Source organism: Trachypithecus francoisi, unplaced genomic scaffold (genome assembly GCF_009764315.1).
Source record: "Trachypithecus francoisi isolate TF-2019V2 unplaced genomic scaffold, Tfra_2.0 Lachesis_group16, whole genome shotgun sequence".
Taxonomy (NCBI): Eukaryota; Metazoa; Chordata; class Mammalia; order Primates; family Cercopithecidae; genus Trachypithecus; species Trachypithecus francoisi.
This window is the reverse complement of record NW_022681461.1, coordinates 25,971,336-26,115,514: the sequence shown is the minus strand read 5'-3', so window position 1 is coordinate 26,115,514 and position 144,179 is coordinate 25,971,336. Positions and strand designations below refer to the sequence as shown.

The window sequence follows — 144,179 nt, the reverse complement described above, 5'->3', positions numbered from 1 at the left end:
TTAAGCAGAGTCTAGTTTGGGGTAGAAATCTGGAGACATATTTGTTATTAAATTTACCCCTTCATCCTCACTGCTCTGATCAAGATTTTGTTCATTCTCAGCTGAAGATGCAGAACTGTTCCTGACTTCTCTACAAGCCTATGCTCCAGGAGGGAACTCAGAACTCTAGCTTTCTCCAAGTGTATCTTATCTACTATTTCAGCCCCAGTGAGATGATAACAGGCTTCCCAGGGTTGTCTGTTCAGATTCTCCACAGTTGTTCACAGACCCAGAGGGAAAAGTCTCTGCAGAAATATTATGATTGGCATGACAAACAAGAACAGCCCCTATCAAAGCTGTAACTTCTACTGTAATTCATAGAGAACAAAAAAATTCCAGTAAACAGGCTGAGAACTTGACACATATTACCTCCCTTGATATTCACAGCAACCTTTGAAGTAAGCACAGTTGTTACTCCATCATAAAGATGAAGTGTGTGGTATCTCTATACACACATGATAAGACACATATCCAGATGCAGACCCTTACAAGATACCTCGGGTTTTTCCTCATGCCCATCTAGTAAGTCCATCACTATGTGGCCCTTCCTGCATCTCCATCTTCAACCCTTGGCACCATCTGTCTCCATCCAAATTCAATCCAAATTCCCTACAGTTTTTCCAAAGCTACAGAGTTCTTAGAGCTTTGCATTTGCTATTCCCCTGCCCTATGTGCTTGGCTCCCTTTCTCAGAGTATCACCCTGACCCCAACCAACCCTTTATCTGCAAGCAAATTCCTCTTTGCTAAAGAAGTCAGCTTACATTTTGCCATCTGTGGAGCTTCCCCGAGTAAACTAAATATTCCTTGTACTTTAACGTAATGGAAAAAGTTGCTTACTTATCTAATTTCTCTACTAGAAAAACGTTCTAAAGCTGAGACTTACTGGTATTAGTCTCTCTGCACCTGGCACAGTGGTTGGTACATGGCAGATGTTTGATGTATATTCATAAGTGAAAAAATGACTGAGTGAATGAGCTGTGAGGGCTCTCTCTGAAAGAACCAGAGACAACTTCGATTCTTAGCAGCATTAAATAAATAAATAAAAGCCAACAGACATGAGTCCCTTTTTTTTTCAGAGAAGATTTCTGTCACAAATTCATTTACCAAGTCAATCTGTAGCAAATAAAGAGCCCCTGGCTTTTGTTCTGCAGCTGAGCCTGCAGCGCTACTTTGCCTGTGGATCCGGACAGCTAAAATTGAAGAAAGAGCAAGGGTGTCAGGCCATTCATACATGCCCAGGATCTGCTATTAGTTGCTGCTGAGAGATAAGGTTTAATTTTGTTATTAGAGTGGAAATACTTCAGGCTCCAGAATGATACAGCAGCCATTCGGGTGACAAAGAGAGAAAACTCATCTTGTATCCGAAAAATGTGTGGTAAAAGTATATATGAGTTTTCTCATTAAAAACACACACAGGGACTGTTTGGCTTGGTTGGGCTTCCTTATCATTTCCTCTTGCTAAAGGCAGATCAATGCTCCTGGGGAAAGAATGGAAGGCCCAGTGCAAAAGTCACTGGGCCCACAATTACTAACGTTGCTACTTATGCGGTGTTTTCTTTCCAGCAAACTCCAGATGCTGCTAAGGAGAATGTCCCATCATTACATCTATTGACCGGAGCAGTGCTCTTTGCTGCCCAATAACATGACATTCTCTGGAAGCTCATTCTTCTGAGCTTCCTGGGTTATTGTGGGCTTCTTCATCAAGGAACAGAGTCGAGGCTCTATAGCCCAAGTAGAACTTGCAGCTACAAATGCATATATTCAGGGTTACTGTGAGATCTTCGGAGAAGTTTTCCTCTCTCTCACAGAAGGTGGCTTTCTACTTTATATATTGGATGTTTCCAATCTAATCAAACAGAAATATATGTAAAGTATTTTTCTTCTTCATGCCCCCAAATTTTAAACACATTTTAATATAAGAGGATCAGAGATTTGGATGGGGGCCCTAAACTTTCTCTGCTCCTTGCAGGGAGAACTCCACTTAACTCACCCTGGAAGCAAACTGCCTGCCCTGTTCTCAGAAATACCTCAAGGAGACATGGGACCGCTGCGCATCCTGCTATCTCTTAGCACAGTTTGCTTCCTTGTGGCTCAACTACCATTGTCTTCATTTCCCCTGCTTCTCAAGTAGAAGCTTAGCTTTTCCATTACTTTCATTTCCTCTGCCGCCCAAGTAAGAGCTCAGTTTTTTTCCATTGTCTCCAGAGTCTATAGACTTTCAGGCTGTACATATGTTGCTGTTTTGTGTCTCTATATCTTTGCACATACAATTCCATCTGCCTGGAAATCTCCTTACCCTTTCTCACAGTAAGAAATTCTGTTTATTCTCCAACACTCAGCTCCTTGGCAAATAGCCTTCTCATCTCCATATTCTGCTGTTCTTTAATCTAAGATTTTAATTACTAGCCCCTGAGTACTAGCAACAGCTTTTCTGAAACTGCGTTGTTGAAACTGTGGTCTTTGGACCAGCAGCAGCAGGAGATTAAAAATGAGAACTCATAGGCCACACTCTGAATTATTATATCCTAAAGTGGAGTCTGGGAATGTGGGTTTTAACAGGCTTACCAATCTTTGAGAAGCCCTACTATGCAATAATTTAATCTCAGATAACCTTTGGTATTGGTGGATTTAACACTCTTAACAGATGAGAAGGATCATGATAAGTAGTTATGATTTTACTGAACAAAACTGGAACAGAATTCTGAGACAGTCATTAGTGAAAAAGAATTTATGTAACAGCCCAGACTCTACATCTCACTGAGATTATTGCTCCTCATTTTTGATTACAGACATATTTTGGAAGAAAATTATTTGGCAAACTTGAAAAGCCACAGATATCTCCCTTGAGAATGTCAAGGGTCAATGCTTTTGCCTTGTGCACATTATTTCGGAATCATTCCTTTGCATGTCTGTCTCATAAGAGCCATAAAGACTAGGCCCATCTCTCTTTCATCTTGGAATCCCAGGACCGAGCACAGGCCCTGACATACAGTGATAATTTAGTATGTTAACATGAAAAAAAATTCAGGAATCAATGTCCACAACAGAACATTTCTTTCTGAAAACTCACTGCCTATTTTAGGCAATACAGCCATCAGACTTAGTTTTGGTTTAGTTGCTGCAAATAGTTTTGGCATCTGCTAATGTTTCTCAAAGTGTGTTCTCTGGACCAAACGACCATCAGCATCATCCTGGGTATATATCCTGTGCAGATTCATCGACCTACCCTATAATATTGAATCTGAATCTCCAGTTTTGGGTATACAGAAATCTCAGTGATTTTTATGTAAACAGTGTTAAAGAACCACTGGATTATATGATTATTCCAATTCGAGGCACTCTAAAATTGGTCACTAACCAAAAAAATAAGAAAAAATGTCCCTAACTAGATGGCTTACCATCTAAATTCAGTAAGGGGGTATCCCATGGAGAAATTTCATTATGCAAAGATTCCAGACAATCCCATGAGTTGCACTGCATGTTTAGATTGAGATCCATATCTTTGTGAATAGCTGCTTTGGGAAGTGGGAAAAGAGTTTAAGAAGTTTATTTTGCTAAGCTACTCCTTACATAAGAAGCCTGTGAAATATCCTCCCAGGAATTCAAATCAAGGGAAGGAAAGCAAGTGGAGGAAGTAGAGGAGTTGTTTCTGGGTTTTGTTGTTGCTTTTACAGGATAAAGAACTAAACAGAGAGCCATATATTCTTCCCAAGACCACTTCTCTCAAAAGAGCCTGATGCAAATGCCCAGTAGACACCAATTTACCACTGTGTGCCTTCAAGGGGTTGAAAATGAGGTATCTGTTTCATGAGAGTTCTTTAACTGAAGATGCCTTATCCTGTTCCACAATTGAAGATAATATCTACAATAGAAATACCCTAGGAAGAAAAAAAAAATAGTTTATTTTCAAAATATAATATGGGGAGTTGGTGGTGGAGATGCGCAATTTTTAATCTTAAATAACCTCATGAGAAAGCAACCAGAATCAAACCAAATAACCACAGACAATAGTATCTATAACCTAGTTAGGTAATAAGTTGTCCTCATGAACCCAAGTAGACATGGGTGGGAACAAATCATCAATCCCCAGGTAGTGTCAACATGTATACAGGGGGAAGCCATGGGAAGCAAGGGGACATTTAATGGATGCTGAAAAAAGATAACTCCAAAAAATATTGGCTGGAAAGCATAGTCAGCCAATTTGAAGATGGCGGCTGAATTGGAAGGGCTTTTTGCCGATGAGACCAATAGGATGGCAGTGAGATTTTAAGAGGCTGATTTAATGTGGGATTTATGAACTGTGGAAACATATTTGCCCTCGTACACTTCCAGGAAAAAGCGCCATGCCAGAAACAACTTCTGGGAATAGAACCCAAATTGACCAACAGGGGAGAAAACGAGAGAGAGCGAGAGAGGAGAGAGAGAAGGTTCAGATAAAGTTGAGATGAGTAATAAAACCAAAGATCTCCAAAAGTATGAGGCCATGTTTTTGAACAAAAGCTATTAATCATCAAAAAGACAGAATTCGACAGCAATGAAGCTACAAATGCTATCCTGACTCAATCCTTCCTCCTGAAAGTTGAGGAAAACTGATTTCATATAAAAACAAGCAGCAGAAAAAGATTATGGTTGAATCTTGGACAACGATTTTACAAGTAAATAGAAAATGAGTCACAGGAAAACATCCCTGCAGATAATGAAAGCACTCTAATGCCCACAAAACAGATGAAAACTATAACCTAATTTTTAATGAACTCATTAAAATTGTAAAATGATAAACCTATATGAAAGAACAACACAAATTAAATTTTTTTAACGAGGTGTTAGAACTCAGAAACGAGGTGTTAGAACTAAGGACAAAATGAAGCCTGTCGCAGTGGCTTATGCCTGTAATCCCAGCCCTTTGGGTGGCCAAGGCGGGAGGATCACTTGAAGTCAGGAGTTTGAGACCAACCTGGCCAACATGGCGAAACCGCGTCGTCACTGAAAATACAAAAATTATCTGGGCATGGTGGCGCATGCCTGTAGTCCCAGCTACTGGGGAAGCTGAGGCAGGAGAATCGCTTGAACCTGGGAGGCAGAGGCTGCACTGAGCCGAAATTGCACCACTGTACTCCAGATTCAAGGATGGAGAACTGAGCATTTTAGGAGAAAGGAAAACGATACGCAACTTAGCAAGCTGGATTTGTCTCGGGCTTTTTACCAGACCAAATTTTGCTCAGAGAAGTAGCATGTATGTTACTTGGCACGACATGACCAGGCCATTATGGGTATCAACCATCACGCCATGCTAAAAGCGATAATGCAATGGGCTTTCCAATTCTGGACTAAGGCAGATGCCATTTTTACCTCTCGACATAAAGTAATATAGAGCATGGGTATGACCTCAACTAGGAACACTATAGAATCCTCCAGGCAAAATGATGGCATTCGAAGAAACATAAACGTACACAATTTTCCCTTTGTTAGAGTGGGGTCAGAGTCTACGTTTTGTTTTTCATTCATCTCAATAGATATTACATAGCTATGGTTGGAATCATATAGTATATAGCCTTTTCAGATTGCCTTTCACTTAGTAATAGGCATTTTGGATTCCTCCATGTCTTTTTTTTTTTTCTTTCTTTCTTTTTTTTTTTTTTTGAGATGGAGTCTTGCTGTTGCCCAGGCTGGAGTGCAGTGGTGCGATCTCAGCTCACTCACTGCAAGCTCTGCTTCCCGGGTTCACACCATTCTCCTGCCTCAGCCTCCCGAATAGCTGGGACTACAGGTGACTGTCACCACGCCCAGCTAATTTTTTTGTATTTTTAGTAGAGACGAGGTTTCACTGTGTTAGCCAGGATGGTGTCGATCTCCTGAACTCGTGATCCACCCGCCTCAGCCTCCCAAAGTGCCAGGATTACAGGCGTGAGCCACTCCATGTCTTTTAATGGCTGAATTTCTTTTTATACATGTAAACTGTGGGTGTGGGGAGGGTAAAAGCACATAGCACGTCAAGAGTTGAGAATCCAGTGTTGTTTTCCTTCTACAATAAAGCCCCAGGCTCACACACCTTAGATTACGATACCCCACTGGTAAACCTGGAAAGTGTTTGTATGCTAATTATCCTAAACCTGTTTGCTACAATGTGTAGTCTGTGTCAGGCATTGTACAACAGCCTAAGGATGAAATATGGGAGTCCTAAGCCCAGAGTTCACAGACTGGTCAGAAAGACTACACATAAATGCATGAATTGCAATAGAGAATAGTAGGGGCTTTAGGGGAGGGATAACAAAGGGCTTCAGGATCACACAGGATAGGACTGAGCCTTGGTCTAGTCTGTCTGGTTTCTATGTCGACTGTGTGCTCACTGCTGACTATTAAACTGAAGGACTAATAGGATAAATAAGCTACTTTCCAAAACTGGTCAAATGAAAAAACACTGGGCTCTAGGTAAGGTCGGAGTGCCCTCTACTGAAACAGGAAGATGGAATTAGAAGACAAACTAGTCTGAGTAGAAAAACATTAATATATTCTTTCTATCCTTTCATTTTTAGAAATGAATAAAGATCTACCTCTCATAACAACAAACATCTTAAGTCTAGCAGACTGTGTTTATTGGGATGGAAAACAATAGGAGGGCAGGAGAATAGCAAGCAGATGTGAGTTTAAGATAATTAGCATATAAACACTTTCCAGGTTGATTTGGGGGCTATCAAAATCAAAGGTGTGTTAGCCTGGGACCTTATTGTAGAAGGAACTGGAGCCTCAACTCCTGACGAGCAATCATGTGCTTTCACTCTCCCTATTCCCACATGTTGTGTAAATAAAAAGAAATTCAGCCCTAAAAAGACATGGAGGAAACCTAAATGCATATCTAAGTGAAAAAATCCAGTCTGAAAAGACTACATACTGTTTAATTCCAACTATATAATGCTCGGGAAAAGTCAAAACTATGGAGATAGTAAAAAGACTGATAGTTGCTAGGAGTTAGAGGGGCTGGAAGCACGACTAGGCAGAGCACAGAGGATTTTCAGGGCAGTGAATCTACTCTGTATGGTACTATGATGGTGAATACACGTCATTACACAATTGTCCAAACCCATGGAATGTACAACATCAAGAGTGAACCCTAATGCAGACTATGGACTTTGGGTGATGATATGTCAAAGGACTGAATTTCATTCTTTGTTAAAGAAATTCGGGCTAATTCCATCATCAGGGCAAATCTCAGAAGGTAAAAGAAGATCATAAAAAGGCAATATGTAAATTGAACGTTGTTATGAGAGGTAGGTCTGTAAGCACATGGCCCATCAGCGGGGCAGGGCACTCCCAGGCTGGTGGGGGTGGGCCCTTACGCAAGCCACTTCTCTCTTTGGTGTTTTACTTCAGTCTGAATGTGAGTTTGAGTTCTACAGTTTACGTTCTATGTTAAAAATAAGTTAGTTATAATTACAATCATTGCGACTTTTGAGCAAATGCTGAAATTGCCACTAAATCAATCAGAATTTAACCAGTTTCTGGAAAATGTAACGATAGGTAGGTTCGTCGATTGTAACAAATGCGCCACTCTGGTGCAGAATGTTGATAGTAGGGGAGGCTGTGCATGTGTGAAGGTGAAATTTCTGCTCGATTTTATTGTGAACATAAAGCAGCTCTGAAAAAAATAAGATCTTTTAAAAATTTTTTGAAGAAATTCAGGCTAATTCCATCATAAGGGCAAGTTTCAGAAGGCAAAAGAAGATCCTAGAAAGGTAATTTGTCTTGCCATCTAAAAGGACTGTAGATAAGAAGAGAGAATGTGTGAAGGACAGATGACATGGTAGTATGAGGCTCAAAGAAAGCCGCCTTATTTAATTCCTCTTGCTCAACCTCCCTATCAAACAGCAAGCTACAGAGACAGTATCATTACATATGCCAGAAATTGGCTAAATTCTGATTGATTTAGTGGAAATTTCAGCATTCACTCAAAAGTAGCAATGATTGTAATCATAACTAACTTATTTTTAACATAGATCTTAAACTGTAGAATTCAAATTGACATTCAGATGGAAGTATGACACCAAAGAGAGAAGTGACTTGCCTAAGAGTTCACCTCCAACAGCCTGGGAGTGCCCACAGCACTGACTGGCAATGTGCACACTGACTGGCGATGTGCTTACAGACGCAATGTTCATTTACGCTATGCAACAGAAAAGACAGAGGCTTCTAAAACTGGAGGTTCTGCCATAAGTGACTCTTGAGCAAATGAGATACTTTATAGCAGCAATTGGGGCTGCTTTTGTTTTTCAAACAAGGACATGTGCTAAATGTCGATAACTGTGCTTTAGTCTGGATTATTTGGTCTGAAGTCCTGTTTCCACCTTGAATTAGCTTCCAAAAATGGAATCCCAGATTTTGAAAGTGTTGTTGATGAATCTTCAGAACTATCCCAAGAGGAGCACTGTAGTCATTTACTTAAATGGCATTTAGAGTAATTAACAGTTTTAGAATTTTTCCTAGCCTCTTTAATTATCCAGTGAGGCCTAAATGTTTCATTGCTCTGGCATGATTAATGTGCTAGTACAGATGAAAAGGTAAGGGGCGGTCTCTGTAGAACAGGTGCTGAATGCCTTACTTGCAATAAACATCCCAGGCACCATGAGTTTGGACATCTGGTAGAGATTTTGTAGTGATATAACATCTGGAATTTAATTTTCTATATGTAGTAGAAAGAAACTCCTTCTATTTAAAAAAAAAAAAAAAAAAAAAAAACCCTTAACTTTATTCAAAGCAATTTGCAGTCTTATAATCCATTCATACCCCCATCCAGCTCTTTAGAAAAAAAATCTCCACAATGCCTATTGTGAAAATCCTTGGAATTTCTTGGCTTTGCAAAATGATAACAATGCATTTTAAGCAAGGTTATTCCAGTTCCTGCTTCCCTGTTTCCATCCATTAATGAGCTCTGGCTTTATAATTAAAGTGACCTAGTGTGACATTTCAGCTTAATTACTCAATGTTGTCATCTATTTCAGGGCCTGTGAATTCAATAGTATGTATGGAGGCCCAGTAAGAAGTGAGGGAGAGCAAGCAGAGAGTTCATTTGCATTTATTGAGTTCATTCGTGTTTATGTGCACAGTGTTCTTTTCCTGTGGAAATGGGCTTTTGTGACTGCTCTTTTCATAGTTCAGTAGATTGCTTGCTCCACTGCAAATGGCTGCTATCAATAAACACCCTTACTTTTCATCTGTGAGACCCAATCATTTCCTGGAGATAAAGATGGCTTAGATTAATGTAAAATACATTCCAAGACATTTCTTGGATGGAGTCAGGATATTTAAAGAAAACCTAACAGGCAGACCTTAGATAAGATGGCTCTTTTTCGCTCTCTTTTTTTTTTTTTTTTTGCCATCCTCAAACGTGGGGCCAACTGACCTTTGGAAAGCAAGAAGGGGCTATGAAATGATATCAACCCCTTCTTCAGTCTCAGGGTGGCAGAGCTCCCTCTCTAAGAAAGCAGGTTGCCCATCAGATGAAAGGCTGGAAGTTCACGTTCAGACCCTGGGTGTGCTTTTCACAGTCCTTTCTAAACTTGACCTATGGGCAGTTTCGTGTGTGATATCAAGCTGATAAGCACTTCTTGGAATGATTTCCTCCTCCATTGAACCAGATCCTGAAAGGAAACGTTGATTCTGGCTCTTCCCTAAATTACTCATCCTCAGCATTTCCTACCATCGCTAACATTAAACACAAATTGTCCTCAAATAACTATCACTGTTACAAACATCTCATGTTCCTTTCTTTCAGCGATTTCTCCTTATAACAAATTCTGCTTTTGGATCCAATATATCAAATTCAGCCTGCTAAAGCACTTACTATTTTTCTAATAATTGAAACATGAATTTATTGCCTGTGAAAAACATGTTCAGCCCAGAAAAATACAACCTCAGAGTCGGGATCTTTTGAAATGTAAACATTACATATGGGAAACATACAATATAGGAACAGTTTAAGTGGGTTTCTCTAAGTCATTACCAGATGATCTTCCAGTAGGCTTTAGCCTCAAGACAAAATGAAACCTGAAGTTGCCTGAGTAGATTTGTGGTGATCAGCCTTAAATATATTAGACTGGGAACATATGTTTTTAAGCAAAGGAATCCTGACACAACAAAACCTTTTGACATGACAGAGGAAAGAAATTGATCTGAGTAGCTGTCTGTAATATGCCATTAGCTGTGATCAGTCTCTCATCTAGCCTGATCTCTGGTGTCCCTGTTTGTATTGGAGCCATTTCCTGCCTGATAGTATGTTCCTGTTTGACACACCATGCCTGGGAAAAGGCAGTATCATTTACCCTCACCCAGGCAGGCACAAGCTGTAAGACGTCATCAGAACCCTCTGTTTCCGTTACTGGGTGTTGGTCATTCTGCAGGGTTTGCATCTTTCTCTATTTACTTCCTGCCCAGTTAAGGGAAATCAAAAGAAGTGTCCAAAGATTTGGTTTCAAGATGAATTGACAAAGCTCAAAAAAAAGAAGACAAGGAGGAGGCGAAAACATAGTTCAAGGTCCAAGATTTGTAATCAGAATTCTGAAGCCTATAGAATTTATCTGTTCCTTGCTACTCAAAGTATGCTCCATGGACCAGCAGCACAGGAATCAGATGGAAGCTTGTTATAAATACAAAACCCCAGATTCCACCCAAGACCTACTGCATCAAAATCTGCATTTTAACAAGATACTCAATTAATGTGTATGTGCCCTGAAATTTGAGATATACTGATCCAAGTCAAGCCTTTTATATACAGATAAGGAAACTGAGTCCCAAGTGAAAGGCTTATGCCAAACCACAAAGTGATTCATCACAGAGGAGCTGGGACTAGAACTTTGATATGAATACTCTGGCCAGTCTTCTTTCTCTGTATTTGAATGGAAGACATACAGCTCATGCCCTGGGGACAAAATTTCTTCAAATTTGTCATCCTCTTCAACTCACAGATAGCACCTCTTCAACTCACAGATTTCTCATTCATCAGAGCTTCTTCACTTCTCTCCTCATCCATATTAAATTCCATTACAATTCTCATCCTGCAAATTCCTGAGCTCCCCTTGAACCCTTTTCTCGCTGTTTCACACACTCTGAGCAAAGCACCTACCATGAGTGAGCTCAACCAACCACTTTCTCCATACCTGCACCCAAACAGCTGAGCAAGGCTGGAGAAATATCATTGAACCATATAGATTGCTGTCACTTTATATTTACAATCAGCAATCTCAGCTAAGCCCTCAACAGTGTCCACTAATCTTACTATATGTCTACAGTAGTATAGTACATTTTCTACCCTTTCATACTTTTTGCAATTTTGCCATTTCCTCAAAATTCCCACTACCTTCTCTCTCTCTCTCTCTCTCTCTCTCTCTCTCCCTCCCTCCTCCCTCCCTCCCTCTTTCTCTCTCTCTCACAAAATCTCGTGTTATTACCAAGGCTGGAGTGCAGTGATGCTATCATGGCTTACTGCAGCCTTGACCTCTCAGGCTCACGTGATCCTCCCATCTTAGCCTCCTGATTAGCTGAGACTACAAGCACACACCATCACTCCTGGCTAATTTGTTGGGTTTTTTTTTAATTTTTTTTAGAGACAGGGCCCCTCTATGTTGCCTGGGCTGGTCTCAAACTCATGAGCTCAAGTGATCCTCTCACCTTGGCCTACCTAAGTGCTGGGTTTACAGGCTTGAGCCACCACACCCAGCCCACCACCCATTCGCAAGTAATGATTTGTCTGCAACTTCACTAAGATAATGTAAGTAATTAGCTATTAAACCTTTCAACTTTCTACTGCTGGTTCTAAATCTACATACCCGTCTGCACCTGCCCACACCCATATTCTCCTTTCCCCTCCTCTCCCACCTCCTAACACACTAGTTTGCAACGGGCCCTGCGAAACCACCCACTCTCCCCTTCTCAGGAAGGATTATTGCACTATAGATCATTTTTCTTTTCTGAATATACCATATGTACACATCCTTGCTTCTGAATCAATCTCATCAGCATTCAATTATATCCCAGTACCTCCCTTCTTCAACAAGAAGCAAGGAGGCAAAGCTTTGGAGAGAATTTGAGTTCTCTCGATTCTCTTCCTCACAGTAGCTTCTGGAAGGAGTGTATTCTCTACACAAATACTGTTTACTTTTCATCTTTCATTCACTATTTCTTTACTTTGTTGATTTTATAAAAGTGGCACATGCTCCTTTTTAAAAAATTTAAGCGGCCGGGCGCGGTGGCTCAAGCCTGTAATCCCAGCACTTTGGGAGGCCGAGACGGGCGGATCACGAGGTCAGGAGATCGAGACCATCCTGGCTAACATAGTGAAACCCCGTCTCTACTAAAAAAATACCAAAAAAAAAAACTAGCCGGGCGAGGTGGCGGGCACCTGTAGTCCCAGCTACTTGGGAGGCTGAGGCAGGAGAATGGCGTAAACCCGGGAGACGGAGTTTGCAGTGAGCTGAGATCCGGCCACCGCACTCCAGCCTGGGCGACAGAGCGAGACTCCGTCTCAAAAAAAAAAAAAAAAAAAAATTTAAGCAATAAGATATTTTTTAATTATGAAAAACAGTCCCAGAACTCCCACAACCCAGAGATAATCATCCCTTGTCTCTTTATAATCTTTTATATTAATATATATCAACAGGAAGGGGGATAGGTAGAGTAAAAAATATAAAATGAGATACATTCTATATGCTGTGTTTTAAAATGTAAGATTTCATTGTATTTTTTCAAATGTATTTTTCCCCAAACCTTATTTATTTTTTATTGTACTTGAATCTAACAGAACAAGTTTAGAAAGCAAAATTAAAAGACATTCCTGACCAAGTGCAGTGGCTTATTCCCGTAATCCTAGCGTTTTGGGAGGGCTGAGGCAAGCAGATGGCTTGAGCACAGGAGTTTGAGACCAGCCTGGGCAACATGTTGAAACCCTGTCTCCACACACACACACACACACACACACACACACACACACTACAAAAATTAGCTGGGTGTGGTGGTGCACACCTATTGTCCCAGCTACTCAGGAGGCTGAGGTGGGAGGATCACTTGAGCCCAGGAGGTTGAGGCTACAATAAGCCGAGATCACACCACTGCACTCCATCCTGGGTGAAAGAGTGAGACCTTGTCACCAAAAAAATTAAATTAAAAAAAAGAATAACTCCTTTGAACAATAAGAAAATTAGTCTTTTAACCTATCAGAAACTCAAAAGAATGCAACCATTTGTCTCTCACCCGCCTGTGACCTGGAAGCCCCCAGGATGTCTGGGCAGGGGTTGGGCGGGGGAAGGCTTGTTTTGAGTTATCTCCACCCCTCTGAATGGAGCTAATGTACTTCTTACATATATTGATTGATATCACATGTCTCCCTAAAACATATGGAATCAAGCTGTGCCCCGACCATCTTGGGCACACGTTGTCAGGACTTCCTGAGGCTGTGTCATGGGCACGTCCTCAACCTTGGCAAAATAAACTTTCTGAATTAGCTGGGAAAAAAAGGAAAATTAATCTTTTATAATTGCCTTCACATTATTAGTTTTATAACTTATCTTGTTATTTTAACTGTGTCAAAGTTTTTAATATAATCTGTTCTGTAATTATCATCCTTCGAGTATTGTGTTCTAGTTCTCTATTTAAATATATCTAATCCTCAACACTGATTATTTTTACTATAGATTTTCCATTTCTGAGTATATTCAACGAATATATTAGAAGCATCTAAACACTGGAGATGAGAGTAGAAAAATAGGTAAGAGCTTTGTTTTTATGGAACATATTCTAGAACAGGAGAGACAAAACAGAAATAAACAAGACAAACCAAAAACCAGTATAACTTTCAGATTGTGTGTGGTAAGTACTGTGTACTATATATAAGAACATATACTGAATAAGTAAGGAAAAAGCTATTCTCATCAAGAAAGGCTTCCCTTTGGATGTGGCATGTGAGCTGAGTCCTGAATGATTCAAAAGAGCCAATCAAAGAAAGGGATGGGGGAGCAGGAAGAGGAGGGACATTTTACATAGAAGGAACAGGAAATGCTTACGGCTACATAGAAGAAACAGAAATAAGCTTGGCGTATTTGAGTAACAGAAAGTAGGCCCCTGTGGCTAGAGCTTAGTGGGAGAGCAGGAGAGGGGAACATGCAGTTGGAGAGGTACACAGGAGTCGGTTCACAAAGGGGTTTTACGCCAAGACATGAAGTTGCAACTTTATTCAAAATGCAATGCAAAGCCTTCAGTAGGCATAAGCAAGAGAGGGAGAGAGGGATAGAAAGTGATTTATGTTTTCAGATGACCAGTTTGACTCCTGTGTAGAGAATAAATTGAAAGAGGAGGTGAAGTGAAAAGGTAGACTCAGGAAGTTCAGTTAGGAGATTATTGTAGTAATCCAGGCAAGAGATGATGGTGGCTTGGACTAGAGAGATACCAGCAAGGATACAGAAGAGTAGCAAATTTGTGATATACATCATAAATAGAGGGGATGGGACTTGCTAGTAGGCTGGAGGTGGAGAAAAAATAGAACCAAAGACAAATCCTAGTGGTTGGTTGGTTGGTTTTGTTTTACTGAGCAACTGGGCTAAAATTGATGCCATTTCAGAGAGAAAGAAGGATGGAGAAAATATAGGTTGGACTGAGAACAGATGTCCAGGAATTTCACATTTGAGATATCTACTGAAAAATCCTTCAGACAGAGGTATCTACGTCTAGTCTAGAGTTGAATGGAGAGGAAAATTTAGGAGTGCTCAACATGTGGATACAATGAACACCGTTGGAAGGATTGAAATCACCTAGGGTGGGTAAATGGTCCACAATCCTCACTTTACAACAAAATTATCTGAAATCCCTAAGAAACACTTGTGGCTGGGCACAGTGGCTCAGGCCTATAATCCCAACACTTTGGGAGCCTAAGATGAGAGGATTGCATGAAGCCAGGCATTTGAGACCAGCCTGGGCAACCTAGTGAGAACCTCGTCTCTACTAAAAATAAAAATAAAAATAAATTTGTGCCAAGTTTCTAACCCCAAAATAAATCAGCATATGTGAGAATGGGGTCAGCATCGGTGTAGATAAAGAAATGGGCCAAGGTCTAAGCCTTTGGGTACACTAACATTTAGGAGAATCCAGTAAAGGAGATTAGGGAGTCACCAGGGAGAAGGGAGGAAAACTAGGAAAGTGTGTTGTCCTAGAGACCAAGAAAAGAAAGTGTTTCATGAAGGATGGAGAGGCTGTTCTGCTGAGACACTGGAAAAGATGAGGACCAGGTAATAGCAATGTGGAGGGGAAAGTTGAGCAAGTTGCCACCTGCTTTTGTTTTATCAGCCATGTAAAGGGAAACCATCAGCTGAGAAAGTGTAGGAAAAGAATGACACTAAACGTTGGAGGAGAGAGAGGAAATTGTGTAAATGTGATTTTGAAGAGTAAGAGAGTAAACAGAACATTCAAGGAAAGCCAGGAAGTGTCAAGTGCTGATCTGAAAATGAGAATAGTCAGTTTACTTGTGTTAGCAATTCCAGCTCCATTCAGGTGCTCAAGGTGGGCAAGTAGGTGGCTTCATAAGGGTAGGGTTTTTGTTTTGGCTTTAGTTTTTTTTTTGTTAGCTTGTTTGTTTTGCCAAGTAAATACTATGAAGGAAGACAGGGAGGCAAGATAGTTAACTTAAACTCCTAAGTTCCCTGGGCTTAATTACAGTGACAGAACATAGCGTCAACACCTTCAACATGGGAAATCTCATGCTCTAAACCAAGCAGGGGGGGAATTTGCAAAAAAACCAAAAACGAAATAAAAAGCATTATTCAGATTTTCAAAGGAATGTGCTTTTAAGTAAATAAGCTGGATAAAGAGACTAGAAAGCTTGATAATGAAATGCTGAATAATGAAAAGTGATGGGGTTAGTAGATGGGGATCCCAATGAAATAGAATTGGTAGGGGGCTGGGCACAGTGGCTCATGCCTGTAATCCCAACACTTTGGGAGGCCCAGGTGGAAGGACTGCTTCACCCTGGTAGTTTGAGACCAGCCTGGACAACATAGTGAGACCCTATCTCTAAGAAAAATTAGTCACGCATGCTAATGCACACCTGTAGCCCCAGCTATTTGTAGACTAAGGCAGGAGGATCATTTGTGCCCAGGAGTTCATTGTTGCAGTGAGCTATGATCATATGACTGCACTCCAGCCTGGGCAACACAGTAAGATCCTAGCTCTGAAAAAAAGAAAAAAAAAAAAAGAATTGGTAGGCTGTAGACCTAAGAGTGAGCCAGAGGATCAGTAGTGGTGAGACCTTTCTTTTTTTTTTTTTTTTTTTTTTCTGAGGTGGAGTCTCGCTCTGCCACCCAGGCTGGAGTACAGTGGCTGGATCTCAGCTCACGGCAAGCTCCGCCTCCCGGGTTTACGCCATTCTCCTGCCTCAGCCTCCCGAGTAGCTGGGACTACAGGCACCTACCACCTTGCCCGGCTAGTTTTTTGTATTTTTTTTTTAGTAGAGACGGGGTTTCACCGTGTTAGCCAGGATGGTCTCGATCTCCTGACCTCGTGATCCGCCCGTCTCGGCCTCCCAAAGTGCTGGGATTACAGGCTTGAGCCACCGCGCCCAGCCTTGGTGAGACCTTTCTAACTGTGTTCGACTCTTCCCTTTGTCTGCTTCACTCACTGTGATATTGTATTTCCTCTATGTAAATCACTTGATTTTCAGCTGTGTGTACTGTGCTATCTGGTGTTTCTAATTTATGTATGTTTTATAATATTGTTTTGTTTAAGTTATTCCCTTGACTCTGAAATCTGTCTCATTTTGTTCTGCTTTTTGTGTTTTGTGTTTTTGAGGTTTTCCTGCCATCATGTCCTTAAATTCTTATTTTATAAATTCCTGGTTTTAACAAGGAATCCTACTTATAATTCTTTTATGGCCCAAAGGACCCATGGAAATGTGGACTATTCAACTGTGTTTTGCCCACTACATTCCTTCTTCCCTCCTTAGTCCCTTCCTCTTTTCCCTCCCTTACTTCCTTCTTTTCTTTCTCTTCTCTCTTTCCTCCCTTTCATTCCTTTGTCTGTCTTCTGTCCTTTCTTCCTTCTCTTCTTCCTTCCTTCTTTCCTTCCTTCCTTCTTTCCTTTTTCCCTTCCTCTTTCCCCTCACTTTCCTCCATGCTGTCTTCTCCCTTCTAGCCTTCCTTCCTTTTCTTTTCTCCCTCTTCCCTCCTCTTTCCTTTCCTCCTTCCCTCTTTCCTTTTTTTCCTTCCTTCTTTCCTTTTTTCCTTTCCCCCTCCTTCCTTCATTTTTTTCCTTCCTTTTTTCTTTTCTTTCTCTTTTTCTTTCTTTTTCCTTCCTTCCTGCTTCTTTCCTTCCTTATTCTCAATTTATCTGGCACCATGGCTTGGTATTTTTGTTGTTGTTCTTTTCACACAAGTTTAAGGCTGATAGCTCTAACCAGAACTTCTCTTTAGTAGACTGCAAGTCAGGCCTCATCTGCACCCTTTGCAGTTCATTTAAGACTGTGTTGTTTTCTCCCCTGGGCAGCAGGTGAAGGAGTGAATGTTATCTCAGACCCGTCTTCCTGTGGCCTGTGGTACAAGGGAACAGGAGAACCTTCTGCTGGGGCTCTGAGCAGCCTCAATCCACAATGTGAAGACATGAGCTCTTCTATTTCTTCAGAGTTTTTGTTTGCTTGTTTGTTTGTTTGTGTTTTTGAGACAGTCTCGCTCGGTCACCCAGGCTGTAGTGCAGCGGCACAATCTCGGCTCACTGCAACCTCCACCTCCTGGGTTCAAGTGATTCTTGTGCCTCAACCTACTGAGTAGCTGAGATTACAGGCACGCACCACCACACCTGGCCAATTTTTGTATTTTTAGCACAGACAGGTTTTCGCCATGTTGGCCAGGCTGGTCTCGAACTGCCCTCAAGTGATCCTCCCACCTCGACCTCCCAAAGGTCTGGGATTACAGGCCTGAGCCATCACACCCAGCCAATTTCTTCAGAGATTCTCTTAATACCCTGTATGACAGCATATCACCTGGCTATTGGCCAGTCCCCCAAAACCTTTCCCATGGGACAGGCGTTCTCAGAGCCTTCATGTTACTGTCCAATTTATTGGAAAGACTTTCTTTTCTCTACTGAGACCCTGTGATGATACTTAAGGGTTTCTCTTAACTTTCCCTAGGCTTCCTACTCAGCCCCTCAGTCTCCATCTCCACGAACTTGGGAATTTTGACAAGAATGTTCAGGACTCTGTGGACTTCCCATCTTTCCCGTGCTGCCTCTGGAAGGTGGGTGTGGGTTAGAAGCCATGCTAAGCCCAGCCATGGTAGAGTCTTCTGATTCTTTCTTTAGCTACCAGGTTTCCATAGTTAGCGAAACTGGAACCTTCCCCTCATTTGATTGCAGCTGGTGAGCTTACTGTTGGTTTTGATTATATTTGTTGTTGAGAGACAGATTTTTGTGATCCTCTTTCCCACGACTAACTGGGAAGCACCAAAAATGAATTCTCTCCCTCTGCCTTCTTGTAGAGAGAAACAGATCTTAAATATGTAAATAAACAAGAAAGTTTCAAAGCATTGCAACAGAAATAAAACACAAGAAAAGCAACATTTCTTTAGGTTTGTCTTACTAGCTTTACCTTCATTACTCCCTGGAACTATCATTTACAGGAATCTAGCCCTACAAAAGAACACATGACAAGTTGTTGCTTTAGTTGGATGCTGTGAAGCTCTAAATAAAACTGCTCGTAAGTGGATTGTGATGTCATATTTAATAAAAACTTTATGTTACGGGATAGCCATAGAAACAATGACAGGTTAGACACACTAATCTGTCTCGAGGTGGCGGGCAGGGGTCGGGGGGATGGGAGTCCTGATTTCTAGCATTTACAAATTTCTGTAGTATAAATACTTATACCATGCTGATTTCAAGCTACTAGCGATTTAATAAGTAGCTTGAAAACTCCTAAATATTTACTGGTGGGCTCTTGTAAGTCAATACAAGACAGCAAAAGCCAAGCCCTTCAGCCTGTGCCCCACTGGGGCTGCTACTCTGGGGCCCAAGCTCCAGTTCTCATTTTCAGAGTGGCCGTGAACAAGTTATATAACTGTTCTTAGTCTCCATATTTTCATTTTTATAAAAGGATCAGTAATATGATAGAAATGTATGATGGTTACATCCCATAATGTTTAGTTCATAAAATCTTCCTAATTCATCAAGCACGTACATGATAGAGTGGGAGAGGTCTATCATAAGCCAAGCTGTGAACTTGAGATTCTGAGGAGCCTCAGAATAAATGAAGACAGGTTCCTACGCTCGCTCCCTATATAATTCGTTTGAAAAATTGCATCCCCTCTCTTTCCCTCCCTCTTTCTCACACACATACATGTCCAGCTGAAGCCACCTGAATGTCCGATGTTGAAAGCTCAGTCTCCCACTGTTGTCCTGACTTCCTTAGGGAGTTCTGATGAGTCATTCTGGCTCCAAGCCCCGCCACTTCCTCCTCCTGCAAAGGAAGCTCATTTTCAGCACTCACACCCACAAACCACACAGGAAAGCGAGAAGTGGGATTAAGTGAGAATGTTGAGCTCCTTCCATCGCCTCTGGTCCACTATTGTACACGATCTTGCCAACTGTGCCTTGACTGTAACTGTGGCTCGTCTGAGAACTGGAGTGGCCCCTGGAGCACACATCCCTGCCTGTGCATTGCCTGGAAAGTCGAGCTCTATAGCCCAAGGAAAAACCTCCTGATTGGAAGGCAGAAAGCACTGGGTTTTGATCCAGCTGAACTGAATACAAAGACTTTAGTTTCCTCATCAGCAACCTGGGCATAAATAGTTACGCGTGCTTCATAGTGTTATGTAAAGATTAGTTGAGTTAAAGCATGCAAAATGCTCAGGATAATGCCTGGTACATAGAATATTCTCATATATGTTAGCTAAAATAATAATAATAACTTTTTTTGAGACAGGGTCCAGCTGTGTCGCTCAGGCTGGAATACAGTGGCATTATCAGGGCTCTCTGCAGCCTTGACTTCCCAGGCTCAAGCAATCCACACACTTCAGCCTCCCAAATAGCTGGGACCACAGGCGTGCACCACCACACTGGCTTTTTTTTTTTTTTTTTTTTCTGGTAGAGATGGAGAGCTCCTTATGTTACCCAGGCTGGTCTTGAACTTCTGGACTCAGTGATCCTCCCACCTCAGCCTCCCAAAGTGCTGGGAGTGCAGGCGTGAGCCACAGCTTCTGGCCAATAATTACTTTTATCATTAAGTAGATCTGCCTAAGGATATCTTTCCAGTCTTTGAGAAGCTTCACCTATGACTATTTTAAAACATGTATCCTTTAATAAATTTCAAACTCACTATTCAGGATTTGTTTCACTGAGTTGCTATTTTTTAATTTATCCAAAAGTTCTTTCATAATGTTTTATGCCATTTTGCCTAGTAGGAATTTTTCTGTATGATTTTGCTCTAGATGTCAGTCTGAACTGTTTTAAAAACCTCATATAAGATTTGCTTGTTCTCCAGACATTGTATGATTTTGCTCTAGATGTCAGTCTGGACTGTTTTAAAAACCTCATACAAGATTTGCTTGTTCTCCAGACATTCCTTTATCATTTGATTGAGAAATATTTTTATCTTTTTTCTATTATTTCCCTTTTTCTTGATTTTTACAATGCAGATGGAAAAGGAATCAGGGTTGGGCTGATGGCCATGGGTGCTTAGGGAAGCCTGGATTAATTTATTCATTCCACACACCTTTGTTGAGTACATTTCTTGTGCCTTTGGGTCAGGCACTACCCTAGGAGATAAGCCCACAGAGAACAAAAACACAGTCCCTAGCTTCAAGGACTCCAGAGACTAAGTAGAAACTACAGACAGGTCAACTGGTGATAAATGTATGGTGTATTAAGTGCTAGATACAAGAATTCATACACCACTATGGGAACCTGTGGGTCAGAGGGAGCTAAACTGGGAAAGGAGGAGACAGGGAAGATTTTTTTTTTTTTTTTTTTTTTTTTTTTTGAGACGGAGTCTCGCTCTGTCGCCCAGGCTGGAGTGCAGTGGCCGGATCTCAGCTCACTGCAAGCTCCGCCTCCCGGGTTTACGCCATTCTCTCGCCTCAGCCTCCCGAGTAGCTGGGACTACAGGCGCCCGCCATCTCGCCCGGCTAATTTTTTGTATTTTTTTTTTTTTTAGTAGAGACGGGGTTTCACCGTGTTAGCCAGGATGGTCTCGATCTCCTGACCTCGTGATCCGCCCGTCTCGGCCTCCCAAAGTGCTGGGATTACAGGCTTGAGCCACCGCGCCCGGCCAGGGAAGATTTTTTGATGTTTGCAAGTGACTTTCAAGTAAAGAAAGTGGACAAAAAAAGTCCCAGGCAGAAGGAACAATAAACACATAAGCACAAAAACATGAGGGAGCCTGGTCTACGAGCAGCCACATGTAGTTGTATTTGTTGGAAATTAGGGAGAAGGTAGGGAAGTTCCAGCAGTGAAGCCTTACAAGCCAGGTCCACCTGTTTTTAGAACATCCTAATATCAATAAGGAGTGATCAAAAGATTTTAATCAGGGGACTAAAGAGACCAGACTTGTGCTTTGAGAGGTCACTGAAGGAGCGATATGGAAAGACTTAAAGTGGGGCAAGCCTGAAGATGGAAAGAACAGTCAGGAGGTAAACAAAATAGGCAGAGAATGAGGAGGTTTGAACTAAGGAGAAAGCAGTGGGAATGTAGAGAAGCAGAGGACTATGAGAGGGATATGAAGCAGAAAACTCAATAGCTCTTGGTGATCAAATAGACATGGTAAATAAGGGAAAAAGAACGGTCAAGGATGACTCTTAAATTCTTGGCTTAGGTATCTAAAGACTATGGTGTCATCCACTGACAGGAAGCACAAGAGGAAGAATAGATTTAAGGAGTTAAATAATTATCCGTTTTAGATATCTTAGGTTGATTTGCCTGTGATACTTCCAGACCAGGCCAGGTGTGGTGGCTCACGCCTGTAATCCCAGCACTTTGGGAGGCCAAGGCAGGAGGATTGCTTGAGCACAGCAGTTTTGAGACCAGCCTGGGAAACACAGCAAAACCTCATCTTCACAAAAAGTATGAAAATTAGCCAGGCATGGTGACGTGCACCTTCAGTCCCAGCTACTGGGTAGGCTAAGACTGGAGGATCATCTGATCCCAGGAAGGTCAAGGCTATAGTGAGCCAAGATTGCACCATTGCACTCCAACCTGGGTAACAGAGTGAGACCCTGTCTCAAAAAATAAAAATAAAAGTAAATGTCCAGGCCAGACGAAAGTGTTTCCGAGTGGTGCAATGTATCTAGTTTGGAGTTTGACAGACAGATCTTAGCAGAATACAGGTGGTAGTCAAGGTCACAGACATATGTAGAGAGTCAGCGGAATGAGAAGAGAATAAAGAGTCAAGGAGGAAAGACTGATGCTATGGTTTCTATGTTCGTGTCCCTCCAAAATTTACATGTTGGAACTTAAACCACCAGGTGAAGGTATTAAGAGGTGAGGCCACCTGGAGGTGATTAAGCCATCAGGGCTTTGCCCTCATGAATGGGATGAGTGTCTCTGTAAAAGGGCTTGAGGGAGTGAGTTCACCTCTTCTGCCCTTCTGCTTCCTCCACCATGTGAGGATACAGTGTTCATCTCTTTGGCCATGTGAAGGCACAGCAAGAGGCACCATCTTGGAAGCAGAGAGCAAGCGCTCACCAGACACGGACTCTGCTGACACCTTGATTTTGGACTTTCTAGCCTCCAAAACTGTTGTCTGTAAAGTATCCAATACAAGGTAAATTCTGTTATAACAGCAAACAAACTAAGACAACTAGTAACCATAAATAGCAAAAAAGAAGAGAAATAAAAAGGAAAAGTCAAAGAGATAGAAAGGAAATAAGAAGATTGGGAAACCGTATTAATACTTAAGATTTATGGCCAGGTATGGTGGCTCACACCTGCAATCCCAGCACTTTGGGAGGCCAAAGTGGGAGGATCACTTGAGCCCAGGAATTCAAGACCAGCCTGGGCAATGCAGCAAAAACCCTGTCTCTATAAAAAAACAAAATGAAACAAAAACTACAAAAATTTTCTGGGTGTGGTGGCAGGCACCTGTGGTCCCAGCTACACAGGAGGCTAATGCAGGAGTTTTGAGCCCAGGAGGTTGAGGCTACAGTGAGCCATGATTGTGCCACTGCACTCCAGCCTAGGTGACAGAGTGAGACCTCATCTAAAAAAAAAAAAAAAGAAAAGAAAAGATTTAAGGCTCAGTTCAGGTACCAACTTTTCCAGAAAAGCAATTACCAGTCTCCTCCTGACACCAAAGCCCCATCCTATAAAACCCTCAAGGGTATGGTCCAACTTTTACACATCTACACATCTCTAGCACCTAGAATGGTTTTCTGACACATGGTATCTATTTCGTTCCTCATTATGTTTTTTTAAAAAAAAAAAATGGAAAACAAGGGAAGAAGGCACTCAAATGAGAGGAAATGATCAGCTCTGCGAAATACTTCCAAGAAGCCAAGTCAAAACATTGTACTTCTAAACAAGACAGTCAATTTGCAAGGTTCTTGGCAAGAGAACTTAGTAAACTAAAAGAGGCAGAAACCAAATAACCCTGGGAGTGAATTGAGACAGTGGGGAAAGAAAAAGTAGATTTCTCTCCTGAGAACTCTGTCAGTGAAGAGTTACATCACCTCATGTAATAGCTGGTAAGGAAAGGATTTTCACCATAGTGCCTCTTGAAATACTATGCTGCTTTTGAGGCAATTCCTTCTGCTTTATTACAATGACTTTTTCACCTAAAACAGAGGAGACAAGTCCTCTATAAGAAGTGATATTTTGGTATTCTGGTTCCAGGCAAAGTCACACTTCCCAATTTACTTGACACAATAGTTTCTCAGCAGAGAGTATCATGCAAAACAAATTTGAATTGCACTCGTGTTTGTATAAACCCAAATAATCTGTTTTGAATATGCGAAAAAGAGGCTAGGGAGATGGTATCTTCTAGGATTCTTCAGTCTTTTTTCACACGTCACAACTCCATTTCTAAGCACTCTCTTGTCCGGACTTTTATTTTGGGCTGCGGGTGTGTTTCTATGCTATAAGATTACTTTAACTGCACTTTGAGTGAAGATACCTCAAGTCCCCAAAAAGTTGAAAAATTGTTGAAGAAGATGATGCAAAGAGAAATAATTAGCTTAAGAAATTTTCATTGTATCACATTTAATGCACAAATTATTGACTTTCTTTTTTTTGTTGTTGTTGTTGTTGTTGTTGTTGTTGTTGAGACGGAGTCTCGCTCTGTCGCCCGGGCTGGAGTGCAGTGGCCGGATCTCAGCTCACTGCAAGCTCCGCCTCCCGGGTTCACGCCATTCTCTCGCCTCAGCCTCCCGAGTAGCTGGGACTACAGGCGCCCGCCATCTCGCCTGGCTAATTTTTTTGTATTTTTTTTAGTAGAGACGGGGTTTCACCGTGTTAGCCAGGATGGTCTCGATCTCCTGACCTCGTGATCCGCCCGTCTCGGCCTCCCAAAGTGCTGGGATTACAGGCTTGAGCCACCGCGCCCGGCCAATTATTGACTTTCAAAATGTTATCCATTACTTGTAAAAACTTGTTTTTATCATTTGATATATATTTACTAGCTATGAAAATGATTTGGGTATCATGGATTCTGATGAAATTCATCAAAATTTTTCCATTAAAATTAATGAAAATATTTTCTTTATGTAATGGCTTTTCATTGAGCAACAGACTTTTCAGAAATGAATTTAAACTGTTAAAGGAGGGATAGGTGTTGTGAAAACGGGAGGTTGATAGTCATGGAGATTGTTTTAAAGATGGAAGATAGTTTAGTACCATTGTATATCAAAGCGAAACAAAAACACGTTAAGAGAGAATGAAGATACAGAAGTCAGAAGGCATCACTGATAAAGTGATTTCTTGAGAAAGTAAAAAGGAAAGACGATCCAGAACACAGGTGCCTTGAACTAATGTGGAATGAAGGTAACTGTTCTCATAGAAACTCAGAGGAATGGAGGAAATGAAGGTTTCAGATTCAGATCAGTGGGTCAGGAAGAGGAAGGTTGGTGCCCAAATTTACATGCTAACTTGGCTGGGCTGTGGTGCCTAGCTATTTGGCAAACAATAGTCTAGATATTGCCATGAAGGTATTTTTTAGATGTGCTATGCATTTAAATTAGTAGACTTTTCTATATATGGGTGGGTCTCATCTAATCAGTTGAAGGCCTTAAAAGAAAAGATGGAGCTCTCTGGAAGAGGAAGGGATTCTGCCTCCAGATGGCCTTCGGGCTCAAGACTGCAACATCACCTCCTAACCAGAATTTCCAGACTCCCAACCTGCCCTGCACATTTTCTACTTGCCAGCCTCATAATGGTGTGAGTCAATTTTTGAAAATAAATTAATCTCTAGATAGGTAGAGAGATAGACATAAACATCATATAATATACGTAGGGCTAGGCATGGTGGCTCACGCCTGTAATCCCAACACTTTGGGAGGCTGAGGTGGGAGGATCACTTGAGCCTAGGGTTTGAAACCATCCCGAGCAACATAGTGAGACCTCATCTCTACAAAAAGTAGAAACTTAGCTGGGTATGGTGGCACACACCTATAGTCCTATTTAGAGGCTGAAGTGAGAAGATGGCTTGAGTCCAGGAGGTCAAGGCTGCAATGAAACCATGATCATGCCAGTGCACCCAGCCTAAGCAACAGAGCAAGACCCTGTCTCAAATATAAACACACACACACACACACACACACACACACGTTGTATATACACATATTTATTGGTTTTGTTTTTCTGGAGAAGAAGGGGAAAAGAAGTTCAGGGAAGTTCAGGGAGAAATGCTTTCTGACCACTATTCCCTGGATGAAATCCTGGATGGCATCGTCCACTGAGAGCTGATGGTGCTGCCGAGGGAGCATTAGGAAACTGGCAAACGTTTGCATAGTTATTGTGGACAAGCAGGAGGTTGCTAACTCAAAATGTGCAGAACCATTGTTAGAGCAATGTAGAGATACTGACGGCTCAGTACTGGAACAGCAGAAGACCACCTCTATGAGGCCCTTGTTCCTGGAGTTATGTGTGGTTGCATAGATTCTGTATGAATATACAAGACTTGATTTTTGGTGGAGCATAGGGAAGGATCTGCTGTGTAGAACTGTTAATAAGAGGCCGGGCGCGGTGGCTCAAGCCTGTAATCCCAGCACTTTGGGAGGCCGAGACGGGCGGATCACGAGGTCAGGAGATCGAGACCATCCTGGCTAGCATGGTGAAACCCCGTCTCTACTAAAAATACAAAAAACTAGCCGGGCGAGGTGGCGGGCGCCTGTAGTCCCAGCTACTCGGGAGGCTGAGGCAGGAGAATGGCGTGAACCCGGGAGGCGGAGCTTGCAGTGAGCCGAGATTGCGCCACTGCACTCCAGTCTGGGCGACAGAGCGAGACTCCGCCTCAAAAAAAAAAAAAAAAAAAAAAAAGAACTGTTAATAAGAATATATATATAAGAGAAAATAATATATTTTTTCACAAATGTATTTATTCATTTTCTATAATACAAATAAGAATGCATGTAATGGTTTATCCTTTCAAAATCCAGATATCCAAGTACCCATCTCCATATTCAACAGGTGATATTTTTGCCATATTCTCATCAGATCATTTGTTTTCAGAAGTAGACATAGCAAATATCATTGAAGCCTCAATATTGCTCCGTCTCTCCTCAGAAGTCACTAGCATCCATGTTTTCATAATTTATCGCCCAGGTATTTTATACATAAGCAATATTTATATTTATTTGACATTGCCATTTCCAATAAAAGAATAGAGAATTGTTTTTGAATGATTTTATTGTTTAAATAAATGTCATCTTACTGTACAACAATTTGCTTTTCTCTCTACTTTTTGTTTTTAAGTTTTATCATGTTAATACATGTAACTGGAAAATGAGATTTTTTATTATCATTTTTAAGAATAGAGTAATTTATTTTACTTGAAAAATCTTTTTACAGCGAGTTTCTTCTTAAATTTTCATCTTAAATTACACCTTTCTAATTTAAATGAACAGCTTTTATATACTGATTGTATTAATTGAAATAAGAACAAAATGACCAACAAAGTTTATTTTTTTAACTAAAATACACACACACACACACACACACACACACACACACACAATTATCTATTACAAATATTTTAACAAATGTAGTTTCCTAAAGCAAACATACATTGTCTCAAGTTTACAAGTCAACATTCTTGTAATCTCTACTAAACAAACTCTTACACATGACAGGAAAGGTCTTTGCCCTTTCAAGTAAATAGTCTTAGATAAGAGATCATTTCATGATAACTAAAGACAAAAGAGGCATAGATAAATTTTATAATCATGGCAACTGGAATGTAAATATTCTCTAACCTCCTGCATTATCTTTTTCATCTACACAAAGAATAAGGGCTAACCCAGTGTTTGGGATTCTCAAAAACACTATGCTAATAACCTCGTTGGAGTTTTTTGTTAGTATCAGTGAACCCTATGGCTTAGAGTTTCAACTATAATTTTAACTGAAGCTGATTCTAAGTATTTGAGGTAAATAATGTTCTATGATATAGAACATTAAAGAAGCTATAGGCAGAATCTGTAGCCATATAGCCACCAATTCATGTTAATTCTTCACAGTATTCCATTAAATAAAGATCCTACATCCTAATCTACTCTCTGGCAATAAGATTAGTTTATTTCTAGTTTTTAATTATCACAAGGAGACTCCCAAGAACATTTATTTAAGCACATGCCTCTGAACTCACATGCAAGAGTCTCTCTGTGTTCCACATTAAGTGGAACTGCTGGATCACCAGGGTAAAGAGAATGCGCATCTTTGATATGATACACAGATCATATCTTTACTAGAAATTGTGAAAATCGTTTTTGAAGAAGTTGCACCAGCATAGCCTCTCACCGCTCCTGTGTGAGACTTCTGTCTCGTTTTTCCACATGCCACCTCATACTGGGAATTATGGGACTTTTAAGTTTCCACCAATCTGCTGGGTAGAAATCCATGCCTTTAATCTGTATTTCCCTGGTTACTGGTGAGGCTATGATTTGCTTTTGGATTTTGGATATGCTTTGTTGCCATGTTGGTTTCCTCTTCTGTGAATTGTTTGATCACATCCTTTGCAAATTTTCTCAAGGTCTTGTCTTTTCTTAAAAGGTTTGTGGGAATTCTTGATATATTCTGCATACAATTTTTTTTTCAGTTTTATGTGTTGCAAAAATCACCTCCCAGTGTGTAGATTTAGTGCTACCATTTTAATTTGCACTTACCATTCTTCTTCTCCTCCTCCTCCTCCTCACTTTTATGTTTGCTCCATTCTTGCCTTCTGTTGTACTTATAACATTTATAAATATATACATATGTGAAAGGAAAATAAATCTTAGGATAAGCCAAAGGGAAAAGTCAAGCTGGGAACTGCTTAGGGCAAACCTTCCTCCCATTCTACTCCTAAAAAAGACAGCTACTAAAATTTAAAAAGTCACATAACCTCCTTCACAATTTGTCTACAAGGAAATTCCTTACACACAGAGGTCAAACAGAACTCAAAGTCATCCCTCTGCTCACTGAGATAAATATACATATCTGATTGCTTCCTTTGGAAAGGCTAATCAGAAACTCAAAAGAATGCAACCACTTGTCACTTATTATTTACCTATGACCTGGAAGCCCCCTCCCCACTTGGAGTTGTCCCACCTTTCTGGACCAAAACAATATATATCTTTACACATATTGATTGATGTCTCAAGTCTCCCTGAAAATGTATAAAACCAAGCTGTGCCCCGACCACCTTGGGCACATGTCATCAGGATGTCCTGAGGTTGTCACAGATGCATGTCCTTAACCTTGGCAAAATAAACTTTCTAAATTTATTGAGACCTGTCTCAGATATTTGAAGTTCACACATATATAGTCCATTTTTTTTCCTTTGGGGCTTTAAAGCTATACATAGTTTATATTCTTGTAATTGTCACTCAATTTTTTTTTCACCTACATGCTTAGTTTTTCCAGTAAAGTCTGGAGGAGTGGTTCTCAAAGCATAGACCCCAGAGCAGCAGCCTTAGCATCACCTGGGAATTGTTAGAAATGCAGATTCTCAGGTCCCACCCCAGACCCAATGAATCAGAAACTCTATGGGTGGGCACACAACCTGTGTGTTTCAAGTGATTGTGACGCATGCCAAAGTTGGAGAAACACTGGTCTAGAATTACTTAAATATTTCTATCTACCTTTTCCTACCCAATCTCATAAGAACCCCCATCCGTACTCCACCTTCTTCCTCGGTATTCTTGCCTGGAATTTTGATGTCTGTGCTGTGTGTGTGGGGGGGTGTGTGGAAATAGCGTCAATGGTTAATTAAATAAAACAGCATTTCAAGATCAGTTTCTGTTGGGATTTTTGTTTTGTTTTGTTTTATCACAATCCTTGGATCTCTGTTAATGGTTCTTTCATTAAGGATCCTAAGTTGTTCAATTTTGCTAATGCATTTTTGAAAGTCTTTATATGGTCTTTATTTTTGAATCCTGGTTCATTCAGGTTTAGAATTCAAAGTTTGCAGTTATTATCTATCAGCACCTTAAAAATAGTATTCTGTTGTGATGCGGTATCTGTTGCAGATGAGAAGTCTGTTGTTCATCTAATCAGATCTGTTAGCAAGAATTCTGTCTTTCTCTCTTATGTTTTTTTTGTTCTTTTGTTTTGTTTTGTTTCAGACAGTCTCACTCTGTCGCCCAGGCTGGAGTACAGTGGTGCAATCTAGGCTCACTGCAACCTCTGCCTCCCGAGTTCAAGCAATTCTGGTGCCTCAGCCTCCCAAGTAGGTATGATATGTTTTGGCTATGTGTCCCCAACCAAATCTCACCTTGAATTGTAATAATCCCCATGTGTCAAGGGCAGGGCCAGGTGGAGATAATTGACTCATGAGGGCAGTTTCCCCTGTACCGTTCTCATGGTAGTGAATAAGTCTCATGAGATCTGATGGTTTTATAAATGGGAGCTCCCCTGCACCCGCTCTCTTGCCTGCTGCCATGTTAGACGTGACTTTGCTCCTCCTTTGCCTTCCACCACGATTGTGAGGCCTTTCCAGGCATGGGAAACTGTAAGTCCATCAAATCTTTTTTTCTTTATAAATTACCCAGTCTCAGGTATTTCTTTATTTGCGGTGTGAGAACAGAATAATGCAAGCTGTGATTACAGGCATGCACCACCACACCCAGCTAATTTTTGTATTTTTAGTAGAGACAAAGGTTTTGCCATGTTGGCCAGGCTGGTATCGAACTCCTGGCCTCAAGTGATCCAGCTGCTTCAGCCTCCCAAAGTGCTGGGATTACAGGTGTGAGCCAATGCGCCCAACCTTCTCCTGTGATTTTTAAAACTTTTGTCCTTACTCTTGTTCTGCAATATTACCATCTTGTGTCTACATGTGCATTTATTTCTGTTTATCCTTTTCATTATTCTTTGTGTATTTTTAATTATAAGGATTTGTGAATTTCTTTAATTGTGAAAAGTCTTCAGTTGCTCTTTCTTTGAATATTGTTTCTCCTTATCCTTTTTTCCCTTTATGAATGTATGTATGTATATATGTATATTTATAGAGATGAGGGTCTCACTATGTTGCCCAGACTGGTCCTGAACTGAAGCTCAAGTGATCCTCCTGACTCAGTCTCCCACAGTGTTGGGATTATAGGCATAAGCCACAGTGTCTGGCCTGAATTTCTAATACAATTGTTCAGAGCCCTTTTTTCTTCAGCTATGTCAGCCTAGAGTTGATCCAATCTATTGTGTTTTGTTTTTCACCTTCCAGATTTTTTTTTTTTTTTTTTTTTTTTTTTGAGACGCAGTCTGGCTCTGTCTCCCAGGCTGGAGTACAGTGGCCAGATCTCAGCTCACTGCAAGCTCCGCCTCCCAGGTTTACACCGTTCTCCTGCCTCAGCCTCGGGAGTAGCTGGGACTACAGGCGCCTGCCACCTCACCCGGCTAGTTTTTTTTTTTTTTTTGTATTTTTAGTAGAGACGGGGGTTTCACCGTGTTAACCAGGATGGTCTCGAACTCCTGACCTTGTGATCCGCCCGTCTCGGCCTCCCAAAGTGCTGGGATTACAGGCTTGTGCCACCGCGCCCGGCCTCCAGATTTTTTTACGTACATGATATACAGGCAGTTCTATTTTATATGTTACTGTTCTTATGTCCTTTCTGCCTATTTTTGTTTGGTTAATTCTTTTCCTTTTATTTTTTTCCAGTAGAGATGGAGCTGTCACTCAAATGCCCAAGCTAGTCTTGAACTCCTGGGCTCAAGCAACCTTCCATCCTCTCTGCCTCCCAAAATACTGGGATCACAGGAGTGAGCGACTACACCTAGTCCTTTTCCTTTTATTTACCACTCTGATGATCCTAAACTCGTGTGTTTAAAGCCTCTTTTAAATCTTATTCTATTCTTTTATTATTTTCTTTTTATGTATTTATTTATTTATTTTTTGAGATGGAGTCTCACTCTGTTGCCCAGGCTGGAGTGCAGTGGTGCAATCTTGGCTCACTGCAACCTCCGCTTCCTGGGTTCAAGCAATTCTCCTGCCTCAGCCTCCAGAGTAGCTGGGATTACAGGCACCCGCCAGCACACCTGGCTAATTTTTATGTTTTTTTATTCGAGATGGGCTTCACAATGTTGGCCAGGCTGGTCCCGAACTCCTGGCCACAAGTGATCCATCCACCTCAGCCTCCCAAAGTGTTGGGATTACAGGCATGAGCCACCGCACCCAGCCTTATTCTGTTATTTTAATTATACATAAACTGAATTTCTCACAAATGTTGGCTGTCTCTCTTAGACTAGACTTCTTCACATGTTTTAGACTGTGTACTTCAGCTCATCTTAGGTGACATTTTTTTCTCTTTCATCCTTTCCAGCCAGTCTCCAGGTTTGGGGTTGTTTCTACCTGGCCTTTCAGAGCCCTCAACTTGTACTTCTAGTGGTGGCTCACAACTACCTCTCTCCCCCATACACTGTGTGGTATGGTAGGTATTGATGATCTGCGAATGTGTGGGGCTTGCTTAAGATTTTGGTTGTGTGTTTCTTTCCTGGGCACAAAACTTCACAGAAGTGATAGCCCTAGGGAGCTTTCCAGACTCGTTTTTAACCAGGGGAGCTTCATTCAATCCCCTAGTTTCGAGAAACTCCTGCTCCCTTTCAGACATAAAGCCCAGCAAGTCCCAGAACCAACCCCCAATGGGTTTGTTGTGTTTCTGATACGTGGAAATTTTATTACTGATATATCGAATACTTTTATTTTCTACTTTTATACTGCTATATGGAGCAAATATGGCATTTCGAAGAATAAATTTATAACGCTACTGAACTGTATGAGTCAGTTCTTGCTCTACTATAAATAAATACCTGAGACTGGGTAATTTATAAAGACAAGAGGTGTAATTGGCTCACGGTTCCACAGGCTGTACAGAAAGCACAGTGGCATCTGTTCAACTTCTTGGGAGGCCTCAGGAAACTTACAATCATAGCAGAAGGTAAAAGGAGAACATCACTTCACATGGCTAGAAAAGAAGCAAGAGAGAGAAGGGGCACCCGCCACACACTTGAAAACAACCATATCTCGTGAGGACTGACTATGGGATGACAGCACCAAGGGAGATGGTGTAAAACCGTGAGAAACCAGCCCCGTGATCCAATCACTTCCCAGCAGGCCCCACCTCTGACACAGGGGATTACATTTCCACATGAGATTTGAACAGGGACACAGATCCAAACCATATCATTGACACACAGATTCTGACAAGAAATTTGCTTTGTTATGTTTTTAGGGCCCCGGAAGGTAAACAGAATGATGCAGACTTCCCGTTTCTGGTCTGACATGTAAGAATCTTGGAAGTCATCACTCTGTCCTAACAACAAGTAAAAAGCTGAACAAAATGAAAATCAATAACTTTTCTTAGATCTGTCAAGAGAAGTGAGGTCAGATCAAACTGCTGCTCTCAAAGCTGGAGAGACAGACAGCTGGTTACAGAGAATAATAACTTACCAGAGCAGAACTCCATAAGCAGAAACCTCCATAGGAAAGGTTAGGAAAAGCTAAGCTGTAACGGAACAGTTGCTGAAGCCTTGGTGTGGACAGGTTTTAGCAAACTATCACAAGAACAGAAAACCAAACACCGCATGTTCTCACTCATAGGTGGGAACTGAACAATGAGATCACCTGGACTCGGGAAGGGGAACATCACACACCGGGGCCTATTATGGGGAGGGGGAGGGGGGAGGGATTGCATTGGGAGTTATACCTGATGTCAATGACGAGTTGATGGGTGCTGACGAGTTGATGGGTGCAGCACACCAACATGGCACAAGTATACATATGTAACAAACCTGCACGTTATGCACATGTACCCTAGAACTTAAAGTATAAAAAAAAAAAAAAAAAAAAAACTCCAGAGGCGCCATTCATAGGGGCAACTTCATGCTTTTGTGAGTTCTCCACGATCTCTACCAGATTTTCACAATGAAGGCTGGAGAGAAATCCACTGAAACTTCCTACAGGGGGAGGGGAAAGGGAGCCATTTTAAAATATGCCAGAGCATTCTGTGCGTCTTAAGGAGGTCCGCTCTCAAGAGTATCTATTTTACCATTGGCTAACGTAATGGGTTATTTCAGAGCCTAACCAACCCGGAATAAGGGAAAACCCCAGCTCCAGCACCCTCTAGCCATCCTATCCCACCTAAGGGGATGGAGAGCACTCAAAAGCACTTAAGAGGTTCACAGCCCAGCCCAGGGGCACAGACTTCTTACACCACATTGCTAAAGGTCTATTTGCTGGAATTACTTTCACCCAGTATGTCATGTCTAGCTTTTAAGAAAAGATTATAAGGCATACTAAAAGGCAAGAGACACAATTTGAAGACACTGAGCAAACCTCAGAACCAGACTCAGATACGGCAGAGATGTTGGAATTACTAGATGGAGGTTTTTTGGTTTTTTTTCCCCTGACAAGATCTCATTCTGTCTCCCAGGCTGGAGTGCAGTGGCACAATCACAGCTCACTGCAGCCTCAATTTCCTGGCTTCAAGCAATCCTCCCACCTGAGTTTCCCAAGTAGCTGGCGCTACAAGTGTATGCCACATGGCAAGCTAATTTTTTAATTTTTTGTACAGACAGGATCTCACTATGTTGTCCAGACCGGTCTTGAACTCCAGGCCTCAAGCAATCTTCTTGCCTCAGCCTCCCAGAATGCTAGGATTACAGGCATGAGCCACTGTGCCAAGCCCAGATCATGATCTGAAACAACTATGACTATGTTAAGGACTTTAATTTAAAAAGCAGAAAACATGCAAAGACATATGGGTAAAATAAGCAGAAAGATGGTTACTCTAAGAATCAAAAAGAAATGCTAGAGATCAAGAGTACTGTAACAGAAATGAAGAACGTCTTTGATGGTCTCAAGAGTAGACTAGACATGGCTAAGGACAGAATCTCTGAGCTTGAGAATACGATAGTAGAAACTTCCAAATCTGAAAAGGAAAGAAAGAAAACACTGAAAAAACAGGACAGAATATCCAAGAACTATGGAACAACTACAAAAGGTATAATATATGCATAATAGGAATACCAGAAGCAGAATGATGTATAATAATCATGTTCACATATATAATCAATTTAATGTTATCTTCTAAGTTCTCCTGGAAGTTAAGACAATTCCCTCACTGTAATTCTATGTGAAATTTCTTCATAACTAGGTTATAAGCTTCACCAGAAAAGCAACTTTGAAGTCCCACTTCATATGCAGCAATGTATAGACCATGTGGACTCACATTTTAAAGTACTTTCAGTAAGGTCTAAACAAGTGGTTGCAAACTCTCAGCACACATGCCATGGTTGATCTATGTAATTGTTTGCTGTATTCTATCCCACCATTCTATGACAGTGCCTCATGATCCTTCTCAACACAACACACTAGGTAGTGTAGTCATTTCCAATTTTCTGGAGTCAGCCCACAAAATACATTCTGTTTACCAATATTTCCTATGTGGCAACTTCCTTCTACAAAACATTAATTTGTGAAAAACAAAAAAGGATTAATAGGGTCACATGAATTTGGAAACACTGAATCAAAATTACACACATTCTTCCTCTAACTTTGAGACTTCATAATATACATGATATGTCTATTTTCTAAACTTTCTAAACCAGGAAGGGGCAGCCTGTAAAACAAGCGTGCCCTGGAGCATACTTTGACAAATATTATTACAGAATATTCATGGAGACATTGTTTACGGTAAAGTAGAGGAGTTTGGGAAAGATGCCAAATGTTTTTAGGTCAGTGCTATAGTACAGGGGTTTGCAGATTTTCTCCACCAAGGCCAGATGCTAAATATTTTGGACTTTCCAATCCATAAATTCTCTTTCACAGCTACTTATCTCTGCTGTTACAGCACAAAAGCCATAGTCAATCCTGGGTGTGGCTGTATTCCAATAAAATTTTGTTTACAAAAAGAGGAATGTGGGTTGTAGTTTGCCAACCCCTGCTACAAAGAATAATAATGATGCTTTGTCATAAAACATTTGTATTCAACAAATACTGAGTAGCTACTGTGTGTTTTTTGGTTCCGTAAATATTGTTGGGTGCGTGAATACATTAGTCACCTCTTATTCGTGGGTTATATATCCCAAGGCCCCCAGTGGATGCCTGAAACCACAGAGAGGACTGAACCCTCTATATGCTGTTTTTTCCATCTAATAACCAAGATGGCGATTGTGACTAGCAGGCGGGTAGCATAGTAGGTAGTGTATATAGCGTGAATACATTGCACAAAAGGGTAAGTCCCATCCCAGAAGGACAGCATGACATTTCTTCACACTACTCACAATGGCATGCAATTTAAAACTTATAAATTTTTTACTTCCGGAATTTTCCATTTAATATTGTCAGACCAAGGGTGACCATTGGTAACCAAAACCACAGAAAACAAAACAACAGATAGACAGGGGTTACTGTAGATGAAATCAGTGTGTGGGGGAGAGACCAAGGTGTTTAAGGCACAGACACTGTTCAAAGTCCTAAACCTTTACAGTTGACATATACTTACAGTTTTTTTGCTTGGCTTTTTGTAAAATTATTATTTTTGCATCACCATTCCACAGAGGAGGGAACTGAGACTCAGACTTCCTTTGGTGGCCATGCCAGAGGTGGCATCAAGGAATACAGGATGTATACACAGACCACCAGTATAGCTTTTCTAAGTCACTGATGCTTTGTGTGTCAGCTTGACATTGCCGCAACCTATGGTGTGAGTCCTACAAATATTAAAACCACAATAAAAACATCACAAACAAACAACTAATTTGCTTTAGATAATCCAACCCTGCAGTGTTTATGTGTTCCAGGATGGGATCCATTCTTGAGCTGTTCAAAGAAATCGATTACATCTTTTTCCCCACATCTAGTTTTCTAGTCCTCTGCTGAACTTAAAACCTGGCCAGTAGCAAGGAAAGATAAAGGCACCCTTTGTTTTTTTCAATGTTTTGTTTTGAAATCCTCATGGAAAAGCTTTATTTAGATCTGGCTAGCCTTTATCCTGCAAAACTTTCCAAACAAAGGCTTCGTGGCTTGGAGTTTTTCCAGGTCCTGTTGATTCCTGTAAATCAAGTTAACCCAAGGCAAGTTTGGGCTTTGTTCAAATCCCTACCACCCTCCACTTCCATGCCTGTTTCCCATGCCAGCTGTTTAGACTACAGCATTCTGATATCCGCAACCCACAGTTAGGTTAGGCTATGTTCTTGTGCAGCAAAAGAGAATCCCAAGATGACAAGTATTTAGCATCTGACAACTATAGAATCAGGGAAAGGGAAGCAATTTATAATGAAAAGGAGATGGGTGCCCCCATGTTTACTTTCTCAAGCTCTGTTGCACCATCCTTTCTAATTGTAACCTTTTGGAATAGGTACTAGAAATTAGCCTATTTCTAACAAAAGAAGCCATTGAAGCCCCCCTTACCCACCCCCCTGCAACCCTATAGCACAATATACTAAGTTGCTGATGTGAAACAATTATCATTGTGGCCAGACACAGGGCTCCAATTCAAAAAAGGGCTGTGTCCCTTGAAATTCCTTAGGCTTGGCTGCCCTGCTGGCCACAGAACCAGCCACCGGAATGTTTAATAGACCAAATGCTCTCTGTCTAAACCATTTGTTTCTCTTCCTAGAATTCCTATGGAAATTTTCTTATGAAATAGATCTGAGAGTCAGTATGTACAAAAGCTTCCTTTTGAACAACTGTCTTCCACTCCCCTATGCCCAGCCAGATTGGATGAAAGCAAAAAATGTTCTCAGATTGCACAAGCAAAATTGGGCCTCATAAAGGCTTATAAGAGTTAAAAAAAAAAAAAAAAAGTGGGAGCCATTCTTCAATTGGTTCAAATGTCTGATCCAAATGAAAGCAAATTCCTAGGATTCCCCTTCAGCTGGCATCATTCAGTATAGCCAGTTCTCAAAGTATTGCTACAACATCCGCCAACAGGGATTGTCACCACTCATAAACATCTGTGGATTTAACTCACCCCAGAGCTCTGAAGAGTGGGAAATCCAGGCATTTGTTATTTCTGCAGAACAAACTAACTTTGACCCAACAAGGGACAAAAACAAGGCAAAGCAAAATTAAATGACAAGAGCTAGGTGTGACTGATGGAAGGCAGAATATAGAGATGGGGAGAGGATTTGTTCTTGGGAATGTGTAATATCCAGTAAAGAACACCTGACTGGCTTTAACAGCCATGTCTACTAAGCACAATTTTCTACTTACTAAAAACTCTAGTTTGGGGGCTTATCCTGTGTTTGTTTTCTCCCGCCACATCAAAGAATAACACACTCGACCATGGCTTGTCACATGTGACTTGCATTAACTAGTCGTTCAATCTGTAAACATGACACTCTAGAACTAGATGTTTTCTGAGATCCTCTGGCACTACAATTCTAGGAATGATTTTTATCTTTAGAGTTTCAGAAAATGGTATGGCATCTTTTCCCTTCCCTAGGATTAAGAAAAATAATTGATAGATATTAAAGCAGACCCAGTTTTACCTACGAAGGAAAAATACCTACCATTGTCTGATGGAGATACATACACCAGTTTGAGTTATTGGGGGCAAAATCCACAAGACTTCATTTTTCCCCTCGCCACAGCACTGGCTTCTTGGGCATTTCACACCTCCTTCAGTGGATAACAAAGCCTATGAGCAAAGTTAAGACTCAAACCAGTTTTCACACAGTATCTGTTAGGAATGCTAAAAATAAGCTAGGTAGCAAAGAGTAGTCATAATTAAGGTTGAAGTTTAACTGTAAATTTCAATTACCACATTTCTGTAAAATTTAATTTTTATATTTCAGCAATACTAAGACACATTTTTTTTCACATTTAACGTCTCTGAAATTGGAATGCAGTGTTACGTTCCAGGGAGTTGCATTTTACAATTCCTGTCATCGAGGCACCGTCATGATGTAGTTGCCATGGCTGAGGTATGTACAGCATTGGTCACACCTGTTCATACGAATGTCGTCATCTCTATTGAATGATGTACAACCTGGTTGCTATGGTTTGAATGTCCCCTCCAAAACTCATGTTGAAACTTAATGTGGCTTATTGAGAGGTGGGGCCTTTAAGAGGTGATTGGACCATGAGCATGTTAGCACACTCAGTCCCCTCACCAAGTGATGCCCTGCATGACCACATGACTCTTCGGAGTCCTCACCAGCAAGAAGGCCCTCACCAGATACAGCCCCTCAATCTTGGCCTTCCCAGCCTCCATAACCATAAGAAATAAATTCCTTTTCTTTATAAACTACTCAGTTTCAGATATTCTGTTATAAGCAACAGAAAATGGACTAATATATCAGTACTACAGCATTGAATTTAACTATGATCTGACATTTAGATAAAAGATTTCAAGAATGTGGAAAGACACAGAAAACAGAGCAGAGGGGTATAAATTTGACATAAGAGAAATAAACAGTCTATTGTGTATGTACAAAGACATAAAAATTGAGCAGAAAATATTCATTGTAGGAGAAGAAGAATGACTATGCTTCCATATTTTCTTATAAAGGAATAACAAGTGCTTTACAGGAGCTAAAAAAGAAGATGTTCACAAGAAGATGATGTCATAGTTTGTTACTGAGGTGTGTGCAAAATGATTGCTTATCACAAGGCAAGGAAGGCAACTGGGGGCAGGACAAATTGCCAAACCCCCTGGAAGAGCTGAGAGACATTTCAAAGCAGTAAGAGGTTGCTGTGATCAATTCATATAAAGTTGTTTTTTTTCTTCTCTTAGTAATGTGTAAAATAATGGTGAGACTTGCAACTGATGGAATCTTAGGGTTAATGGGCTGTATCTTCAGCATCACAACTAACTGAATATGAAGCAGACCTTCATAAGAGATTGAAGTAATATGTGGTGTTGTACTCATGACTCATATATGGAAACTCATCCTCCTTGTGACCTCCAGCCCCTCAACCCCTCAGAGTCAGCAAGACCACTGACTGCTCTTCCTGGCCAACTTCACATCCATGGCCACTCAGCCCAGGCCCTCTAATTAGTCTTTTCACCATGTTCTTACCAATACCTTAAAGACCAGTTTTTTTCACCATGATTTTCTATTTGGTTAATAGCTTCTGCATGTACCTCATTACCCAATTTCAACAAGTAAAACCTTCTGGTTCATAGTAGATGCTCAATAAATGCCTGTTTCTTTTATCATATGCCTCCTCCCCAGCTCACAATTCCCCTCTTCTGGGCCTAACCCACACTCCGTGATTTCACAGAGCTCATGTAACCAGCTTTGTCCAACACCCATTACATTCACACTCAGGGTTCCCTGTTTTCAAAAAACTTTGCTTCTCCCTTGACTTTCTCTCTAGCAACTTGGTAGCAACTAGAAAAGATAATTTTTAGTTTGCTTTTTGCCACTTTATTCAAATGCCTTTTCTGTAAATAAATCTCGGGAAAAAATATACATAATGGAATTCTACCTCTTTTTGGTTTTAATTTTTTTTTTTTTTTTTTTTTTGAGATGGAGTCTCGCTCTGTTGCCCAGGCTGGAATACAATGGCAGGATCTTGGCTCACTGCAAGCTCTGCCTCCCGGGTTTACGCCATTCTCCTGCCTCAGCCTCCCCGAGTAGCTGGGACTACAGGCACCCGCCACCTCGTCTGGCTAGTTTTTTTGTATTTTTTAGTAGAGACGGGGTTTCACCGTGTTAGCCAGGATGGTCTTGATCTCCTGACCTCGTGATCTGCCTGCCTCGGCCTCCCAAAGTGCTGGGATTACAGGCACGAGCCACCGCGCCCAGCTGGTTTTAATTCTTGAATGTCTCAGCAACACTTGATACAATTTAAAACTTCCTCCTACCTGAAATTTTCTCCTTTCTGACTTCTGAAATGCCATTTTTGTCTTGGTTTTCTTCCAAAGTTTATGAAAACTTCTTTGGTTACCCTTTCTGAAATATTTGCCTCTATTCAGTCCTCAAAAGTAAAGTGCTCCATTGCAAAGACATTTCCATATTATCTCATTCCAAATCCATATTTCCAATTCCAGCCTGAGCTCCAAACAGCATTTCAAACCATCTCCTGGAAATCTTCATCTAGGTGACTTACAAAGATCTCTGTCAACTACATCCCAAACTAAAATAAACTCTATATTCTTACTGTTCTTATACACAAATACTCAGTTAAGAACACAATTATCTTCACACACCAAGTGTGAAACCTCAGCATCATCTTACACTCTGTCTTCTTCAACTCCAACAGTAAGTAAGACCACCCAGGCTTGTTAAGTCAAATTCTGTAAGATCTATTGAATCAAGTCCTTTTTATTTTTATTCATATATACAAATGTTTAATGAACAGCTTCTCTTGGAGATGGCTCTGTAAAGTGCCAGTGACAACTCTCTCCTCCTTCTAAGTTTGATACTCAGAGATAGATCCATTCTGCAGATAGAAATTAGAGTATGTGCAACCCAAATGAGGCTCCCTACCAGCATACACACAAATACACATGTGCACATGCACATGGGCGCACACACACACACACACACACACAGACAAAAGCCCAAATTTGTAATCCATCTAAAAGGAGAGTCTTTACAGGCATATTTGCTTTGCAGCAAATATGTCCAGTCAACTACACGGGGAATTGTGTGCTGTCTTGCAACCCTTGAGCCTGGAGAGTTCCTAGAAAACAGGCTTGGGATCATCAATCAGGTATGCTTACATAATCTGCCATCAGGCTTGCTGACTTCATGGAGGAGATCAGTAGAAGAACATATCCACCCTATAGGCTAGCCTAAAACACAGCCCAGAAGAATAGTAGCTGCTATGAGCGAATTCCACAAATCAGATAAATAATTCTTATTTTGTGAAAAAGGCGGAGTACAAAATGAAGAGAGAGATGTAATTGGAAACGTTACTGTAATGCTATCTCACCTTATAAGTGGAGTGAAAGTCCTATATTCATTTTCTGAGGCTGCTATAAAAAATTACAACTATGCCAGGGCCGGTCGCTCACATTTGTAATCTCAGTACTTTGAGAGGCCAAGGTAAGAGGATCCCTTGAGCACAGGAGTTTAAGATCAGCCTGGGCAACATAGGGAGGCTCCAACTCTAAAAACAAAAGAAACCTACCGACTTGGTGGCTTGGTGACTTAAACAATAGAAATTTATTCTCTCACATTCTTTGGGGCCAGAAGTTTAAATCAAGATGTTGAGGGGGTTGGTTTCTTCTGGAGGCTCTAAGGGAGAATCCATTTCTTACCCCTCTCCTTGTTTCTGATGGCTGCTGGCAATTGTTGGTGCCCTTTGGCTTACAGTTGTGTAACTCTATTCTCTGACTCTATCTTAACACGTCCCTGGCCCCTGTGTCTCCCTGTGTGCTCTATGTCAAATCTCCTTCTCCTTTCTGTTAGAAGGACACCAGCCATTGGATTTAGGGTCTATCCTAAGTGTAGCATACTATCATTTCACAATATTTAAATAATTATATCTACAAAGACCTTATTTCCAAATAAAATCACATTTATAGGTACCAGAAGTTAAAACTTGGACATATCTTTATCTTTTGGGGGACACTAAACAATCCACTACAAGTCCTTATGAAAGCGTGAGCACAAGGATTCTCCCTCTAACTCTCTTGTATTCCAGGCACTGTAGCAGGCACCAGAAACACAGAAGTGAATACAATCAATGCAGTCTGTGTCTTCATACTCACTGTCCATTCTTCACTTTTCCTACTAACAATGCCTGACCAAATAAAATGGTCTCCTAATTTTTCTTCTGGTCTCCAGTCTAATTAGTGACAGATTTTCAAACATGCACATTAGTCAGGACAGGCAAGGTTATGCTGCAACAACAAATAACCACTGTATTTCAGTGATTTTTTTTTGTTTTTTGAGACAGGATCTTGTTCTGTCACCCAGGCTGGAGTGCAGTGGCACGATCATAGCTCACTGTAACCTCAAACTCCTGGGCTCAAGCAATCCTCCCACCTCAGCCTGCCACACTTGGCTCATTTTTAAAAATTTTGATAGAGACATTTGTTGCCCATGCTGGTCTCAAACTCCGGGGTTCAAGCAATCCTCTTGCCTTGGCCTCCCAAAGTGCTGGGATTGTAAGCATGAGTCACCACACCCAATATTCTCAGTGTCATATAACAAAAAAGGCTTGTGTCTTCTTATTCATGTTCCTGAAAGAATAGCTGAGAGTCTTCTCTATGTTTTTCTCATTCAAGGACCCAGTCTCATGCTCCCATAAAAGCTAAGGCAGAAAAAGGAAAAATGACAAATTGAACAGTGTCTCTTAAAGTTTCTACCCAGACCTGGCACATGTCACTTGCACTCATTTCTCATTAGCATTGGTCCAAGTCATGTGACCGTGACTCAGCTCAAAGGTATACAGAGAAGTATGTAATCCTAATATAGGCTTAGAAGTGTGAGGAACTAGCAATATTCAGTGAATAGCTCTAGTAACTACCACAATCATCCTAATGTTTCAATCTGTAATACATGTGCCTCACTTGCAGATTAAAGTTTACACTCCTCAGCATGGCATTCCAAGGTTTATGCAAAGATCCCGATCTCTGTTTTCTGCTTCATTTCTGCCACTAATGCTCCAGCATTTTGACTACTCAAATTCCCTGCCATGATGTGCCCTCTCTAGCCTCCGGGTGTTTGTTCACACTGTTCCCTCCACCAGGAACAACCTTTGTCCTTACTCATTTTCCAAGTTTCTTCTTAAAGGTCATTTCTTCAATGAAGCCTTTTCCTTAGGTAGAATTAATCCCTCCATCTGTTATATTTCATTTTTACATAACTCATTCCTTCACTAATTTATTTCCTCAAGAAGTAAACCACGTGCCAGGCACTGTGCTACAATGAAGAAAAGGGCATAGCTGTAGTCCTCCAAAGTTTATTACCTAGTAGGGGAGAAAAAAAATGTAATAGGCAATTAAAATACAGAATTTCACATGCCACTTAAGGAGAAGGATGAGGTGCAATGGGAGCCATTAGCCAAGAAAAGGCTTGGGGAGGAGAAAGATCCAGGTGGAGAAGAGCTTGTATAAAGGCCCATAAAGAAGAGAACTCATGATGAGTTTGAAGAACTGAAAATATGTGCGTAAATACATGTTTAAATACTTTAAAGCATGACACACGCTGTAAAGTGAATTGAAGATGGCACCATATCTTGAACTGGAGAACAAGACAGTCTCACTACTTTCACAATTCATCAGAGTAATTGGTTCCTTAGTTTGGCCTCTTTGATCTATCAGTTTCTGAGATCCCAGAGGAATATTTCTGTTTGGTGGGGTTTGTTTTGTTTTGTTTTTTTGAGACATAATCTTGCTCTGTCATCCAGGCTAGAGTACAGTGATGTATGATCACAGCTCACTGTAGGCTCGACCTCCCAGGCTCAAATGATCCTCCCACCTACCTCAGCCTTCTGAGCAGCTGAGACTACAGGCACATGCCAACGCCCAGCTCATTTTTTGTGTTTTTTTGTAAAGAAGGAGTTTTGCCATGTTGTCCAGGCTGGTCTTGAACTCCTGGGCTCAAGCGATCCTGCTGCCTTGGCTTCTCAAAGTGCTGAAATTACAGGTGTGAGCAACAGCACCCGGCCTTCCTCTTCATTTTGTAATGCTACCACCTATTATTATGCAATGTCTTTTTTCTTCATACTTTTTTTTGCTGAATATTCTATTCATATTCTACTAATATTAGTATTATTAATTTTGTTATATCAACTTTTAAAAAATTAATATACCATTTTTTTCTTTTCATTTTTAATCATTCCATACCATTTTAAGGTATGTTTATAAACAACACTTAATTACATTTTACTTTTTAGTCCAAACAGAGATTGTTGAATTCAATATTAGAAAAGTGAACTTAAACTGTATCTATTTTGTATAATTATTAATATATTTACACCAGGCCAGGTGCAGTGGTTAATTCCTGTAATACCAGAACTTTGGGAGACCAAGATGGGTAGATCACATGAGACCACGCCGGCCGACATGCCAAAACCCCATCCCTACTAAAAATACAAAAATTAGCTTGGTGTGGTGGTGAGTGTCTGTAATCCCAGCTACTTGGGAGGCTGAGGCTGGAAAATCACTTGAATCTGGAAGGGAAATATTGCAATGAGCTTAGATTGAGCCACTGCACTCCAGCCTGGGTGACAGAGCCAGACTCTGTCTCAAAAAACATGTGTGTGTGTGTGTGTGGACACTGATTTTTACCACCTTTACATTTTACTTTTTGCCATTCTTATTTTTTTCTTTTTACTGTTTTATTAAACAGAGCAATTTTATAGACTTCTTTCTTTTCACTTTCCAGTGTCGAAGTTACACTTTTTGTGTTTATTTCAGCATACGTTCTTACATTTATAATATGCTGACAAAGTGAAAGGTAATCAGTATTTCTTTTCTCTACAGAAAAAGACAAGGACCTTAGCAAACAGTAACTTCCTCCAAACTTCCTCTGCCTCAAGGTTTCCAAGTTACTGTGGACTATTTTATTCCTAGCTTCTTTTGAAACTCAAAACACAAAAACAACAGTTCTTGTTATTTTATGGAAAACACTTTTTGAAATTGTGTTCGACATTTTATTGCTTCCTTTGTTCATCATTGCTTCTTGTACTTTATCACTGCACCCTGCAATCATTTATCTTCTCACTGAACCCCAGGGCTTTAGCCCCAGTCAAATAGATACTTCAACCCCAGGGCTGGTTAAAGAACCACCCTCAGATATGGATATCCGGGGTTCCTAAGTTGCAACCCAGCACTTCAGAGCGTCCCTCTGGCCCTTCATCTACAGTGCCTATCCCCAAGAGCCAAGGAATCCAGGAGCCCAAGAGGACACCCCACCAGAGCAGGTACCTCTGGTCCTCCTCTGAACCATGTTTCAAAGATACAGGACCCAGGAATATCCTCTGAATGGCAAATGTTAAGGGCAGGCTTTCAGTGTAGCTTTCTGGTTCACACAAACCTTTATATCCTGCTGATTGATTCTAGTTTCTTCTACATTTCCAACAAGTGCAAATTTTGCTTTTATTTTGAGCCAGATCTGTGTGAGTTAACATAGAATCTAATAATTCTATATGTCTCAAGAGGAAGGGTTGTTAGAAGGAGGGGAAAGTAGATTTTATATGTGCAAAATCCACTGCCTTAATCTTAATTTTACATATAACTAAATGTATGATTTAAGTGAAATAAAATTAATTGAATTACATTGGTTATGTTTACAATTAAATTGATTGAATTTAAATTATTAAATTATGCATTAAGTAAATCCTCTAACTGTGGCCCAAATCATACTGTGGACCACATAACTCCATGATCTGGGGCAAATCACTTTATTTTTCTGAGCTCCAATTTCTCCTTTTAAGAAAGACATTGATGTGGATTGTACATAATGACTTCCTTCCAAACAATACAGCATGGAAGAGAGAGAGGGCAGAAAAGCAACTCTGCAGCTAAGAAACTGTGGCAAATCCTACCTGTACCAGGTGATCAAGGTTAACATTGAAAGGGATAAATCATGATAATAATATGTGCAGTTGATATAATGTGATAGGAATAGTACTTCATAGTCTTCCTCAATGAAACTCAGTCTAAAAATGAGAAAAATATCAGACAGCCTCTAATGAGGAACATTCTACAAAATAGCTGATCAGTACTCTTCAAAACTGTCAAGGTCATCAAAAAAAGGCAAAGTCTGAGAAATGGCTACAATGTAGAGGAGCCTAAGAAGACATGACCAATAAATTCAATGTAATATCCTTCATGGGACCCAAGAACAGATAAAGAACATTTGTTAAAAACAGAAACTCTGAATAAAGTATAAACTTTAATTACTATATCAGCATTAGTTAATTAAGTGTAACAAATGTGCTATACTAATGTAAGATGTTAGGCTGTGCATGGTGGCTCACGCCTGTAATCCCAGCACTTTGGGAGACCGAGGCGGGTGGATCACAAGGTCAGGAGATCGAGACCATCCTAGCCAAGATGGTAAAACGCCGTCTCTACTAAAAATACAAAAAAAAATTAGCCGGGCATGGTGGCAGACGCCTGTAGTCCCAGCTTCTCGGGAGGCTGAGGCAGGAGAATAGTGTGAACCCGGGAGGCGGAGCTTGCAGTGAGCCGAGATGGCGCCACTGCACTCCAGTCTGGGCGTCAGAGCGAGACTCCGTCTCAAAAGAAAAAAAAAAAATTAGCCAGGCGTGGTGGTGGGCACCTGTAATCCCAGCTACTCAGGAGGCTGAGGCAGGAGAATTGCTCAAATCTGGGAGGCGGAGGTTGCAATGAGCAGCACACCACTGCACTCCAGCCTGGATGACAGAGCAAGACTCTGCCTAAAACAAAAAAACTAATGTAAGATGTTAATAGGAGAAACTAGGTGTAGGTTATATGGAAACTCCCTGTACTATCTTTATAATTTTTCTATTAATCTAAAGCTATCCTAAAATTAAAAGTCCATTTTTAAAACATTTAAAGGGGGAGATTAGATACTTTCTAGGAGAGATTTTAGCCCCAGCATTCTGAGATCTAAATGTAAAATAATGAATCTTCAAGTTTAGCAAGGAAAGAAAGAAAATCTCTTCTTAGAGGTAGGAAATTGGATCATGCAACCTCAAAAATAAGTGTATGTCTATAAATATCATATTACCATTTCATATGAATTCATTTGTAACTTGCCTATCCAGCAATGTGTTTTCTGAATGTATCCATACTGATACAGAGAGAGAATTCATTCATAGTTAACTGAAGTAGAGTAGTTCAATGTATTCTGTAACGTGTTTATGCAGTCTCACATGATGAACATTAATGTTCTTTCCATTTTTTCACCAGTATAAACACAGCAATGAATTTGTCTGAACATGTTTGCTTGTACACATGAGCAAGAATTTCACAAGTGTATATATACAATTAGGGTAGCAAATATACAAAGCGTTTAGATACTGCCAATTTGACCTCCAAAGGATTTGTACCAACTTACTTTCTAACCAACAATGTATTCCACAGTTTCATTTTCTCTACATATTCACTAACCCTTTGAGGGGTATTTCATTTTAATTTCAGTTTCCCTGAATACTAACAGAGTTGACATTCAGAGTTCTATGAGTTGGATATGATTAACATTTGCTCTTTTTTTTCCTTGTTTGCTTTTATTTTCCCCAGTGATTTATAGAATATATATATATTCTTGATAGTAATCCTTTACTGATTATACTTGTTACAAATATCTTGTTCGTTCAAGTTTTTGGTGAATCTCCTGACTTTGCTTATGGTATCTTTTGTCATACAAAAATTCCATTGCACTATGGTATGAAAGTTTGTGTTTCCCTAAAATTCCTATGTTGAAATCTAGTCACTAATGCGATGGTGTTAGGAGCTGGGGCCTTTGGAAGGTAAGGACAAAGCAAGAAGGCTCCATCTATGAATCAGGAAATTAGTCCCGCCAGACACCAAATCTGCCAGCACCTTCATCTCAGACTTCCCAGTCTCCACAACTGTGAGAAATAAATTTCTGTTGCTTGTTAGTTACCTAGTGTACAGTAATTTTTATAGCAGCCTGAATGTACTACAACAAAATTGGTACCAAGAAGTGGGGTGTTATAACAAATACCTAAAAATGTTGAAGTAGCTCTTGGACCTGGCTAATAGATAGAGGCTGGAAGTGAGATCCATGCTAGAAAAAGCCTACATTGGCATGAATGAGCATAAAGGGTAATTCTGATGAGGGCCCAGAAGAAAAGAGCTGTAGAGAAAGGCTGAATCTTCTTAGAGAATACGTACATGATTATGAACAGAATGGTAAAGGCTATTCTGATAAGGTCTCAGATGGAGATGATGAATATGCTATTGGAAACTGGAGGAAAGGTGATCCTTGTCATAAAGTGGCAAATAACTTGTCTGAATTGTGTTATTGGCCTGCTGTTTTTGTGGAAGGTAAAACTTATGAGTAATGAAATGGCATATTTGGCTGGATAAACTTCTAAACAAAGTGTTGAAGGTCTGGCTTAGATTCTCTTGAATGCTTATAGTAAAACATGAGAAAGGAGAAATGAATCAAAGATGGATTTTTCATCAATAAGGAAGCAGAACTTAAAGATTTGGAAAATTCTCAGTTTGTGTGTACTGTAAAAAGTGAGAAATATGTTGGGAGCTAACACCAAGGGTGTGGCCAAATGACCCTTTGATAAGGAAATTAGTATGGATTGGCCAGGTGTTACTCATCAAGACAATAGAAGAATGACCCTGAAGGCATTTCAGATTGGGGCTGCCCCTCACAGCCCCAAGTGTAAGGACCTGGGGGAGAGAACAATTTCAAAGCAGGGGTCATTGGCACCCCTGGGACCTTGGCACCCTCTGCCCAGCACTGCCTCAAGGTTCTGCTTCCTGCACTCTGTCACTATGCTCCTCCACTGACCCAGGTGTGGCTCTCATGGACCTGATTCAATATGCACTATATGCAGCAGAGCTATAAGGGTCTGGCTCTTGCTACCTAAATTTCAAAGGATGGCCTGGAGAGCCTGGAGCCCATGTAGAAAGCAGCCATGAGGTGGGGCCACTGCAAGGGGCCCACACTAGGGCAATTCCCAGTGGAGCCATGGGGAGTATGGCCACAATGAGACCAACAGTTAGAGCCACTGGCACGTGATTACATCTGGGGAGAGCTGCAGGTTCAAGACCCAGGCAAGAAGCCACCATGGAGATGGGGCCTGCTCAAAGCCCCATTAAGAGAACTGCCATGGGGATGGGGCTCCTCAAAGACATGAGGGCAAGGCCCTGCCCCAGTGGGTTCAGAAAGGGGAACTTCAACCCCCCTTAGACTGGTAGGAAGAACCTAGAGACAAAGAAGATTATTTTTAAGCTTTAAGGTTTTGAATTGCTCAGGACCCATTACCCTCTTCTGCCCTTAAATAAGCAACCTAACTAGTGGAATGAGTCACAGAACCTGGAAATAGACGTGTGACAAAGATGGCATTAAAAATGGAATGGAAATGTCTATCCTGTTCCTGTCCCACCATTGTGTTTGGAAGTACATAACATGTTTGATTTCACAGGTTCACAGCTGGAGATAATTTGCCCCACGATGAGTCATACCTTCAATCTCACCTATATCTGATTTGAATTTTATTTAGATGAGACTTTGGACTTAAAAGTTGATGCTGGACTCAGTTAAAACTTTTGGGGCTATTGGGATGAATATACTTTTCGTGTGAGATGGAGTTTATTTTGTTTCATGGTGTGAGGTAGGGATCTAATCACATCTTTTTCATATGAAAAATCAATTTTTCTCATATTATTTATTGAATAATTTATCCTTTACATGCTGATTTGTAATGCCATCTTTGTCACACATCTGTTCCCAGGTTCTGTGACTCATTCCACTAGTTAGGTTGAAGGGCAGATTTCTAGGTTTCAATACAAGATTCAAATGCAATCTATGTAGAATGGAGTCCATGAACCTACAATTTCCATAGTTCTGATGGATACAGCCCATAAACTTCACTTTAAGAAACATAGTCCTTGGCTTTGGTAAACAAAAGAGAATGCCAGAGTCCAGGGAAGATGATATTCTTTAATCAGGGTAGCCTCCCCTTTATAACCCATTCTTTTTCCAAGTAGTACCTGAAACCTTAACATCCACTATTCAACAGCCCATTTCAATGCAACTTGACTCATAGAAGTCTGACCACAGAGAGAAGCTAAGCCCTCATTCCCTCTAAACTCAGAAACTCATACTAAGCAGGTGGGTATATCTAAGTAGCTAACTTCCCCATGGTAATTAACAGATTTAACTTTTCCCTTGAAGCAGGAGTCTACCTACCACACACACCAGTGTAACACTATTTTTGTAGCCCTCAACAAGATAATTACATTAATACAACAAATAAACTCTCAGACATGAGAGCAACACACACACACACACACACACACACACACATACACACAAAGTAACAACGAGGGCAGAATTTGTTTAGAAAAATATTCTCTCACTAACCACACTCAGAAATTCAATGATTAGATAGAGTCCACTGGCTCTGACCTGCTAGTGGAAGAGCAGAGATAGTAGGAAAAGTGAAAGAAAACCAAGGTAGAGTCACTGTTCTTCCTCCTCATTCTTTACTTCCAATGTTACCATTCTTTAAGTCTATAATTGGCTACCTTTATGCTTCATATTAGTTACTTGTCTTCTGTAAACAGGTAAAATGAAGTTAGGACCAAATAAAAAGAGCCTCTTGTGTTAGGTAGCAACAATAAAAATAATAAATTTTTAATTTAGAAGCTGACTCTCCAAAATATCCAACACTTATACTTGATATCTACTTTAAATTATTTTAGATAATATTACAGTAAAAAATTATAACTGAAATCAACAAATTGACTCATTTCAAGGAATCTGAAACAAGAGCCAGAAAATTTAGATTATGAATACAATAAAATCACACCTTCCCCTCACAAACATAATTTTGTGTTTATAACTGACCCTCTTCCTGGGGTCAGTTCCTGGATAAAACTGCACAGGAAGCCCCTAATCCTCATGATTCCTAATCTTGTTTATGTATCATCTATCCACTTGCATCTTTCCTTAACTTTTCTGGCATATGTTTTCAATATAGAGCTGCAACAAAGGAAAGCCATAATTAACAAATCTCTTCCTTTTAGCTATTAAAATAGGTGACTTACAGAAATGCAAGACATTACAAAAAGAAAAAATTTTGCAGTGCTCACAGAGCACAGCTTCCAGGAAGATGTTGGGATAAATATGCTTTCTTGTGGCCAAGACCCTGGGCCTGGAATCTGAGTAGATTATATGTTTCAGAGCCAGGTACTGTTTCTCATCTAGTATCTGTGTTCTGAGAACATTGCTTAAGCTGGAGGAAAATCACAGTATAATCCATGACTTTCCGGAAGGTAATCAGAAGGGATTCTACTCAAGTACCAATACTCATATCCTGTAGATGTACTGACTTCACTACCCAGTGACTAGTTCTCCAGGGTGTGAATTTTCCAGATCTATGATTTCCTCTACACACAGATGAAATTAGTCTCATATGGAGGTCAATATGCTGCTGGAGGGCAAAAGTCCTCCAAAAGCCAACAAATCAGATATGTCAAAAAAAATTCCAGGTACACACTACTTTTATAACTATAAGGTGCTGTGGGCAGATATTTAAAATCACATTGCCTCCCAAGAGAGAATTTGTTTTAGACATAGGGACTGACCTGATTTTTAATTACTTTAGCAAGGGTTGAGGATCCTGAGGGTTAGAAGAAAACATGTGAGCAGCAGTGGAGCAAGAGTTATGAAACAGTTCTGGAAATATGGTCTTCCAGCATAACAAGGGCCCCAGGAGTGGAGCTTGGGCAGTTGGGAGGAGACAGAGGTGTGACTAAGCAGAAACGGGGCACAGAAAAACAGGAAGGTTTGTTGTCAAAGGCACTCATTTTCCAAGTCCTTGAACTCAGCTTAGCTAGCTATATGAACCTTAGCTCTAAACCATTTCACTACACGTTAGCATTTTTTCCTACTTGATAGGAAGGAAAAGTGAAATTGTGTGTGGTCAAAAAAATGAGAGAGAGTGGGCCGGGTGCGGTGGCTCACGCCTGTAATCTCAAAGTGCTCACGCCAGCATTTTGAGAGGCCAAGGTGGGCAGATTGCCTGAGGTCAGGAGTTTGAGACCAGCCTGGCCAACATGGTGAAACCCCATCTCTAGTAAGAATACAAAAATTAGCTGGGTGTGGTGGCACATACCTGTGATCCCAGCTACTCAGGAGGCTAAGGCAGGAGAATTACTTGAGCCTGAGAGACGGAGGTTGCAGTGAGCAGAGATCGTGCCACTGCACTCCAGCCTAGCCAACAGAGCGAGACTCTGTCTCAAAAAAACAAAAAACCTGAGAGATAGTTAGAAATGAGATGTTTCTGGTCCCTGTTAGTTTATGGTACAGAGGGGTTAAAACAGACAAATTATTAACTGAACGAAAGCTTCTTCTCACAAGAATGAAGAGCTGAAAACTATACATACTAGCAGCAGAAAAGGGTGAAGCTACATGTTTTCCAGGTTTGTTTGTTTGTTTTCCACATTTCATAACTCCGGTCTGTACACAGCTGATGTGTTGAGTTATGGTGCTAGGGAAACTAAGGGCATGAATGCAAATCTCATGATGTTCAAACCAAGTCACTAAATGGGTATTGCCTGGCCTGAGGTCCCATTTTCTAGATATAAGTTAGCAGTACCAGAGTGTGTTGAAACTAGGGCAGGGTTTTGCATTGGGTATTCTCAGTGGTTCCCCAAACTGGCATTATCTTAGAAGTCTGTTTTTAAAAAATCCAGATTCCCTAATCCTTAACCCTCAAAAAAAAAAAAAAAGAAAACAACAACAAAGCTACTAAATTAGAATTCACAGAGGTCTGGAAATCTAATTTTTTAGAAAAAAACCATCAGGTGTTTCTGATGGCCAGTCATGTTCAAGAGCCACAGCTGTTCTCATTTAATCTCCCCTGTAATTTCACAAAAGTTATGAATGGTTCCACTTTATAGATGAGAAACCTGAGGCTCAGGAGGAAGCTGCTCCCAGGACCACCACTAAGTAGAGAGCCTTAGCAGAATCAAACCTAGATTGGTCACGAAAACATCCATACCTACAGCAAATAACTGTATCAGACACTTTACCCTGACTCCACTCCACTTCCTCTCACTAAGAACTATTTTCCTTAAAAAACAACTGACTGCATGCACTCTTGAAGGAGGCAACAAGTTTGGTCATCTTTCTCTCCCATCAGAACTCTCTCGTCCTCCTACCCATAGTGGGAGCTGAAGATGTTTCTTGCCTCCTAAGACTTGCAAATCTTGCATTCTCCCACATCAGAAACCTACCTGACCCAGGCCCTCCTCCGTCAGGAACTGGATGTTGACAATCAATATGGGCTGATGGGAGAAGGTGAACCTCCCACACCCACCCTCTTCTCTGGCAAGGGTCAATCTCATTATCCACGAACGATACTTAGCCACTTCCTGCAGCCCTCCATGAAGTTCGTGCATGAAAAGGTTTTTGCTTACAAAGCAAACTGCCTGTATGAAATGACTCATTCTACCTCACAAAAAATACATCTGAAATTACCAATCAGAGCTTCAATAAATGTAAAATTAGTAAATAGGGTGAATACAGTTTCATCAAAAAGCAAAGAAACCTATGTTTTTGTTAGTCTCTGCAGCCTAATTGTGGCCAAATGTATACTTTCCTTTAAAGTCCTTAAAAATAATAAAACGAACTTGTAGAAAATAAAGAATGGCTGGGATTTCAGAGTAGGAATAACTGTAGCCAAAGGAATCATTGTAGTGGTATTTCGGGCATCATGGTGGGAGGACTTAATTGTGGGCTCCAAACCCTTGTCTCACTAACAGCCACATACTTTGCCCAATATCAAATCGGCCCTAGTCAGAAAAAGTTCTAGGGAAAACCGTGTAGATAAAATCATTAAGGTTTAAAAACAAAATTCAGTTTTGTTCAGATGTGTTCTCTGTTGAAGGGAAAGAGGGAAAGGAAGAACAGGCTCACTACATGCTATGAGATGGTCAAACTTTAGTGTTCACAAGAAACATCTGGAGAGCTTGTTATAACATAATATTCCCAGCTTCACAACTCCTGGAAATGCCACTTCTCCTGTCTGAGCTGGGGCTTGGGATCCTGCATTTTCATCAAGCACCTCAGGCGATTCTGATGCAGGTTTTTTCCTTAAGTTGCTATTTTAAAATTTTTGACAATGTGGGAAGTTTCCAAGAACAGGACAATGAACACCCACTACACTGAGATCAAGGTCTAGTAAATTTTTTCAGTAAAGTAAATATCTTTGGACTGACAGTCTCTGTAGCAACTACTCATTTCTACCCCTGCAGCAGGAAGTGCCTACAGTTACTAAGTATACGCAAATGAGCTTGGCTACGTTCCAATAAGATTTGATTTATGGGCACTGAAATTTAAATGTCATAGAATTTTCACCTCATAAAATACTACTCTTCTTTCTCTTTCTTTTGTTATATTTAAAAACATAAAAACTATTCCTAGCTCAGAATTGTAGGCAGAGGTTTGCCAACTAAGCCAGCTTTCCTATGGATGAACTTTAAATTTACCATTTTTCATATTTAGACTAATTATTTTGTCCCTCTTAGGAAAATTACAAAAACACATCTATAAAGATGTTTTCTGGTCCACCCTTTGCTGTATTTTCAGATATAACATGTTCACAGCTTGCTATGGCTGATAATTTTGGATGTCCTGTGGGACACAGTTCCTCATTTAGAAATCACAGTGCAGTCAGTCATTCTCTAAATTTACCACATAAAAATGAAAAGTGTGCGTGCCCTTATCCACAACACCAGGGCCTACTGAAGCATCCTTTTATTAGCTTTTTTCTCAAACCGAAGATAAATAAGGGAAAAACAAAAAAAAACCTTTTCTCTTCCAAATGACTCAAATGGTCTAGAAGGCGTGAACAGCATTTTGCCATTTGTGAGCAAGGAACCAGGAATGGAGTTCCTTTATTTTTTTCCCTCCCTGACCTTTTGTTGAAAATTAGCTTAAATAGTATCTGCTCACATTTCCAGCTGACTGGGTTATAACCAAGTAAGACTAACAGTAATGATACAAATCTGCTGCCCTATTAAAGGTCTTGCCCTCCAGGGGAATTTCTCAGGTTATTACACATTGTTTAATAAGTATCCGAAAACCAAACAAGAATTCCAGAAGTAAGCTCCAACTCTGCATGAAGTAATTAACAAACATTGTCATCATGGAATCTATGTATTGTGCTTACCTACTAGGAACAACAGAAAAAAACCACTCGACCTAACTAAAATAATTCCTTCTTACTGAAATGCCTCTCAACCACACACATCCAAACATGACCTCATCTCTTAAGGAACGAAAACCGACCGTAGTTATCTAAAGCACTCAAGCCTCGATCCATCACTTCATTACCCTCCCCGCCTCAAGACAAAGTAACCCGTTTAATGGCATGAGGATGTGTTGTATCTTGATGAAGTTAGAAAGCAGAGGAGTCATAAATCCTCTCTTCCATCCCCGAGTCTAAACATCAGCTTAGAGGCTGCTTTGGAGTCATAGTCCATGAGATGGTGTGTCTGCCTTTTATCTTCTTGCCAGCACTCTCTTCCAGCCTCTGAATATATGGCATGCTGACTCAGGTGGAGAGGCAGGAATCACAGCAAAGACTTAAACCCCAGTCTGTGGATACATGAGAGCCCTCTGTATTTCTCATCAGCTGGCTGATTTGTGGACGACCACATTTTTGGAGCTCAACCAACAGCCTCACCTGATGGAAAATGCTTACGAACTTATAAATCACCTTTGAATATATTTTCTTGGTAGAAATAGAACAGACTGCTAGCTCCCAATTGCCTGAAATGTATATATCAGTGTATAGAACCAGTTTAATGATTTGAGAGGACTGAGGACTAAAAACTGTATTAAAAGTTTCTATTACAAAGAGACAATAGAGAAATGCTTTATTTAGGGCTGGGAGTTTTGTAAGTAATATAGGAAACCCAAATAAAAATAATAGATAAATGCAATTTTGTTTTAGTCACAAAAAAATTACAGATTGGAGTTAAACAGTGGGCCTATTATATTAGTACGGTGGTTCCGAAACCTAGCTGCATATTAGAATCATCCAGGGAGCTTTAAAAAAAAATTCCAATGCCCAGGCTGCACCCAACACCAATTAAATCTGAATCTGGGGGGAAGGGAGTGAAGTCCAGGCCTCTATATATTTTTTAAAGCTCCTCAGATAATTCCAGTCCACAGCCAAGGTTGAGAACCTCTGCATTGGAGAATATAGTCCCTGCCCTTCTGAGCTTACTTTTACAATATTTACTTGGTGAATTCTGTCCACCAACTGTCTTCCTCACTTCTGTCAGTAACTTCTTTAGAGCTGGAATCTGGAATTTTAAGTTTATAGATAGAGATATAAATTCACATACAGGCCAGGTGCGGTGGCTCACGCCTGGAATCCCAGCACTCTGGGAGGCCAAAGCAGGGGTATCACTTGAGGTCAGGAGTTCAAGACCAGCCTGGCCAACACAGTGAAATGCCACTTCTACTAAAAATACAAAAATTAGCAATGCATGGTGGTGGGTGCCTGTGATCCCAGCTACTTGGGAGGCTGAGGCAGGAGAATCGCTTGAACCTGGGAGGTGGAGGTTGCAGTGAGCTGAGATTGCATCACCACACTCCAGCCTAGGTGACAGAGCGAGACTCCATCTCAAAAATAAATAAATAAATAAATAAATAAATTCACATACACACATATATAAAATACATGCGCACATATTTTTATTTAACTTAGTCCCTGATTATTAATATATAAAACAGAAAAACTAAGTGCCTTGGTAATTTACATATCTTCTCCAAATCTTTAAAGAACCAAACTCTAAAAACCACACAAAAAGATATTTAAGTCATAAAACACACACATACACATACACTCAAACTTTAATGACCTTCAGGAACCATGATCCAATAATATATTTAATAGGTAAGATCTCATTCATCAATATACAAAAAAAAAAAAAAAAAAAACCCAGAAAACAAAAAACTAACTTTGATTAAGACATGTGCCCTCAGTAAGGGCACTTACAGTTAGAAAGGTTTATCGGTAGCACTTTGAGGTAGCATATTTTGTAAAGTCACAGGGCTGCTCTGTAGTTTCTCCTGGATACAAAGGTAGAGGCCATTAGCCTTTGCCCCTGGAAGAGGAAAGTGAAATTATCTGTATTCACTGCCAGTGTCAGCCTGAACATACTTTATACCACCCACCCTTGGCCATCCCTCCTCTACACTTTATGCATGGGGGTTTAGAACAACATAAAGGCATGTTGCTGCTTCTCTCCTCTTGGTATGGCGGCATCCCAGGCTGTGGAGCCAGTTGCCTCTTGCCACATGTGATTCACCAGCAGGAGACACATGCACCCCGTGGAAAGGGAAGCTGGGCATCACGGCATGCTTTTTAATTGGCTTTAACATTTCCTTAAGGAAGAGTGACTCATTCCTGTAAGGCTTTAAAGAGGTTCATTTCTGAGTATTCTCTCCATGATTCTGACCCTAGAAAGCGCTCCTTTCTTTCCTCCCTGGGTGTAATCTTTTTGGGGTATCATTAAGCTTTCTGGGATTTTCCTGGCAGGAGGGTGAACAGAAAAGCTTTAAAAATCCACACAAAACAACAACAAAAAACCCAAGTGCAAGAGCAATACCAAGAACAGACTTCCTTTGTGCAAGTTAAAATGATACAAGTTTACGGTTCAGGAAAACAACTGACTTCTTAAAACAAAACAAATGAAAAAAAGGAAATATTCAGTTCAGCTCTGTATTTTAAATACAAATATACAGTCAAAACAGACTAAGGATTAAAGCTGCAAAAATGGTCCCGACAGCCTCAGACTTTTGCTGCAGGAAAATTTTTTGCCCCATGGTCACAGATTAAAGGGGTATCTAGTCCCCAAGAGCCCTTTGTCCCAATATACTTCCTGTTTGAAAGTTGAACCCTTAAAAGGAATTGATATATAAGTGAATAAAAATAGCACATGTCCAGGCAAAAAAGGGCATGAGCTGGGCCTGAGTTGCCACTTAAAACTGTCATTCAATATCATAGAAAATCCTCAAAGGCTGCCCAGAAACAGGGCCCCAGGCACTGCTGAACATGCCAGCTACCAAGTCAACTGCCACCCGACACAACTGAGCGTTAGACTTCAAGTATCCAAGGTGCTACAATAGCTGGATCTCTAAAGACCTCAGGCTGACTCAGAAGCCCCCACTCCACCCCACCCCATTATACAAAAAGTAAAAACATTGCTCACGGTCATTACAAAATACTGGGGTGGAAAGTGAGGAATAAGAGATCTGCTCTCTGAATACACCAGCCTTACCAATACAAATAACGTCTTTAACATTTTGTACAACTAGAAGGTGCATGAAGCTGGTATCCAAGCAACGATTTCAAACGCTTTCTTTTCTCCCCGTTCTGTATCAAACTGGAAAATGGTTCCGTTGGGTTAACAGTGTCATTTTAGAATGCCATAAATTAAATAAGTTAGTTCACATTTTTCCCCCAGCACTTAAGTTACAGTTAGTCTCTAATGTGCTTTTGAAGCTTGCTTTAGCAGTTCCAGGTCTCTTCTGCGGACAGTGGTGGCTCTGGGACAACCATATTCGTCCAGCTGCAAAGGTATGAATTGTTCAAGCACCCCAAGGCCCTGTCCAGCAGGACTGGTAAACAGCTTAGTCCATGATGGTTTAAAGTTTCCACTGAATCCCAAAAATATGGTACTCCCTGAAAAAAAACAAAAAAAGAAACAAAAAAATTCAATTTTTATAGCTACATTCCAGCAAGAGAATACAGGAGGTGACTCGGAGGTGAGCAAAACAAAGGCAGCTATTAAAAAACTCTACACTTCCTTACATCAGCAAATGAACTCTCACCACCCACCTCTTGCCCCAGATAACAGACCACATCCCAACACACTTCCTGTCACACTGTGCCCTTGTTTAGAAATCATCTTAATGACACCCACTCCAGCAAACAAGCTCATGAAAATGGTCTGGTAGCTGAATTGCACCATAAAATTGCCTATGTTGCTGGCCCTGTAAGAACTTCATGGAATAATACAAATACAAACCTTTGTCATAAAGATGAGCTGGTTTGGCTAATCCCAGAGGTACTAGTAAGTGTGAAATGTTCAACGGCTTTATTTCTCCTCTTGTGCTCAACAGAACAATTGACCTGTATGTAAAATTTAGAAAGTCAGAGAAAATGTCAATCCTTCAGCATGAGAATCTTTGAGTATCTTTCTGAACTGAATGCTGACTAGAAAGATTAGATAAAAGCAGAACTCCAAAAAGAAAAAAGCCTAGACGCGTTTCCATCCGATTCCCCCTTCCACCCCACCACCATGGGCTTCGCGTGTTGCTCTTACAAGGGGTAACACACAGAGAAACCAATCATTTATGTAAGTTCACCTAGTGCAGGGCTTCCCAACCCCTGGGCCATGGACGGGTCCCAGGAGATTAGGAACCAAGTTGCACAGCAGGAGGTGAGTGGGTGAAGCAAGGCTTCATCTGTATTTACAGCCACTCCCCAACACTTGCATTACAGCCTGAGCTCCGCCTCCTGTCAGGTCAGCTGTGGCATTCAACTCTTATGGGAGCGAAGCCGTATTGGGACCTGAACATGTGAGGGATCTAGGTTGTATGTTCCTGAGAATCCAATACCTGATGATCTGTCACTGATCATCACCCCCAGATAGGACCATCTAGTTGTAGGGAAACAAGCTCAGGGCTCCCACTGACTTTACGTTATGGTGAGTTGCATCATGATTTCATTATACATTACAATGTAATAATAATAGAAATAAAGTGCACAGTAAATGTAATGTGCTTCAATCATCCTGGAACCATCCCCCTCCACCTCTGGTCCATGGAAGAATTATCTTCCACAAAACCGGTACCTGATGCCAAAAAGGGTGGGGACTGCTGACCTAGTGGATGGTTTGGGGTGCAGTTCTTTTAGGAAATAGTCTATTGTTGTTGTTGTTTACGATTTGTACAAATTTGTGGGGCACAAGTGCAATTTCATTACATACATAGGACTGCATAGTGGTGAAGTCGGGGCACTTAGGGTATCCATCACCCAAATAATGTATACTGTGCCCATTCAGTGATTTCTCATCATCCACCCCTCACCCTTCCTTCTCCATTGTCTATCAGGGAATAAGTCTACTGTAACATGGGAGAATGGTTTTGTTTTGTTTCAAATACTCTATTTATTTAAGTTCTATTATCTATTTATTAAATAAATGGATAAACACAATTCTAAAAATAAATGAACAACTAACTGTGTTTTCCATGGTCTGAATGGCCATTTTTGTCCTACAGTAAACCAACACACATACTCAGACCTATCTGTGGATTCTCTGTTCTTCTCCTCTGACCTTGCTCTTCTCAGCCAAAACTATGCTGGCCTATGGCTTCATGGTCTATTTTAATATTTGATAAACTAGCCCCTTGTATTACTGTAATTTGTTTATATTTTACTACTTTCTCATTTATTCTTCCAGATGAACTACAGTATCAACTGTCAAGTACAGTAGAAAAGTACCTTTTGGGACACTAATGAAAATGTGTCAAATTTATATTTTAACTAAGTAAATGTAATGCACTTGAATCATCCTGAAACCATCCCCCTCCACCGGTCCATGGAAAAATTATCTTCCATGAAACTGGTCCATGAAACTAATATTTATTGATTTTTCCATTCAGAAACAGAGAGAGTCTCTCCTTTTATTCAACTTCTGTTGCATATCCTTTAGCAATATATTTAATAATGTATTTATTTTCTGTGTGTGTGTGTGCACATGTGTGTGTGTATTCAAACTCACTGTTTCAAAAACTTTAATCAGAAATGTTCTTGGCCAGCCAGGTGCAGTGGTTCATGCCTTTAATTTCAGCATTTTGGGAGGCTGAGATGAGAGAATCACTTGAGCCCAGGAATTCAAGACCAGTTAGGGAAACACAGCAAAACTCCATCTCCACAAAAAATAAGAAAAATAATAAAATAAAATAACAGACAGGCTGGTGGTGTGCACTTGTGGTCTCAGCTACTTGGAAGGCTGAAGTAGGAGGGTCACTTGAGCCTGAGAGGTCAAGACTGCATTGAGCTGTGGTCACATCACTGCACTCCAGCCTGAGCAACGGTGTTTTGTTTTTTTAGAGATAGGGTCCTTGCTCTGTCATCCCGGCTGGAATGCAATGATGCAATTATAGCTTACCGCAGCCTCAAACTCTTGGGCTCAAGGGATCTTCCTGTCCTAGCCTCCTCAGTAGCTGAGACTACAGGTATGTGCCCACATACTCAGATACTTATTGAATTTTTTGTAGAGACAGGGTCTCATTACATTGCCCAAGCTAGTCTTGAATTTCTGGCCTCAAGCAATTGTCCTGCCACAGCCTCCCAAAGTGCTGGGATTACAGGCAGGAGCCACTGTGCCTGACTTCTTGGTCAGTATTACTGAAAAAAAAATTTTCAAGAACAAATCAGTGTTTAGGGGGCTCTGAGTAGCTCTTATTAATTAAAAGGTAACATTAGATTGATTTATTTTCAGAGTCATCAAGGATGCCTACAGGAAGTTGAAATTTGCATAGTATATCTTAATGTGGGTCTTAATAGTTCTTAAGATTAAGTGCCTTAAGTTTCATGCTGGTATGGGTTCTTTATTGTAGTCTGTCTGTCTTCTTTCTTTCTTTTTTTGAGGCAGAGTCTTGCTCTGTTGCCCAGGCTGGAGTACAGCGGTACGATCTCGGCTCACTGCAAATTCTGGCCCCTGGGTTCAAGCAATTCTCCTGCCTCAGCTTCCCGAGGAGCTGGGATTACAGGTGCCCACCACCACCCTGCCCAGCTAGTTTTTGTATTTTTTGTAGAGATGAGGTTTCACCATGTTGGCCAGGCTGGTCTTCAACTCCTGATCTCAGGTGATCCTCCTGCCTCAGACTCCCAAAGTGCTGGGATTACAGGTGTGAGCCACCACACCCAGCCTACTGTAGTCTTTCTAAAGCAGCGGTGACACAATCTAGAATTAGTGCAGCAGTCTAAGTACAGCCACCCTGCAGACCTGACCTTCTTCAATAGGTCAGAATTACCCATAAGATCATTTACAGGTCACCCTGCAACCCTATACACATAGACACGTGCTCACTCTCCCTAGAAGTCACTGCCAGTGGCTCCATACTTTCTAAACACTTTGTTAAAATACAACATACACATTGAATTTTTGCAAACGAAACCTATCTGTATAACCAGAGGGCGGATCAAGAAACAGCATTACCGGTATCTTAAAAGCCTTTCTGTTAATGAGTTGGTTTTACTTCTTAAATCTATGGGGTACCTTGCAGGACTACCATGTTGTCCTAAATATTTGTGGTGAGATTTATGTCCCGGATTGTTTTAGGGGAAGTGAGTGTATGTGTTTTCAACATTAGGAAAAATCTTTAAATCCTGCAAGAAAATTGAGGCTGTACAAGTGTCTTAAGCCAGAAGACAGAACTACATATATACATTTAATGCTACATCCAAATAATCCAGTGACTTCATAGGATTTATTGGCATCCAGTTCTATAAAGCATAAGCTATCGGAAAATGATTCTAAAGCTAGATAGGCCTTTAATTTCGGGAAAGCTTAGGTTCCTTCCTTAATGGTTCCACTAAATAAAAGCCTGTGTATAAATCCACATCTGTGGCAAAGGCAGAAATCACCCTGAGTTCATGTCGTTGCCTCCAGGCAGGGTCTAACCAACCCAGAGAAAGAAAGCTTTCTCTCCTGTGCAGCTTTCTTCAGAGACAGCAAAGAAAACCAATCAGACTAGTGCTCTACAAGAGCGACTGCATGCTCAACCATTTCAAAAATCAATTTACTCTTTTCCAGCCATGTCCAAGTGACCCAGGTGATGACTTCCTGTATCACAGTCATAATGCAATGCTGTCCAAGACCATCAGTGGGACAGAGGGCTGCAAAGGTAAACTGACTGGAAAATCACTTCAAAATAGTAAAAAGCCTTCCGAGGGAGTTGCGGACAAAGTATATCAACTTAATACTAATAAGTACAACGCTCTGATATTTGTTTTATGAGACTCAAAAAATAAATAAAATTAAAAGTGGGATAGTCATGTTCCAAATAACGAGCTTTTTTTCCTCCGAAGAGCCTTCCCACCATTTGCAAAATGTTGCAACGCCCAAGTTCTGCCACAGGCAAGCAACGGCTCGTCAATGATAAGCAGCTTAGACGACATGGGCGTCAATCTGAGGTAGGAGAGGAATGAATACCTTGCACAGTGCCGTGAATGTCCACAGAGTAAAAAATCAGAGTTGACCAGGCATTATCGGTTGTGGAGCATTCCACATCTTCAAGGTGGCTTTTCCCTGTTACAGCACAAGCTGGACCTACCTTGGAGGGATGCCTGTTTTTAAATACTCTTCCATGCGACTGATATCAGCAAGAGGAAAAACCTTTTTTTCCGTCAACCGGAATGGAACGCTGCATGGATCCACAACAAGGAGGAGGACGCCTGCACTTCGGAAGGTAAAGTCAGTGCCATTGACCTGAGAATGCAAAAACATCTTCTGCTGTCATCATCATTTCAAGAACATCTGCAGGATGACTCATTTTTCCGGCCCTTTCCCTCTGTCTTCTAAACCCATGATTCAAAGTATATTTCCAAGATTCAAATTGTGTGCTTCACTTGCTTTTTTTCTTCATCATCTGAAATTGCGCCTCTGTTCCTAGACACTGCCTGTAGATTCTGTCTTGACTAATGTTTGCCGACTGGAGAAGCTGCTTTGAGCAAGGCATGGTGGCCCCCACGCAGCTAAGCTGGGTGACTTCACTCTGAAGTGCTCAAGGCATTCCTTCTTACACACACTCTCTCACTGAGGTAGAAGCTTTACAAGTCAATGATGGGGGCTGCCTCTGTACTTCAGCTCAGATGGCTTATTGTCATATTGGTTCAGAAAAAAATACACACACACATATATAAATATGTATCATGCCTTGACCCCCAGGAATTCCACGTTAGTTTATATTTGTAGTTTGCTACAAATACAGCTCTCCTCTGAGATCAAAATGACAAAGCGATAATTTTACTGGAATTTAAGCTACAAAGTACTACTACATTTATTTCACAATTATTGTGAGCTAAATTTTCAAAGTCATCCTCTTTAAATCAATGGTGTGTGACCTTTTCAAGAAAAAGGAACCCCAGACATTTCCAAATATCATTAATTTCTCAGTCAAAAATGAAGGAGCAAAACAAAACAACTAAGTACTAATTAAACTCATAGGCACTGTTTCTAAGGTGTAAAATTATAAACTATTCTAAAGGCTAACAAATGAGAAGTGTTCTCACCATACCTATCCATGATTGGGGAAATTATAATATTTGAATTTTACTTCTAATCACTTTTGATCTCACTGGTATTCAAAATGGCATTTTAAGGCCAGGTGTGGTGGCTCATGTCTATAATCCAGCACTTTGGGAGGCTGATGTGGGCGGACCGCCTGAGGTCAGGAGTTGAAGAACATCCTGACCAACAAGGCGAAACCCCATCTCTACTAAGAGATACACTGCGCATGGTGGTCCATGCCTGTGATCCCAGCTACTTGGGAGGCTGAGGCAGGAGAATCGCTTGAACCCAGAGGGTGGAGGATGCAGTGAGCAGAGATGGTGCCACTGCATTCCAGCCTGGGTGACAGAGTGAGACTCTGTCTCAGAAAAAAAAAAAAAAAAAAAAAAAAAGTCCTTTAGCTAATTTTAAATTGGACCAATCCAGTAAAAATAGTTCTGAAAGCATTTGAAGTAAATTTTACATATGGAAAGACATGATTTCCTTATTTTTTAAATCTCAATACTTAAAATTGAGGTACATTTGAGAAAAAAAATACGTAACAGTCCTCAACATATCCAGACTGTCCCCATGAAAAGTATCCCTAAAACCTGTTGCTTAAAAAAACCACAAACTTTCCATGAAAACTAAAGCAAAGCAAGGTACCATGGCCCATGCCTGTGATATTAACTACTTGGGAGGCTGAGGTAGGAGGGTCACCTTAGTCTAGGAGTTCAAGGTCAACCTGGGCAATGTAGCAAGACCCTGTCTTAAAAAAAAAAAAAAAAAACCAACTGGGTGTGGTAGCTCATGTCTGTAATTCCAACACTCCGGGAGGCCGAGGACGGTGGATCACCTGAGGTCAGGAGTTCAAGACCAGCCTGGCCAACATGGTGAAACCCCATCTCTACTAAAAATAAAAAAATTACCTGGGTGTGGTGGCTGGTGCCTGTACTCCCAGCTACTTGGGAGGCTGAGGCTGGAGAATCTCTTGAACCCGGAGGCAGAGGTTGCAGTGAGCCAAGTGCCACTGCACTTCAGCTTAGATGACAGAGCAAGACTCTGTCTATTAAAAAAAAAAACCCTAAAGCAATCCCAGATCTTAAGGAACAGTTTTCAGATAATGAATGTAAAAAGTATTGTTGATAAATATGACTTTTCTAGACTCCCAGGCACCCAGTGTGTAACAACAGAGTCAAATAATGTTTTCAGACTCTAGGACATAGCCTGCCTGCAATTTTTTTTTTTTTTTTTTTTTTTTGGCAAAACGCTCTCCCCATCTCTCTCTTTCTCTCTCTCTCTCTGTTACCTAGTAAACTACTAGAACAGTGAGATTCAGCACCCACCTGCTTCCCTTATGCAATTCCCAGTAGATACCATGCTAACAGGCTGGGATCAGGTTCCTCATGCAGCTGACTGCATTTAGATGCTGAGCTAGCAAATTTCATGCCAATAAAATTACATCATGAGTGTATTACAAAATGCAGGACTGCTAAAGGAGGGGAACAGGCATAAACACAGACTTGAAGAATCTTTAACCTGGTGTGGTGGCTCACACCTGTAATCCCAGCACTTTGGAAGGCCAAGGCCAGAAGATCACTTGAGCCCAGGAGTTCAAGACTAGCCTGAGCAACATAGTGGGACTCCGTCACTATAAAAAATATTTTAAAAATTAACCAAGTGCTGTAGCATGTTCCTTTAGTCCCTGCTACGTGGGAGGATCAATTTAGCCCGGGAGGTGGAGGTTGCAGTGAGCCGAGATTGCTCCACTGCACTCTGGCCTGGGTGACACAGGGAGAACCTGTCTCAAAAACAAGCAAAACAACAACAACAGCAACAATAAAAATTAAAAAAAAAAATCATTGAGCTACATTTACATAGGGACAGTCTTAATTCAGAGTTGTGAAGTAGAACTGAAGTTTTGGAGCTGGATGGCAGTGGTGGTTGTATAACTATATGAATGGACTTCATACCACTGAACTGACCACTTGAGAATGGTTAAGATAGTAAAGTTTATGTGTACTTTACCATAATACAAAAAATTAAGAAAAAAAGTAAAATTTAATTTTCTCCACATATATATGGATTTGTGATTATGCTGCCCACCACTAAAAAAACCAAGCCCCTAAAGAGACCGCATGAGATGGCACAGGCCTTGGCTGAGTATTAGTTGAAAGGCTGGATACCTGTCACCCAAAGAGTTCTTTGTATGGTGGCACCTAGGTCAACCTGATTTTGGAGAGGCCACATGCTGAGACCTGATTCTCAGTGGCTAACCTTGCTCTATGCACAAATGCTAGTGTTGGCACCGAAACTCATGTCTAAACTTCCATCAAGTCACTTAGAAAAGACAACTAACACTTTGCATCTTCATTTTCCTCAACTGAAACAATAGAGAAAAGGCAACCTTAAAATAAAAGGCTGAAGAGATGTTAAAACTTTCATTTCCCATCTCTTAAACAACTTTGAAGCTTATTTTAAGTTTCAAAGAATAAGGTTAATGAGTAAACACAATCTACTCAGGAAAAAACATCTCTTAAATTTATTTAAAAACCCAAATGTTTAGGAGGTATTTTTACCTCTATTGTATTGCTTGCTATCAATAATAGAGAATGTGATTACAAACCAGTGATTATAGCCAGAAGTAATTCCTGTCACCAAGACAGAAGATAAAAGCAAGAAGCTGTGACGGTGTACACATCTGCTTTGGTCTGAATGTCTGTGTCCTGCCAAATATTTCTATGTTGAAATCCTAATCTCCAAGGTAACAGTATTAGCAGGTAGAATCTTTGGGAAGTGATCAGGACATGACAGTGTAACCCCCATGAATGGGATCAGTGCTGTTATAAAAGAAGCCTAAGAGTGACCCCGGACCCTTCTACCCTGTGAGGACGCAGTGAGAAGGCACCATCTATGAATCAGGCCACCAGACACTCAATTTGCTGGTGCCTTGCTCTTGGACTTTCCAGCCTCCAGAACTGCGAGAAATAAATTTCTGTTGTTTATAAGTTACCTAGTTTATGGCATTTTGTTATACCACCTCGAACAGACTAAGACAACACCAGATGGTACTTACAGAAATAACAGACGGGTCTCCACGCTGGGTTTCTGCTTTATCAGGTGACTGGAATTGCACAGGGAGGTAACTTTTATGAGGATCACTAGTAAACACCACCTAGACAGAGAAGATGTTCCATATTTATGGCAACTCTTACCTTCCTCCAAAAGGTTCCCTCAATATGAACTTAATTATAATTAAAGCCAGTGGTTGTATTTCTTATTCTGAACTTTTTGTACATATTTCATGACCTAGAATTCCATCTTGATATTCTTAACACAGTAAGTATATATTTGTTCTTCATTTTCTGGAGCAACACCAGTTTCAAATAAATATTACTCTTGTTCAGTTCCATAAGTGATTAAATAAATGTGCTTTATATTTAAATCTTTGTAAACATTCTATGGAAAACAGCACTTCAAATGTAATTCCCAGCATTAAATATCAGGAGATAGAATTTAAGTTTTTACACTACCAGTCGCCTGAGTCACTACTCAGCTGACAATTTAGGAGCTGCAGTGAGCTAGTGTCACTGCTAACACGAGACTGTCTAAGGAAAAACAGGCACAAATTTTTTTTTAAGTTTTTTTCAGACCATGGTCCCTCAGTCACTCTAGGACTGAGGAAAGTGTAGATAACAAGGACTACCCTGTTAAGAAACATTTACTAACTTTGTACATGCGCAGGTCTCAACTCCTCTTTGTGATCTGCAAAGCATTCCATAAACAGAGCCGGGCCTTACAGATAGGCCCCTATTTCTCTCTGTTCCGTTACACTCAGGCAGGGCCTCGCTTTCCCACAAGCACTCCACCCTCTTTCTCGCCACTCTGCCTTTGCCCTTCCCTTTTCCCTGTACTCCTCCAAATTATTCCCAGTCTCCAAAGCCTATCTCCTCCCTAAAGGCTCTCTTCTCATTCAGAAACACTTAACTCTCACACAGTTTAACACTTAGAGGTACACTGTCCATATAAACCAATGTTAACAACTTCCCTGCAAGAATAAACAATCAGCCGGGCACGGCAGTTCATGCCTGTAATCCCAGTGCTTTGTGGGGCTGAGGTGGGCGGATCACCTGAGGTCAGGAGTTCAAGACCAGCCCTGGTCAACATGGCAAACTCCTGTCTCTATTAAAAATACAAAAATCAGCCAGGCAGGTGGCACACATCTGTAGTCCCAGCTACTTGGAAAGCTGAGGCAGGAGAATCGCTTGAGCCTGGGAGATGAAGGTTGCAGCGAGCTGAGCTAGTACTGCTGCACACTAGCCTGGGTGACAGAGTGCGACTCCATCTCAAAAAAACAAAAAACAAAAAATAAACAGTCAAAATGATCTCAAGTAGCATTCGGAAGCTGGATAGTTCTTTGAAGTCTCCAAGTTTGGGGTCAAAAACTCTTGTGAATTTTCCTATTTACTCCTAATATACATGTGTTTGGTTTTGACAGTCAGAACAAAACTTAGGCCAGGCGTGGTGGTTCACACCTGTAATCCGAACAATTTGGGAGGCCAAAGTGGGAGGATCGCTTGAGCCCAGGACTTCGAGACCAGCCTAGGCAACATAGTGAGACCCCGCCTCTATATTTAAAAAAAAAAAAAAAATTACCCACAAATTTTCAAGTAGAAGTGATATTCCCAGATACTTCAACTACTTTGCAACTGCGCAAAGTCAATAATCAAAACATTTTTAAAAAATGAATTCTGATCAATGCTTCATGCACAAAAGATAAAGAATGCTAAGTATTAGTGCATGGAATCATTTAACAACATAGGCCTAGAATATTTCCAATGATAATTAAATTATTTTTATAAGTTATAATGTTTATTATAAATTATACAAAGTCTCTTCAATATTGAGGATTCTTAACAAATCCAGCTTGAGAATTAGGCTAGAAAATATACTTCCCCACAAACATTATCTCAAAATGTCACTTTAACATTTTATTATTAAATTGGCCTGGCAAGGAATCATATAACTTTCATATACAGGGTTGTTTTTGTTGGTGTTGTTTTGTCTGGTTGGTTTATTTTTGGTTTTACTTGTATGAAAAAATAGAGGTGGCTCAGAAATATGAGAGACTAAGATTGTGATAGTAAAGTTGCCATTGGGAAAAAAAAAATGGCCAGGTACGGTGGCTCACACCTGTAATCCCAGCACTTTGGTAAGCTGAGGCAGACAGATCACTTGAGGTCAGGAGTTCGAGACCAGCCTGGGTGAAATGGCAAAACCTCGTCTCTAGTGAAAATACAAAAATATAGCCAGATGTGGTCGCATGCACCTGTAGTCCCAGCTACTCAGGAGGCTGAGGAAGGAGAATCCTTCCAACCCGGGAGGCAAAGTTGCAATGAGTTGAGATCGCACCACTGCACTCCAGCCCGGGCAACTGAGAGAGACTCCATCTCAACAACAACAATAAAAAGCAAAACAAACAAACAAACTTATACATCCTAGTGGGAAGCATAAATCCACCTCTTTTTTCCTGCTCTTACTGCCACTAATGGATATAAATAATGAAAAAAGAAAAGAGAAATATGGAACTTATTAGCGGAAGTGATTTTGTTTTCTTAAATCACTTAGGATAGTAATAAATGAAAAGAAAGATTTAGTTTTCTCCATACTAAGAGGCAGTATGCATATTTGTGGTAATTATTGCTTTTTAAAAAAAATTCTCGGTGGAACTCAAATGTGAACATGTATCAGAATCAGCTGCAGGGCTGGTTAAAACAGAGTGCCGGGCCCCAGTCCCCCAGTTGCTGATTCAGTAGGATGAGGGTTAGGCCCAAGAATTCCCATTTTCCACAAATTCCCAGGGGATCCTGATGCTGCTGGTCTGGGGGCCACACTTTGAGAACAATTTCCCTTGGCCCATATTTGTTTGTGTGAAATATAAATCGGGGCAGCTCCATCCTTTGTTTTTTCACTTGGAACTGATCTGGTTTCCTTTGGAATCCTTTCTGTATGCCCAATTTTAGTTCGTATTTTGGGTTCACTTTCTTTTTTTTTTTTTTGAGGCGGAGTCTCGCTCTGTCGCCCGGGCTGGAGTGCAGTGGCCAGATCTCAGTTCACTGCAAGCTCTGCTTCCCGGGTTTACGCCATTCTCCTGCCTCAGCCTCCCGAGTAGCTGGGACTACAGGCGCCCGCCACCTCGCCCGGCTAGTTATTGTATTTTTAGTAGAGACGGGGTTTCACCGTGTTAGCCAGGATGGTCTCGATCTCCTGACCTCGTGATCCGCCTGTCTCGGCCTCCCAAAGTGCTGGGATTACAGGCTTGAGCCACCGCGCCCGGCCCAGTAGGCGGTCATCTAATCAAGAACGTTAGAAGAAGCATTTTCATTTCTAACCAAAGTCAGTCTGTACTTTTTTTTTTTTAATAAAAATGACAGAGTGATGTGATAGTCTATACTTTAATTACAGATAGATATAATAGCATATGCTTCAAAAATATGAGTGGATTTCCACCTTATAAAAAGGAAATAATTTTCATATTAGGTGTATTTTTGAAAAGAAATTTCACACTGTGCCAACAAAACAAAGTATCTTTTTTATATCACTGGCATGTAAATCCAACAGTAATACTGCAACAGAATCAAACATCTGAGAAAGAAAAAAAAATTAGGACCAACATAGTAACCTCTAATTTAAAACTGTGGAAAATCTGTAGTTGTTCAGGATAAACTGATGTATCACAGGGGAACGTATCTCTGTTATAAATTTGAACTAGTTTGCTTCTTATGCGCTTCACATTTTAGCATGGGCCAAAATTCAGGTGATACCATGCAGTGTCCATAAATGGGCAACATAGATGTTTCAAAGAAAAGTGCTCCTATTGCAAAGAAACCCTCTGACTTTCTCTCCCTGGCCACAGACCACTTTTCATCCTTGTTTACCTGCCGAGTGCCACAGCCTTGACAAAGTCCAGTGAGCATGGCCGGCATCCGCTTGACCACTGATGGCTTTCTGTAGTACTGTGGGTACGCTTTGGCCATGCAGTTACTGATGTCCTTTGAGTCTGTGGCTGCCTGGATCTTGACTCTTTCACATCCCTGAGATGAACAGTAACTGTGGCCATGCCTGTGGCTTTTGGCTTTGAGATACAAAAACAGTAACCTGCACGAAACAGAAACCAATCCATGTAGTTAGACTTACTCTCAAAAACTTACAAAATTCCTCAAATCAGTTCATGGCCAAAAGGGATATTCCTCCACTATCGTAACTTTTCCTTAAAACATCAATTACAAAATTAATAAAGTTATTTATGTTTTCTTTCTATCCTTCAAGGGTCCTAAGTCAAATGCAATAACACTTTAGGAAATATTTTCATACCCTGCTTCCATTGTTCTGGAACATATCAAAGCTGATTTCTGGTTTGAATTAGTTCAATAGGTAATTTGGGGGGATGAAATTTGGTTTGGCTCAAAAATTCCTTGGAACACTTTATACATAATGTGTTGAGTTTAGGATTTGGTAAATTAGTGTGGCTCATTCTTTTGGTTGTTCTGGTTCATAAATCATTTTGGTTAAGGCACAAAACTGAAATAATAAAAACAGGAACTGTGACTTGTTTGGCTAAGGCCAAGATAAAGTCTCAAATCAATTCCTGTGATATTTACGAAGAGCAGATGGACCTGGGTTCCTTCAGTCTATATTAGGGCCCAAATCAGGGAAAATGAACAGTCCATCCCACCCATTCTGAATTATCTTCCCACTGCCAAGATGAATGAAAAAGTCTAAGTTCCAGGTGAGAGTTCAATATCTGTCAGCAAACCCAGTCCTTCCAAACCAAAGGAAGTCAAGATTCTAAAAACACATGATCAAGTGTGATCGATTACTAAAGAATTCACATTTTAATATGAGGTCAATAAACAGTACAAAGTTGAGATTATGAGATATAAATCAGCCCAAATGGCACATCAAGTATCTCTAGGACTGAGAGCATGAAAAAAAAAAAAAAAAAAAGGGCAAAACCCTTACTTTTGCACCAACCTAATAAAAAGAATTAGGACCTCAGGATTCTTGAAATACCCAGATCAGAAAGTATTTCCCATCTTTTTACACTTTTAATCATTAACTTGTCACCAGACTATCCTTACAAATGTGGATTTTTTTTTTATTCTTGTGGAAAATCAAGTGGGAATCTGGAAGTTCTATCATCTACAGAATGAAAATCCAGGTAGTTGTTTAAGTCTAATCATAACTCGAAAATCAATGCTGGGTGTGGTGGCAGCAGCTACTTGGGAGGCTGAGGTGGGAGGATCACTTGAGCCCAGGAGATCAAGGCTATAATGTGCCACAACTGTGCCTATGAACTGCACTCCAGCCTGGGCAACCACCCCGTCTCTTAAAAAAAAAAAAAAAGAAAAAGACAAAAAATTAAAAATTGGAGACAATTATAATAATAAAACTTTTAAGCTGGTAACACTGGCTGGTGGGGGACTGGGAGGGCAAATGAGTTGCATCTTACTTAAAGGCTAACCAGGCACTGAACAACTGAGCCCCAACTTCATTCCCCAAGTCAATCTTGTCACCCTTCTCCCCACTCTGAAATTCTTGCCTTTCCCCAAACATGCAATGCCATGTTCTGCCATGCCCCCATGCATTTGTGCACACTGTCTCTTCAGTGTAAGACATCTCACCTATTTCTTTTTCCATCTCCTCCTAAGTGTTTCTCAAGAATCAGCTCCAGAGTCACCCTCTCAGGATGTCACTGGTTGTTCTAGGCTGAACTTGAGGCAGCCCAAAAGGCACATTGAATATAGGACCAAGAGCATTCAACCTTTCCTTCTCTAATGTCTTGCTTTACATGCCCACATTCCTCAATGGACTGAGTTTGCAGAAGAAATGTGTCTTCTCTCCATTGGTATCTTTATAGTCCATAGACAATGGCATATGGGAGGAATGTCTGCATGAGGGAAGAGGCTGAAGGTACATGCTACCTGCTGGAAGAGTACAGGAGATGGAGCCTACCATAGCCCACAGGCTGAGAGACTGTAAGTGGGTAAAAGCAGTCAAAACCAACAGGACCCCAGGAGAACAGGATTGGAATTAAAAAGTGGAAAGATGCAGCCTAGAGAAAGTTGAAAGCAAATATTCCATAGTTATACAGTGATTTTCAAAAACTCAAGGTCAACTTGAAAGATAGCCTTAAGTCAGGAAGAGAAAAATGAGCTTTCACTGAAATATGAACTATATCACATGTAAATAATCATATGAAGAACTATTATGGGAAAAAATTATTGTAATTTCCAACTGGGCCTACTGGTTCTTCATTGACAAGGCATAATTTCTCTCTCTAAATTGCCTTAATACGTACACAGCAAACATCTTCACTCGATCCCTACTGCCAACTATAATTACGAGTCATTCTAGTTCCCCTCTAAACCTCTAATAGAGATGTGCAGAGAATTACCCACATCAGCTGCTTTACTCAACAGCCGCGATGCTGAAGAACTAGCAATTTCACCATTAAAGAAAAATAGGAATAATTCTCATTCCCTGGCTTCACTGAATTACCCCGTGCTGGAGTCAAAATAGAATTTCCTCTCAGATTGCTTTCTTTGCAGTTCTTCCAGTGAATGCACAGGCTCATATTCTTCGATTTTGGATAATGAGCCATTCTGCCGCTGCAAATAGCCAAAGGTAACTTGAAAACTTGTATTTGACGGATAGCAAAGGCCAACTCGAATCCAGTCATTCCTTTAAAGGAGAAATATAAAAAAATTAGTTTACACTTGCGCCATTATCTGTTAAGTAATATAGCATACGCAAATAATTGCCCTTCATGCCCCACTTCTTCCACTTCCTGCCCATGGTTTTCTCCTCCTTACATTTCTTCGGTATGCTGGGCCACTGGCAGTGGAAGTTCTGAACCATGGCATAGTAACAAATCACCCACCTTCGTCTGTTGCTCAAATTTCTCATATCAATAGATATACAGCAAAAATACGAGCCTTTAAATTTTTTTTTTTGATTTTGTTTTTTGTTGTTGTTGTTGTTCTCTTTGAGATGGAGTCTCGCTCTTTTGCTTGGGCTGGAGTACAGTGGCGCGATTTCAGCTCACTGCAACCTCTACTTCCCAGGTTTAAGCAATTCTCCTGCCTCAGCCTCTCGAGTAGCTGGGATTACAGGGGCCCACCACCATGCATGACTAATTTTTGTACTTTTAGTAGAGACGGGGATTCACCATGCTGGTCAGGCTGGTCTCGAACTCCTGACCTCAAGTGATCCGCCACCTCAGCCTCCCAAGTGCTAGGATTATGGGCATGAGCCACCACGCCCAGCCCTAAAAATTCTTAGTTTTAACAGGATTTCAAAGAACATTTTAAAAAGTTGGATAAAATATACTTAGACACTCTTAAAATTTAAGAAAATTAAGTGAGATGGTTGGGTATAGGTGTACAAGATGGAAACACTAATATATGGAGAGTGGAACTGTACACTGGCAAAAGCATTCTAAAGAATTTTTTTTGTTTATAAATATAATTTTACCTTTTATAAATGTATTCAGATGAGTTCCTAGTGGGAAAATTGCTGGATATAAAGGTATATGCCTTTTTAAAGCTTTTGATGCATATCACTAAATTGCCATAGGATTTTCTTAGTGTCCTTAAATATAAAATTAATCCTTTTTAAAAATCATTAAAAGCATTTCCACTTTTTATCATTTTCTTTTTGACCTTTTTATTATAGTAAATATACACACCATAAAATTTACCATTTTAATAATTTTTAGCCATATGGTTCAGTGACAATAAGTACATTCTCAATGTTGTTCAACCATCATCACTATTTCCTGAACTTTTTTGTCATTCTAAAAAATGTTTAAACAATATGTAACAAGGCCTTAAAATCCTTCACATAGCCAGGTGGAGTGGTTCATGCCTATAATCCTAGACTTTGGGAGGCTGAGGTAGGTAGATTACTTGAGTGCATGAGTTTGAGACCAGACTGGGCAACATGGCAAAACGCCATCTGTACAAAAAGTACAAAAATTAGCTGGGTGTGGTGGCATACACCTGTAATCCTAGCTACCTGGGAGGCTTAGGTAGGAGAAGTAATTTAACCCAAGAGGCAGAGGCTGCAGTAAGCCAAGATTGCACCACCGCATTCTAGCTTGGGCAATGGAGCAAGATGTTGTCTCAAGAAAAAAAAAAAAATTATTCACCTAGGTTTTTAAGTGAAAAAAATAATCCCACTAAAGAATAATTAGAAAATGCAGACAAAAAATATAAAAGCAGAAATGCTCTATGAATTATTGTCTATAGCAGCAAAATGCGGGGGTAGGGGGAGTAGGGGGTGGGCAGGAGAAATGACCTAAATGTTCATGGGATAAGTTAAAAAAATTATGGCACATTCATAGGCACAAAGCAACTTGAAGTTAGAAAGAGGGGAATATACTATATATGTTTATAATATACTATATATGTGTACTATATATGTTTATATATGTTTACCTCACTTTGGTTAGGAGGACTATAGGTTATTTTCATTTTCTTTATGTTTTTCTATATTTTCCTTATTTTGTTTAATGAATAAGTACTGCTTTCATAACTTCTAGAAGTGTTATTTTTCAGAAATGGCATTATGACAAAATCTATGACTTCCCTATAATTATCTCAAATTGAGGGGAAAAAAATTGTCCATCTCTTCCTTTTGCCTCTGACCATCATGTAATTTTTATAAAGTTTCAGCTAATTAAACAAGTATGACTGAATTTCATGCCCATGTGGATTTTTGAAACTTTCAGGCTCAACTTTTTTTTTTTTTTTTTACTTTAAAATGTTTTTACTTGCTCAGTATTTGATGGAAAGGTATGTACAGTACTTTACAGAATACTGCATATCATTTTATCGTCATGTCTCACCTCCAATTCATAATTCTGCCCAATATAACTTATAGAGTACTGATCACCCTTTGACATTTCTCCATCCTCTCTGACAACTGTTTGCTTCTTTCACTGACTCCTCTGCAACTCACTGATGGTATCAGATTGGGCTTTCAGAAATCTCACTCTGGCCACAATATGGACTAAGGATTGGAGGTGGGGAGACTGAAGTGGGGACTGCTCCATGGAGCCAGGCAAGAGATGATGGCTTGACTTAGCCACAAACACTGTGGGTAGAAAGAAGTGGACAGATTTAGATAACTTTAGGAGCTGGAACCAACAGGATGCCATTACTGATAAGATGGAGTGATGAGGGAAAAAGAAGAGGCAGGAATGAGTACTGGCCTTTGGGCTTGGTTGACTGTGTGGGTGGGGCACAAAGGGCTGCAGCAAGGATTACAGGAAAACAGTAATAGTAATGGTAATGGTTCAGCTCAGAGCACATGCCAGAACCCTAACAATCTCAGAACAAGGGCATCTGCCACAATGTTCACCATCCTTGGAGGTGACTTGCTTAAAGCTGAATTCCTATATGCTCTAGTCCTACTCCGTTCATTTCAACTGGATGTTTTAAGAGTGTTCTGACAAGTCAGGGCTTGATGACAACTCAGGTGAACAAGCCATTTCAATTTTTCAGGTACATATCTCAGTAGTTTCATGGAGTCGCATGGGTTAATATCCACATGTATCTAGATTGATAAGATACATGTGGTTTACCCCTCTCTTTCTAAATAGTCCCATCCCACATTCCTAGTTTCACCTTCTGTCACTTCCTCTGATACACCCTATGTCCCCATCACACTGAATCCATCATTTCCCCCCAGGAGAACTGGCCCTTTCCCAACACTGTGCTTTATTAACAGAACAAGATGCATTGCTTCATCAGAATCATTCCTCACCTCAGCCTGGCTCAACTCCTTTAGGCAGAATTATTTAATAGTTGCTCTATCACTTGTCCACTAAAAATTAGCTTTGGTTTTTGAGTTTTTTCTACCTGTCTACTGTGAACTCCTAGAAGGCAAGTACTTCTCTCATTCATCTTTATGTCAACTCACACACAATAAACACTTGAATAAATCAATTATAAAAATAGCACCTTGGATTGCATGTGATATTAGAACAGACAAATGAGAAATCAAGAAGGGATAAAATAGTGCCTTCAGGCAGGGCTAGCAAATACCTGGCCTTCATGTCCCAACTCTTTCACTTCTTGCCCCTACAGGCATTACTAACCCGTCCCACCACTTTCTTCTGACAAGTCTAAACTCAGCCTCAAAAATCTTTTAATTTTTCAGGTAAGCAAATGTTCCGCTGGAACTGCATAGAAAACTACTTCCCATCCCAGCTACAGGGAATTAAAGCATTTAGCAGACTATATTAAAACCTATTGTTGAATGGCTTAATGTGCATAATAACTTGATCACAGAGGAAAAAAAATGCTTTTGAAATGACAGGATTCAATTTGTATAATCTCTTAATTCCCTAAACACAAAATATACAGCCTCCTCACAAAAGAAGCAAAGTACATAAAATTGGCTTTCTTTGTTTGCTGCAAAGGAGATGTAAGTTATTCTTTTTCTCCACTAAATTACTACTTGCTCAACTATTTGAAATAACAGTAACAGAAACATACTTGTTGAAGTTGACGAGGTATAGAAACGTAGTCCGTGGTGCTGGCCCATTCCAGTGGATGGTATATCCCTTCTCCAGCATGACCACAGGCTGGTACTGTGGAAAGGCAGCCTTCTGATTAATACCTCGGAGCACCATAGGGTGGGACGGATACTCATCTCGTGTAATGGTCATAGAAAGATTCTGAGTGCTCCATGTCTGTACATAGACCTTGAAAAAATAATCAAGGGAAGAAAATGAAAATTTAAATAGCTAAACAGACATTTTCAGCACAAAGTCAAGTGTCTCGACTTTGAAAAGGGAGATTCTGTGATCTGTGCCAGACTAAGTGAGCAGCGGCCAACTACATCCTAAGCCACTTATAGTGCAGCCGACTTAAACCAGAAATGGTAAAAACAGACCATGTGCTCTGCTAGCCAAGATCTTCATCATCGCTTCCACCACTACAGGCCAGCTTATTCATCAGAATATAAAACTTCTGTGGCTTATACAGCTTGTCAAAGAAATCTCTCAGTCTAAAGAACACACATACAAAAAAAATTAGTAAACTAATGTGAAAACTGATATCCTCTACTCAAATCTAAGAGACTTTCCTCTAAACCAAGAGATGAAACATTTATATATCTTAGAGTTTTGGCTTTCAATTTTCCATGACCTACGTCAGCCCACAAAGTCATTTTTCACCCATTCCAAAAAAAAGAAGTTATAAAGTACTGTACAACAACTGAAAAAACAAATTAAACTGAGACACATTTGAAAGTCCTGAACGTATTCCAGTGGCATTAGAGCTACTTGCCATGCCAAAAAAAGGCATCCCCAAATGTATCCTACAAAGGAAAATCCTTAGAACAAATCTCCTAAAACAAATCAGTATCTGTAACCAAATTCTCCAGAATATTAAAGCAGCTGCAGACTATTGACATTTAATCTACCATACTGCTGTATTTTTCCCTGTTATTTCTATAATCTTATTGATATTGACTCCTCAATTTTATGTCCTTTTTAACTACCTCAATTATTTAATACTCTTCTGACACCACTTAAAGATTTAAAATAGACAGGAAACATTTTTAAGACTATTGATTGTCTTCATTTAAGTATATATTTGGTATATAATATATATTAATTTAAACATATATTTATGTTTAACATATATTTAATTATATATATTTATGTATATGTATATTTATATGTACATTTGTGTGTGTGTGTGTGTGTGTGTGTGTGTGTGTGTATGAGGCTATACATACACTGCATATCTGCCTCCTGCCTTAGTAACCTTAACTCTCCCTATATCACCATCTTTCTCCCTGAGCACATTTATCCCTCAGGTCATCAAAAAGCACATATTCGGCCAGCTGCAGTGGCTCACGCTATAATCCCAGCACTTTGGGAGACTGAGGCAGGCGGATCACTGGCGGTCAGGAGTTTGATACCAGCCTGACCAATATGGTAAAACCCCATCTCTACTAAATATACAAAAATTAGCCAAGCATGGTGGCATACACCCATAATAATCCCAGCTACTTGGGAGGCTGAGGCAGAAGAATTGCTTGAACCTGGGAGCTGGAGATTGCAGTGAGCCAAGATAGTGCTATTGCACTCCAGCCTGAGCGACAAAAGCAAAACTCCGTCTCAAAAAAAAAAAAAAGTACATATCCACTAAAAAATATTTACAAATAGTTAAATAATGATCATTCTATCTCGAGATCCAATTGCTCCCATTTTTGGCATACTACATCATTTCTAAGTAACAACAAATGGCAGCAGATTTGGGCTTCTGGCCCAAATTTCAAATTCACAGGAGTAAATTTCTGGTCTATGGTCCTACCATTCCCAGTGCCCCCTGAGAAGTATTAGATGACTTCTTTCTTTCTTCATCTATAAATAAAAACAGAATTACTACTCTGATTTGTAATATAGATCAGGTTAATATTCTCAAATACATTAGATATTCAAAGGACTGAATGCTTTACTGAGTAAATGTTGAATAAATGAAAAATATGTCACATTGATAGTCACAATGGTAATTTATAAAAGAGCTACCATAACCACATATTTTATAGAAACATTTATGATCACTTAAAAAATATAACGTTTTCATTAGTGCGTACCTGCCACTTTAAGACAGACAGACAGACGTATGCACACATGCACACATGCATGAAAACGCATGGCTGGCAAGAACTTTAGCCAAAACTGTAGCTTCAAAAAGACTAAAAGCTTTTTATTATCTATTATTATTATTATTATTATTATCATTGAGACAGAGTTTCCCTCTTGTCGCCCAGGCTGGAGTGCAATGGTGCGATCTCAGCTCACTGCAACCTCCGCCCCCAGGTTCAAGCGATTCTCCTGCCTTAGCCCCTAAAGTAGCTGGGATTACAGGTGCCCACCACCACACCTGGCTAATTTTTTCTATTTAGTAGAGATGGAGTTTCACCATGTTGGCCAGGCTGGGCTTGAACTCCAGACCTCAGGTGATCCACTCGCCTCAACCTCCCAAAGTGCTGGGATTACAGTCTATTATTTAATCCTGGCTGGGTGCAGTGGCTCATGCCTGTAATCCCAGCACTTTGGGAGGCCGAGGCGGGTGGATCACAAGGTCAGGAGATCAAGACCATCCTGGCTAACACGGTGAAACCTGTCTATATTAAAAATACAAAAAAATGAGCTGGGTACGGTGATGGGTGCCTGTAGTCCCAGCTGCTTGGGAGGCTGAGGCAGGAGAATGGTGTGAACCCGGGAGGTGGTGCTAGAAGTGAGCTGAGATCGCACCACTGCCCTCCAGCCTGGGTGACAGAGCAAGACTCTGTCTCAAAAAAAAAAAAAAAAAAATCCCTAATTGTCTGCATGGGGCAGAGCGCGAGGGGAAGATCTTCTCTTTTCAAAATCCTGGGCAACTGGTACCTCCATTCTGCAATCTCTTCCACCCACCAAAATTTGACTATTAAAATCACCTTTGCAACTTACTGCTCTTCTCCTTAAATAATACTAAGAGCAGAAAAGCACTGAACTATGTGCCAGGCCTTATGCTAAATGCTTTACATATACGCATATACTCTATCTTCACAACAGCCTCCTATGAGAGTAATTACGATTATCCCCATTGTGCACCGACATAGAGTAGTTAATCAACTTGCCTAATGCATACTTTAGAAAATAACAAAGCCAGAATTCAAACCCAGGCAGTCTAGCTCTAGAGTCTGTGCTCTTCACCATATATACATTAGTTCATCCTCTTATACTAGGCATCAAGTTAATACACATTAATGCTTAATGTCTTCAAAGAGGTGTTTCTCAATGTATATCATCTCCCTATTTTCACAGACATTATATCATAATATAATTAGGAAATTTTCCTTGGATTCCTTTCTTATCCACTCACTCCTAATCTCCAGCTCTGTCCCCGGGAATATCTCACTTTTCATGTGACCTACTGATATTTTGCTCAAAAGTCAGAGTCTTTAAGTAGAGATTAATGACCCCGAAAGCAACAGATAAAAATACCTCTCAGAGGGCATAGCTGTAGTGTGGCAGGAAAACCTAAGAGTCAAGAAACATGGGTTCTCGCCCCAACTATGTTCCAACCACTTTAACCCAGGGTAAATCAGCTGTTCTCTCTGGGATTCACTTTTTCACCTCTTAAACAGATCTGGAGTTGGGGAGTTTTAAGAAAAATTCCAGGAGTCCATGACTCCTAATGAATCAAAAGAAAGAAAAGAAACGACAGGACAGGACAGGAAGATAGATCACACTTTGGAAAATGTCAATCACACTGAAAAGCTGAAGAGTATTTCTCACAGAAGCAGTGCTGGCAGGAGCTGGTAGGAACTTGGGCATTATACGTTTGCTAAGCCTACCTGTGCATAGGTCCCGCTGCAGATCACTGCATTCCACTTAGTAACATTTACACAGCTTGGATGGCGGATCAGGTAGTTGTCCATTCTTCCCACATAAGCATCCTTGTATCCTGTCACAGAGCCATCAATGTCGTGGAATATGGAGTTCTTATCACCATCCAGCTCACAGTCTTCAAACCAGGGACCAGGCTTTCCAAAAAAGACATTCAGAGAGACCTGACCACAGTGAAAAAGAAAGACATCACAAAGTGAGGGTTCCTGCCATCTCAGCATCCCCTGCCGTGACCCGACTGCAGATCCATTGTGATTGCTTTAAGGTTAGAGCAGTTCTGAGTTATAGTTCATAGTTCAGCTATGGCACTCAAGTCAACCTGAGTTTTCTACTCAATTAATGACATATTGGGGTTGGGGGGAATGTCCCAAAACCTTATGGTATTTAATGGGCAAATGTTAAATGTCATCTTTATTTATGTAATGGGCAAATGTTAAACGTCATCTTTATTTGTATTCTTCTTTTCCCCACTTAAAACCTATTACCTGTTCCCCAGACAAAACTCAAGGGAGACTATGTAGTCACATACATTTGTTAAAAATTATAAACCGTACATGTAAGATCTGTGCATTCCCCTATATGTAAATTATACTTCAATGAAATAAAAATCTATGACAGGTTATCTTCAGAGCTAGTTAATCATTTTATCTCCAAATGCTTTAGTTACTTGTTCATATGACTCCCCCTCCACCAAAAAAATAAACAGATAAGTACAGGTCAAAACAGAAACACAGTTTAAGTGTTGGCTTAGTATGGCTGAGTTACTGAAAAACTCACTTGAATCTGCTAAAAAGCCCATACTACTATCTTACTCCTCAACACAGACCAAACTCAGCTCAATAATTTTCACATCCAGTGGAGTTTACTTAAAGCCTTTATCAAACACATAATGCACAGCTGCAAAATGGGCTGCAGGTGACATGTTTTACAGCCTTTAGCTGCTTCTTATTAACAGTAAATTATATAATACTAACGCTATTCAAGTCACGCAGATACATCTCTTAAATGCTTTTATGCACTTTTTGCCCTGGGGTGTTTTTAAATCAACAGAACATCTAAATGATAAGCAACTCAGTGGAAAACTGTGACATCTAGACAAGTAGCTGCACGTTCTTGGTTTCACACTTTTTCTCTTTTCCTACGTGGTTAAATCTGATAAAAGTTTACAGCATATTTTCCACCCTTCTAAGTAAAGCAAATTTTGCAAACTGCTCCCTTTATAAGCTTCAGAGCACCCCCACCATAGAAAACTCCAGACTGGATGAACTGCTGGACTTAAACACTACGGATTGTCTTATGCTGTTATAACTTTAGGACAACAAATACAGTGTCTAACAAACCGCTTTTCAATATGCCTATGCCAGTGATCGCGATACATGGAGAACTACAGGGAGGTCCACGTGGGCAGTAAGGAAACAGCAAGTCTCCATACTGGACAGGTGATCCAAGACTCATCCTGCTGATTTATGTGGATGCCATCTACCAGCCTAGTCCTACCCCTCCCCTGGAGTCACATGGCCTAAGAAAGAACCAGCCAACAAGCTGACACTCCAATTTGTACCTGTGCCTCTGATCCACGCCCAAGCTGTTGTAGAAAACCAGATATAGACTTTGATAAACCTATCAAGCTCTATTTTAAATTAGGCAACTATAAAGTTTGTGGGTAGATGTGAATGAGAGAATGATGATTTATTTTCCAGGTGTGGCTGCCTGCGGGAGCAGGGAGCTAAATGTCCTGAGACTTCTCTTTCTTGTGCCACTGCCATCATGGAACTGGCAAGATGATGAAAGCCTGGGGGCATGTAATCAGATCGTCCTGTGTGTTACAGGTACAGGTGATACTGGTGAAATTGGTAAGAAAACGATTCCTGTGGGCTACTGTACTGTAAATGGTAATTTTTACAGTCTATCTGCAATCTTCATAAAAACCTTCCAACAGTTTATATCAGAAGTAACCCAATTTCAGCCAGGTGCAGTGGCTCACACCTATATTCCCAGCACTTTGGGAGGCCAAGTTGAGAGGATCATTTGAGGCCAGGAGTTAAAGACCAGCCCAGGTTAATGATAATGAGGCCCTTTCTCTATTATTAAAAAAAAAAAAAATTTTAAGTAGCCAGATGTGGTGGCATATGCTTGTAGACCCAGTTACTTAGGGAGCTGAGGTGGGGGATGGCCTGAGCCCAGGTGGTTAAGGCTGCAGTGAGCCATGATTGTGCCACCATTCACATCACTGCACGGCAGCCTGGGTGACAGGGTGAGACCCTGCCTCAAAGGAAAAAAACAGAAAAGAAAAAAGAAATAACCTAATTTATATCACACTGTCACAGTATTCTGCTTTATTCCCAACCTCTTATCCTCTAGTTCCCCAGAAGAATAGCCCTCAGACAAGCAAAACAGCCGGAAGTACCCAAATCTCTTAGTGGAAATGGACTACCCAACCAGCATATTTCACTGAATTTTCCAAACTTGTATATCCTCTTGTTCCTATGAAACTCTACAATTTCTGTATCATCACTTGAAGTCATTTTCCCTATCAAGGTATGACTTGAATGTCAAACATACCCCAAGTCACACAGGACTTCTGTTCTCACCTTGAACTCAACGGGAGAGTGTGCATGCAATTAGGAGCTGCCTGTGTGTGTGTTTTTCCTCCCACTTATACAGACTCGGTGCAAATCCTTTGCATTTTTGTCTTTGGGAATGTGCTATCCCTCCTTTTCTCACCATAGTCACTACGTAGGAACTACAGAACATACTTACATGTGGACCAAACTTCACAAGGGAGATATTATTCCTGGGGGTTATCTGCCAGGAATTCTTCATGAGGAAGCCAATTGCACTGCTGTACCTATCTGGAGTTGGCACATATTTTTTGAAAGTGCTCCTGGTGAGGTGAATGGGCCCATCATAAATCTGAAAGCCTCTAATTGGGAATGTCCTGTGGAAATACAAGATTTTGTTTAATGCACATGGGCTGTCCCCTTAGCAGCACTTCATTAACTTGTTTTATGAATACAGCTAAACATCCTGTATGCACTATGCAAAGTTCTAGGATACAATGGGAACCAAAACAAGATCCCTGATCAAATGAAACATACGCTGTAGTGGGAAAGACAAACAGAAAAACAAAGGATCACTGCAGAAAATAAGTGCTATAGAGACCATAAGACACGACATTATGATGGATTGGGTGGGGAGAAAGACGCTATTTTAGACAGAATGGAGGCCTCTCTGAAGAGGTGACTTTGTTTTCCTAGAATCAACTCAGTTAAGATCTTTTATTTGGAACCTCAGGTACTTTGGTCTTTGTTTCCAAATCTCTAGCCATGAGAACAAAAGACAAGCCTTTGCTTAGGTAGGGAACTGACCCTTAAGCCACTAAATGATAGTACAAAGGTAAAATGATACACTTAAAAGTGTGAAAGCATGAGCCCTCAAGGCTTACCATGTCAACAGGTTTAGCTAGACTGAGAATTTTGTTTTATTCATTTTCCCCCTTTCTGTTCAAACACAAACTCCTTAGCCTACTAATCACAAATCAGTAACCATACTTAATGTATAGGAACTGGTAATATTCTGAATTCCTTCATTCTTTAACTGCATGGCAGAGGATCTCTATAGCAACGAATTATTCTACAACTAGGCAATGTTTTACAGCAAAAGCATATATGCTAGCAAGAAAAGCAAATAGCCTAGTTAAAAACCTTCGCATCATGATGTATTTAATATTTCTAAGCGTACATCTCAACATGGTTCTCCCCTGTAGAAAAGGTTGTGATATGGTTTGGCTCCGTGTCCCCACCCAAATCTCATCTTGTAGCTCCCATAATTCCCACATGTTATGGGAGGGACCCAGTGAGAGATGACTGAATCATGGGGGTGGGTCTTCTCCATGCTGTTCTCATGATAGCGAATGGGTCTCATGGGATCTTATGGTTTTAAAAACAGGAGTCTCCCTGTACAAGCTCTCTCTTTTTGCCTGATGCCACTCACGTAAGATGTGACTTGCTCTCGTTGACTTCTGCTATGATTGTGAGGCCTCCCCCGGCGTGTGGATCTGTAAGTCCAATAAACCTCTTTCTTTTGATTTTAAATTGCCCAGTCTCAGGTATGTCTTTATCAGCAGTGTGAAAATGGACTAACACAGGTTGTAAAGATATCATAAGATTAAAGCAGATTCCATTAATTAATGAGAAATTTTGATTTTGGAAAATCCTCCTTACCAAACAGCAAAAAGCATTTTGAAATAAAACTGGAGGTCAATATAAAACACAGAGTGGAATTGATTTGGCCACCATCACATCGCAGCCCATATGCCAACCAATACAGCTTTTTAAAAAATCTACACGTTAGAAGCAGCAGCAAGAGCCTAATTGTGAAGAGCACAGCACTGAAGACAACCTAACTGGGTTTGAATTCCACCTCCTCTACGTTTAGTAAGATACTCATTTGTAAAACAGGATGCTGGCAGTGCCTATCTCACTGAGCTTTGTGAGGATTAAGTAAATATATTTACAACAGAGTCTGACATATCATAAGCATTTAATACACGTTAGCGATTAAAACATCCATGAGGTTCTTTTCCCAGTGGCTTCTAAGGGCTAACAGGAGCTCCACACAGAGTGTAGCACATAGCAGTGCTCAATATTCCACATCGACAAGCACAAGAGGTGAGCAGCCAAGCATAGTGACCTTTCTCCAGCAAACAGTACAGCTCTCCTCCGAGTCCTCGCTCTGCACCACTACTCCCCAAAGCTAGCAGTCTGTTTGCCCCATTCCTCTGCCTTGTTCCAGCCCAACATCCAGCAATAGTACTCCTCTAGGGGAGTTGATTCTTGAAGAATTATGACATGGGCTCAGATGTGAGGCCTAAAAACACCGTTGAATGTTTTTCTACCTGGTTTTCTCACAAGTAACATGAGAAGTCCAAACTGTGCCTCAGAACTGAGATATGAATTATTAGTTAATAGTTTCCTTAAAGCTTTGAAGACGTGCTAAGTACAATTTTAATGACTCTGTGATGATGATGACAACAGAAAACATGTCAAGAGCCTACCCGTTCCCTTCAACATCTAAACCGCCATTAATTAGACAGCCATGGAGGGGTTTTGAGTTAACTTTGGCATCAATCAACTCTCATTTCCTAGGACTCTTTTCAGTAGGTAATTTCCTTTTTCCAGGAGCTATTTCTGAAAACCAACAACACACATTGAGGAAAAACTGACCTAATGTCATAGTTTAGGGTTTGGCAACTTTCTATGGCTCAAGAAGGAAGAAGAAAACAGTTTATATAAGGTCTTATATAAGGAATGAGAAACAAGACAGGTTTCTTTGTTATAAAATTGATAATTAAATCTATGAAATGTTTAATAACTAATGCTCCAAAATTTCAGGAGGATAATACACATAATAATTATAATAGCAGTAGTAGTAGTAATAAATAATAAAATAGGAAAAGAGTCTCACAGTAGGAACCAAGCCATCCAGGATTATTACAGAAACTTCCCTGAGGATTAGGTTTTCCTTTACTGCTTAAATTTGACACTCTACAGCTAAAGCAATGCTTACCTGTTCCTGGGTAACGTCCGAGGCTTCTGGTCTATTCCTCCAGTGCCTACATACTTGTTCTGACCACCCTGAAAGCCGTAATTCCTGCTCTCCCCAACAAAGAGAGATTCAGATACCTCTTGGCTAGAACCTTCATCACTTGGAAAGCTTCCATCACTGTTAATATGAGAACAATCATTAGCTACATTTCTCTAGAAAATTTAAATGTATTCCCAAATGTAGGCATGCTATAACTGAAAAGCTAAAAGTTTTAAAAGAAGTCAATAGCTTTCTCTAATACATATTCACAAGTCTTCAGAAACTGCTTTTTTTTTTTGAGACAGGTTCTCGCTCTGTCGCCCAAGCTGGAGTACAATGGCAAAAACATGGTTCACTGCAGCCTTGACCTGCTGGGCTCAAACAATCCTCTCACCTCAGCCTTCCAAGTAGCTGGGACCACACATGCATGCCACCACGCCTAGCTAATTTTTTAAAATTTTTGTAGAGATAGGGTCTTGCTATGTGGCCCATACTGGTCTTGAACTCTTGGCCTCAAGTGATCCTCCTGCCTTAGCCTCCCAAAATACTGGGATTATAGACATGAGCCCTCACACTCAATCTTGAAATTGCTTTTAAACTATAAAAATACCTGTACCTACTTATAGTTTAATATATATACATACATATACCCCTCTTACTATATATATACACACATATATATACAAATATATATATATATAATTTTTTTTTAAGAGACAGGGTCTCATTCTGTCGGTCAGGCTGGAGCAGCAACCTTGAACTCTTGCGCTCACAGGATACTCCCACCTCAGCCTCCAGAGTAGCTAAGATTACAGGCATACCACTATGTCTGGTTAATTTTTTTTTTTTTTTTTTTTTGAGATGGAGTCTCGCTCTGTCGCCCAGCATGTAGTGCAGTGGCACGATCCCAGCTCACTGCAAGCTCTGCCTCCCGGATTCACGCCTCATTCTCCTGCCTCAGCCTCCCGAGTAACTGGGACTACAGGCACCCGCCACCACGTCCGGCTAATTTTTTTGTATTTTTAGTAGAGACGGGGTTTCCCCATGTTAGCCAGGATGGTCTTGATCTCCTGACCTCTGATCCACCCGCCTCGGCCTCTCAAAGTGCTGGGATTACAGGTGTGAGCCGGCACGCCCAGCCCTCATATGAATTAACACATGATTTACAAACTACATATAAACAAACTTTAATTTAGCAGCAATAATTGATTGCTCTAGTCTCAGGCAACAACACTGAAAATGAGGAGAACAAACTTGTCCTGACTATAAGAATTAAATGACAAGCGTGTTTAGCATGACAACTAGAATGACTATTATCTGTAGAAAAACATATAGAACAAAAAGTTTAGTTCTTAAAGACTGTTGCTAAATTAGAGCAGCTTATAAGAAAGAAAATATTAGTTTTTAAATTTTCTCCCTACTTTTACTCCCTTCCTTTATTCCCCTACTTTTTAAAAACTTTAGTCTAAATCAAAAGTGTTTTCTTCCAAGCAAAAATTATCCTTCTGTGAAATTCCAGCTATATTAACCTAGTACTTTGGTATGAATTCAATTAATCAAGAAAAAATGTATTTTTGGCCCTCTAGTGGTATTAGGAAGAGGGTGCTAATTTTTTTTATGTTAAAAAATGATAAAACATTCCTGTGTATTATCAGAAAAAAAAAAATCAAGGGTTATTTAACTTAAAGCTCTAAAATAAGTATTTTTAAGCAATTACAAACCTGGCAAAGGTCAGTCCTATTCCATTATCTGCAAATCTGTAAAAGAAAAGAAAATGAAGAACATTTTAATTTACCATATTATGTAAAAAGAGGTAATTCTCTCAATATTTAATTATCATGAAATCCAGGAGGTCCCAATATTTACTCTCTACACTACCACACAAAAATTTGATTTCACAATAACTAGGAGCACAGAATCTGTAGTGAGGGCACCCAGTTCAAATCCTGGCTTTGCTAATTATAGTTGTGTGACTTTTGGCAAGCTACTCAACCTCTATCTCTCACTTTTCCCATTTATAAGTTGAAATGAAAATATAACCTTCCTCATAGGATTCTTGAGAGTATTAAACATACTAAATAATTTATAGTGTTGGTGAGGTGCAGTGGCTGAATCCCAACACTTTGGGAAGCTGAGGCAGGAAAATCGCTTGATCTCAGGAAGTCAAGACCAGCATGGGCAACACAGGGACACCCTGTCTCCACAAAAAATTTAAAAATTAGCAGGGTGTTGTGGCACATGCCTGTGGTCCCAGCTACTCAGGAAGCTAAGGTGAGAGGATTGCTGGAGCATAGAAAGTTGAGGCTGCAGGGAGCTATGACTGCACCACTACACTCTAGCCTGGGTGACAGAGCAAGAACCTGTCTCAAAAAATAATAATTTCTAATGTTTGGAACAGTGCCTGGCAAACAGTAAGCAGTGTATCAAAGTATTAGCTATAATTATTATTTTCATAACTATGTTTTAAAAACAATTAGACTGTGGTATATGATTCTGAAGCCATTTCTACAGATTCAATACAATATCAGTTTTTTGGATGAAAAAAGGCAGAATGACGTGAAATGCCAAGAAGCTAATTTCAGTGCCAGAAAAAAAAAATACATACACACATTTTTCTAGACTGTTGAACACTAAATCTTAGCTCAACATGCATGAGACCACTCCTAAAATTATACAAATGGAAAAAAAAGTGAGATACTTACTGCCTCAAGTCACGTTAACGCATAAGTCAACTGAGGTGGAGTTATAAAGCTTTTATTTTGAATGGCAATAGAAGAGCCTCAGAAAAACTAAGGAGTTTTCAAGAGGAAGGGAAAAGATCCAAGTAGTTTTATTTAGCTCTCTGACATAGACCATACTTGTTATATCAAGTTAAATTCCCGGTCTCTGTTCAATTTCATCAAAAACTCTCATGTCACTGGACAAGTTCTGTTTCAATAAAAGCACCAGAGGACGGGCGTGGTGGCTTAAGCCTGTAATCCCAGCACTTTGGGAGGCCAAGACGGGTGGATCACGAGGTCAGGAGATCGAGACCATCCTGGCTAACACGGTGAAACCCCGTCTCTACTAAACATATAAAAAAAATTAGCCGGGCATGGTGACGGGCGCCTGCAGTCCCAGCTACTTGAGAGGCTGAGGCAGGAGAATGGCGTAAACCCGGGAGGCGGAGCTTCCAATGAGCTGAAATCCAGCCACTGCACTCCAGCCTGGGCGACAGAGCGAGACTCTGTCTCAAAAAAAAAAAAAAGCACCAGAATGAGACTACTTCAAACATTTGTAGTCTTTCAACTCTAGCATACTTCCTTAGAGCTTGTCCTGTCTATTAATAATAATAATAATAATAGTAATAATAATAATGTGATTCCAAGAATCATCACTGTATTTTCATGCTACCGGCTTTTAAAAAAATCTGAAAATACATCAGTGTCATCATATAATAACTTGGATGAGAATACCCACGCTGAATTTTGAACAATAATATCTCCTCCTCTGACCCAACCTCCATTATCGTTATTTTTAAAAGCAATGAGCCTGTCGATTAGAGCAGCAACACGTGGTTTTTCAGGGTTTGCATCCTGATGAGGTCGAAATCTAGGGGGTAAAAAAAGAATTTTTAAAAATGTAATACATACAAAAGCCATAGGAATTAGCTGTCAAGAAGCAGAATTTAAATTTGACCAAAACAAATGAAAAATTCTTAAGATACAACTTATTTACATTTTAAAGATTCAAAGAAGAAATTACATTTATTTACACACAAGTTTCCAGAGAACCAACTGCTTTTATATCTTCTTAGTTCGTTTTTGAAAAATCAATTAAAATGGACACTGCAGAATATTATTGCATAAAAGCCATTTCCAAAAACACCCAGATCAAGAAGTCTGGCATGTCTTTACAAATCCTTAAGGTACATGTTACTAATATAAACTTATTTAATAAATTAATAATATATTTCAACATACATATATGTGAACTAGAGTATAATTTGAGTTGTATGCTGGTTAAGTATTTACATATAGACAAAACTGGGTTTAATATCATTAAAATGCCTAAATTTAAAATGGACTGGCCAGGCACGGTGGCTCAAGCCTGTAATCCCAGCACTTTGGGAGGCCAAGACGGGCGGATCACGAGGTCAGGAGATCGAGACCATCCTGGCTAATACCGTGAAACCCCGTCTCTACTAAAAAAAATACAAAAACTAGCTGGGCGTGGTGGCAGGCGCCTGTAGTCCCAGCTACTCGGGAGGCTGAGGCAGGAGAATGGCGTGAACCCAGGAGGCGGAGCTTGCAGTGAGCTGAGATCCGGCCACTGTACTCCAGCCTGGGTGACAGCGAGACTCCATCTCAAAAAAAAAAAAAATAATAAAATAAAATAAAATAGACTGTATTTTTTTATATTTTATGTTTTTTTTTTTTGAGACAGAGTCTCACTCTGTCACCCAGGCTGGAGTGCAGTGGCACAATCTTGGTTCACTGCAACCTCTGCTTCCCAGATTCAAACATTTCTCCTGCCTTAGCCTTCCAAGTAGCTGGGACTACAGGCAGATGCTACCACGTCCAGCTAAGTTTTGTATTTTTAGTAGAGATGGGGTTTCCCCATGTTGGCCAGGCTGGTCTTGAACTCCTGACCTCAGGTGATCCACCCATTTCAGCTTCCCAAAGTGCTGAGATTACAGGTGTGAGCCACTGTGCCCGACCAGACTGCATTTAATTAACATATTTATTATAAAGACTGAACTTCATCTTTTCTTTTTCTTCTCTCTAAAACAGTTACAAGGACCTCCAGACTGCATTTAATTAACATATTTATTATAAAGACTGAACTTCACCTTTTCTTTTTCTTCTCTCTAAAACAGTTACAAGGACCTTAGTGAAAAGGTCAAAACACTTGGTGTCAAAAACTGTCCACTATAACAACTCAAATATTCAAATAGCTCCATCATGCTCAAATACTCAAATGGCCTCATAAGGCCACCTATTTAAAAAAAAAAATCATTTTTATCTTAATCTTACAAAACAAATGGAAGAAAAAAAAATCACAGCTTTTCAAAAACCAGTTCAGCAGGTAGAGATTTTCAACCAGTGAGGAAATATCATTTGCCTAATGCTAACACCACAGCTGTTGGCACACAGTAGGTGCTCACTAAATGGGTATGATGCCAGAAGCAGTTATGGAGAGAGAATAGCAAGTGCAAATGTCCTTAGGCATGAGAGAGCTTAGCATGCTCAGGAATAGCAAGGAAGTCTGCTGGAGAGAAAGAAGCAAGGGACACAGAATAAAGAGGAGGGCAAGGGTTAGGTAAAGATCTGGGTCTCCATTGGAAATGCAATGGGAAGTAAATGGAAGCATGGAATCAAGGAAGGGATGTGACCAAATTTCTTTTTTGTTCTTTTAACAGATCACTGACTATTATTTGAAGAATGGATTATAAAGAATGGACTCTAAGGAGACCAGTCAGAAGGATCCTCATGTGTTTCAGATAGATGCACTTGTGGTATAAACTGGGGCAGTAGCAGCAAAGATAAACAGTATCATATCCATCTTTAGATTATATGGCCCAAGTCCCCTTACCCTAACTAGCTCTGACTTAAGAGGTAACAAGTTTGACTCTAAGCCAACATCTATTCTCTGGCATTGTAGTTTCTGCCAAACAGCTTTGTAGTCATTACATAATACTAAGCAGATGGAAGAGTTCTGGAAAGGAGACACATTGTTCTAAAAGAAAGCAAAAAAAAAAAAAAAAAAAAAAAAGTACTATAAGGCAGCATCTGATCCTCTGCTGTAACCATCTCAACTTTTCTGAACTTCCTATCAATACAGATCAATCACGACACCCCCACAGCGCCCAGGCGCTTATACAGGGAGGGAAAAAAAATAATCAGTAAATGACCATTTGCTTTGATACCCTTTATTTCCATCTTCTTTCCCACCTGGCATATAGAAAATAGTTAATTTTCCTGATTTCTTAAAATCATCGTTGAGTTTTCAGCGCACTGTTCAACCGTCTCTTACTTGTCCTCTGCTTTAAATGTACTAGTTGGTTCTAATGCTCTTTCACTCTTTTAGATGAAATTTCCTTAATTTCAAACCAAGAGCTTTCTTGAGTTAAAATATTCCATCTCTGGATTCCTATATTTTCACATCTTGAAGACACAAGAAAAGGCTTATATGATTAACAGGTGGTTTTTGTTTGTTTGTTTGTTTGTTTGTTTTGAGACAGAGTCTCATCTTATTGCCCAGGCTGGAGCACAGTGGCACAGTCTCAGCTCACTGCAACCTCCACCTCCTGGGTTCAAGTGATTCTCCTGCCTCAGCCTCCTGAGAAGCTCGGATTACAGGAATCTGCCATCATGTCCAGCTAATTTTTTGTACTTTTAGTAGAGACGGAGTTTCACTGTGTTGGCCAGGCTGGTCTTGAACTCCTGACTTCAGGTAATCCACCCACCTTGGCCTCCCAAAGTGCTGGGATTACAAGCATAAGCCACCACGCCTGGCCCTGATTAACTGCTGAGTCAACTTCCTCTTTGAGGAACAGATTAAATATCTTCTGGATCCTCTAAGCCTGGTGTTTAATACATGAGCTGGTTTATTACTAACTTATGCTAGTTTTTATCATTTTTGCCATGTCTAAATTGCATTTATATATATATGAGCATATTCAAAACACTAGTTCAGTATATGCACAAGCTCTTGTTACTTTTCTGCTATAATCAGTTCTTTTCAATAACAATTTCCAAATGGAGTCCAATTCCTTACCAATATGTATGTAATTATAAACTAGTAAGAGAAATAAATAATGGAGAGACGAAAGATAACAATTTTCATAATATCACATACACACACCTAGTAAGGAACTACTTAAGCCATTATGAGTAAATTGTTTTATTGTCAAGTCTAATTAAAATATCAATGAACTCAAATATATTTACTCCTCTATTCATATATAAATACATGTACATATATACATATACACATTACTATACTTATACATAAATATATATACATAGATAAGTAATTTTTTAAGGCAGGGAAGAGAACCAATTGTGTTTATGGATTTTTCTGGCAATGCTAAGCAAAGAAGACATTACTTTCTACCAATTATAATAAATTACATTAGTTCTACCAATTATAATAAACTCTTTAAAACTGAAAAAGCAGCAGTAACCTTCTAGATAGAATTCTTTATTTGCCAGCTACTATTCTCCTCTTAGTTCATAATTTGTTGTCATCTATATACTCTTTTTTCTTTTTTCTTCTTAAGTTTATCTCCTCTATTTTTTCACTTCATTTGTTGATCAGCTTTTAGGTATCCAGTACTTTGTGCTTATTTTTTAAAATGCCCACAGTTTCTGGGTTTCTCGAATACCATCTGATCATTGCATCAAAATATTTCAGGATCAACTTGGTGTTTGAGGAATCCTGACGAGTAATATACCCACTAGACTTTCCCCAGTTTTCTTCTGATCTCATGTCTTATTAAAGTGTCGCAAGAATCTGCCTCACCATGAAGTCAGGCTCACCAACCTATGGTGTGCTTCCTACTTGATTCTCTGAAGAACAATCAGGCCTGGTATTCTTTTCCTAAGTGTCTGTCAACAAAGCCTATTAAATCTAGCGCCCTATTAACTCCATAAACTGGTCAATCAACTTGAAGTATGGAAAATAATAATATGTACAGTTTCTACTGAATATGACTTTAAGTCGCCATCTTTTCCAGAAAATTTTATTTTCATCTGGGATATTTTCTTTATTTTGGCTCACATATAGCATGTAAGAGAACTCTACTGAAATGCGGATCCATATCTAATGCATTTTGTGATTACAAAAGAAAGTAAACTAGAGCCTGGCTATGATGTAATCTGAGGCTACAAAGGACTGAACCAGAACCAGGTTGCTTATCAAATTCAGGATCATTCCTTTTGAAATATTAAATGCAGTGTTCATTTTGACCACGAAGAACAAATTCTATATGGTTTGGTTTTTCAAGGATTAGACTAAACATCTTAGTTTAACTTATTTTTCAATGAATCATACTCCACACCAAATTTGGAAACTTTCTCAACATATCTCCTCTTTTTCCTTTCTCTTTCTGCAACTCTCTCTAGCATCTATTTATAGCCATGAAAAAGGAGAAAAACATCAATCTCTTTGGTATTTCAATAAGATAAAAGCCCAGTCACATGACCTGGAACAACAGAATAAGTGGTTTTCAAAAAACCCTTCTTTGAACTTTTAAAACTTCATTTTAAATGTGTTACCAGAGTAAGAGCACAATAAGCTCCAGTTGGAAAGTTTTGCTTTGACAAGGTATAGCTTGGGTGTGACTTAATAGAGCCAGCTTTACCTTGCACTGTTGTCCAAACAGAGGTATTCCCTTGGGTCAGCAGCACTAGAGTTGGTTGTTTTGACACCTTTGTCAATAAATAAGCCAGCCTGAAAAATATAAATAATGGACTGGAATGAATATGAATCCCAACTTACAACAACATATACAATGATTCATGAAAATAGATTTTAGCTTATCACTTCTACCAAAAAAGTGGGGCAGGGAATCAACAGCAAAGGTACTATAAAAAACGGCTACTTTCCTGGATATTTTCTATTCATTTAACTCATTTCACTCATTTAGTCACTCAACAAATACTTACTGGTAGGCACCCAGTGTTATACATTAGTTAACAAGAAAAATGTGATCCTTGTTGTTGCTAACACAAAAACTAGCAGAAAGACATGCAATTAAATAAATAATTACAATCCAAGATGATAAGCATATGATAAAGGAAGCAGATGAGGCTTGCGCAGAAGAGAAGGGCATCTGGAGGAGGCCTTTTTTGTGGGTGGAGGTGAGAGGATTCAGGGAATGTCTCCTAAAAGAAATGACCTCTTAAAGCTGAAACCTGAAGGAGGGAGAGAAATTAATCAAGCAAAAGAATGGATTGGCGGCGCAGGGGAGGAGGTGGGAGGAAGGAGCTGAAAAGCCAAAGAAAATAATTCAAGGGAATAGTTTGTACAAAAGTCTGGAGATGACAAGAGAGCATGGAATAGCCAGGAAAAAAAAAAAAACAACTTTGATGGACAAATAAGAATGTATGAAGGAAGGAAATATAATGGAGAAGACTAAAGAGGAGCAAACATCAGATCACATGGAATTGATGTGCTACAGAAGTCAGGACAATAGGAATTTAATAAATGCATCGTAACCAACTGCGAGTTAAGGAAAAGACACTGTAGCTGTAAAATGGATAATGGATTGAAAGAGGATTAAAAAAAAAAAAAAAAGAGGAGGCATATAAGGTAGAAGATGATTCCAGTAATCCAGAAGAGAAATAAAGATGATCTAGACTTGTGGCCATACTAGCAGTGGAAAACAGATAAAGCGAGCAAGAATTATTTACTAGGTAGAATTGATAACATTTTGTAATTGATAAAATTCTGTGGGTGAGGGAATGAAAGCAATAAAAGCTTATATATTTTTAGTTCAGGCCACAGTTGAGTAGTAGTTTCATTCACTGAAACAGACATATGGGAATAGGTCTGGGCCTAAAAATAAGAATTTTAGTTTACAACATGTTTTATTTATGTCCATAAGACATTCAAAGGGTACTCAGTAGCCAGTAGGATAAGCCTGACCAAGCTGGACTAGTACAGATCCAGGTGGCATCAGCAGTTGAAGCCATAAGGACCAGTGTGTGTGTGTGCGCATACATGTGGGTGTGTGCATATATGTGTTTATGAGTTATTCCAAAATGACATGTTTCTTTTTGAGTACTCCAAGAATTCAATCTCCTTTGTCTATAAAGTATTATCCTGGACAATCATTTCCAAATTTAACAAATTAACACCTAATCATCCACTCATGTCATTTAAATGTAATATTCTTATTAATTGAGTAAATTACTGCACGTTAAAAATCAATTAGAATGGGGCCAGGCGTAGTGGCTCACGCCTCTAATCCCAACCCTTTGGGAGGCTGAGGCAGTCAATTCACAAGGTCAGTAGTTCAATACCAGCCTAGTCAAAATGGTGAAACCCCATCTCTACTAAAAATACAAAAATTAGCCGGCCATGGTGGCAGACGCTTTATTGCCTTTTATTGCCTGTAATCCTGTAATCCCAGCTACTCAGGAGGCTGAGGCAGAGAATTGCTTGAACCCAGGAGGCAGAGGTTGCAGTGAGCTGAGCTCGCACCACTGCACTCTCGCCTGGGCGACAGAGCAAGACTCGGTCTCAAAAAAAAAAAAAATCAATTAGAATGAGGTGCTTTTTATACCATTTACAATTAAGAAAATTTGAGGGTTTCTACTATGAAATGCTTCTTTCAATAAGCATTAACTTAACCAACTATTCAGCTCACGAAAGTCAGTTTTGTATAGTTTTTTCCTCAAGTCTTCATCAAGTGATTCCAAGCTCTTCAAAGTGTAACACACTTGGGTTTTTAAAGGATCCTCTGAGTATCATAAATGCAAAGTATTCCTTGAACTGTGGTGTGGGTCACATCAGGGTAAAGGATCTGGGCATTATACGTGTAACAAAAACATTAAAGTTCCTTGTGAGCACAAAATAAACCATATGTATTTATCACCAGGGGGTGAAGGGTTAGAGCCAAATTTCATGAAAAAATTGAAACTCCTAATGGCCTTTAGGTTACTTGATCTGTATCATTTTATTGTACTGTAATTTACTCAATTAATAATTAGGTCAACTATTCTTAAGCAATATTTCACTATTTATATAATTAGTATAATGCCTAATAGGACACTCTACCAGCCACTGTGAATCAAAAGAAGAGATGAATTATGTTTATCAACACCCAGAAGCATATTATTTAATGTGTACTTCCCTAGAAACAGGTAATGACATTAAAGATTGGAAAGAAGTTGAGAGGGAGGAAGAGATGAAGCAAGGGAAGAAACAAGAGGGAGGATGAGGACACATGAATCAAATCCATTATGTAATTATTCAGGTTACACGTGCATGTATGTGTTGCACATACCTGTATGCACAACAGGTATGTATAAATGGAATGCTCTATATATATCCTGAACGGGGAGGGGTTAGGTGTCCGTTTTTAATCACAAATTACTTTTTCTGATGACAAGTTCTACCAAAAACTGACATTTCTCAGCTATAATCTACTACGGTTTGAATACATCCCCAAAAAGCATGTGTTAGAAAGTGCGAAAGTATTGGGAGTAGAGCCTAAGATGTTTAGGTCATAAGGGATTCACCCTCTCGAATGGATTAATGCTGATTATAAAAAAGGTTGAGGCAGCAAATTTGTTCTATTGCTCTCTCTACTTCTCCTTGCCCTTCTACCATGGATGACACAGCAAGAAGACCCTTACCAGATGCTGTCCCCTTGATCTTGGACTTCCCAGCCTTCAGAACTGTGAGCCAAATAAATTTCTGTTCATTATAAGTTAACTACTCTGTGATATTCTACTACAGCAGCACAAAGTGGACTAAAATATAATCACAATAGTTCATCTTTTACACTGTCCAGCACATGTACTAATTGTTAAAACTTAGAAGCCTACCTTAAAATTGGAATGGACCCTGTTGTTATAAAATATACCCAATGGAGTGAGTTCTGGTTTTGCCAAGAGCTGCAATCCAGTGGATTCCCCAGTAGGTTCCTTGTGGAATAAATACCATATCCCAGCATCCTACAAATGAAAGGACAAGCTCATTAAAAGCCTGATTTATACAGATATCTATGAAACACTCTCATAAACTAACTGCTTCATCAGCAAGTTTAATCTTTTTCACCAAATTTTTCATTATTGCAAGTTCAGAATTGACAATAAAAAGTTGTACACACATCTCAAAGTGGTTATATCACGTATTTTTTTTAAAAAAACAAATTTAATTTTGCTTGCAGGATTGGACAAAAGAGAAATAATTGGTTGGTATAAAAATTCACTTTCAAAACTTTTCCATCATTATCTACATTAAAAGTTATGCAGAATTAAAACCAAATCAGCTTTCCATGTGACCAGGACAGCACAGCCGTTAAGCAATACGGTTTTTATCTGTTTACCTCTAAACCTGTTCAATTGATGAGTCATGCCTATTAAACAACTGTCCACCAGCACACAGAGATCACTGACTTCTTTCAAACAAGTCTAATGCCCTTCCTGTCCTGAGGCAAATTTTTGCCAAAGAAAAAAAAAACACCACACGTATGAATCAGGATGCTGTCTCAGGCTGGGCCCTGTCTGTTCAATTTCACTATTACTGACCTTAATAGGAACAGAACAGTTTCAAACTTGTTGACACTCAAAATGAGATATAAAAATGGAAAAAATGTTAATTCGCATGACAGTTCTTTATTTTACAACTCAATTAAAAATCAGCCCAACGTGAAGGACAAGTTCACTTGATGGAACTTTGATTAAATAATTTGTTAAAACTTAATCATACAGTGTAAATGGACAGCATTAATTCAAATTCAGCACACATTTATTTAGTGCCAACTATGTGCCAGGTATATAGTAAGACTATTCTCAAATAATTCATAGTCTAATAAGAAATATAGAGATAATTAAAATATAATACACCTAATTAGTACTTACTAGCTGTAACAAATAGAGTCCATTGGGAGGAGAGATGAGAGAGGAATTATGGAAAACATATATATATACCTACACACCAAAATGAATGCCATGATAAAAGTTTTCCATGATAAAAGTTTACACATAGGTCTTAATGAAACAAACTACTCTGAAAAATGTTTGCTACCTCAACTCTTCTGGTCACAAAACAGACAAGTCAACGGGATAAGACCTGGAGGGTCAGAAGAAAACCCCATACCATAACCTGTAAGCTGAGGGCAGAGTGGACCATCCTAGGATGCAATGGAGATGGAGATGGGAGTGGGACGGGGATAAGGGGGTAGCAGCTGTTTCCTGTTAAAACACAGTGGTGTCAACACAGGTAAAAGGAGCTTTGTAAAAGGCAGTGGAAAGGTACAATGAAAAAATGGTTTGATTTACTTTGGGAGGAAAAACCCTGCCCAAATTAGCTTTTACTGGAACAGTTTTTCTAGAGAGAAAATAAACAGCTCACAGAATAAAAAGGAAGAACATACATGCAATGCTTTCTTCTTTTCTCACATTAGCCACAGTAAGGGTATCTGGCAGCCTCACCTTCTATTTTTCATGAACTCTCGGCAATTTGCTTTAATCTTCAAGCCCTGACTTCTGAAAAGAGCTAAAGGAAATCTTTGTTCTGGCTGTAGATGCGTAATGTCACATAGATCAGAAGATGGCTGTACATCAACTTCTTGGTCATCTTTACTCAAAAACTCACTTTCCAGTTAGAAACTCTAGCACAAACCTCATACTGGCTCAACAAATATTTGATGAAAAATGAATGAATGAAAACCTAAAATGATCAAATATCTGGGTTTCTGCCCTGTCAAATAAGAATATTCAATTGACAGGGACTTGCAGATTATGTTTTACGTTTTTAAAGAAAATAACAGATATGAGTTCAAACCATCATCCACTGATGCCTTCTTTGTTATCTCAAATAAATACTCCCTTCAGCTAATCTTTTGCTTCATCTTGGCAAACAATGCTAGATATTTATTTCCTTTTAAAAACTTAAGTAGCCACGATGTATAAATATGAATATTTAGGTATCACTGCAAATTTCATATTTTTTTATTGCAGTTTTCAATACAGTTACAATCTCGATAGCATACTATCTTAAAAGATTCATTTAGCGACTGGGCGCAGTGGCTCACGCCTGTAATCACAGCACTTTGGGAGGCCGAGGCGGGCGGATCACCTAAGGTCAGGAGTTCGAGACCAGCCTAACCAACATGGTGAAAACCTGTCTCGACTAAAAATACAAAAATTAGCCAGGCGTGGTGGCAGGCGCCTGTAATCCCAGCTACTTGGGAGGCTGAGGCAGGAGAATCGCTTGAACCCAGGAGGCGGAGGTTGCAGTGAGCCGAGATCTCACCACTGCACTCCAGCCTGGGGGATAGAGCGAGACTTCGTCTCAAAAAAAAAGAAAGAAAAGATTCATTTAGCCTGAGTATGGCGGCTCATGACTATAATCCTAATGCTTTGGGAGGCTAAGGCAGGTGGATGGTTTGAGCCCAGGAGTCCGAGACCAGTCTGGGCAACACAGTGAAACCTCCTCTCACTCTCTTATTCTTACTCTCTCTCTGTCTCTCTCTCTCTCCCCGCGATATATACATGGTTCATATATATGAGATACATATATATATATAAAAATAAAAAATCAGCAGGTATGATGGCATGTGCCTGTAGAATCAGCTACTCAGAGGCTGAGGTAGGAAGATGGCTTGAGCCCAGGAGGCAGAGGGTGCAGTAAGCCAAAGTCACACCACTACACTTCAACCTGAGAGACAGACCCTGTCTCGGGGGAAAAAAAGATTCATTTAGGTTTTAAATCAGCAGTTTTAATAACACTAAAACTCTCAATAATAAATACAAACTTTTCCAAACTTATTTGGGACATTTCTACTACCCAAAAATATCATTTAGTCTCTTAAAATTTATTCTCACGTGTGTCTTAATTCATCATAATGAGTTTTGCTGCTTTCCCAAGGAAATGAAATTCCCATGTGTATATAAAGCCTTACATTCAACAAAAGGGTGTACCCCCTGACCAGAGTGACAATTGTCATAGTATTCTCCAAAATAATCCATTCTCATAAAGAAAAGCTAAGGCTTTTTGTGGGCTTTTTTTGTTTTTTGTTTTGCATGTGCGTTTTTGTTGACACGGGGTCTCACTGCTACCTAGGCTGGAGTACAGTGGCGCAATCTTGACTCACAGCAGCCTCCAACTCCTGGGCTCAAGTATCCTCCCACCCCAGCCTCCCAAGTGGCTAGGACAATAGGTACGCACCACTTTACCTGGCTTTTTTTGGGGGGGGGCGGGGGGCGGGGGTGTATAGCCATGTTGCCCAGGCTGGTCTCAAACTCCTGAGATCAAGCGATCCAACCACCTCGGCCTCCCAAAGTGCTGGGATTACAGGTATGAGCCACTGCACCTGACCTAAGTCTATTTTTATCAACACCCTGAAATTGAAATTATCAGTTACTTGGCCACATATGACTTAAATATGAGAAGCCAGAAAGGTTGTACCTAATACACCAAAAATACACTCTGGAAATAACATAACCCTAGTGATTAGCCCACTTCTTTTCCCCCTTTGGCATCTCTCTTATTAAACTCATAGATACTAATGGATACAGGCCGGGCGCAGTGGCTCACGCCTGTAATCCCAGCACTTTGGGAGGCTGAGGCAGGTGGAGCACGAGGTCTGGAGATCGAGACCATCCTGGCTAACAAGATGAAACCCTGTCTCTCCTAAAAATACAGAAAACTAGTCGGGTGTGGTAGCGGGCGGCTGTGGTCCTAGCTACTCGGGAGGCTGAGGCAGGAGAATGGCATGAACCCGGGAGGCAGAGCTTGCAGTGAGCCGAGATCACGCCACTGCACTCCAGCCTGGGCAACAGACCGAGACTACATCTCAAAAAAAAAAAAAAAAAAAAATTACAAAAAAGATATTAATGGGCACAAAGAATTTAGGAGAAATAGAATAACCATCTCAGCCATATCCTGCTCTCAGCTAAACAAGTAGTACCAGAAAACAATGTCATGCTTGGGTTACACTAGCACACATGACATTAAATCCAAATAAGCCAGACTATTTATAAACAAGAAAAACATTAAAACATCTGAGGTCACTTTAACATTATTTACCTGTGAGCCTGCAGCTGCATTATTAATCAGATTATTGTTGGGATGAGCAATCCAGAAAGTCGAAACAGCCCTGCAAGGAATTTTCCAAGGTGATTTAAACATTCTTCGTAAAAACTCCTGCCCACTAAAAACTTCCCCCAAAACCTCTTCCCCAAAAGTCAAAGGCCTTGATGCATGGGGTTTTCTCTCTGCCAATTACTCACATACAGTCAGTAGCAGGCACAGGGATGTAATTTCCAAACACTTTATCTCGCATGGTGGTACACATGGAGTTGTTCCTATCAGTGGGCAGGAGAGTGCCCGGCTTGGTGAGGAGTCCCAGATTGTGGAACAAAGTATTCCTCTGTTCAATACCATCTTCCAAAAAGAAACAATGACCTAGTGTGTCAAATCCAATGGTGTCTTTTATCTGCAGAAATAAAAGTATATTAATGTCATTGGTAACAAGATTGATTGTGATTTAAGTGACAAGCACTATCCAGTGTAGCATGTTCACTACAAATGGAAAAAGAGGTCTGAACCTTAGCAGAATGGGCAAAGTGAAATGTCAGGCTTAATTTATCTCTGAAGGGGATAATCTACTTGGGTCCTACGGGGGAAAAAAAAATAAATTGTAAATAAATAAATAATAAAATACAAAATATAAAATTGAATTAAATGTAAAAGAGGATACTCTGGGTGGTTGGAAAGGCAGGCTTCCTTCAGACAGAAAAATCGTGGAATGCTCAGAAAAGGCAGGATAGAGCAAGGTATGTGGTAAATTAAAGAGAGTTAGCTATTTCAATAATATGGGTTGACCTAATGTGAGGCTACTTACTAGCAAGCCATTTGTTCCATGCACAGTGATGCACCTTGAGAAGCTGTGGTGAATAGACAGGCCGTCCACAAACGTTGCGTGTCTGTATCCTCCTTTATAATCCACGTCTCCACACAGGTGAAAATGAACAGGATATCGCCCCATCTGCTGCTGACCCATGCGTTTCAATTCCACATAAGAAAGATGGACTGAAGTAAAATTTTTCATTATCTGTAAGTCAAGGTACTAAAATCAAACTCATACTTTTCAGAATGGGGAACTAGCAAAAAATGTGGTTTTAGCAGAAAACATCCAAAGGAGAATATTTATTAAAACATTTGATTTTCTTTTGCATCCTGTTTTCCCAGATTGCTAGTTAATAATTTAGCAAATGCTTGTTTACATAAGCAAATGCTTTAAAGAGCCATAAAAATAGCCTCCAATTAGGAATAAAGGCAAATGTAATCAGGAAAGATGCAATAATGATCTCTGTACAAGTGTTTTGATTTGTTCAAATATTTTGGTCATTCCCGGTCTCATCTTGTTCTTTTACTTCTATAACCTCCATCGGAGTCTAATAAATAGTTCTTTATTTCCAGATCCTCCCCAGTGTTTTAGTTAGCACATAAGATGGTTGACTTAAGTTAGTTTTAAAAGTTCTTCTGTGATCCAAAGTTTGAGCACTCTCAGTATTTTTAAACACTAGATTTTCAATCATATTACTAAAAACAAAGGAATAGTACTGATCAACATTTCAGAAATCCTTGTAACAGGCGGGGTACAGTGGCTCACATCTAGCACTTTGGGAGGCCAAGGTGGGCAAATTGCTTGAGCCCAGGAGTTCAATACCAGCCTGGGCAACATGGCAAAACCTTGTCTCAAAAAAAAAAAAAATACAAAAAGTAGCCAGGCGCAGTGGTGTACACTTGTAGTCCCAGCTATTTGGTGGGGCTGAGGTGGGAGGATCACTTGATCCCAGGGTATTGAGGCCACAGTCAGTTGTGATCATGCCACTGCACTCTATCCTGGGTGACAGAATGAGACTCTATCTCAAAAAAAAAAAAAAAAAAAAATTATTGTAACAGAAATGCTACTACTTAACAACCACAGCCTACTGAATACACAAAAAGTGATTTAAAAACACATGTAGCCAAAATGCAGCCCAGAAGTCCAACAGATTAGTATATATTAATAGAATACTGCCTAGCATAAAGTGCTCAACATTTTTTCAGAACAAACATTTGCATATAAAAAATATTTTTATAGAAACATATTTTGCATGTGCTTGCTAGTATTGCTAACCCTTTGGTAATACTACATTTTTTAAAAAACTAATTGACTCTTTCAGAAATCGCATACATGGATACCAACAAAGAGCCTTTTTTTTTTTTTGTCTCTCTAATTGGTTCTTCCCAATATATTGATTTGACTCCTTATGGAACAATTCTTAAATGGTTTTACTAGAGGTCCAGGCCAACTAAATGAAGTCATTACATTCTATTTTAATCATCTAAAACCTCCTCATTGTCACTGAGAAACAAAACATGATTTGCTTTTAATATCCATTTATATCTCATTCCAAAACTTGACAGTTTCTTCAAACACGTATTTAGCAACCAGGATTTCAAAGAAATAATCAAATCCTTTCGCCTACCATAACGTGTCCCCCAAAGGTATCATAATCAAAAAATTGGCACTGATTTTCTGCATAGCATGAGTCCTCCACTTCTCCTTGGATCACAATATTCCGGGTAAGAATTCCAACTTCAGCTCTCATGTCTACACCGTCTATGATCTCACCCATGTGCAGGAACTGAGGGGTTTCTGGTTGATATGGGCAAGGAAAAAAAAGAATGTTAGAACAAAGAAAACATGAAACTCACTTCGAAAAGACATTCTCTTCATTCTATAACCCCAAGATGATCCTGAGAACTTATCATCTGCTCCCATTCTCTGACACCTCAGAATCAGAATCCCAGCACACAAGGAATTTAAAGATTAGTCCAGCCCCCACCCACAGCCTGAACCCCCACTACTAACTGTTCTGCCAATTCTCAAACCCACACACTGACAGAAAGCTTGTTCCTTCCTGAAGCAGCTCTATCCTCCCTTCAACAGCACTAATAATCTGGAATCTGCCTAATGATCCCTAATCTTTCTCTCCAGTTTCTGTCCATACGCTCTTGGACTCCTCCCCTAGGGTGTAAGAACCACCAAATGCATGGTGAGTCCATAAAACAAATGGTGTGTAGATATTAATATCAGGGTGTCAAATTGTTTATGCTTTTACTTAGAAGCTAATCTGCAACTGGACATTAACAATAGATAAATTACCATCTTTTCTTTCTCATTTCTTCTTATTTTAATATTAGTATGCATTCTTTTAAATTCTCACATTTACTGGAAGTGTAGAAGCACTTTAATAATGAGCTTCTCACTGATGATCTTATTATATAAACTCAGAAAGGAAAAATACACATAAATCATGGGGAGGACAGCTCATGAAGACTCATCATGCAGACTTGTTAACAAAAGTTGGAATTTCCAAAAGAAATTAACGCCAGATGGTATCATAGTTTTGGGGGTTTTTTGTTGGTGGTGTTCTTGTTTTGTTTATGCCCTGTATTATCAAGAAGGAAAAGTACAATGTCGAATGAAGCTCAGGGAAAAAGGGCCAGGTAAGCCAATCACTACTTTTTTCCAAAGCAGAAAATTTTTCCTTAATTGTTGAAGCTCTACCTATTAGTCTAAATTACTGAAAAACTAAAGAAGCACTTACTGAACAGTTACTGTAAACTCTTTTGTTTTATACCATAAATGTATACTTGAGTTCAAAAGAAAAGCAACAGAATGAGTGAAATGCACAATGAATCCTATAAATGAAGCCATGTACAAAGGGGCTGTGCCTAGTACCAGGCTCAAAATGAGTGCCCAGTAAGTGTCAGGGATTCTTTGGATATGCAACTTACAGTAAGAATTTCTTCGTGTAGTTTTTTTTTTTTTTTTTTTTGAGATGCAGGTTGCTCTGTCGCCCAGGTTGCAGTGAGCTGAGATCACGTCACTGCACTGCATGAACCTCCTGGGTTCAAGCGATTCTCCTGCCTCAGCCTCCCTAGCAGCTGGGATTACAAGGCTTGTACCACCATGCCCAGCTAATGTTTTTTGTATTTTTAGTAGAGACAGGGTTTCACCATATTGGCCAGGCTGGTCTCAAACGCCTAACCACAAGTGAACCACCCGCCTCGGCCTCCCAAAGTGCTGGGATTATAGGCGGGAGCCACTGCTCCCAGCCAGGAAACATAGTCTTATGAAAATACCTATTTGAGTCCATTTTAAATATTAGTGAGTTTTTTTTTTTTTTTTTTGGCTAATCACATAGGCACTCGAAAACCATAGGATTTCTTTTAATTAAGAAAGACTTCTATTTATAAATGGATCTAATTCATCGTTGGGTTTACTATTACCTGACACTAGAAAATTAATACAGAAGACAATGGAGGGGAGGCAGCGGGAGGGAGAGCATCAGGAAAAATAGCTAATACATGCTGGACTGAATATTTACTTAGGTGATGGGTTGGTAGGTGCAGCAAACCACCATGGCACACGTTTACCTATGTAATGGACCTACACATCCTACATATGTACCCCAGAACTTAAAACAATGGAAAAGACCTTGGAAAATCAATTTCTCTAGTTGACATCTCTTTTTTTTATACAAAGAAACTGAAGCAATATGTATCATTAGCAGCAAGAATATTGCTCAATAACTATTTTTGCCTAATAGTCCCTGGAATCTAGTGTTCAATGCATTCCACTGCTATGACCTTCAATACTGATGATGGTGATGGTGATGGTGGTGGTGACGGTAGTGATTGAGAGGAAAAAGGATTCCAGGAATCAAATCCCAAGAAAATAGTGTGTTTCCCAAGAAGTATTCTGAGCAATTTAATACCTTTGACTTTGACCTGAAAATGGCTGCATTCGGAACAGGGAAGAAGAGTGAACTCCTCTGCTTGGTACATGGAATAGTCTGTGCTTGCAACCACAATCTGGTCTCCAGATTTCCAACTACTAACGTCATCTAGCAAATTTAGCTTCACTCCATCTACAACCTCTACCCGGAAACCTGAAAGAGAAACACCTAAACCAAAAAAAAAAAAAGAAAGAAAGAAAGAAAGAAAAAGAAAGTGATACATTAACCGTATTTTTTTCTCTCTAAAATCAACCTTCACACTGATTCACAAATCAAAAGTTAAGATAACCACGATGCAGCAAATTTTTATGAATGCTACCACGTGTCAGTCACTCTACAGATATAAGTAATAAAAATATGAAAATGGAGAGATCTCTGCCCTCAAGGGGAGAGTACCCCATGTACCTCTAGTCATGAAGGAACACAAGATGTCACCTTAGTAAACTATTACTTTATAATTTTGAAGAAGGCTCTAGATTCCCAAATCTCTTGCTGTATTTCAACTCAGTGCAACAACTGTTATACTGACCCCGAACCATGCCAATATGTGACAAGTACCTATATTCCAGCAGAATTTGTCAAGCAGAGGATAGGTGTGTAATAAATACCCAGTGCTTCAAGTTGATCCAAGCACAGAAAAATGGATAGCGCATGAGCACGCTGACATCAGCACACTAACAATCTTAAGAATAAGAATTTGTGGGCCAGGCGTGGTGGTTCACACCTGTAAATCCCAGCACTTCAGGAGGCCAAGGCAGGAGGATCACTTGAGCTCAGCAGTTCGAGACCAGCCTGGGCAACATAGTGAGACCCCTGTCCCTGCAAAAAACATTGGCCAGGCATGGTGATGTGTGCCTATATCCCCAGCTACTTCGGCAGCTAAGGTGGGAGGACTGCTTGAGCCAGGAAGGTTAAGGCTGCAGTGAGCTATGATTGGGCCACCGCATTCCAGCCTATGAAACACAGCAAGATCCTGTCTCAAAAATAAGTAAATACATAAAATAACAATTTGTGGACGGGCACAGTGGCTCATGCCTATAATCTCAACACTTTGGGAGGCCGAGGGCAGAGGATCACTTGAGCCCAGGAGTTCAAGACTAGCCTGAGCAACAGAGCGAAGCCTCATCTCTACAAAATATTTTTAGAAGTAGCAGGGAGTAGTGGCACATGCTTGTAGTCCCGGCTACTTGGGAGTCTGAGGTGGGAGGATCACTTGAGCACAGGAGTTTGAGGCTGCAGGGAGACATGACTGTGCCACTGCACTCCAGCCTAGGCAACAGAGCAAGATACTCTCTCAAAAAAATAACATAAAAATCTGTCTCAGAAAACCCTTCATGTCTGTGCCTTTGCTCACGCTTTATTCTTCCCCTAAAATGTCCTTCCATATTCTTCTTGACCAACCAACATACTGTCCTTTTTATGAAGTCCAGGCGATTCTTTTTTTTTTTTTTTTTTTTTGTTGAGACGGAGTCTCGCTCTGTCGCCCAGGCTGGAGTGCAGTGGCCAGATCTCAGCTCACTGCAAGCTCCGCCTCCCGGGTTTACGCCATTCTCCTGCCTCAGCCTCCCCAGTAGCTGGGACTACAGGCGCCCGCCACCTCGCCCGGCTAGTTTTTTTTTTTAGTAGAGACGGGGTTTCACCGTGTTAGCCAGGATGGTCTCGATCTCCTGACCTCGTGATCCGCCCGTCTCGGCCTCCCAAAGTGCTGGGATTACAGGCTTGAGCCACCGCGCCCGGCCGTTCAGGCAATTCTTTAAGGACTTCCCAAACATCCTTGTTGGAAGCAACGTCTCTCTCTCCAGTTTTCTCTCGGTTACTGCCTAGAATTGTTCATACCTTCCTATTGGGAGAACTGCTCACCTCCTTGGAAGCTGCATCAGTGAAGGTTGCAGAGTACATTATTTACGTATGCACGACTCTGTCTTGTTTGTGGTACGTATCCACGGATGTCTACTGAATGGAAGAGTATGACCAGTATGATCTGCAATGTGACCTGAGGTCACATGATGGTGCCCCTGTCCAGCTCAGCTCCTTTCCTGGGATGATGTAAATTATGTAATCTAATGACTACTAATTACTGATCTTTCCTAATATCTTCTTTGAAAGTCAAAGTTAGTTCCCAATTAAGCAGACAAGAATTGAAAATCTGATCCAGTTTCACAACTTGGCTTCTTTTACATGCTATCCAGTATAGAAATGCTTTCTGCTTCTTAACATTCATGATATAATCTGTCATAAATCAAAAGTTGATTTAATGGAAATGTCTATGAAAAGGATGGGAAATGTCTACGAAATGGATGGGAACTACTTCATAACATTGATAAAAAAGGAAAACGACATTTCAAAAGATAGCTGTTTAATAAATGTACTTCTCTGTCGTCTAATTAACAGCATACTACTCTGTGGCTACTTTAAGATGCTGACTCTAGGATGGGCATGGTGGCTTATTCCTGTAATCCCAACACTTTAGGAGGCTAGGGCAGGAGGATCACTGAGTCCAGGAGACCAGCCTGGACAACACAGTGGGACTTCATCTCTATAAAAAAAAAATTAAAAAATGAGTCAGGTGTGGTGGTGCATGCGTGTACTCCCAGATACTGGGAAGGCTGAGGTGGGAAGATTGCTTAAGCCCAGGAGGTCAAGGGTACAGTGAATTGTGATTAGACTACTGCACTCCAGCCTAGGAGACAAGAGTGAGACAAAAAAGAACGAAAGAGGAAAGGAAAGGAAAGGGAAGGGAAGGGAAAGCGGAAGGGGAAGGAAAGCCTGTAATCCCAGCACTCTGGGAGGCTGAGGCAGGCAGATCACCTGAGGTCAGGAATTCAAGACCAGCCTGGCCAACATGGTGAAACCCCATCTCTACTAAAAATACAAAATTAGCCAGGTGTGGTGGCACGTGCCTGTAGTCCCAGCTACTCAGGAGGCTGAGGCAGGAGAATCGCTTGAACCCCAGCCTGGGTGACAGAGCAAGACTCCGTCTCAAAAAAAAAAAAGAAAAGAAAAAAAAAGATGCTAACTCTAAGGGCTGATGATATGAGTGAAAGAACACATTCCCTTTGGAGAATCAAAAGTGGGGAAATTCAAGCAAGGAACAACAAATAATTTGTATATTCTTACAGTCTTTAAAAAAAAATACAGAGACATGGTCCCACTATGTTGCCCAGTCCTAACCTTCAGCGATCCTCCCACTTCAAGCTCCCAAAGCTCTAAGATTATAGGCATGAGCCACCCGGCTCTGCCAACTATCCAGATAAAACTTAACCTGGGCAAGTCTTGGATTCTGTTTTGGTACTCTTGATCTACCCTGCTTTTCTATATCTATAAAGCACAGAAATAAAGTACCTAACAAATCTAAAATGTTTTCTGAATATGTTTCTTGCATCCAGATACTAAAGTCTGTAGGATTTTATACAAATAATAATAGTAATAATAGTAATTCTAACAACAATAGTTGTTGAGATCCCACATGCATAATAACCTTTCATCAACACAACTGTGAAAGACAGGAGCTATTATATTTATTAGAGATGAAGAAACCAAAGATCAGGGAGTTTGAATAACAGCTAAATATGGTAGAGCCCCAAATTTAAAGCTAATCTAATTCCAGAGGCCAATTTCTTTCAAAGTCTCCATATTATACTTTCCCAGAATCAAAACAAGCAGGTTAAGAACAAATTTTAAAAAACTCATGGAGGCAAAAACAATCCCTACCCCAAATTTCACGTTTTTGCCAGCAAAATAAATTCCCCTAAGAGCAATTAAGAAATATTTTTTCAAATAAAATTTCAGTAATGCACCCATGCCTGCAATCCCAGCACTTTGGGAGGCTGAGATCGACAGATCGCTTGAGGTCAGGAGTTGCCAACCGGGCCAACATGGTGAAATTCTGTCTCTAATAGAAATACAAAAAAATTAGCCAGGTGTGGTGGCACGCACCTGTAATCCCAGCTACTTGGGAGCCTGAGGCAGGAGAATTGCTTGAAACTGGGAGGTAGAGTCTGCAGTGAGTGGAGATCCCACCACTGCACTCCAGCCTGGGTGATAGAACAAGATTCCAACTCAAAAAAAAAAAAAAAAAATTCAGGAATGCTTTAAAAACAGATGACTAACCAGGTGTGGTAGCTCACACCTGTAATCCCAGTACTTTGGGAAGCCGAGGCAGATGGATCACTAGGTCAGGAGTTCAAGACCAGCCTGGCCAAGATGGTGAAATCCTGTCTCTACTAAAAATACAAAAATTAGCCAGGCATGGTGGTGGGCACCTGTAATACTAGCTATTTGGGAGGCTGAGGCAGAGAACTGCTTGAACCTGGGAGGCGGAGCTTGCAGTGAGCCAAGATCACGCCACTGCACTTTAGACTGGATGACAAAGTGAGACTCCGTCTCAAAAAAAAAAAAAAAAAAAAAAACAGATGACTACTAGACAAGTAAATTTTGACTTGAAAGATCACTAAAATTTGTTTCTTTCTGTTAATTTTTTTTAAAAGCCAGAAGGTTAGATGGGGAAGATTTGTATTACTCACTAACACATTTTTTCTTGGCTTAAAAGAAAATCCTGTTTCAGATTATCTCCTATTAGCACTACTGAATGGGAAACATTAAAAAAAGTTCATTCTCTGATTCCTGAAGAAAATTTTCCACCTCTTCTAGAAAGTAAGAGTCACTGAGAACATGAGACATGAACAATATCTTTTAACAGATAGCTAGAACATACCATCTTTCAGGAATGAGTAGTTATCACTAATGTGGAAATGTAAATAACATTTCCTACAAAGGAAACGTTGACTAGAGTTCTGTCAGTAATTATCCCCTGTCTAGAATACCAGCTATTTGGGAGGCTGAGGCAGAGAATTGCTTGAACCTGGGAGGCGGAGGTTGCAGTGAGCCGAGATCACGCCACTGAACTCCAGCTTGGGTGACAGAGTTAGACTCTGTCTCAAAAAAAAAGAAAAAAAAAGACGACTACTTTTTTTTTTAGTGATACTGGAGGCGGTACCACTAAACTTCACTTACAGGACAAAATTCCTGCTAAGAAACACTTCTTACCCACCACCTATGCTTTTTGGCAGAGGCAAAGAAACAGCAGTCTTCTTGGAGGCAGAAAGCTGGGGCTTGATTCCAGCTTCCTCATCCCTAATAGATCATCTCTTCACTCCAAGCCCAGAAGATTGTTTCTAGACTAGAGAATGGTCTATTCTAGTTACAGCACACCCAACTCAGCTTTGTTCTAAAACAAGCTTGTCCAACTCACAGCCCGCGAGCCACATGTGGCCCAGGACGGCTTTGAATGAAGCCCAACACAAATTCATAAACTTTCTTAAAACATTACGATATTTTGTTTTTAGTCCATCAGCTATCATTAGTGTTACTGTATTTTATGTGTGGTCCAAGACAATTCGTTTTCTTCCAATGTGGTCCAGGGAAGCTAAAAGATTGGAGACCTCTGTTCTAAAAGATTAATGGATTTTGTTCTGAAAGATTAAGCGCAGTAGGAAAACTGTAAGTTTCAACCAGTTGAGAAATCTAACCCAGTTGATTGTCATTTGAACATAATACTATTCTAAAAAAAAAAAATCTGTCATAATACTTATCAGTGTCTTACAAGAATATAAACTCTACTTGCCTACCTTCGATCCATTCACTATAAGCTGTCACAGAGAACTTCTGGCCATCCACGGTATAAAATTCTCTTTGGGCAAGAGCCTTCCCGCCACTGCTATGATTTTCATAGTTTCTCACAGATTCATTGCAAGAAGTGCTTCCACCATCAATGACACCAACTAAAGCCCAAGCTTGCCTAGAAGGAAAAAGAGCATGTGCATTTGATTACTTGTCATGGTATTCACAAAATCCCTGACAAAGATGTTATTACAGAGTGTTGTGTAATTCTCATATTTTGTTTTTGTCAATCCCTAATGGTTTTTCTATATGAGGTTGTAATTCCAAACCTTAACTGCACCTAGTTTTCCTAGAAGGAAATGCACCTAGTTTTTAAATACTTGTTTGTCCAGCTCTGTAATAGGTGAAAGACCAATGACTACAATCTCAATTAATCATTGACTTACCTCCTCAATACACATCCATATCACACATAACATTCTGGCCAAAATCCATTTACCTTCTTTTAAAATGATTATCACCTGCTTTTAAACTATCCATTCTATTAATACAATGTTCTCAAAAATCTAATTGCATAATAGAATTACCTACGGAGTTTGAAAAATATATCAATGCACAGACCCCATCCCAGATAAAGGGAATCATGTTAATTGCAAAAGGTTGGGTCCAGCATTTGTATGTTTGTGATAATTTATTTTTATTTTTTGGAGACAGGGTCTCACTGTTTTTAAAGTTCCCAGGTGACTTGATCATGCAGTTAGGCTTGAAAACCACTGAGTTTGGGCAGTGGTTCTCAAACTTCAGTATGCATCAGGATCAACAGGAGAAAGGAAGGGCGTGCTAAATTAGATTGCTGGCCCCACTCTCTCAGTTTCTGAGGTGGAACCAGAGAATTTGTATTTCTAACAGGTTACCAAATTATGTCAATGCTACTGGTCAGGGCACCATACTTTGAAAACCCCTAAATTAGAGACCAGAGGTTAGAGTAGTAATCATCAACCTTCAACAGCCTGGGAGTCTTATCCTTCTTCCTGACATAATTGATCTAAGGACCACCCTTGGTGTCAAGATTTTTTAAAGTCTCCAGGTGTGCAGGCAAGGTTGAGAAGTGAGTTAGACTTTTGTTTTTTGAGATGGAGTTTCACTCTTGTTGCCCAGGCTGGAGGACAATGGTGCAATCTTGGCTCACCGCAACCTCCTGCCTCCCGGGTTCAAGCGATTCTCCCACCTCAGCCTCCCGAGTAGCTGGGATTACAGGCATGCGCCACTGTGCCCGGCTAATTTTGTACTTTTAGTAGAGACGGGGTTTCTCCATGTTGGTCAGGCTGGTCTCAAACTCCCCACCTCAGGTGATCAGCCTGCCTCGGCCTCCCAAAGTGCTGATATTAAAGGCATGAGCCACCGCAGCCAGCAGAGATTTCTTAACATTCCTAAATTAAATCAAAGCTGTAGAATCACTATCCAACAAATTTTAAATTTTATATACTATATGTCTATTTGTTGAAAGCAACGTATTTGAAAACACCATTATTTCTTTTTCTTTTCTTTTTTTTTTGAGACAGAGTCTCACTCTTGTTGCCCAGGCTACAGTGCAAGGGTGAGATCTCAGCTCACTGCAACCTCCACCTCTGGGGTTGAAGCAATTCTCCTGCCTCAGCCTCCCAAGTAGCTGGGATTATAGGTGCGCACCACCGCACCAAGCTAATGTTTGTATTTTTAATTTTTAGTAGAGACAGGGTTTCACCACGTTGGCCAGGCTGGTCTCGCACTCCTGACGTCAGGTGATCTGACCTCCTCAGCCTCCTAAAGTGCTTGGATTACAAGCATGAGCCACTGCACCTGGCCTAAAAACACCATTATTTCTGATACTAAATATCTGAGAGACATGCTCAAACTTGTGACCAAAAGCAATCAACACAAAGGGACAATTTTTAAAAACCAGAAAATCTGCTTTAAGACTCCTGGTTTAAAACATGAAAAGAAAAATGTCAACTTCCTACTCTAGAAAAAAAATAACAAATGTAATCTGTGTCTGACAGATGGCTGGATATTCACAGATAAAAGTTAACCAAAGCATGCCTACACCCTTACAAATTCCACAGCCGCCCCTGTATGGATTAGCTACTCTTTGGACGACAATGCTTTGTAGCTTTATTTATCCCCTTGATATAGCAGAAAGAATCAAATAAAGAATGTCTCAATATATTATCTCCTATTTGAGAGAAGAAAAGAGAGGAAGAATATCACAGGCTTCCTTTCTTTACCAGGACTGCCTCAGCAACTATAAAACAATGTTCTTTCTCTCCTATTGACATTATCTCCAAAACACTCCTACTTCCCTCCTCCACTTGAGGGAAAATTTCAACGCACCAGAACACTATCTTCAAAGGCCTATGTGTTTATGTACATCGGAGATAACGTCAATGCAATGGAACGCTGGCAAAAGATCACAACTCTAATTCCTCTATGAAATAAAAAGCAATATTTTAAAAGGAATTTAGAAACCAGGATGGAGAGGAACCTAAGAAAGTCAAAATGGTCACAGCTAACGATCATGCAAACCTAGAAACAACAATAGCATGAAGAAATAGAAATTGTAATCCCTGGTATTACCAGATAATGAAACAAAGTAGGTCTGTAACTTCGAAAAGATCATGCTTCCACTCCTAGGTTTATACATTATAGAAATATATGCACATGTACATTAAGGGATGGATCAAGGAACATTTAAGGAAGCAATTTTATAACAGGTCCAAACTGGAAAGCCACTCAGATGGCCACCAATAAATAAACTGTGGTATATTCATACAACAGAAAATAAACAGCAAAGAAAATGAGCCTCGGCCGGGCACATGGCTTATGTCTGTAATCGCAGAAATTTGGGAGGCTGAGATGGGAGGATCACTTGAGGCCAGGAGTTTTAGATCAGCCTGGTCAATAGAGTGAGACCCCATCTCTATTTAAAATCAAAAAAAAAAAAAAAGAAAAGAAAAGAAAAGAAAATGAGGCAGCACTACATGCAACAATATGAATAGCACTCAATCATGTAACACTGTGCAAAGAAGCCGGACACAAAATATAATATATTGTCAGCTTCCATTTATATAAAGTTGAAAAACAGGCAAACCTAAACTTTAGTAGATCCCAAAATTCAGAAGCATGGCTTCCTTTGGTGGGGAAGAGAGTGATTAATGCATAGCAGAGGGGAGGAAGGGAACTTCTGGGCTGCTGGCAACGTCCTCTTTCTTGACCTGGGTAGTGGCTACACAGGCATCACATTGCGGCAACTCATTAAGCTCTACATTCTTACTTTTTTGTATGTGTATCTCATATTTCAAACACAAAAAGCCAAAAAAAAAAAAAAAAAAAAAAAAACAAGAAACCCTTTGAGGTTTTTGCACATGGAATTCCCTCAGTCTGAAAAAGCTTCCTTCTCCACTGTCTGCACAGCACACTCCTGAACTTCCTTCAGGTCTCTTGCCTTTGGGGAGCCTGTACTGATTCACTAGGCCAATTTAAAGGCTTCTTCTATTAATACTTACACTCCCATTACACCCTGTAACTGCGGCATATCTCACTGTAGGATCATCATCTATTTAGGTCTCTGTTTATCCACTAGATTAACCAAGGGCTCTGAGACAGTGTCCTTTCGTCTAAGCATCCATGGGTATCCAGCACTTAGCATCTCCTAAATATCCCCTACATGAATAAAAGGTATTTCTAAAATGTTACAAACTGTTTTTCTTCACTAATTTTTGTCTTTCTAGCCTGCTCTAGAATTGCTATAGGTAATACCCCATTCCAACAATCTACCATCAAAGGAAAAAATAGTAACTAGATTATCATGGCATGTGGGTTTTGAGGTCCTCTTACTTTTTCCACCACAGATATTCCCTGACTTTACTAAGAGCATCCAGCAGAATTAAAAGTTTCTGTTTTTTAAATGAAATGTTAGGCCGGCTACTTCCCCTAGACTCAGAACTGCATTAGGAAATCATGGTTAATTAGAATATGGCACAACAAGGCTGGGTGCGGTGGTTCACGCCTATAAAGTCAATGTTTTGGGAGGCTGAGGCGGGAGGGTCACTTGAGCAAAGGAATTTGAGACCAGCCTGGGCAACAAAGTGACACACACCCCCCACCTACAAAAAGTGTAAAAATTAGACAGGTGTGGCAGCAACTGTTTGTAGTCTCAGCTACTTGGGAGGCTGAGATGGAAGTATCACTGGAGCCCGGGAGGATGAGGCTGCAGTGAGCTGCGACTGCACCGCTACGCTCCAGCTCGGGCAACAGAGCAAGACCCTGTCTGTAAAAATAAAAATAAAAGGAATAGGGTACGAGAACCATAAATAGCAGAAATGAATTCTACTATCTGGATGGATTTCCTAGCCCTTTAACTTTTTCCTTCCTCATATATGCCAGGGGTCCACAGACCTGTGCCAGTCAAACATGCAGATTCCAATCAGCCTGCAAAGGAGTCCAAAAAAAAAAAAAGAAAAAGAAAAACAGCATATTCTACCCCCTCAGGCTTTTAAGACAGGTTTAGAACTTAGCATGAAATTCTGCCCTAACCTTTAAACTCATAAGTTACCTCAATTAGCCTGAGTTTCATATGATCTTCAGAAGGTAATGAAAGGAGGAAGTATCTTCAGAGGCAAATTATCCTTAAACTGCCTGTTTTTCAGTACCACACTTCTGCTCTCAACTTTTCACAAGCCTGGCACTCCAGTTCACAAAGGGCTTCGTAAACCAAAGCCAAGGAAAACAGCTTTTGTATGCGGTGTCCTATCCTCCAGCCCCATGTCTCAAAGCTAGCAGACATGCAAATGGTACAGTGGCCCTTCTGATGCCTGAGTCATGCTGTGGCTGTGGCTTCTTTCCCCACCCTCACTCTCCTCTCACACAGACACAGGGAAGAAGGTATGCCTACCTGTAGCCCAGTCCTCGGATCAGTTCACTTCCCAACCGTTCCTGGATCATCTGGATGGTTCCTTGTAAGAGGCTTTTAGCGGCTGAATCCCCAACAGCTATGGCAACAATCCGACCTGGATCCTGGAATCTCAGAAACTCCTGAAGCCGCCTGCTCTCATTGTGGTATTCGTGGGTATCAAACCTCTCACTTTCCAAAATTTTGGCCGTGTCTTGGTCAATGACCCTCACATTGAGGCCCCGGGAAAAGTCCTTTTCAAAGGTGTAGGACCCAAAGGGCAAGCCTGAGGAATTCAGGGTCCTTGCCAACAACGTCCACGATGTCTTCCGTGCCCCGTGTAACTCCAGTGTCCCGCCAGCTTCCACACCAATAAACTTTTTGCCAAATATTGGCATACTTTCACCTTCATCTGACTTGCCATACAAGGTAATTGTCGCTTTGGATTTATAGCGGCATTTTTCTGCTCCAATATGAAGCGCCCCACCATCCTGGATCAGGATGTAATGAGTCCTCAGAGTAATATTTCTGGATCCATCTTTATTGTCCCCAAATACAAGCAGTCCTGCAGGGAATACCAACCTGTAAGCCAACTTCTAAATCATCTTTCTGAGATACAAGGAAATAGATTTCACCTTAAGGTAAAAGTACACTTCCGCAATTAAGTCAGAAAAAAGAATTCACTAAGGATCTGCTTAGAAAACTAAAAGAAAAAATGAAGACTTCATATCTTAATATACTCTCAATGCCTATGACTGTGAATTTCAACCCATTCACTTTACAGGTTAAATCATTTCTCTTAAAAATACCTAAGAGCCTACAAATCTGAATCTTATTTTTGTATATGTTTACTCATGTTAACTCTCTCATCACTCTCAGAATTGTGACAAAAATTTAGCTCTGAGAGATCACCTCTCTGGAACTGTTTCCTTGGCTATAAATCAGGGGTCTTGATTTGAGTGATACCTAAGGTCTAAGCTCTTCAATTCTATGGTTATCTCTGGATAAATTCTCTGGTTTTATCTCAGGAACTTTCCAAATCTCCACGGTTGGAGTGATAACCACAAACTAAAGGCTATTCTGCCTAAAAATAGTTTTCTACATAAGGAACATCAAATATCCCCCACATTAAAGAGCAACCTTGCAGTTCCCATAGGCAGGAACCATTACCTACCTCCATCCTGAATGACTATAGAATGCACGGTGGCGTCTGAGGTCAGACGGAGCATATCTCCCTCCTTGATAACAACTTGCTTTGCAGAATCTTGTCCTGGATCCCAGTTCCTGAGACGAGGATTTTGATCTGGGCAATTTTCTATAAACACATTGACATTCCATCCAACCCATTAAAATGCAAGAATAATATAACCAATTCTAAGCACGACCACTATTTGCTGCAGATCTGCAAGAAATGTGCTAACATATGTTGATTTCCTGCCATTAGAACGGAAATCCCACGCCTTCCCACCAGCAGAGAACTGTCTTACCCTTTAATTTCTCATCACATTTCCATATTAAAGTATTACCACAAAACTAAATTGCTAGCATCTAGTTCAGGACAAACTTCACCAAAAAAAAAAAAAAAAAAAAAAAAGTTCCCCTGAATCATCTACTCTGGAAATAAACCAATAGTAAGAGGCAAAATTATACATTCTCCTGGGATTCACACTAGAAAGCTGTTTTAGAAAAGAAAATATGTTCACAACATCCTGGTAAATCAAAAACGAAAATTGCTAAATACATTGATCAGGTCTTCACAAGTTCTTTCCTGTACACAGTGAACAATGGAGTAGGTGCTGATAGTAGCTCTCTCCAAGACTGAGAAACATCGCTATCTTCAGCCATGTGCACCCTCCCACCAAAATGAAAGAAGCAAGTGGCGAAAGACATAACTTCTCATTTTCAGAGATGAGGAAATTACAGGTTAGAGAAACCAAAGGTTACTTAGCAAGCTCAGTGATATGCAAGTTTCCCCTTTTAGAAAATGAGATTATTTACTTGTAGTGTTCCTTTACTGGAATTAGAACTGCCTCTTGAATAGGTATTATAATAACAAAAAAATAAATGTATTTAATTAAAATAGTCATAGCTATTTAATGCATGAAACCTTTAAGGTCTGCCATAATTTTGAAGAGGGGAGAAAAAAAAATCACGCCTTCAATTTTGATCAACCAATGGCCAGGTATTTGTGGAGCATCAATTTATCCACTCTGTACCAGATATTTTAAAATTTATAAAGCATAGAATCAGTTCACATTTCCTCAGAGTTTATATTCAAGCTTTGGAGGGAAAAAACACCACGTATGAAATAATGAAACACTGAACAATATGGTAGTCAGTCGAGATTCAAAAGACCTCAGGCAAAGGAGGCATGGGGCTGGAGTAACTGAGGCAGCTTCATGAACAGGTGACTCGAGACCTGGACACCAAAGGATGGGCAGTATTTAAATAAAAGGATCATGAGAACGTTAGTAAGACAAGTATCCCTTGAGATCCAAGTAGTCCATTTGGTTGCTCAGAATTCCAAGGTGCCTGTATTTAAACTGAGCAAAGGTAGGAATAAGCAAGATATGCTTGAAAACTATATGAAGAGATTCCTTTCATTAAGGTGGAAGGTACACATTTAGGAATAACATGAGAAAAAGTAGAAAGGTAGGGTGCTGCAGAAAGATATGATTCTATACAGAAAAGAAAAATGATTCCTCATTTTGAACTTGCATAACACTAAGGCAAACATCTTCCTGTTTCTGAGCTCGCTCTTAGGTTTATGCTTTCTCTTATTAACCACAGCTAAAATTAGTCTCTCCAGTTATATCCTTGGCAATCATTTCATGGAATTAGTTTTTCTCACAGCAGTATCATAACTGTTGATATGTAATGCTTCTGATAAGTCAATGAGTATCACTATTATACTAAAAACAATCTTTAAGCTTTTCTTCCCATCAAAGAAACAAAAAAACTCTTAAATTTGTTTTGGCTTAATAATGAGGATTCCTTAAACTGTTCTTCTACCTCCCTTTTCCCATAAAACATCTAGCTGAAATTCTCCATAGTGTTATAACAAGCACTGTACCCAGCTACAAAGAAGGAAATCCAGTCTTTTGAGATCTGGAGCCTACTTCAATGGTTATATAATTTTTCTTAATTGTTTTTAATTATTCCCCAGGAAAGCATGCTTCATTAGAACCATCACCAAAAATTCCAGTCTATTTCCTTCCAGCAAAATGCACTTAATGAGAAAATGTGTGGTCTGTACAAAGCACTGAAAAATAGCTCAGCCAGCCCCACCTTCCCAGATACCCACTTGTAGAGCAGTGAGTGTATTATCAAAGTTATGTAACAGCAATAACCACAGTCAAGCTGACCCTGAAATATTTTAGCATACCAGATCTTTCCACTGATGATCTGCACTTATACTGCCAAAATGTGAAACTAAAGAATGTTGATTCAAGGAACCATATCAGCAATGCCCTGTTTTAGATGGAATATGAAAACACCAATCAAAGCCATAGATTTCAGCTCTGATTTCCCACTAGTCTAGCATCCCTTTACTGCAGAATAGATGGGAAGTATGAATCAGCACAGTGAACTTGGTTATTATGAATCAGCATAGAGAACTTGGTTATTCTGCTGGGAAAAGGAGAGCGGATGCGATGGAAATCATGCGATGGAAATCAATGTTATAAGTTCATAATGTGGCCTACTAGTTTGGTCCATAAGGAAATTAATGTGCATATCTCTCTCATTTGAGGTTTATTTTCTTAGAAGTACTAGCACTACCTCTCCCAGAACCTTAACATTTTTTAAATCCCTTAAAAGCACCCAGGAAAACTAAATAATAAAACATTTGTAAATCTTATAAGTAGTAAAATCCCTCTGAACAGTTATAGCCACTTAAGGAAGAATTTAACTTGACAAAAATCTGTTGTAGACTTTGTTCAAAAATGCAGACAAATATGGTACCCAGTCCAGGCTATTAAGAGTCTGCTTCTCTCTTCATAGCCCTGAGCCCTTTGATTTTAGACAGATGGATGGTATTCTTTTATGAGGCAATTCTTTGTTGGTATTCTATTAAGGCTGACTGGCAACCAACTTCTTCAAAACTTTTCAAAATATTGATATATCATTAACTTGAAAAGAAAATACCATTTAAAAAATTAAAATCTCCCTGCATAATATTTAACTATGAAGCAATGATTGATTTTTAGATAAAGGTGTCAGAACTTACACATCCTAAAGGATACTTCCCTTCCAGGATACATATTGTTACTCAAAAATATTTGAAGCTTTTCCTTTGGAACTGCTTCCCAAGCCCATTTCAAGCCACAAACACAAATCTTATTATTTTTAGTCACTTACTCAAAAAAAAAAATCTAATATAGTTCACTACATTTATGACCAAAAAAAAACTTGCAGCCGGGTGCAGTGGCTCACACCTGTAATCCCAGCACTTTGGGAGGCCAAGGTGGGCAGATACCTGAGGTCAGGAGTTCGAGACCAGCCTGGCCAACATGGTGAAACCCTGTCTCTACTAAAAATACAAAAATTAGCCGGACGTGGTGGCACTTGGCTGTAGTCCCAGCTACTCAGGAGGCTGAGGCATGAGAATCATTTGAACCCGGGAGGTCGAGGTTGCAGTGAGCCAAGATCACACCACTGCACTCCAGCTGGGACAACAGAGCAAGACTCTGCCTTAAAAAAAAAAAAAAAAAAAAAACAACTTGCAACAGTCCAAAAATCATACCTACCATAAGAATTTAGTGAAGGTTCTCAAAGCATTTCCAAAAGAGGTGCTCCAAGACCTCCTTGAGCACTGGAACAAAGTGGCACAATGGACAGGAAGAGCAACCATTTAATCATTTGCAACAGATTATTGAACAATTGCTCTCATTCATAAGAAGTGACACTTCATATTACCTAACTGCATATTAGTAAGCTAGGGTCAACTTAATTTTTTTTTTTAAGTATTCTACTATTTCCTTCTCTTTTGTCTTCTAGAATATGTTCAATGTGCATACACACACACACTTACCATCTGGAGCATATTTTGAGGATATTCCTAAAATGATTGCAAGTGCAATAAAAAATGAGAAACTAGTAATAGCAAAACAAATGAAAGTATTTTTGTGTCTCTTTTGCTTTTGACTTTCTCTCTGGGCTTGCTGTTCTTCAGGTGAGAATGCGAAGGTTGCCCGGTCTTCTCGTCTGACGGAGGTAAATTTGGCTGAAGCTTGACTCTTTGGAGGAGGAGGGGGACGCAATGGGACAACCTTCCCTGGAACATAGCCAGATGAGTGACGACTGTTTCCATTCTGAGGTTGGAGGAAAGCAGGGGAGTGTCCCCTGGAATCAGTGGCATACATGATATACTGTTACTGTGAAAAGAAAACAAATTAAACTTCAGTATGTATAAATTCTTTTTAAATTTCATTTATTTATTTATGAGACAGATTTCACTCTTGTTGCCCAGGCTGGAGTGCAATGGCACGATCTCAGCTCGCTGCAACCTCTGCCTCCCAGGTTCAAGCGATTCTCCTGCCTCAGCCTCCCAAGTAGCTGGGATTACAGGCATGTACCATGATGCCCAGCTAATTTTGTTTTTTGTTTTTTTTTTTTAGTGGAGACGGGGTTTCTCCATGTTGGTCAGGCTGGTCTCGAACTCCCAACCTTAGGTGATCTGCCCACCTCAGCTTCCCAAAGTGCTGGGATTACAGGACCATGACCTGCCTTTAATTTCTATTTTTTAGAGACTGGGTCTCACTATGTTGCCCAGACTGAAGTGCAGTGGCATGATCATAGATCACTACAGTCTCGCACTCCTGGGCTTAAGCAATCCTCCTGCCTGAGTCTCCCGGGTAGCCAGGACTACAGGTGCATGCCACGATGACTGGCTAATTTTTAAATTTTTTGTAGAGATGGGATCCTGCCTAGGCTGGTCTCAAACTCCTGAGCTCAAGTGATTCTTCCACCTCAGCCTCACAAAGTGCTGGGATTACAGGTGTGAGCCCCAGTATCCAGCTAGAATGTATGAATCATAAATGGCTTTTAAGTACTGTTTTAATTGTGTTAAATATACCATAAACTTACATTTTAACTATTTTAAGTGTATAATTCAATGGCATTAAGTACATTCACAAAGTTGTGTGACCATCACCACTATCCATTTCCAGAACTTTTTCATCATCCCAAACAGAAACTCTATATTCATTAAGTAACTCTCCATTGTTCCCAGCCTCTGGTAACTATCATAATGATTTCTTGAAAAGATCAAGTCAGCTTACATCCCTGATCTCATAAACCATGTTGACAATCACCTGCGTTACTTGGGCTCTAATGTCACTCCTCCTCAACCCTGCCTGCACGCTATAATCACCTGCTAAGGTGAATGCTCAGTGCGCCACCCCTAAACAATTAAATCAGGATTGCTGTCCCTGGGATCTAAGCAGCTGCAGCCTTTAAAGGCTCTCCAAGTGATTCTCATCTAGGTAAGAGCCGCTGTTCTATGCCAACTGTTCTCAATTTTCAGTGTGCATAAGAATCATCAGAGAAGCTTGCTAAAAACCTAGATTCCTGGCCTCTTTGCCCTGTAATTCTGGCTCAGCTGGTGCAAAGAGGGCCCTGGATTTTACATTTTTAAAAAATATCTCTTGGTGACCCTGAAGCAGGTCACACTTTGAGTATCATTATTCTAAGCTCTTCACATTGAAGCTAAAAGTCCGTGTGTCATGAGGACCCAAAGTGGCCCTAAAAAGTTCCAACAGATAGGCACTCATGTTTGGGTGTTTTAATTTCCCCACTAGACTTACCTGGTGACTAAGTAAGTTAAGTATTACTATCTATGTTATCACTTAACTATATAGACTGTGAATTCATTTAGTGAGAAAGTCTAAAGTCTATCTTACCTCTTTAAATCCTCGAATTTTGTTTGGAAAAACAGACCTTTAAATATTATGGTTAAGATGATAAAAATACCTAACACAATTAGTGCCTTATGTGTATTAATTCATTTAACATATTTAATACAACAAATCTATAAGGTAGATGCCATTACCCCCATTTTACACATGAGAGAAACCGAGGCCCAGAAAGGTTAATTAACTTCCTCAAAGATCACACAGTTCATATAGAGGAGAACCCGGACTTAAACCTAGGTATTTTTACTCTAAAGTTCAGGCTATTAATTTACACCACTGTGTCTTTCCAAACAATCGAAAGGCAAAGAATGAGCTTTGCAAGGGTGTCACTCGAACTCAGAGTGCTGAGTCTGAAAGGCATATTAATCTTCTCAGGAATTCGTCATACAGCAGTTTAAACTATACATGCTTCATTTTTAACAGAAACTTACACATAAAAACAAGGAAATCCTTTTTAATTTTTTACGTTCTCTACAAAGAGCAATTATAAGTTTTTGAATGAAAGAATAAGTTTTGAATGAGACCTTACTCTGCTATTTTACCAAGAGGAAGAAAGGAAGGGAAGGAGGGAAGGAGGGAAGGAGGGAAGGAGGGAGGGAGGGAGGGAGGGAGGGAAGGAGGGAAGGAGGGAGGGAGGGAGGGAGGGAAGGAGGGAGGGAGGAGGGAGGGAAGGAGGGAGGAGGGAGGAGGGAGGGAGGGAGGGAAGGAGGGAGGGAGGGAGGGAGGGAAGGAAAGAAGGAAGGAAGGAAAGAAGGAAGGAAGGAAGGAAGGAAGGAAGGAAGGAAGGAAGGAAGGAAGGAAGGAAGGAAGGAAAGGATTCGTATTGCAATGACTGTGGATAAATATATGGTGTGCCCTATGGCTTCAGAAATATGGTGTTTAACCTCTTACATCCCTTCCTTAATAACTAGAGCGTCTCAGAGTCACCTGACTTCATTCAATACCCTTACAATTAATCCTCTTCATCTTCTGCCAAACAGTGAGTAAGATTCTAGTCATAAAGGTACTTCCAAATTGCTCTAAACTATCAGCAAACCCATTACACACAAAATAGTCATTAGAGAAGCCATCAGCAAGCAATTCCCAGGACCCAAACGACCTGGAAATTAATGGGGGCAAAAAGAGAATCTCATCAGGAACTGATGCTGATTTTACACGGGGCAAAGAACATTCTTAGAGTCTGTGTGTCTGTCAAAAACACTTGGTTTGTGGGGTTTGATTTCTGAACAAAAGTAATTATTTAGATGAAGCTCAAGCTTCATGACAAAAGAAAAACACCGCCATTCAAGGTGCTATTGAAGAACTGCTGCATGTGCCAAGCAGCAGACCAAAATAATGGAGACATCCTGCTGAACAAATGAAAGAGTACAATAAAGACCCCGTTATGATCCTCTCTGAACAAAGAAAGGGCTGTAGTAGGTATTCTTGAGTGTCAGCTCACCAGGGTGGGAGGGGAATCACAGCCCTAATCTGCTCTGAAAGGGAGTAGGAATCTTTTGTTTCTGAGGCTGCAATCATCTGATACCTTATTGTTTCAGGGTGAGAAAGGTTGTTATTACTTAACAGGCTGGTGGGGGCTGGGGTCTTTGGTGGGAGATGATGGGTCTCCAGATGTACCCACAATAAAACAAAAGTCATGAGAGGCTAAATGAAGTCACCAGCCTACTGGGAATAATTTGTGTCTTCATGGTCAAAAAATGGATCCCAACATGAAAATTCAGATGGCATCTGCCACAAACTAAAGTGGCCAATAAATCAAAAATAAGCATGGTTGTGTTTTTCCTATAAAGCTCCTGTACAACATATATGTGTGTGTGTATATACATGTCCTGAATCCATTACCTCTATTTTATTGAAAAACATGTAAATGTATAAGCAGCAAATACAAGATTATTTTCCTAAGAGGTAATATAGTGTTGTGCCATATATTAGAAAAAAATAACAAAAAAAAATCATACGTTAAACAGCTCCCTCAATGTATTGATTTTTAAAAATATAAGTTACAAATACATCGCTTTAGGATTTCACTTTATGTTTGTGGATTTACTTCAGGCATAATATTATGTATTAATTACTTAAAAATACATTGACTGATAATTATAGATGTAAATTATTCGTGGAAAAAACTGGCATTTCATTCATTCAGTATGCTAATTGTGAGCTCTTGCTATCATTCGAGGATTATGGTAGGAACTATGCGGTATACAGAAAAAAGATTGACAGCATCCCTAAGAAATGCACTTCCTAAATTCAATTTTAAATCACTTGTTTGGACAGCATGTTCTCACTCATAGGTGGGAATAAACAATGAGAACACTTGGACACAGGGCGGGGAACATCACACACCAGGGCCTGTCGTGGGGTAGGGGAAGGCGGGAGGGATAGCATTAGGAGAAATACCTAATGTAAATGACGAGTTGATGGGTGCAGCACACCTACATGGCACATATACCCTAGGACTTAAAGTATGATAATAAAAAAAATTTTTTTAAAGAAATAAAATAAATCACTTGTTTGGAAGGCAAGTGAAATTGAACAAGTTTCCCAGGCTATCTCAAAAATGGCTGTTCAATCTGTAAAACTGCTAGTACTTGTGTTTGGGGTCCTGAGAACAAAAAAGGGGTCTATCAGGAGAAAGACAATGAGGATTTTTCTCTGGCTTTCAAGGCAAACTTAGGTGCCATTTTAATAATTTCACTGCAGGCCAGTATTTCACTTTAATACTCAGTTTGTATCACATGTTGTTTTTTTAAATGGTTGTATTTCTAGTAGAAAACACATGCTATGAAGAAGGAGCACATGAGTACTTTATGACACATTTTTAGACCAACTACAGACTGTGACAACACCTAAAATAAGACAGATAATCCAAAATGGGGATAATCTAAGTCATTCATATTATAATTGGAAATGTACTCCACAAAGCTTTTAAAGTATAATTTTTGGTATTTAGATATTCCCTGAGAGAGTCATTTTGCGAGTATTTATTTACTGGATTATAAAAATTAGTAGCCCAAAAACTGCACAGGCCATTTAGGCAAATATTAAATTAGATAATAAAGAAATTACTAAGACTATGAAAACATATCAACTTAAAATATACAAATGCTGCAAAAAAAAGAAAAAATCCTGGAAAAACATACGCATTCCAAAAAGTACCTAGTACTGTTGTCTAATTCTCAGTTGCCCCCACAAAAAGATACCTTAAAAACTCACTGTTATTTTAAATTAAATTATTGGAAAAAAAAAAAAAACCTGGTATATTATCTCAAAAGCAGTTCAAAGTGGGAGAGACTTGTATATTTGGTAAGAGCATACACTTTATTTGGTAATAAATTACAGTAACTAAACACAGAAAGCAATTATTTTGAGATTTCAGTAACATTAAAGGAAATCATGCTTTTTTTAAACCCATAAATAGAGGCATGATTTTGGCCAAGCAAGGTGGTCATATCTGTAATCTCAGTGCTTTGGGTGGTCAACATGGGAGGACTGCTTGAGGCCAGGAATTCAAGACCAGCCTGGGAACCCAGTGAGACACCCTGTCTCTACATAAAAAATGTAAAAAATTAAAATAAAAAATTAAATTAGCTGGGTGTGGTGGTTCAATGCCTGTAGCTAGCCCTAGCTACTCAGGAGGCTGAGGCAGGAGGATTTGCGTGAGCCCAGTAGTTCAAGGCTTCAGTGAGCCATGAATGAACCACTGCAGCCCAGCCTGGGCGACAGAGCAAGACTCTCTCTTTTTTTTTTTTTTTTTGCGGTCTTTCATACTAGTTTATTTAGGGGTTCCATTTTCACTCCTCAATAGATTTGATGTATTTCTCATATGCTTCTTCACTCATAAGTTCATCTAGTTCTGAAGGGTTACTCAGTGTCATCTTGATCAGCCAACCATCTTCATAACAAGATTTGTCAAAGACTCTCTTAAAACAAAAACAAAAACAAAAGGAGGGGTATAATTTTAATACAATTGAGCTATTCTCATTTAATGCTTTCAAACACTGCACTATTTCATCCATGAACCCTTCTCAAGTTCCCATAAATTAGCAGGGCACAATGACTCACACTTGTAATCCCTGTACTTTGAGAGGCAGAGGCAGGAGGATCGCTTGAGCGCAGGAATTCAAGACTAGCCTGGGCACATAGTGAAACTATCATCTCTACTAAAAACCAAAAACATTAACTGGGCATGGTGGCATGTGCCTTTAGTCCTAGCTACTCACGAGACTGAGGCATGAGGATCACTACTTGAGCCTGGGAGGTGAAGGCTACAACAAACTTTGACTGTACCGCTGTACTCCAACCTGGGCAACACACCAAGACTGTGTCTCAAAAAAAAAAACAAAACAAAACAAAACCTTTTACAGGATCATCTCACTTTTTGCCTTATGTTTCAGTTAATTTATGTACTTGTCCATCTGCAGCAGACCATAAGCCTCTTGAGACCAGGAGTGATTGGTATTCTTGCAAAAGCTTACATACAGTACATACTCAACAGATGATTGTTGAATTTAGATCACAAATTCCTGCCAAGGAATTAGGCGAAAATGCTATACATATATATATACACACACACATATATATATACACACACACACACGTGTATATATATATACACATACATATATATACACACACATATGTAGTTATTGGGAAGGAGACAAACAAATGGTTGGAAAAATTAAGTCCACTTTCATTCAGAAATCAATTTGGTTTTGTGTAAGCATGCTCCCAAAGAATCTCTTGAACTACAGATTCCTCTCTCTCTTTCTCTTTCTCTCTCTCTCTCTCACTCACATACACACACACACACACACACACACAAAGAAATTTCCTATTTAATCCTTGTTTGACATCCTTGAGGCTCTGGGAAATCTGACTAATTTCTATATCAGTTTCTCTGATTCAGGAGAAAATTGAGAACAATACTACTTAAAGCAAAAAAAGTCTATGTGTTAATTTTTATAAAATGCCATTCTAGTATGAAAACTAATAGGTGACTAAAAGGTATTATTAACAACTGCAGGAAGCAATTCTAAAGAGCAGCAAACTACCTAGATAAATTCAACCTTTCACAATATTTTGTAATAGTTTTAACTACATATTATGAAATGCAGTAGGCACACAGAAAAAAAGAAACATTCCACTTCACTTTATATTGTTATGTTGACAGCCATTAAATGCTGTGATCAAAGAGAACGGCTTCTCAATACAGAGAAAGCGGCAGCAGTTCAAAACTAGTAGGAGCTCTTTAAAAGGGCTTTTAATGTTCTTTCAGCTGCTGAGATGTTAATATGCAAGACAAAGGTACTTATCACTTACATGGTGGTTGAGGACACTTGCCCCCTAGGCTATATCATCAGTCCCCCCCCCCAAATAATCTAGCCCTTCCAACCCAGTGCAGAGAAGGTCCCACAGCCACACAGTCCAAGAAGTGCATATTGGTCCCATCATCCCCTCATATTGAACAACTAACGAAAATACAATACTTTTGATTCATTTAAGCTCTTTCAAATCACGCCAAGGCTTTTTAAGAGAACTAATTTTTGAATGGAAGATTCAGGCTTGTGGGAATAGCCAAGAAGTTGGCACGATCTAATCAAGTCGGTTTTTTTTTGATCAAGGACATAATTTTTTAAACAATATTCAACCTAAGGGTCAAGTTACAATTTTTGCTTTCCAAGAGTTTCAGTACAACTGGCCAAAATTTGGCTAAGAACAGTTTTTCTTTTACTAAGCTCTTGGAAGCTCTTTCTAACATATTCACTAGTATATCCAAAAAGGAAAAACATGCAGCAAAAAGTAAAAAGAGGAGTGAGCATGAATTATCATGAAAACAGATGTTACTATAATTATTTGTACTTCTGACCTAATAAAATATTTAACCAGATTCTAACTGCCTTGAATTTGCAATTAATAATTGCACATTCCCAACCTCCTACTTTCAGGAGAACAACACAACAAAGAATAACTATCAGGGATCACCATTTAGATCTTCTGGTTTGGTTTGGTTTGGTTTGAGGGGAAGCAGGGTTAGGGCGTTTCATTTAGTTTTGTTTTAGATTCAGATTATGTCCATTAACAAACAGTGAACTCAATAAATACCTTGTACATAAAAAAGTGTTCAATAAGAAAATAACCTTAGCAAAGTAGACTTTTTAGGTCCTCTAATTCCCCAAGTTTCAAATAAATATTTAAGTGTGACCAATGTTCTCAAGAAGATTGTGGACTTAAATAGCTATTATAAAGCTTTTCAAATACAAAGGTTGAAACACAGAGTTTGGGTAGGGAGGAATCTTTTTATATGTAGTTTAGCAGTATATAATGTATTACATATTCTATTCCCAGAGCACACAAGATAATATACATTTTTTTAAAAAACAACCACTGCAAAGAATTCAACATAAATGCTAGGTCTATACATACAGCTATTTAGGAGAAAACGGACAGATGGTTGAAACAATTAAGTCAATTTTCATTCAGAGATCTGCTCGATTGTGTATCAGCATACTCTCAAAGAATTGAAAACCCTTAGACCTCTAAACAGGCGTGGGGCCAAGGACCTTGGCCATCTGAAGGTTCACTGAAAAATCAACTTACAAAAGCCAGATCAATAGGGGAAAAGACACACAACTTTATTTAACGTGTTATACAGGAGAGCCTTCAGAATGAAAACCCAACCCCCTGGTGGGGTACAGAACTGTGTATACACCTTCTAGAAATTGGAGAAAGAATGCAGGCTCAGGGCATGGCCAAAACCAGGTTACAGCAGTAAATCAGGTTTTAGCTGCAAGACAGGTTATGCAAGGAGGCTTGGCTAGCAAAAGCGATCTTGTTATGTAGATGAACCTCACAGGTAGCACCCCTCAGAAAGCAGAGATGGCAAATGTCTCTTTCAGATCTGTAAGGTGTCAGACTTCATTCATCCTTCCCAGATGCGGACAAGAGAAAGCCTGGCTGCATTAATGCATATTTTCTATAGATGCAAATTTCCCCCACTAAAGACGGCTTTGCAGGGCGACTTCTGTTTGCTGATCCTCCAACAGCCATCTCAAAATATGTCAAAAAAATATATTTGGAGGTAAAATATTTTGATTTCCTAAAATATTAGATTTTCCACAGGATATGCCTTCACAGTGTCCCATAAGGCGCATTCGCCATTATTACTTTGCCCTTGTCACAGCCCTTTGGTCTTCTTCCTTCAACTCTCAAAAATCAGTATGAGCCACAATCACCTGCAACTGTTTGGCATGTTTCCAAGAAATAAGATACTCCGCACAGTTAGTTTACTTACACAGATCCTTATTTACTTTTATTAAGCAGATTGTAGCCAGGTCAATGTTCAGATGTAGAAGGGAAATGCACCAACTCTTAATTATACACCTCTCCCTAGGAAGGGAAAGGACAAGGGACTGAGAACCCCTAATTGTTTTTATATATCCCTACCTGCTTTATCTATTTGATCAGTTTAGACACATATGAGTGATATTCCCAAGTTAAGCTATTGTTACAATAAACATCGTATACACCAGACTTCCAGATTCACACCATGCACCACTCAGATTATGTCCTTCCTCAAAGAAAAAACAACAACAACAACAAAAAACACTCTTGCCTGCCCCAAAAACCTATTAAAATACAATACAGCAAAAGCATAAGAAACTGTGGGGGTCATAGGCTTCTGGCTCCCTAAAAGTTCACTAAAATCACTGACATGAGACAGTTTGATTCACAGGAGAAAAGGCATATTTAATGTGTAAGCACGGGAGCCTTCAGAAGGAAAACCCAACTTCCCAATGAGGCACAGAAGTTTATATGACATCCTGAAGTTACAGGGAGAACGAGGGCTTGGATCCTGGTAAAACAGGTTACGAGAAGGAGAAGAGGAGGAATTCTATTGAGGGAATCAATGATAACCAGAGAGAATGACTGGATAGGGAAACAGAAATTAACTTCTCAATAGTTCTTTTTGGAATTTAAATGATCTGTGGAGGTAGTCTTTATCTTGAATTGGGTCTGTTCAGGTATGGTGAGATTTTTGGTCCTTTCTGCAATGGATAATGAAATAACAGGGAAAGAAGCAGGGATAATTGTTCTCTTTGTTGGGGGGATGGGGGTGTCAGTCCTATCTCTGTAGATAGGGGAAAAGTCTCTCCAGGAACTTTTTGATCTCTAAAGCCTTTTAATTTAAAATACTCATTTTACCAGGGAGCCATATATTGGGGTGAAGTTCTTCAGAATATTTCAAACCTATAGTCCTAAAAAGACTAAATTTACTGGAAAAAAAAACTGATACTAAGCTTTTGAATTAGAATAAATATCATTTAAAGTTGAAAGATTAGTTTTCCCTGCTTAAAAACTTAATTTTGTAGGCCGGGCTCAGTGGCTCATACCTATGTAATCCCAGCACTTTGGGAGGCCAAGGCGGGTGGATCACCTGAGGTCGGGAGTTTGAGACTAGCCTGACCAACGTGGAGAAACCCCATCTCTACCGAAAATACAAAAAAAATTAGCTGGGTGTGGTGGCGCATGCCTGTAATCCTAGCTACTCGGGAGGCTGAGGCAGGATAATTGCTTGAGCCCAGGAGGCGGAGGTTGCGGTGAGCCAAGATCACACCATTGCACTCCAGCAGCCTGGGCAAGAAGAGTGAAACTCCGTCTAAAAAAAAAAAAATTTACTTTTGTATTAAGCTATAGTGTTTTTGCTAGAAAACTACTAAAAAAACTATAGTTAGGAAATACATCTCTGGAAAAACAAAAATTAACTATAAATACTGAGTCTGCTTACCCTGATAATAACAAAATAATAAATGCCTATGGTCTGTATTTAAGGAATTCAGATTAGCAACTTAGCTACAGTTTCAATAAAGTGGACATATCCTTGGCAAACTACACTGGACTCTCCTGTTAAAATATGAACCCCTCAAAACAAACAGCCTCTATTTATAATGTTTAATGCCAAAAGTGAACCAAGTGCAAACTTCTTAATTTTAAAGTGAAATAAATGACTTGAAAGAAATATTCAAAATTCATTCTTATGTTTCTGTCATTTACCCAAGGTAAAGGAGGCAGCTGTCCAATTTTTCTGATCCCAAATACACTAATTAATCCTATCTTTATCCAATGATGTCAAACAAGTCTCTGAGAAGTAATGCTACACCCTAAAGCCAATATGGCTGATATGGCCAAAAGGTTAAAATGCATTATCATGGCCAAAAAAAGAAAAGCGTGAAAGGGAAAAACTGCAGACCTACTACACATCAAGCGGGGAGAAAAAAAAGGGTAACAATTAAGAATAGCTAACACTCTTTGAGCAACCAAAAATAAAAATAAAAAGAGAGCAAAGTCCATAGGCCTCTAGGTGGAAGTAAAGAACTAGGAGATAAACTGCAGAAAGCTAGATTGTTCTTCAACCCGGAAAATTAGAAAACAACGGTAAAAAGTCGTTGTACCTACCAGTCATTCTCTATTCCCTTCGGTTTCCTTTTTTCCTATTATTATTTCTCAGATTTCTTTCTCTCCTTAATTCTTTTTATTGAAAAGCTGTTCTCTTTTCTCCCTTCCTTCCCAGTGATCCTAGACCATCCCCCCTTCGCCCTTGTTCTCAACTGGCTGGGAAGATTCAAGAGAGGCTTCCAACCTGCTGGCAGTGACGGATGGCAGTGCAGAGGCACACAATGGCGAGTGCAGGCGCGTCACCAGCCTTGCAGCTGGCCTTCCAAAGAAAGAACCAAAGCCGAAGTCTGTCCTGAGGGAGGCTGATTTAATTAAGGTTATAGCAAAGGGCAGAACTGCCTGTGCGCTGCATTATCTGCAGAGGGCCAAAGACAATGCATGAAAACACTCCTCAAGAAGAAAAAGCCAAGAAAGTTATGTTTGCAAAATGTTGAAAGGTGGGAAAAATGAAAAGATAACAGGGATGTGTTTGAAAAACAAGCAAAGACCCGCCGAAGTTCATGATCTAGTGACGTACAGATACCAAAATGCAATGACAACAGGAAACAGAAGGAGTATGTTTTGATGTGCCTTTCACACCAGAAATATTTCAGATGAATAATGAGATGCCCAGACTGAAATAATCCAGGGCTGTTCAATCCAGCGTCACAGCAAAGTTTCTATCAATGGCAGGGCCTGGACCAGAACCCAAGTGTACTATTTCTTTCAACTGGAACACATAGCCTATTTTTAATATAATTTTAACCACTTGGAATAAAGCCTTTTCAAACAGGGAACAAGTCAGTTTTGAGCCTCTCTTATGAGAAAAGGACTCTGACAGACACTGGAGAGCCAATAGTACAAAAAAAGAAAAAGAAAAAAAAAAAAAAACATGGTTCATACTTTCAAGAAGCTCAGAGCCCAGCATTTGGGGGGAGAAAGAGTAGGGAGACAACACAAGTAAACAAGTAATTAAACTGAATGTTGAGGCAAAGAAAGTGGGCTGAGGAGGTGATTGCTTGAGTTCATCAAATCCCTACGAAAGGAATAGAGTTTAATTTTCTAAAAACCCCGGCAAATTTACTCACCCAAATGTGCACCATCAGACTATTACTAATCTCTTTCTTATTCTGCCCGTGTAAGCTAAAGTCTACCGCTGAACTCCGCCATTAAAATGACAACACACTGGCCCATAGTGACTAGAAAGTATGGGAGTGGGGGAGGGTGACAGACTACAGACGTCTTTCATATTCTTTGAAAGGGTGTCACCTGCAGGTGAGTTCCAGGCCAGAATACAAAATAGTCACAGTCCCTCTCGTCCTAGGGCATGTGAAACCTAGGCCAAACAAAAGGACCATATTACCCATTCTCAACAGTTTCCTCTACGTTCCTCAAGACTCAAGGGTGCTACAGAGTCAAAAGGCAGAACTTCTAATGAACAAGTAATTACCCAGCACTAGAGTGGCGGCTGGACTTCACTTAGCCGAATAGGGATACACTGTGGCTAGGAAGAGGGGCACAATGATGTGCACCTGTAGTCCCATCTACTTAGAGGCCGAGGCAGTTGGATGGCTTGAGGCCAGGTGTTCAAGGCTATAGTGTGCTAGGACTACTATAGAGCCATTGCACTCCAGCCTAGGTAACCTAACAAGACCCCACACCAGCCCGTCGCCAAAAAAAAAAAAAAGAAACTGGTTAGCAACAGCACAACAGGCAAACAGAGGCTATATGACAAGCCCAAGTGCCGCAAGCACTAACAGGAGGCAAGAAGAAACACTTGAAGGTTAAAGCTAACCTCAGAGTCGGCCAAGCCCAGCTCAAGTATAATATTTTTCAAATCCCCATGTAAAGTTGGTGTTATAGTGGTAGCACTGGTGGCATTAAAAAGCAATGTTAGTATGGGTGCAGTGGCTCACACTTGTAATCCCTTTGGGAGACTGAGGCCAGGATTTCAAGACCACCCTGGGCAACATGGTGAAATCCTGTCTCTACAAAAAAAAAAAATAAATAAAGATTAGCTGGGCATGGTGGTGCATGCCTGTAGTCCCAGCTACTCAGAAGGCTGAGATGTGGAAAGATAGCTTGAGCCCGGGAGATACAGGCTGCAGTGAGCTGTGATCACACCAATGTACTCCATCCTTGGTGACCCCTGAGTGAGACCCCTGTCTCAAAAAAATATAACTTTTTAATGTTATATGTTTTTTCAAACCATAACTTAAAAAAAGAGAAAAACTCAAGAACTCATTTTTCTATTTCCTCCTGAAACAGGAATCAGGCATATGTCCCTGTGTTAAACTAAATCTTTCCCATTCCTAAAATGTTAATAATTAACTTTCCAAACTTTATTGTATGCGAAAAAATGACTCATTCTTCAGGGAAGTGAATCACCATTACACAGACCATTAGGACAGCAGAAGGCTTGCAATCTCCAAAGAGCACACCAATAATTAAGTAAGGGCCCCCAAATCCATAACAATTTCACACTGGAGGGGGACTTAATCTGACCTGACCACGATATCAAATTTATGGCAGATATTCATACGTTTTAAGACACTTACATGAAACTCAGTCAGAGGTCAATTCTTTTCTCCTGGGGTCAATATGGATTGTCTTAAATTTCAACTTTTTCAGGCAACAACATCCTAATGACACTTCTAACCAGTGGTAAAGCCTTATTAAAAAATACTAGGGTTAAGAGTGCCACATTCTCTATCAGGCAAACTTTCCATAACATAAAATTCTTATCAAATATTGTGGAACTTATTGTTCAAACTACAATGGACCCTTGATACGACAAAGGTAAAAAGGTTTATCACTCATCACCATGTAATGAAAATAAATGCCTTGTTACAAATCTGGTTACTAGGTTGGCCTAATAATAACAGTTTCAAAGCGGATTTGCCTGATAGATCAAAGGACTGATTTGTTGGGAGATAGCAATTCTGTGTTTTAAGACATACATAGTTTATGAGTCTGTTTCACTTATTTTTAAAGACATTTTAATAAAAACCCTATGCTTCATTTATCTTTGTATTGCTCACAGCAACCAGTACAGTGCCTTGCACATCCTAGGAATGCAATAAAATAGTTGCTGAACATAGTTCCTGACAACCAACATTAAAGTCTTCCCAAAGCAAGTACCAGGAAAACAAAAGAACAAGCAAACGGGACCTACAGCCATAAGTTTTGAAGAAAAAAAAGAGCATGCAAACATATTCTAGTATGCTTTTATTCTGATTCACAACTCAAATCTGAACAGGGTTTCCAGAAACTTGCTTCTTATGTGCACATCTACAGTACTTTAAATGTTCATCCTGTTTATAGAAAATACAAGTAAAACTAATGTTATTTTTACACTTAGTTCCTTATTTCACAGAAATTTGTTACAAGTAACATCACCCCACCATCATGTGTAAGTAGTAGGAAATGAAAAAATACACATAGTGTCTGCCTTAAACCTGAGTGCAATGAGTTTCAAAGCCCAAATGCAAAATATCTGACCATTAAACTAATTAAATTGCTAACAAAACCAAACAGGAATAAAATAATATATCTGAGAAAGAAAAAAAAAAGTGCTGACTGGAAACAGGGACAAAGGAGTTCTTGTCCCTGCTTGGCTGTTAATTTACTATATGACCTTACCTAATTATTTAGCCTCTCTGGGTCCCAACTTCCTTGTTTTAATACTATCTTTAAGGTCCCTTCAAGCTACATGCTAAGATTCAGCATATGTAGCAGTGTCCAGAAAACTGATTTACATTCATTATTCCCCTCCGCACCCCTCCCCTGGCAAAAGGGCACAGTTCACTTGATAGTTTTAAATATCTGAGTTTGGATTTCTATCAAAGGCAATTTATTAAAATGTCAGATGGGCTTAAGTCCATTTCAAGTGGAGAACTAAAGCGAGTATTGCTTACAGATTCAAGTTTCGCCTAGACAGCAGCTGCTGCTATTGAGAGAACAGACTTTAACAATCTAGCTGAAAATTATACCTCTTTACAAATGGAGAAAACTAGTAATGGGGATTTTCATACTCTCAAAAAGGCAGATGCATAGCTTTTCTTTTTTTTTTTTTTTTTTTCCTTTTCCATATTCATCATGTTGAGAGAGAGGAAAGCAGAGGGTTAGCTTGGCTTGGGAGGCAGAGAGGAGAATGGATGTCACCGTACAAAACCAGACAAGACCCTTTCAATTGATGTACTGTACTAGACAGCCCATTCTTCTAACTAATGCTCACAATCCAAACGAAATGAAAAGATTTCCTGTGTCTGGGATGGGAAGAAGTCTGGACAAGACAGCAATACCATACAACAGTAGCTAGCTTAAAAGTGTAAAGACTCACTTTCAAGATGGGATTCAGATCATTCTGGAAAGGGCCAATATAATGAAAATCTGTAGCTGAGACCTCATTGATTAAGCTATGATTTATATCCATGCAGAGCTTTAAAAAACTTTTGAAAGTACCTTTTGATACCAGACAGCATTAGCTTGTATAGTACTTTATCATATATTAATACATAGCAAACTTACTCAAATTTAATCCCTAAAACATTCCCATAAAGCATTTTAAAACTCCTTTTTCAGGTGAAGAAACAACGTGGAAGGATTAGGGGATTTGCCCAACAGCAAATGTTTAGCAAGTGTCAGAGCCTTGTTTTAAATCTAAGTCTGACTTCAAGTCCTCCAATCTTCACCGTTTTAAGATAACACTTCTGACACTAGTTTTCAGTCCCTACTATTCTGTCTGATTTAATAAACTGCACTTCTCACAAAATTGCTCCCCCACCCCCAATCTGTTCCTTCTCTGGCTTCTTAGAGCATGCTATGCATAATTCTCCCAGACGTGCACTGACATGCACTTACTGGATCTTCTAATCGTTCATTTCCTTCTGTCCCTGACTAGGCTCATTTCTTCAATAGCAGAGACTGTCATCTCTCTCGTTTCAAACAACATAGGTATCTTCAATCCCTGTGGCCTCCCTGGTTGCAACCACTTTAACTCCTTCTCTTTACCAACATGAATGCTCCACAAAGCAGGTGTTGCTATTGCTTCCAGAGGGTCTGGACCACAATGGGTGATTAATAAGTGCTAGCTGAATGGATGGTGGGTAGGTGAATGATGCAATGCTCATATATATTTTAGAGCACACATTACAATGCACACATTTACATACAGCACTCCATGTGAGTCTAAGACCATGAATTTGGTAGTGATTATTAAGTTTCTTCTTTGCTTTCTTTCCTTTTTTTTTATTTTAGATGGAGTCTCGGTCCCGTCGCCCCAGGTTGGAGTGCAACGGCACCATCTCGACTCACTGCAACCTCCACCTCCGGGTTCAAGCGATTCTCCTTCCTCAGCCTCCCAAGTATCTGGGATTACAGGCATGCACCACCCCGCCTGGCTAATTTTTTTGTATTTTTAGTAGAGACAGGGTTTCACCATGTTGGTCAGGCTGGTCTAGAACTCCTGACCTCAGGTGATCCACCTGCCTCGGCCTCCCAAAGTGCTGGGATTACAGGCGTGAGCCACCGCGCCCGGCCTAAGTTTCCTTTCTAAAATGTGGTTTGTCTTTCTCAATTTCAGAAACTTGCCCAAAGTATGTAGCTGTAAGTAGTACCCTGTCAACTTCAAGATAATGACCCACAAGACTACATTACCCTCCAGTTTGTCTTTTCTTGATAGCAGTTTGAGGACAGCATTGATTAGGCCTATTAGACCACGGCTGAAGTGTTGCCCCATTCTGGTTTCCTGTTACGAATCTGACACCTCTAGAAAGTCACTGGTTACAGACTAGATCAAGGAAGGTGACTACTCAAATAATTAACTGTGACACAGAATACCCAGATAAGCACCATGTAAGAATTTACAGATTCTATTTCCCTGTCCACACACAGACCAGTCCTCGGCTCACTATCTCATTCACAGGTTTAAAAGAACAGGTGATGACTCAGAATTCACTTCTAATCTTAGTTTTCTGAGCCTTTAAGCACACATACATCAGACAAAACAGCATCAGGAGGACTGAACAGAAAGCCAGAAGACAGATTTCCAGTTCCACCCAAACTGATCCTCTAATGCAGGTATACAGAAGCTGGGGGAAGTCATTTCAGTGTGAAGAAGAAAGCACTCTAAAGTGCTACCCAATGTTTACTAAGCAGAGGACGTGCCTACTGCACATTCTTCTGTTTTGCCCAGAAATGCGAACTAAAAAGAACCTTTTGTATAGGTAATCAAAGACACACAACCACAGTATGATACCCAGACCAATTCTGAAAAGGACAAGCGTCCTTCAAGGGTCAAATAAACAGTAGCTCCATTCTAGCCAACCAAAAAAAGATAAGGCTAACCATTTTAAATGTGTTTTTTTAACACTGAGCCATTTCCAACAGATTTGCCTGGCTGCTCTGGGGAGTCAGGCCTCCCTGAGTTCAGGTGAAGCCTCTACCCTTTCCCCTCTCTCTAAATTCTTCTCTTTTTACCGGGAAGAGCAGCACATCTGAACACACGCAACCGTGCAGCAGCGCATCACTCTGTCACACTGAATCAAGGGGAGGGAACTCAAGGCAGTGAGTAGCTCATGTGCACATGGAAGTTTTAAAAAGTATTAGGCAGTCTATCCTTAACCCCAACTGCTGATAAAAGGAGATACATATCAAAGTCTGTTTTCCTAACCTTCTGCGGAGAATGTAAGTGAGCTGTTTCCGCTCCAGGGCGAGGTCTAGTGACACTCATCAACCCTCAGCAGAGAGCATCCAGGGAATTCAGGACCTTGGTTTTATCCCTAAGGGTGTAGCCACTAGTGCTATTAACAGCAGCACTCTAGGTCCTCACAGAGAGGGCCCCCCTCCTTTACCAGGATCTCCCAACTCTGCAGAGAAAAGCTGAGAATAGGGTCCAGGGCTAAGGCTATTCCCCAGATTTAAAGGAAGCTGTAAGCGATTTTAAAGCCTCACCTTACCTCAGCTAACAGAAAGAGAGGCAGGGGGCGGTGGGCGGAGGACCCACCAACTCAGGGGAATGGTAAAGAGACAAAGATCACCCCAAACGCACAAGCGCGCGCGCACTGAACCCGGACTGCGAAGCACATTCCATCAACCTTTCACTGTAATCGGCTTCCTGTGGGGTTTATCCCCTCACCCCATTCCTCTCCAGAAAGTTTAATGCTGTTCGCACTGACTTTGAAAGGTCCATTGTTCCCTTCCCCGTAAACGTAATGAAAAGAGAGAGGGGAGGGAAAGAAATCGAGACACCGTTCCCGAGGACCCTTTCTTCAAGAGAGGACTGACTCCTGGGGGAGTCGGGTCAATCCTAATCCAGAGATGAAACCGGGAAAGGAGGCGCACGGGGGAAGGGCGGGAGGACGTTTTCCTTTTCGGTAGAAATGCCCAACGCCGAAGCCGGCCAGGCCGCCGGGAGCAGAAAAGGTGGGCGAGACCCGGGTCTGCGCTCCCGCAGTGGCCCCCTAAGGCAGCAAACGAGGCGGAGCAGGGAGCGGGTGAGCGAGTCGCTTCTTACCTTCCCCTAACCCGCTTAGCGTCCGTTAGCTCAGGTGCCTACACAGCGGTCCAGGGAGACGGAGAGGAGCCCCTGGCGTCCTCGGGTCCAGATCTCCTCTCCATGGCCAGGAAGCCACTCGATTGCCGGAGCCCACAGCTGCCGCTCGTACGCAACTGGCAGCCGGAGCCTCTGCCCGGAGGTGAAATACTCTCCTCCCGAGAGTGACGCGCACTTCCCTCCGCCTCCGCCTCCTCCTCCTCCTGCCCCGAGCCTCGGAGGCAGGGGCCTCGGCTCGCTCTCTCCCGGAGCCGCCGCTCGGCTTTCTCTGCTCCTTCCCCTCCGGGAGGAAGAGGAGGAGAATCGTGGCCCGGGCGGCGCGGGCCTGAGCGTCCAAGCGACAACAGGGGAGGAGGCGGCGGCGCGGGACGGAGTGGGGTCCCAGGAGTCGCTCTTGTCCCCGGTCGCCGGGCGCCGCGGCTCCCTAGGGTCGCGCTCAGCCTCCGCCTGCCAGACAAGCAGCCCGGCTCGGCTGGGCCGGGAACTGTGGATTGGGCGGGCGGGCGGGCAGTGGAGAGCCAGGGAGGCGGAGGGAGAGGAGGAGCCTGCCATCAGAGGAGGCGGTGACCCCGCCGGGCCCCTCCCGCCGGCCCCGCTCCCCGCGAGCTGCGAAAGCGGAGGCTCAGCGCCACTCGCTGCCGCGCGCTGGAACAGCGCCCGAACGCACTGCCGGCGGGGCAGGACCCCAGCCAGCGCACCCCGCTGAGGCTGCAGGCTCCTTCCCTTCCCGGACGCGCACACCCAGATGAGGCTGGTACTGCGCCTGTCACTCCCTGGTTGAGCCTGACACTGCGCCCCCAAAGTACCCGGCTGAGCGTGACTGCACCCCATCAACCCTCGACTGAGTCAGACTCTGAGCCCTATCACCCGTAAAGAGATTTCCACACTCCCACAAGTGTTCTGAGAGTCCAGTCACAGCCCCCACCTGGCTAGACGCGAGCACCAGGTTCTCAGCGCTGTCAGAAGAACCAGTCTGCTCTGGGACACAGGGCAGCTCTTCTGGTCCCTTGGAGCAGCCCCAGCATCCCGCTCGCAGACCGGAATAAATATACTTAGGTCTTCCCACGCCCCCTGCCCACGCCACTCTGGAGGGGTGGCCGCTTGCAGAGGTGGCGCCGAAAGCCACGCCCCGGCCCACCCCGGTGCCAAAACGCCGCTCTGAGGACACCGGCACCGGCCCTGAAGCAGCCCTGCCGCCGCCACCCCGCCCCCTCGCTGGAGCTGCTCTCACAGCCCTGGCTCTGAGTGAGGGCGCGGCCTAGGCTGGATCACTCAGATCCACGAGGTCCCGAGCTAGTGACAGCGGCAGGACTGCCAAATCCGGGCCGTGGTCATCCTCTATTTAATTGGGAATCGGAAGTTTTCCCTCCAGGAAACTCTTTCTGTGAATACTGTACAGGTAGGATAGTTTAGTTTTCAGGGTTGTTCATTCCTCCTCCCTCAACAAACTCAGTCGTGTAACCCTAACACACCCGGCAGTGAAGGGGAATCCCCTATTTCAAGGATATTAGTTCAGGACTTCCTATAAGGAATTACCGTTTCCGAATCTTGGCTGATGATAAGA

At 40.4% G+C, this 144,179-nt stretch overlaps 1 protein-coding gene and 1 long non-coding RNA gene across 3 annotated transcripts; both read right to left on the bottom strand.

The window, feature by feature from the left end:
- Positions 1-33,514: 33,514 nt before the first annotated feature.
- Positions 33,515-54,146, bottom strand: LOC117098478. Its single transcript, XR_004443427.1, has 3 exons — positions 53,518-54,146; positions 38,183-38,291; positions 33,515-33,622 (listed from the first exon to the last, which is right to left on the bottom strand). It is a non-coding gene; the product is annotated as an uncharacterized LOC117098478 (long non-coding RNA).
- Positions 54,147-57,166: 3,020 nt separating this feature from the next.
- On the bottom strand, positions 57,167-143,631 carry CEMIP2 (cell migration inducing hyaluronidase 2). 2 transcript variants are annotated; one of them, XM_033237110.1, is made up of 24 exons: positions 143,541-143,631; positions 123,744-124,086; positions 119,886-120,026; positions 118,715-119,276; positions 113,793-113,962; positions 108,145-108,333; positions 105,847-106,016; positions 104,214-104,423; positions 103,600-103,805; positions 103,397-103,466; positions 99,187-99,315; positions 95,994-96,082; positions 91,106-91,237; positions 89,368-89,403; positions 87,629-87,784; positions 84,821-84,998; positions 82,009-82,224; positions 78,147-78,355; positions 74,143-74,325; positions 71,520-71,739; positions 67,658-67,756; positions 63,647-63,801; positions 59,329-59,432; positions 57,167-58,982 (listed from the first exon to the last, which is right to left on the bottom strand). In XM_033237110.1, exons 2-24 carry the CDS (start codon positions 124,072-124,074, stop codon positions 58,786-58,788), a joined length of 4,152 nt encoding a protein of 1,383 aa, XP_033093001.1. In that variant the 5' UTR covers positions 124,075-124,086; positions 143,541-143,631; the 3' UTR covers positions 57,167-58,785. The 2 variants fall into 2 exon arrangements, with proteins under 2 accessions (XP_033093001.1, XP_033093000.1); XM_033237109.1 differs by lacking the exon at positions 143,541-143,631 and adding an exon at positions 142,577-143,090.
- Between the last annotated feature and the right edge of the window lie 548 nt (positions 143,632-144,179).

Excerpts from the sequence above, each read along its gene's own strand:
- CEMIP2 (XM_033237110.1), bottom strand. The coding sequence starts at position 124,074 with ATGTATGCCACTGATTCCAGGGGACACTCCCCTGCTTTCCTCCAACCT. Across the intron at positions 108,334-113,792 it reads TTATAGTGAATGGATCGAAG|GTGTTTCTCTTTCAGGTTTC; the intron begins GTAGGCAAGTAG and ends TTTTTGGTTTAG. Across the intron at positions 82,225-84,820 it reads TTGTGAAGTTTGGTCCACAT|GTCTCTCTGAATGTCTTTTT; the intron begins GTAAGTATGTTC and ends CACTGTGGTCAG.